General features: G+C 38.0%; 2 protein-coding genes and 1 long non-coding RNA gene across 5 annotated transcripts in view; 2 read left to right on the top strand and 1 right to left on the bottom strand.

Annotated features, from left to right (window-relative positions):
• The window catches only part of LOC121399439, a 4,037-nt gene extending 3,818 nt beyond the window's left edge, over positions 1-219 (top strand). Inside the window, exon 2 of the long non-coding RNA XR_005965033.1 lies at positions 1-219. This exon is cut by the window's left edge and continues 633 nt beyond it. This is a non-coding gene — a long non-coding RNA (uncharacterized LOC121399439).
• Positions 220-2,902: 2,683 nt separating this feature from the next.
• On the top strand, positions 2,903-14,162 carry gcnt1.S (glucosaminyl (N-acetyl) transferase 1 S homeolog). 3 transcript variants are annotated; one of them, XM_041576049.1, is made up of 3 exons: positions 2,903-3,685; positions 4,275-4,393; positions 11,308-14,162. In XM_041576049.1, exon 3 carries the CDS (start codon positions 11,444-11,446, stop codon positions 12,728-12,730), a length of 1,287 nt encoding a protein of 428 aa, XP_041431983.1. In that variant the 5' UTR covers positions 2,903-3,685; positions 4,275-4,393; positions 11,308-11,443; the 3' UTR covers positions 12,731-14,162.
• Positions 14,163-56,585: 42,423 nt separating this feature from the next.
• On the bottom strand, positions 56,586-110,246 carry prune2.S (prune homolog 2 S homeolog). The gene is made up of 11 exons (XM_018243855.2): positions 110,053-110,246; positions 97,737-97,795; positions 92,389-92,589; positions 78,885-79,061; positions 78,121-78,223; positions 76,523-76,654; positions 68,718-68,804; positions 68,074-68,172; positions 65,327-65,362; positions 59,754-59,801; positions 56,586-57,365 (listed from the first exon to the last, which is right to left on the bottom strand). Exons 2-11 carry the CDS (start codon positions 97,771-97,773, stop codon positions 57,335-57,337), a joined length of 951 nt encoding a protein of 316 aa, XP_018099344.1. The 5' UTR covers positions 97,774-97,795; positions 110,053-110,246; the 3' UTR covers positions 56,586-57,334.
• Positions 110,247-144,179: the final 33,933 nt, after the last annotated feature.

Below are 144,179 nucleotides of genomic sequence, written 5' to 3' on the forward strand. Positions count from 1 at the left end.
CCCGTCGGAAGAGCCCCACCCACGGGACAATAAGCTGCTGACTCAGTCTGTCGGCAGCTTTTATAGGCCCATATATGCAGTCCTTACTGTACAAAAATAAAAACCATAGCACCAAATTCTTCCTCTCCCTATCACTTAAACACCTTTCCACCTTTTTCAACTGCCGCCATACCCTACTGAATGATTCCCACATGGCTGCTGCCAAAGAATTCCTAATGCAACCGGCCAAGTATCAAATGGGCCTTCCATAGGAAGTCTGGTAAAGGAGTAGGAGCAGGGCTGATTGCCTGAAATGCTCCAGTTGAAATCGAGAGAGTGCATCTGCTATTCCATTTAACAAACCCTGAATGAATGTTCTCCAGACACTTAAGAACTAAAACTCTGAATATCTTGATTACTTGGGGGGGGGATTAGCAGACAGATTGTTGATGGCCATAACCACCACCATATTATTAGAGTGAAAGTTTAATGTTCCTTTGGCAAACCCCTTGCCCCACACCACTACAGCCAGCACAATTGTGAATAGCTTCAGGTTAGCTAGGCCTCCTGCCACCCACCCATGCACTATTATCCATGGAAAAACTCCAAATCCACAGGACTGAAATCCGCTTTGTCTGCCTGCACCTGAGCAAAAACAATGCTTCTAGGTGCAGGCAGAGCAGGAGCCGAAGAGCAGCGGGGCAGCAAATTCTCAGCCTGCAGAGGAACACAAGCCGAGATCCAATAACCTTGTGATTGAGGCCTATGTCCCTGTGGAAATATGGAGTTAGAAGGCGCACACCCAATAAACAATTTGAGGTGCAAATCCAAATGAGGCTCCCCTACGAGTCTCTAATTAAACATGGATAAAAATCAAGCGAAGGATTGCACACCCAAATTCAAAAAAAGAGTTTTATTACATCAAAAAAGTTACAAAAATCAAACCAAAACAAATATCATTAGCCTATGTCCCTGTGATCTCACTGTAATGGTTGCATCACTGGCATGTGCTGATGAAACTGCTTATTATAACTATAACTAAGCCATGATATACCCCTGTACACTCTGTACTCCTCCCAAATAGTGTACACGTAAAAGAATAAACCCGAATAGCATTCTGTAGATTTTTACCCTATTCCCCTACCAGCAGCATCCTTCTTATGCCTCATTCCTTTTTTGTTCAGACACCATGTTGGCCAGAGCTGTGTTTTCGTCTGCCACCTCAGGCCCCGCAGTGCCTGTCAAGACAGGTGGTGTCCCTGCTAGGGTTGATACTTGCACATCCCTTACATTAGTGGCCCCCCTGCAAGCCCCACCTGTACAATGATGGGTTCCAAATTGCCACTGGTTATGATTGCCTGCTGGGGTCCCATCTTCATATTTGGCCAACAACTTCCATAAACCCCACATGAACCCTCTAAGACTGGCATCCCTGCTAAGCCCCCTGTTGCAAGACACAAAAGTCTAGCACCCACTGCTGATTCTAAGGAAGCATTCCCTGATACCATTGGCACCCCTGTGTTTTCAGAAGTGTCATGCGAGGTTGGGTTCTAGTGCTCCTGATAACACCATGCTCCTGCTGGTCTGTCCCTGTCCTCTGGGTCCTTGTCCTGACGTTGCCTGTGGAAGTAAAATAATAGGGGACACCCCTCCAGCCCAGTTACCCCTAACAATGGGTGCATAAAACTTTATGCGTCGTCTCTCCCCTGAGACTGGCACTGCCCACTCCTGAAGTGGCCTTTATTCTTCCATCCTCTGGGACCATGTCCTGGTTTTACCTGTGGAGGTAAAGTGACAGAGGACACCCCTCTAGTACAGTTACTCCTAACAGGGGGCACCTCCAGTGCTGGAATTGGGGTGGGATGCAGAGATTAAGAATACCGGAGCTGTTATATTTTTTCAGAGCTTTTTATTTTTTTACATTTAGAGTGGCAGAGCAGAGGGAGGAATAAACCGTTTAATAAATCAAGTCCAAACCATTGTCCTTGCCTCTGGTTTCATAATTCTGTTTATATAGCCAGCAGCCGGTAACCGTGAGCAGCTGTGGGAGTCACAGTCCACTCCTGAGCTGGCCAACCTTTCTCAAGTGCCACAGGGCTAGGAACTACCACAGCTCCTTTAATTCTATACCGGCACTTCTCTCTGCAACGGATGGTGGGGGTGGAACCTGACGAACTCTCCTACGGAAAGCATTTCAGGAGAACACACGCTCCTGCATGCACTCTCGTAAAGAAGAAGTATGCAGACTTGTCTCTTATTCTACTCTGAAGAAATTGCAGTCACACCTCCGTGCTGCCCACATTTGCTGTTGCAATTTCCCTCCTTGTGGCTCATTACTCAGCCCTACATCCTCAATCCTCAGCCCTCATTACAAAAGCCCTACGTCCTCAGCCCTCCCTCCTGAGCTATCAGCTTGGCTTACGAGCTGACGTCTAAGCACGGAAGGCAGAGGACGGAGGGCTTTTGTAATGACGGCTGAGGACGGAGGGCTTTTGTAATGAGGACTGAGGAGGGAGGTCTGAGGACAGAGGACTTTTGTAATGAGGGCTGAGGAGGGAGGTCTGAGGACGGAGGGCTTTTGTAATGAGGACTGAGGAGGGAGGTCTGAGGACAGAGGGCTTTTGTAATGAGGGCTGAGGAGGGAGGTCTGAGGACGGAGGGCTTTTGTAATGAGGGCTGAGGACGGAGGGCTTTTGTAATGAGGGCTGAGGACCGGGGAGGGGGGCCTGAGAATGGAGGGCTTTTGTAAAGAGGGCTGAGGAGGGAGGTCTGAGACTCAGGACCAAGGAGGGAGGGCTGAGACTCAGGACCAAGGAGGGAGGGCTGAGGAATGAGCAACGAGGGGGAGATTGCAACAGCAAATGTGGGCAGCATAGAGGTGTGTGTGACTGCAGTTTCTTTGTATAAGTGAGTAGAATAAGAGACGAGTCTGCACACTTCTTCTTTACGAGAGCGCATGCAGGATGGTGATGTCCCAAAATGCGCTCCGTACTAAAACGCGTTCCGTACCCACACCCCACCAGCGTGTCTGATAAGATGGACCCAGGAGCTGTGATCTGCTGCTTTATCCACTCCTATCTAACTCTCTCTTCTCCACAATGACTAGTACCTTCCCTAACTCACCCCTTCAAATGACCTAAACTCCACCCCTAATACTACACAATAAGCCCAGTAATTAACCTCTGCCTGACAGCTTTGTACCGCCCAACAGGACAGCAATTATTTCCCTTTCCAGCACAAGCCCTATTTATTGAGCTCCAATGGGTAAATACTGTCTGTAGCGCTTACAGGACCGGCGTCACAAACACGGCTGGAGTTGCCCTTTCACTCGTGGCCTGATGATGGCGCCACACTGCCGCTGCACACAAGCTTTCTGACTCACGTATAAAAGAAACATGAATGAAATCGCCAGTGGAAAGAGTTTGGAGCCTGGGAAGGGGCTGAAGGTGGGGGTGAGGGAAGAAGAGGCGGAGCAAGGCCAGCAGTTCCTCCCCTCTAGGTCGTACATGGATGAAAAGGAAGGGTCGCTGGGTTGTTGAAAGTGCCAGTGCTCGCTCTTCTGTCTTGGTGATCGCATTGTGTTTTCCCAGAGAAGCTGACAAATCTATTGTCTTTTTCGGACCCGTGCTTTTACTGGTGCTTGACCGACCCCTGCCTCCCAGAGCCCTAAACCATGTACTCTTCAGCCTTACTAATGTTCTGCCAGGTAACTAGCACTCAACTGCTTTACTTTGCTCATTGCTTTTATAGACAGTGTGTCACATGGTCCCTGTGCCCTTGATGTAAAGCTGGTGATTCCTCTGTTCTAACCTGTCCTCCACTGATCTGCTCAATTTACTGCCTATACACAGGCTCCTGCTCTCTTAGTTACCCTCCTACTGCTTACTTCATATACTTCAATTACTTTCTGCATTTTAATTGTATACACTCCCTGGCACTACCTGGGTGTCCAGCAATGGCAGGGGGTTGTGTATCTTATTTGTTGCACATTCTTGTCCAACTTTTTAAAAAGCTAAAGGTTGTAAGCTAATGGCTCGCAGGGTGGTTTTAAACTTCAGTCATAAAAAAATGTGTTATTCACCAAAGTATATTCACCCTTGAAACCAGTGGGATGTCACATGACACAGTCACTTATTTCCCCAAAAAGCAGTAGTAGTTTATATCAAATAATAGCCATTAACAACCAAATGTCGTGCCTGTTAAAGTTAACCGGAACAACTTTACCCTCCCAGGCTTAAATATAAATGTCACTCACACTATAGAGCTTCATGCGATTTTATTATACTTTTATTCAGTCCTGTTGTTCTCGTAAGATGTCTTGCACTGATCTTGTCAAGTTGAATAAATGTCTGTACAGTGAATAAAGGATGTGGCTGGGCTGACCAACCTGAAGCCCTCAAGCTGTCGCAGATCTGTAAGTATAATCTGTTAACTTGCAGCTGCTCTCCTTCTTTGTGGCAACTGCATTTGGGTTACAGCAGGACTGCCCTGGTATAGGGTGAGGCTTTATCTTTTTTATGTATGATATATATAAATATAATGTGTGTGTGTGTGTATGGGACCTGGGTTGTTCCAGATAAGGGGGTCTTTCTGTAACTTGGATCACAATACCTTAATAGGGGAACGTAATACTGGTCACTAATGCAAAAACCGTTTGCAATGCACTCACAATGTGAATTAGGGTAGAACTAAATGGGTGATTTATGTCCAATCCGATGCCACGTGACGAAAGGCTGGGGGTTAAGCCGGAAATAAGGTAAGAACTACTACAACTAACGCGTGGCATCGGATCTGACCTAAATCGCCCATGTAGTTCTACCATAAATGTTCGCAAAGAATCGCAATGTGAACAATTTTGACTTTGCAAGCAGTTTGCCCCTCACACGACAGTAGGATAGCCATTACGAATGTTTTAGTTTGCAACAGTAAAAAGTTGTTACGTTTGCTCCAAAAATTTATGCCACCTTCAAATATGTGTTAAAGGTTCACAATGCGATAAAAGCCTAATGAAGAATATAACATTGTGACATGCAAATTTTTATTCTTATTTGTGCGCAAACTTTCTCCCTAAGTCCACTAAAAATCAATAGGCTTGTTTTACCTACTATAAGGGTTCAATATATCTTATTAGTTAGGATCAAGTTCAAGGTACTGTCTGATTTCTTTTTTTTTGGGTGGACTTTCCTTAAGACCTTGAAGAACCTTGACCAGCTGTGTATGTATATGTATATGTATATGTGTATATATACATATATATATATATATATATATATATATCATTTTAATGGCTATATTCTTTATTTATATATAATTTGCACATTTAAACACTCCTGTTTGGATACTCATATATTTGGCTTAAACAATCCCTTAAATTTTAAGTCTCTTCAATTTTGATTTTGCAATAATAGCAAGAGTGCTAGTACCTCTCTTTGCTAGTTACACTTTTGCCAATCCCAAGAGTCTTAGCAAACTGGTTAATAACTGAGCATTACCTAATTACATTACCGGTTGGTAAAAGTGCATCAGAGCTTTGCCATTAAAAAGATGTTGTAACACCAACACTTTCAAAATTATCTTGCTGGGAAACTTAAGGGCACTGCCTCTGTCATTGTTTTAAAGGGAAGCAGACATCCTCCTGCCAGCCTTCTGAACTGTGGGAATCTGCTAATACATGCTGACAAGCTAGTTTTGAAACTAAAATCAACATTGACAGTGTGTAGGATAAGCAGCCAGAAAATGCTAGCTGTTGCACAAACCCCTGACAGTATTTTCCCCATATAAGTTGACAGGCAAATCCTGTACTACAATAACATTCATCATTGTTCTCTCCGATTTTGAGGCTGTTGCTTCTTGTTTATTGTTGCACTTTAACTGTGTGTTTAACAACATGTTTTTTTTTCATGAAGCTGCAATTTCCTTGATTACAGGTTAGGTTCTTAAAGGAGAAATCAACCCATTTGTAAAAAACCTAGTACCCCCCACCCCAGGTAGACCTCCCTCCCTTCTCACCTCAGGCTAACTACCCCCCCCCGGGAAATACCCCATACTTTATACATACCCCTCGGTGCAGATTCTTCCAGTGGAGTTCCACAGTTCCATCTTCCGGGTCCTCGGTAAGCTAACTGTGAGATTGCCAATTTCCGTGTAATTCCGCCCATGCGCAGTTGTCGCAAACCGGCAAACTTCCCCAATAGTGCATGAGCCAAAATACCAATCTCCCAGTCATCTTACCGAGGACCCGGCGCTGGTGTGCGTGACATGGACTGATCGGAACTTGCAGAAATCATTATTATTACGACAATTGTCTGAATCACTAAACTGGCAGACAGATGCCAAGCCATCCCCTATGCCCACTCCTTTAAGTTTACAGCTTGATTATAGAATACTATGCATAATTAGTGCTTCTAAACATGTATCTACTATAAAATTGTGAAAAAATCCCTTTTCCAAAAACCTATACTTTTGGTACAAATACATAATAATTTATTTTTTGACAAATTTAGACTTGCCTTCCATTGATGTCAATGGGAAAAACGCCCTTTATCAATGGTACATCAGGGTGTCTACTACATTGTGGGAAGGATTTTATGCATCGATTGGTTATTGTTGAAAAGTAGCATGGTATGAAGGTGAAACATTTGAATTTGTTTTAAAGAACAATGAAAGCTTAAATCACTGTATGCCAACACAGGACTGGGGTACTTAGTTAGAGGCTACAAAACTGCCATCTAGTTTTTGAGGGAGGGCTTTATATCCATGTTAGCTGTTTGGCTCACTGGGTTCAACATATTTGCATCACCCAGTGATTTCAACATTTGTTGTGCTTTTAAATATAATTATAACAAAATTTAAAACAAGAGGAAACAGCATTTAAGCTAGATTCATGTGATCTGTGCTTCTGTACTGTGGATACATTACTATGGGGCCAATTCATTAACTTCGAGTGAAGGATTCAAAGTAAAAAAACTTCGAATTTCGAAGTGGTTTTTTTTGGCTACTTCGACCATCGAATGGGCTACTTCGACCTTCGAATCGAATGATTCGAACTAAAAATCGTTCGACTATCCGACCATTCCATAGTCGAAGTACTGTCTCTTTAAGAAAAAACTTCGACCCCCTAGTTCGCCACCTAAAAGCTACCGAACCCAATGGGAAGGTCCCCATAGGCTTGGCTAAGTTTTTTTGGTCGAAGGATAATCCTTCAATCGTTGGATTGAAATCCTTTGAATCGTTCGATTCGAAGGATTTAATCATTCGATCGAATGATTATTCCTTCGATCGTACGATCGCAGTATTTGCGCAAAATCCTTCGATATTCGAAGTCGAAGGATATTCATTCCCAGTCGAATATCGAGGGTTAATTAACCCTCGATATTCAACCCTTGATGAATTTGCCCCTATGTGTTTATACAATATATATTACTGTGAGTATATTCAGGCTACATATTATTTTATTATTTTTTTTGTCTTTCCTTGAAGCAGTACCATACTTTACATACATTCTTAATCTGAAGATTTCTAGATTCTGAGAAACCTTGCACTGCATTTTTTTTTGTCTTTCCTGTAAGCAGTGGTTTCTGGTACCATACTTTACATACATTCTTCATCTGAAGATTTATAGGGGTATATTTATCAGAGTGAAGTTAGAGATCATTACAGTCCACTAGAGTGAAATGCTGCCTCTCTCCATTCATTTCTATAGGATTTTTTAAAGGCGCATTTATCAAAGGGTGAAAGTGATAAATACACCTTTAAAAAATTCCATAGAAATTAATGGAGAGAGAGAGAGAGAGAGAGAGAGCTAGCGGACTGTGGTGATCTGTAACTTCACTCTTTGATCTATATATATATATATATATATATATATACCCCATAAACTCAGAAAAACCTTGCACTGCATTGGGCTTCCTGGAAAGTATTGTCTCTATTATAAGTAACTATATATTTTTTATTAAGTAACTGGACCACTTGAGTATGTCCACAGCAATTCTGCCTAGTGATTGTCCTGACTTTAACACGTAAAGCCAGCTTTGCAGTAATTATCTTAGGCCCAATTTAGCATCAAAAATGAAAGTGAAATGTAAATTGCTTCTTTCTGATGCCATCCTCGTTTACTTCAAAATGGATTGTAAGACCCCTGTTTATTATAAGTAATGTAACTTTCTTAAATAAATGACGATGAAAATATATGAATCCACTGTGCATTAGTACTCTAGTATTTTATAGATCCTCCTTTAAATGTCCCCCAAGGTGTGTTATAAGCAACACACCAACCTTTGTATCTCTCCCTCAACTGTAAAGATTGGTGTCCACAACCTCAAGGTTAAAGAAAAAATACAATAATCTACATTCCTGCAGTCATGTGTTGGCATAATCTCGCTACTGCAGCCATTGTATAGAAATATGCATTACTGCAACCATGGAATTAGTCTCAAAAACATGCTCTAAAATCTAACACTCCCCATTCTCAGGAGAGAATAAAGATTGATTGAACACAGGTATTAATTACCTACATTCATTGTTCCCTCAATGTGAATTTTAGCAACAATGGTTTGCTTTCTGTCAGAACAGTATAAGTATATTAGTGCTTCTAAACATGTAATATAAAATTGTGAAAAAATCCTTTTTCACAATTGGCATTGACATTGGCGACTTATGGGAAGATAAGTCTCCAAGGAAATCTTCGCTACTGTGAAGAATACGAATCGCCGGAGGTATGATATGTGTGTCCCTTTGTTTTCTGAAATCGCCCGAAGTTTCCTTGTGATGCAACTTCTGGCTTTTTCAGAAAACCGAAGCAACGATTATGCCATCCCACCGGCGATTTACATTCTTGCCTGTATGCAGGTATTTCGGGGGATTAGTTGCCTGCAGTAGCGAAGATTTATCACTTGGCGACTAATCTCCTCCCCGTGCGCCACCACCTTAATGTGTTTTTTTTTTTTTGTTTCAAAGAAGAGAATACTTTGACTGAATGATATGCAACTATTCTTCTTGACCTATAATGACAGGAGCCCATACAGGCAGGTATAACTTAAAATGTACATATCTAAGCCGTTTGTCAAGAATTCTTGATCAAAACTGCGTTATAGAAAAGTTCCTGTGGTTTCCAATTTTAAATTATTTTTTTTTTGTCTTTCCTTGAAGCAGTGGTTCCTGGTATCATACTTTACATACATTCTTAATCTGAAGATTTCTAGATTCTGAGAAGTTCTGACAAAAAGTGCAAGTTGTAGTAATTTTATTTTGATTGATCTAGAAATGATGCAGTTAAAAGAAAACAAATGTTAGTGTGCCTTCTGTACCTGTTGCAATTGTCACTCATTCTGTAGGCTTGACTTAAAGGAAAACTATACCCCCAAACAATGTAGGTCTCTATTAAAAGATACTGAGTAAAACAGCTCATATGTAAAACCCTGCTTCATGTAAATGAACCATTATCATAATAATATACTTTTTTAGTAGTATGTCCCATTGGGTAATCATAAATAGAAAATTGCCATTTTAAAAAATAAGGGCCGCCCCCTGAGATCGTAAGATTCACTGTACACACATACAAACCACATGTAAGGTCACATGAGCCAATTAACAGACAGAGTTCTGCCTTTTGCTTCCTCACTTCTTCCTGTTACAGTTAGTGTTGTATTATTTCTGGTCAGGTGATCTCTGAGGCAGCACAGATAGAGTCACGAAATGGTGGTTCAAGGCAAGAGATGTAAAAGGGCAATATTTATGTAAATATATATTCCAGTTTGGTAAGATTCTTTAATATGTCATTCAATTTGATATAAACTATCTGTTGCTTAAGTATTCATTTTGGGGGTATAGTTTTCCTTTAAAAAGGCACCCCCTTGGCTAGTAATGAATTGGGATGTTATGGAGAAGCAGATGATATAGATTCTTGCTAAGCAAAACAAAACTACTTCTGTCTGCTGCTGGTTCATAATACTGGCATCTAAAATCAAACCATAATCAAGCAAGCCATAAATTATAAATTCTGGCCACCTGAGCAGAGTTTTTTGTAAATACTAGCTTTTGCTGTATGTATGGTTGCCTCTTGTTTGGATTTGACCCGGACAGCCCAGTTTTCACAAGTGCTGCCCGGGTCAAGACAACCTGCCCGGTTTTCCAATTAAGGGAAACCACTCAGGATCACCCTTGATTGATATGGTGATCAGCCAATTGCTGATTGCTGTGCCATAGCCCCACCCCTGTGATGATGCTTGCTCCACCCACATCAATTGGCCTGCCACTCTGACATCATGGCCCGACCCCTGCCCAAATTGTGGGCCACGGAAAGGTGGCAACCCTAGCTGTAGGTGTTTTAAATATGCAGATATGTCTCACTTTTTGATGAGTGCGCCTTTAATTCCTACGCATATGTAAGAGGGAAAAAAGGGTGTTTGCTATGAGACTGCAGATTAACAGTTTGTACAGTGGTTGTGAGGACATCCACGGGGCGAGCAGGCACACCTTTCACCCAATTGGACTACTGACATGTTAGCGAGGAGTTTTATAATCTCCTTATATTAATGTAAAACGCTGCTTAATTCGCTGGTTCTATATAAACATGATGTTGATTCCTCCTTTTCAGTAGACCATTTTGCTGTCTTTTTGGAATAGGTTGCAGGCTCCTTGCTATTCCAATTTTTCAGAGTGGATAATGCATAATGAGTCTAATACCAATCAATTAGTTTGATAAATCCAATGTGAAAATACTGTGAACTTAAAGGAAGTGTATATACCTAAAACACCTTTGCTAAAAATTCGAAGAATAAAAAGAACTTTTTTTGCCATTCTGAAGCACACATTGCAAAGTTGTTTTTTTCCCCACTGAAAATCATCCCTTCTCTTTTTATATACAAGGAAATGTTTGAGTTTTTATCTACAGTTCAACCAAACAAACCACTCTTGGCTCTACTCATAAGGGCCAGTAAGTGAAACTGACTTTGTATTCTGGTTTAGTGCAGAAAATAACAAACTACACATATTTATTATTTAAAACAATAGGCAAAGGTATAGTGCAAGCTCAATTTATTGAGCTCATGTTGAAAAGGGGTGTCACTTTAAAATATACCCCTGAACATCGTAGGTCAGTTTCTATTGATATAAATGATCTTTAGTTTGGTATTCCTTTGTCAGTGTTGTTTTCAATTATGCTGGCCATAAACACAGGTTTAATCTTGCGATTTGGCCCCTTCATGCTAAATTGGTCCTCTCTACAGTTTTGAAAATCCCATCGGCAGAGCTGTCTGTGTTTGCCAAAAGCTTTACAGTTTACTGTGTTTTTTATCCGAGTTTTAATTTTTTTTTTTTTTTCTTTTGTAGGGTTTCTTTTCTTCATACCATCAAGACTTAAATAAACTATAGTTGACCTCTACCTACAAGAAAGTGACTTTGAAGCTTGTTTAATTATTTTACTTTTTGTCCTCTCTATTTTGGATTATATAAAATCTCCTCTGAAATGCTGACACGGAAACTAAGACATTGTAAAGTAAAACAAGTGAACTTTGTGTTCCTTGTGGCACTTGCTGTAGCAACCATTACATTTGTAACAAACCACAGCAAATATCCATTTTTTACCAACATGAACCTGGAACTCACAGACCTTAATGACATTTATTCTGTTAACTGCACCAAGATTTTAAAAGGAGATTTAGAGGAAATCCAGAATGCCAAATTGGAGATGTTAACTGTAAAGTACAAAAGCCAACAGCATCAGCTCACAGAAGATGACTATATTAACAAGACAAACAACTGTGAATCCTTCACCAGAGACCGAAAATATATATTGTACCCACTAAGCAAAGAAGAACGTGAGTTTCCCATTGCATACTCAATAGTGGTCTACCATAGGATTGACATGCTTGAGAGGCTGCTGCGCTCCATATACACTCCTCAGAATTACTACTGCATTCATGTCGACAAGAAATCTTCTCTGTCTTTTCTGAATGCGGTGAAGGCCATAACTTCTTGTTTTGAAAATGTGTTCATTGCTAGCCAATTAGAAAGTGTGGTCTATGCGTCGTGGACTAGGGTGCAGGCTGATATAAATTGCATGAAAGATCTTCACAATAAAAATGCACAATGGAAATACTTAATAAACCTCTGTGGTATGGATTTTCCAATAAAAACAAATCAAGAGATGGTAGTAATGTTAAAGGGATTAAAGGGTCAAAACAGCCTGGAAACTGAAAGAATGCCTCCACATAAAGAAGTTCGGTGGCGAAAACATTATGAAATTGTTGACAATTCCATTAGGAAAACTGAAACTGACAAAACACCTCCTCCTCTTGAGACGCCAATGTTTTCTGGTAGTGCCTACTATATTGTAACGCGAGCATTTGTTAGTTATATTTTGGAAAATGAAAAGATCAAACATTTTTTAGAATGGTCTAAGGATACATACAGTCCTGATGAATTCATATGGGCCACTCTTCAACGTATTCCTGGAGTACCGGGTTCTGTACCAGCTAATAGCAAATATGATGTTTCTGATATGAACGCTTATGCCAGATTTGTGAAATGGCAGTACTTAGAAGGAGATGTTGCCAAAGGAGCACCATATCCCCCGTGTGCTGGGGATCACGTTCGTTCCGTTTGTATATTCGGGGCAGGGGACTTGGAATTTATGCTGCAAAAGCATCATTTGTTTGGTAACAAGTTTGATATGGATGTTGACCCTACTGCCATAAAGTGCCTAGAGGAACATTTAAGACACAAAGCACTAAATCCAGAACTGCAAGTATAATCTTTTTGGCTGATTGTCATTGTGCTCCCTTGAACTGAGAAGGAACTCGTAATTTATATATGACACAGATTTTGCATCCAGAATATCAAATTTTTCACATGTTCTAAAACCTTTTCAGGGACTGATTTACATATGTACATGGATACTGGAGTGCAGTTCCAATACTAAGTTACCAACTAATAAGCACCTGATTGGCAACTATACTTGTTCAGCTTAGCATCTATGTTTGTAAATGAGCCATTTAGTGGGAACTTTTTTATGTGGGGCAAGAGGGAATCGTCTGCACATATTCTTAATGTTTGTTTTTTCATTTAGAAATACCTAAAATGTTAGTTAATTAAAAGGGAGTAGGGTTGAAGCCATGAATGTTTTGGATTATATGAGACCAAACAAAGATTTTGTAAAAAAAAAAATTCACTTGCGCTGGAAAATAAAATTAAATATTTATTTTGCTTATGTTTCCCATTTAAGTATTTTTGTTTTCTTTTTGTGTGTCTTGTAATTGTATGTTTTACAAACAGCCATGGCTTTTTATAAACTGAACAGAAAATACTGGTAGCATCAAAGAACTTGGTCCATCCTGGACCTTCTATAGAATATAGAAGAATATATAGTAACTCAAGTGAGTTAAATAATTTTGTCCTTTTAAAAAATCTTTATTTCCCTGTTTCTGAAAAATTTTGCTGTTATTTATTTTCTAGCTCCTTATTTCCGTGACTTGGTGTCCTGTTCTTCTACATGTGTTTTAGTTGAAATGTCTCTTTACATTTTAGTGAGTTTTCGGCAGAGGTTTTGTAATGAAATTCTGTGTTCCAATATTCATATTAGATTTTTTTTTTTTGAATGCTCTGCTTTAAGCTGAAGTGGCATTAAACTCTCTATTTGTACCGAAACTGAAGGTGATGGTGATTTTTTTTTTTTAAATTTATGAAGGTTTTTGCTATGTTAAAAAAAATATTCTTAAGAGCACCCTGTTGCTTTCCTCTGTTAAGGTATTATAAATTTCATTTAGCTATTGGAGTAATATTAGAAGGTACGTTAGGTCAAAATTTGGATGACAGGTGGTTGGTTGGTTGGTTGATCTCTGATCAGGCTCATACCTGGTCAGAGGAGATCAAAAGTAGCAAGGCAATGAATATAGCATGTCTCTTATAATGCCTTTATCAACCCCTTATTTTCTAACCAGATATGGAAGGTAAATGCTGGAATAGATATCACTAATCACCCCCTTACTTGTTTTTTTTGGTTGCAAAGTTGAAAACTCTTTAGATAAGGTATCCAATACCTATAGAAATCTCATCTATTTTTTTTTTCTTTTTAAAATTGCAACAAGGGTAGGTTCCGATAATGTAAAATATATACACACTTCTGAAACGTATTTATTTTGATACCAAATGTAAAGTGTGTTAGATTAAATTTTTTTTGCATCAGACTTGGTTATCTTTATGTCTTCTTTCCCATGAACATATTGTAGACAGTGCAATTTTTCTTTTCACTCAGGGCATTTTGTAAAATAATTTTTGTAAGTGCCTTTCCATTACTTTTATGAAGGTCTATCTATAGTCTTTATTTTTGTACATTATAAAAACAAAGTTATATATTTTTCTTAAAATCACAGTTTAAATTTGTCATTTTCATAAAGCTTAACAATCTGTCAAGCTGGTATTTTGACTAATAAAACAAGGCTTGCTATAAATGTGTTTCTCCAGTATTTATTACACAACTTGTATTTCTATGGACAAAAACTATTTTTATTATTCTTTCTATATTAGAGAAAAGTCTCTTAAAATGATACAGTAGATTAAGTACAAAAAATAACTTTAAAGCTTCAGATAGAGGAAGATGACCCTAATGAGAGAAGCCGGATGCTAGATCTACACATGCACACCTATTTCATAGTGCTAAGCATGGAACACCATAAATCTAAGCACAATTCACATACACGTTGTATATATGTGCACCAAAGCTTCTATATCTGGGTATGTGAAAAGTAGTAGTGTAGTTAAAGTGGACCTGTCACCCAGACATAAAAATCTGTATAATAAAAGTCCTTTTTAAATTAAATATGAAATCCAATTTCTTTTTTTTATTAAAGAATTCATAGCTGTTGTAAACTCATTTAAAAATATCAGCTGTCAATCAAATGTTGCCTACCCCGCCTCTATGCCTAGGCATAGAGGCGGGGCAAACAATTACTTTCACTTTCCATTCAGCACTTCCTAGATGTCACTGCTCTCCCTGCTTTCCCCCAGCTCTCTTAACGATTTAATTATGTAACCAGTGCATGGGGATGGACATTGGGTCCCTGTCCCCTAGTGCACAAACAAGATTCTGAGATGATACAAGGCTTGCCTTAATAACAGTGTCCACAAAATGGCTCCTTCCTGGTTGCTATAATTATGAGTTCCCAGACTGAAGGAAACAATATTCAAATAATTTATACAGTGTAATTAAAGATCATTTTGCTTGACTAATATGATAAAATAGGATTTGGAATAATTGGGTGACGGGTCCCCTTTAATGTATTTGTGCAAATTGCATAAAGTAGGGGTAAGATCAGTGAACATTCTGAAACCTTAGGATTTATTAGCGCGACTTAGTTCGGGCGACTGTGGAAAACAAAGCGCTCCAAGTGCCATCCCGCCAGGGATTTAGATTCTAGCTGGCGGAAAGGATTTTCAGGGAGATTAGTCACCCGAAGAAGAGGCGATTAGTCGCCGGGCAGCTAAATCTCCCTGAATCTTCCCTTGTGTCTCTGCCCTTAGAGGTATTAAAAGGCACGTATTCAAACTGTAATCTGTGCCATTAAATTCATAGACAAAAGCTCTCTCATTGACATAAGCTCATTTTACAGAAATACAGATCTTATTGCGGAATACTATTCTCTCTGTTTTTATTTCAGGTTAAACTTTGGTTAAGTAATGCCTGTTATATTATGAAAACAAAACTAGGAATATTTAGCAACTATATTTTAATATATTTAGAGCCACCTTTTGTGACAACAGCTTTAGTTATTTCAAGGTAAGGCCATGCCAGCTTTGCACACTGTAATTTTATTATGTCCTGTTCTTGGCAGATTTTTTCATCTAACTTGAATAAGGCTTGATTGGGTCATTGTAGGACATTTGCCTTGTTGTAATTGAGCCACTCCAGTGTTCCTTTGCCTGGGATCATTGTCCAGCTGAAAGATTCATCCTTTTTGTTTTCCTAAGTAGACTGAAACAGGATTTTTTTTTCAATATTAACCTTTATTTTGTACCATCCCTTCTCTGTTCTATTTTAAAGTAACAGGAACATTTGATATTTTCTATAACTACATTGTAAGTACATTTTTAATAATAGACCCAACATGCTGCAAGTTCATGGTTTGGAATGCTATATCAACAAATCCCATTTTCAACTTCTGGCTCTTTAGTGGTCGCTTGCCACCTGCTGCAAATGGGCAATGGGTTAGGAGAAGCTACCATACAGCAGATCCAGCTGTCTGTGCACCTTGTCCACAAGCCCCCATTCGGTGCTGGTTCTGTGTCTGAAGATGTAAGCAAGAAAAACTGGCAGTGAAGGACATAATGGAAATAAACATGCAGCAATATTTATGGGTCATAATTGGGTGTTACTGTCCCTTTAACAAGATGCTCACACGCTGTTGATTAAAAGCTTTTCATCAAGATTGAGCCAATGCATACTAGATTGCAGTTTCCCTCTAGAAGTCTTCAGATGGTTTCAAGTGAGACTTCTTGATTGTTACATCTATGTAACAGTTTCTTGCAAACTGTTAACTATATAAATCATGTTAATGATAAAATACAGTAGGAAAATTGACACATGATAAGTTTTATTGACTTAGAAGATCTGTCCTTCATATGCAGTAAAAATATACTAGTGCAATCTGGAAGCTGTGGCTTTTGTTTGATTTGTGAAAGCTTTATTGTATTTGAAGTGTTTTATGATGCCCTTACAATATGGAAATATATAACACGGTACTGTGAAGGCCTAAACAAGATAACTGCAGCATTTTATTAAGAAAAAAGAATTGAATCCAATTCACCATGTAAAATGCACCTTCCATCAAAATCCAGAATGCCTCTCTCAAATTCAGTGGTCGAAGGGTATCCCCTCTCCTGAGAAGAATTTTAACTTGTTCTAATACCTTTACACTCCAATCTCAAATACCCCTAAAGGAACATCATGTGAAATGTTTGCCTATGGGGGATTTTTCATCCTTTTTCTAAATGGCCCTTGTATGCTTCCTTACTCTATTTTTTTAGACAACCGATGGAATGGCCAACATATTGCTATATACATCGTTTGCACCCTAGAAGATAGACTATACGTTTTGAATTACAGTTATAAAATCCCCTATTCTGAAATATTGAACCTGTGACAATCGATTTAAAGTCATGGTTAACATCAATCACCCTACAAATTTTACACGTAGTTGCTCTGCATTAGAAAGTTCCCTTTAAAGAAAGCCAGTTGGTTCATGTACTGCATGTAAGAGAAACAGACTAGGGGCCAAAATATTTCCCAAAGTCAGAGCTCTCGTTGACACAAACAATGTCTTTAAGGGTCAATATCTCATTAAGCTTGCTGTCGTTATATAGGATAGGGAGATATTTTCTTATTGTTCTACAAACCAAATCATACTCCCCGCTGTATTCTGTTATGACAAAGATTCTATCCCTGTCCTCTCTATTCCTTTCTTCTCTACTATTTCTGCCAGATTGTGTATTTACTCTACTTATCATAAGACTCCCTGATCAAGTCCATAAAGTAACCTCTCCTATGTAGTCTTACTGAACAGTCCAAGGAGCTGTCAGGTAAAGACCTATCTGAGTTGCAATTTCTGCGATATCTAATAAATTGACTATATGGTATGCTATGCAAGGAATGCTTTGGGTGACAGCTATTCCCACTGCGTATAGTGTTCCTTCAGATTCTTAACTGATTAGATATTTCCTTTCAGCTTAAGATCTAAAAACTCAATCTCATGCATATGATATAACCAAAGAAAAATTGAGAAAATGTCTCCCTATCCTATATAACAACAGCAAGCTTACTAAAATATTGCCCCTAAGTTTGTGTCAAGGAGAGCTCCCACTTTGGGAAATATTTTGGCCCCTAGTCTGGTTTCTTCTACATGCAGTACAGGAACCAACTGGTTTTCTTTAAAAAAATGCAGAGCAACTATGTGCAAAACTTGCAGTGTGATTGATGTTAGCCATGACTTTAAATCAAATGTCACAGGTTCAATATATTAAAAAAGGGTTTTTATAACTGTAATTCGAAAGGTATAGTCTATCTTCTAGGTTGCAAACGCTGTATGAAGCAATATGTTGGCCGTTCCATCCGTTGTCTAAAAGATAGAGTAAGGAAGCATATAAGGGCCATCTAGATAAAAAATCCCCCATAGGGAAACATTTTGTATGATGTTCCTTTAGGTGTATTTCAGATTGGAGTGTGAAGGTTATAGAACAAGTTAATATTCCTCTCAGGGGAGGGGATACCCTTTGTCCACTCAATTTGAGAGAGTTAGATACCAGAGTACCTAGGGGTTTGAATAAGAGATATGATCATACATACAGTATTTATACTAACTTTAAAATAGGCGTAAACGTTTTTGAAAAAAAATTTAAACTCACTTCCTTGGATCCTCTATATACATGGATATTGGTTATAATTCTTCTCGTAGTTCCTCCAGAATATTTCTGATATGGGCACTCACAGGAATTTTAACAGTTTATTTTGGTTTTTTTAGGGAAACTTAATAAAGTATGTTTTTATTTATATCTTTTGGATTCAACATTTACATTTATTAACATGCATTTTGCGAGTTTTTAACTGTTAATTTACATGTTGTCCAGTAGGCAGATCCTCGACTTGCTGCAATAAAGACATTCTTTTTATCCGGAGTGTCGCCTGATCTGTGGTTAAGTGGTGATATGCACAAAACTATCAAACTACTGGCAATATTTGATTCATTGGACCCCTAGATATTGAAAGGCTGAAAAAGATTTCAACCTTTTTTTTTTTTTAAAAATACATCTTAACACCTAAATGACAAAGAGGAAGAGAATGGAATGCTTTCTCATGCAAGCAAATACTGATAAGAATTACAATTTAGAGGTTACTGTCCACGTGACCAGGGGCAGTTGGGAAATTGACTAAATGTCTAGCCCCATGTCAGATTTCAAAATTGAATATAAAAAAATCTGTTTGCTCTTTTGAGAAATGGATTTCAGTGCAGAATTCTGCTGGAGCAGCACTATTAACTGATGCGTTTTGAAAAAAAAATTTTTTCCCATGACAGGATCCTTTTAAGGAAGCCCAAGCTGGTGGGATTCGTGCATTTTGTTCAAGGCACTAAAAATTAGTTGTTTGTATATAGAGAATGTGCGTGGTTGCATGGATCTTTCAAGCTATATCACAAGATTTCACAATACATAGACAGCCATACCCTTTGTTGCCGTTTGCAAGGTATCCATCCTTTCAGCACCCATTGGCCCTTTAACTGTTCTAGGGTAAAGTAAAAAGCAGTACAAGCTAAGACTGCACATGTATATAATAAGACTGTGTATATAATTCTGCCTTTGAAAAAAAATAGGTTGGAAAAGGAAAACTAATGAGGCACCCATAAAAACAACACAAGCCTTAGGTTTCTTTGTAGAAGCTGGATCAAACCAAATTGTTAGTTGGTTACTATTGGTAACTGGACAACTAGTTTTAACAATAAAACTAGGCTCATATTACTAGATATAACCCTAAGATAATACAGGTGTGGGACCTGTTTTCTGGATAAGCATCTTTTCGTAATCTGGATCTTCATACCTTAAGTTTGCTAGAAAATCATGTAAACATCAAATAAACCCAATAACCTGGTTTTGCTTCCAATAAGGATTCATTAAATCTTAGTTGGGATCAAGAACAAGGTACTATTTTATTATTACAGAAAAAAAGGAAATGATTTTTTTTAAAATTTGGATTACTTAAAAGCTTATGATACATTAAGCCACACAGCAAACCAATATTACAGGTATGGCAATAAATCCGGGAAATTATTAGCATACATAGCAAAAAAACAAACTCATACCACATACATACAAAAACCTAAAACCAAAAACTTACAAATCAGACACATACTAACTGAACATTTCAAAGCGCTCTATGAAGCCCCAGCAGACGATCCAAACGATGGTCTGAAGTTCTTACAGGAAGCCGGCCTTACAAAATTGTCAGTCCGAGATCGTGAAATCCTAGATGCACCTATAACAGAAAAAGAAATATCAGATACAATTCGACACTTAAGAAACGGGAAAACACCAGGACCAGACGGACTCACAGCAGAATTTTATAAACTTCTATTACCAGAAATAACACCGCTCTTAAACATCTTATACACTGATACCCTACAGAGAAATTCACTCTGGCATGAGGCGAATGTAGCCTGAATAATATTGATACCCAAAGAAGGCAGAGATCCAACGGATCCGAAATCTTATAGACCAATCTCACTCCTAAACCAGGATTTAAAAATGTAAAAAAAATAATGGCAGATAGATTACAACAGATATTACCTACAATACTTACCGAGAATCAAGTAGGCTTTCTTAAACAGCATCATCCAGTTTGATCCCTCCGACAAGTTCTCACTGCAATATATGTTAGTAACCTGGAAAAAAGAAAACAAGGAATGTTAGTAAATCTAGATGCCGATAAGGCTTTTGACAGAATAACACATACACACTTACGCCACATATTAAAATTCCAACACTTTGGCATACATATACTAAACCTTTTCATAAATTTATATTTGACACCCACTACCTTTATAACAGTAAAAAATACCAACTCAGACAGATTTCAGATTCAAAGAGGTACGTGCCAAAGCTGCCCGTTGTCACCCCTTCTATTTAACATGGCGATTGACCCGCTGTTAAGACACATACTTAAAAATCAACAATTGCATGGTTTGATAATAGGTCAAACAAAGCTAAAAGTAGCAGCATTTGTGGATGACATCTGAGCATTAAATATTTAGGGATCAGATTACCATCACACCACAAAGACACAAATGCCTTAAACATACGGAAAATAATAGACAATATTCAACAGGAAGTGCATCAACGGAAACATACTAACCTGACATTCCTGGGCAAAATACACTTTATTAAGATGATCTTTTTTCCCAAATTACTATATCCTTTACAAATGTTACCATACTACATAAAGTCTTCAGACCCAAAAAGAATAAACCAAACATTTAGAACTTTTATTTGGAACAAAAAACGACGGAGGATCAGTCTCTGTAACTACAGCAACCTAAACAACTAGGCGGAACTAATCTTCCTAACATTAAAGAATATAATGAAGCAGCGCTTCTCCGTTATGGGGGAGACTGGATTCTCAACAGAGACCTCTACGCCACAACATCTTTAGATCAATATGCAACTGAAAGTCACTCCCTGAACTATCTACTACACTCGCCAACAAAAAATATCTCGCCACTACTGCGTAACAATCATTTATTTTTAGATACATATAAAGCCTGGCACGCTGTTAGAAAGAAACAAAGATTGTCACCAATTATTTCCCCATACCTATCATAGATAGGTAATGACAACTTTCCAATAGGTAAACAAAATCCTATTCTCTCACAATGGAGTGAAAACGGATTACGTAACCTAAATGATATTATGAACAACAATTACACAATAGACTCTCAGGAAAAACTGAAAGAAACATTTCCATGACACAACATGTATTTGTAACTTTCCAAATTCTAAAAATAAAAAAAATAAAAAAAATAAAAAAATACCTGAGACTGATAAAACTAACCCTCTCAATCAAATCTGACAAAACAAACAACCTCACAAATATATCAAACAATCAGAACGCTAATTGATATGGACAATGAACAAAGACCGGGCTTTACATGGACGACTGACATCCCAAATGTTACAACCATTGAAATTTTCAAACAACACACAAGTATCATGAAGCTACTTCCAGTCAGTAGATATCAGGAAATGGCCCTCCAAATACGTCACAATTCTTACTTAACTCCAGCTAGGAGATACAAGATGGGAAATCTGCCCTCCGACAATTGCTTCAGATGCCAATCCCCCAAAGCAGATTTGATACATAATCTATGGTCACGCCCCTCCCTCAAAAACTTTTGGATGGATGTTGCAGAATATGGTGCTCAGATAATTGGTAAACCTTTTCAGGTACAATTAGAATGGGCAGTGTTTAGCAATGACACAACTTTCACACAACTAAGAAAAACAGATAAGAACCTGTTTAGAAAACTGGCTGCCCGGAAAACAATATTGCAGCATTGGCTGAGCAAAGACCCCCCCTCCCCCCACCATAACAATAGTAAAACAGAAATTACATTATATTTTTATGGATTGGCTAGAAACTACAACTAGAAAGGAACAAAACACCACAAAATTTTTCAAGTTATGGACACCATACATACAATCATTACCACAGCAAATTAGACACCTCACAGTACACACATTTAGATGTACAACATGGTATGATACAGCATTACTGACAGAACTGCCATTGGTCATGGAGCCGTCCCAACACCACAGAGTCCAGCCACAAGAACAGAGACAACCAAGCCATGAACCCCCCAGGAGCCAACTAACTAACAGGTTATTAACCTACTATCTACAAACTCCTCAATAGGGTCCTACCTACCGTTTGTCATTCGCGCTGATAATTTCATATTGTAATATAGTTAGTATTGTTATTATGACATAAGAAGCTAGATACATAATGTAAATGTAACAATGCAGGATTCCACTGTCTAGTCATGACTGCACAAATGTTATGTACAATTCTTTGAATAAAAACAAGTTATAAAAAAAAAAAATCATCAAAGATCATTTGATTATAATGGAGTCTATGGGACCCAACCTTTCTGTTATTCTGAGCTTTCTGGATAATGGGTTTCTGGATAACGGTTTCCATACCTGTATCCTAAAGATATAAGGCTAAAATGCTTATCATTATAATATAAATATAAAAAACTAGACCAGTAATATTAAATCAATATATATATATATATCATGTACATAGAGGGACTATTGTATGATTATTCTCATTAACACAAGTGCAGAGGCTATATGAATTATGTGGCAATACAATTAATTTATAGAGTTTACTTGACAGTTCCTGCTACCTGTATTTGAAAGTACCTACTATACTTATATCTGGGCGATGTGTATATCAGACAGGGACACAAGTACATCAAGTAATCAAAAATGAATAATTCCAGCACTTGTGTGCTCCTTATGAATGAAGGACTAGAGCATAAATGATAAAGGCATATACGTGCTTAAAGGAAACTTTATTCTAGCGTTAATTTTGTCTTTAGCACATTTCACTGTTTAGTAAACCATGCGTTAATGTGTACGTAGCGTTATTTTCAGCGAATGCGATAACTGGCGAACAATTATACTTGCGCAAGAAAATTCGCAAATTTATATTTACCGCAGGTTAGTAAACTGGCGATAACATATTTGGCGAAAATTCTGTCTATATATTGTGCGAATATTTTTAACGCACTTTAGTAAACGGACCCCTGTGTGTAACAGGAAGAAGTGTGGAAGCAAAACACAGAACTTTGTCCGTTAATTGGATCATGTGACCTAACATAGGGGTTGTGTGCACCATGAATCATAAGATCCCAATCTTATTTCTTAAAGGAATTGTTCAGTATAAAAAAATTTGGTAAAAAATGGTTCTGATATAGTTAGTTAGCCAAAAATGTAATGTAAAGGCTGGAGTGAGCGGATGTTTAAAATAATAGCCAGAACACTACTTCCTGCTTTGCAGCTCTCTTGGTTTCCATTGATTGGTTATCAGGCAGTAACCAATCCGTGACTTGGGAGGGGGCACATGGGTAGTACCTGTTGCTTTTAAATCTGAGCTGCATGCTAAGCATCAATTGCAAACTCACTGAACAGTTATGTCCCATGTGTCTTCGCTTAAAGTCGCTGACTAACTCAGAGTTAGAGAGCTGAAAAGCAGGAAGTAGTGTTCTGGCTATTATGTTACACACCCAGTCACTCCAGCCTTTATACATTACATTTTGCCTAACTAACTATATGAGAAACATTTTTTATTTACCAAGTTTTTTTATTTTTACACTGAACTGTTTCTTTAAGATGGCAGTTTCCATTTAGGATTACCCAATGGCACATACTATGACTATGAGGAAGTAAGCTGCAGCAGTGAGAAAAGCAATTATTCACAGAGGGTTAAGCTCCATTTTTAATATATGAGGAGGAATGTCACAAACTCAATCTGTAACCTTAAAGAAGGCTGGGGAATCCTGCTGAAATGTTGGTATACAGTAAGACTTGTGAGTAGCTGTCTTGATTGGAACTGTACCTAGGCATTTATTATTCCTGTTAATGGTAAAGTAACGGGAATGGTAAAGTAGATCTTGTGAAAACTCTGGGACTCTATAAGAAATGTTTGGTAGAACTGCCACATTGATCAGTCAGTTTGCAAGCAGTAAAGCCCAGGAAGGTGCATTTATTAGACAAAACCCTAATTTTTAAAGCAATTTGATATATAAGTACAGGGTCAGACTGGGCTGGCAGGACACTGGGAAAAAAATAGTGGCCCTCATGGTACCCGGGCGACCCTGACCTTGCCCCAGCCCCTATTGTGGCAGCAAAAAGAGAAAGCAAGGCACACTACTGGAGCATATATAAACAATAAACATTGTTACAATGTCACTGGTTCTTGCTTCCACACAACACATTTTCCCTCATGACTTCTGCAGATGTGGTATAGGGAATAGGAGATGGGCAAAGACCTATGAGGGAATGTAATAAATAAATTCGCCTCTGTGCGAACTAATTTGCCTTTGTGCGAATTAAATATAGCTTTTGCGAACCAGGAAAATGTTTAGCGACCACTTCCGACAGTGGAAGAATTTTATAGTTAGCGCCAGTGCGCAGTGAACCTAATAAAACTTCTTAATGAAAAAGTTGTTACGTTTGCTCCAAAAGATTACGACACCATCAAGCACTTCTTAAGAGTGGGCAATGCGCAATTAAAATTCGCAGTGCAATAACAGTTTAAGGAAGAGTATTACATTGCGAAATGAGACTATTCTTATTTGAGCTAATTGTTTTGCTCTTTGCGACTTTTATTACATCCCCCCACTTGTAGGCTGAAGGCCCACATACACAGGCTGATAAAAGTTGCAGCAGCTTATTGGCCCATGTGTGGGGCCATCCAACGGGCGTCCTCGATCAATATCGCCAAACGAACGTATCTCTGCGTCTATGGCCACCTTAAGGCACTTTAAATGTAAATAAGTGTGTAATGGTTGCATCATACATTATTTACTTATACTTCCAAATAGCATACTGTACTTCATCAGGAAAAGAGGAGAAACTGCAAGCCATCTTACTTCCTCATAGTCTACATACTGAAAAAGGGAATTTTCAAATACAGTTTTTCCATAAAACAAAAATAGATCACAGGTTGATTGGTTGACAGTAGATGGCCAAGCAGCATGTTTAAAATATATCAAACTTCACAACCAAATCTAGGCATTTATAACTTTTTTAAGCTGCAGGTACAATGAGAGCAAAATGTTATTTGTATGTATCCAGGAGGCTCATGGAATGTAGTCAACCGGAGTTGAATTAAAGGGGTTGTTCGCCTTTCAATACAATTGTAGTATGATGTAGCGTGTGATATTATGAGACAAATTGCAATTGGTTTTCATTTTTTTTAGATATTTTTATTCAGCAGCTCTCTAGTTTGCAATTTCAACCGTCTAGTCGCTAGGGTCCAACCTACTCTAGCAACCATGCATTGATATGAATAAGAGGCTGGAATATAAATAGGAGAGGGCCTGAATAGAAAGATGAGTAATTAAAAGTATCAATAAGAATAAGCCTTACAGAGCATTTGCTGGTAGGATCAGTGATCCAAATGTGAAAACTGGAAAGTGTGTGAAGAAAGGCAAATAATAAAAAGAATAGAAAAAAAAAGGCCATTTGAAAAGTTCCATAGAATTAGCCATTCTATAACATATTAAAAGTTGACCTAAAGGTAAACCACCTCTTTAAAGACATGTAAATATGTGAATAGGTACTGGAGCACTTGTGTGGTGTCTGGATGAAGTACCCTGAACACACAGACTATAAATAGAACAGCACATAATTGATTAGAAATCTGACATATTAATCAGAAAGGAGAATTGGTATCCAGGTGACACACACATAGTCACACACTCAAGAACTGGGGAAGTGATGGTAGCCATGCAAATGATTACACAAGCATATGTTGGGTGCAATGTAAAGTCATCCAGTAAAGAAGTAAAAAAAACAGCTCAAGGAATGCTATGTACAGTGTAAATACACGCTTATCAAAAAATGACATTCCAAAACACTGATAGCAAATGAGTAAGAACAGCAACTGTTTAAGCATGCACCCAACGAGAAAATGTCGCAACACATATGCTGATAATACCAATAGATTATTTACAAACCAAAGGTAAGTGTGTAAACTTTATGGAAGAGGTGAGATTTAAGGGAATATTTAAAACTCTGCAGGGTAGGTAGTGTCTGATGCTGTAGTGTAATGAATTCCACAGGTAGGGAGCTGCTCTAGTGAAGTCCTGTAGGTGCAGGTGTGAGGAGTAGTGATGAGCGAATCTCTCTGTTTCATGAAACGATGGGCATTTTTACGCTCAACAATATATACATGCGCAACAATTTTTCTTGCTCCAAATGCATGAAAATCAATGGGCGTTTTTTCTTATGGCGCCTTTTTAGTCCTATTGCATCAAAGGCAATGGGCGTTTTTTCTTATGGCACCTTTTTTTGTCCTAATGCTCTAAAGGCAATGGGCATTTTTTCTTGTGGGTGTTTTTTCACTGAGAATTTTTGCCACAATTTTGAGAAAAAAATTTGCACATGGCGAAATTCGGAATTTTGCTGTGAATCCATGGCTGGTGAATAAATTCGCTCATCACTAGGGAGGAGGTTACCCGGGCAGAACAAGATCATTTATTATTTATCAGTTAACATACAGATGTAGCCACTTTGGTTCATGTGTTTAAGGGCAGAGACACACGTGGAGATTCGGGGAAATTTAGTCACCCGGAGACTAATCTCCCTGAACTGCCTTTCTGCTAGCTAGATGGCACTCGGAGCGCTTCGTTTTCTGAAGTTGTCCGAAGTTGCCTCACAAGGAAACTTTGGGCGACTTCGGAAACGAAGTGCACCGAGTGCCGAGATTAGTCGCCCAGTGACAAATGGATTCTTCTTCACGCGACTAATCTCCCCAAACTGCCTACCCACCGGCTGGTATCTAAATCGACGGTGGGAAGACAGTTCGGGGAGATTAGTCGTCCGAAGAATAGCACATTGCAACTCTAACTTGGTACCCCAGGACCTTTTTTTATTTTTTTGTTGCTACTCAACCTTTTTTTTTACGATAATTTAAAAGACCCTGGAAAACCCCAGGTCCTGAGCATTGGGGTATTGGTCAGGTGTACTACATTTGCCAGCGTATGGTGCATCGCAACATGCACCTTGCACCGAAAATATAGTGCATAGGGCCCCATATATTTATATTTATACATAGTTTTCCTATGCCCCCCTTAAGTGCTTCTTCTGCATCTCAACTTGGCCAGTCTTTCTTTATAACTGAGACCTTCAATACCCTTAGATCACATCTATTAAAACCCCTGTACGTCATCATAAAAAGCAAATGCATTTGTTTGCTAAAATTTGTCCTTCATAAAGCCATACTGATTCCTACTTGTAATGACATTTGCCAGAACATAAGCTTGAAGGAGATCCCTTTAAATACATTGCCCACCACAGACAGTCAAACTTAAGGGCCTATAATTGCCAGGTTGAGAATGTAATCACTTTTTAACACTAGAAATCCATAAGCTTTTGTCCAATCCACAGGTATCATATCATATGAAACCGAGTCTGAGAAAATGTGGCCTGGCTAAAACTCAACTATTCTCTCAGTACTGCACCTTTACAAAAACATTATACTATCATATTTTGTGTCAGCCATTTATTTGATTGAGACAAATCATCTTTACCACTGTATCTTATGACTTTGATTTTTGTTATACAAAAACAGTTTAATCCACAGTCTGGTCAAGTGATGCCCATTTACTCACAAAAGCACACAAAGGAAAATAAAAAACAAATGCATACCAAAGGCAACATTTTTAAAGATTGATTTCAACATTCTGCAACAAGAATTTGCTACCTTTAAAAACACAGAACTGTTATTTTACCATCAAGCAAAATGACCTTCTCCTTTCTCCTTGCCTAACTTAGTCCCTAATGAAAACTATACCTTCAGAATAAATCTACACATAATTTATATCATAATAAGTGACCTATTAAAGAATCTTACCATATTGCTGATATATGCTTATTGGTTATTATTGCCGTTTTACATCTTTTACATTGGGCTACCATTTTATGATATTCTCTTTTCTCCCTCAGAGATCACTGCAGCTCTAAAGCTGGCCATAGATGCAAAGATGCGATAGTTCGAATCCTTGCATGATCGGACTTCCCCATCTCCAGACCTGCCACTAACCTTTCAGATCAAATAAAGTAGTAAAAGAACAGATCAGCCGATGTTCTGCCCCTGACAGCAATTGAACGAAAGTTTATGTCCGACAAAGCTAGTGACAGTCTCCCACTGAAAATCATCCGATCGGCAATACATGCAGAGATACTATCGGCAGCCGACAGAAATCTTTTAACCTGTCCGATCGACTGATTGACCAATCTCCATGGGGCGAAACATGACGGGACTCTCCACACACAGTCCACACACAGCAATACAAGCATGGGACCTATAGTATTATCCAAAATGCTTAGGACCTGGGTTTTTCCAGTTAAGGGCTCTTACTAAAATGTGGATCTCTATACATTAGGGGGGTTATTTACTAAAATTCTGCTTTTTCTCACTTTATTTTAATAAACTTAATTTAACTTGAAAAAATTTGACTAAACTCCCAAACCTGAATGCCTTTAATTTACCAATAATGATTCTTGATTAAATCGGTGTGAAAAAAAGCCGAGACAAAATTGAGTGTCAATTTGAATCTTGCAACTTTTTTGAATTGTCGTTTCCGAAAATCGTGTTGTCTCCCGAAAAACTCAAATTTATCGGATTATCGAATAAAACCAGTGCAAACAGTCCCAAACTTTTGAGAATCCAGAAGGAAAAAGCATGATCCAATTGTTAAAGGGACCATCTGCCATTGACTTCTACATATTTTCGACAGGTTTTACCTGGAGTATTTTCGGATTTGTTTTTTTAGTAGCTTAGGAACATCATAAATCCTGAAAAATTTGATTTTTTTTCCTCTAAAAATTCAGATTTTTTTGCACTTTAAAACCTGACCAGAAAAATTTGAGGCTTGATAAATAGGCCCCTAAGTCTACTTAAAATTAATTTAAACATTAAATAAACCCAACAGGATTGTTTGCAACAAATTAATTGTATCATAGTTTAGATATTTTTTCTTGAGAATCCAGAAGAAAAAAGCATGATCCAATTGTTAAAGGGACCATCTGCCATTGACTTCTACATATTTTCGACAGGTTTTACCTGGAGTATTTTCGGATTTTTTTTAGTAGCTTCGGAACATCATAAATCTAGAAAAAAAATTATTTTTTTTCCTCTAAAAATTCAGATTTTTTGCACTTTAAATCCTGACCAAAAAAATTTGAGGCTTGATAAATAGGCCCCTAGGTCTACTTAAAATTAATTTAAACATTAAATAAACCCAACAGGATTGTTTGCAACTAATTAATTGTATCATAGTTTAGATACAAGATACAGTTTTGTTACAGAGAAAAGGGAATTCAATTTGGTGTCTATGGGAGATAGCCTTCCCGTAATTCTGAGCTTTCCGGATAAGGGATCTGATATTTATATTTATTTAGAATTATCCAATGGCACATGCTACTAGAAAATAAATAAAATCTATTTTTATGATAATGGTTTATTTCGATTAAACAGTGTTTTACATATGGCCTGTTTTATGCAATATATTTTTGTAGAGACCTGCAATTTTCAGGGGTAAAGTGGACTCACTATACAATACATAACCCTGCTGCACACCACTAAGAACCCTAAGAACCCACACAGTGCATCATTGACAACCAACCTCTGTATATGATTCTTTAGTCAGTTTCCTATCCACGTACTAACATCATTACCAAGACCAATAGCCCTTAGTTTAGAAGCCGTTTAAGCAACACTGTATTATTAGCTTTGGTACAATCCAGACAGATTACATATTCTGCAAACCCACTGTCAATCTTTCTACCTACATCTGTCCTTCAAACAGCCATGCTGAGTTCTACTTGGAATGCCATTCTCTAGAACAGTGATCCCCAACCAGTAGCTTGAGAGCAACATGTTGCTCACCAAACCCTTAGATGTTGCTCCCAGTGACCTCAAAGCAGGAGCATATTTTTGAATTACAGGCTTGGAGGCAAGTTTTGGTTGTATAAAAATCAGGTGTACTGCTAAACAGAGCCACAATGTAGGTTGTCAATCCACATACCCAAATGGCCAATCACAGCACTTATCTGGCACCCCAAGAACATTTTTCATACCAGCGTTGCTCCCCAACTGCTTTTACTTCTGAATGTTGCTCAGGTGTTCAAAAGGTTGGGGATCTCTGCTCTAGAACATAATCTTGAAAGTGATCCCTTACAAATACCCTTTAGGTACCTTGTCCACCACAGATAGGCCTGGTCTATCTGGTTTCTGGCAAATGCCAGAGGGGCTTCTGTAAGATGCCATAGACAGTGCCTATTTAGTTGGCCGGAGGGCGGTGTTTGGGCCTCTTTGTATTTGAAATGACAGGACCTATTTGGCATATGAGTACAGACCTGACCACAAATGTGAAAATTATGGGCATGTAATTGGCAGGTTGAGAATGTAATTACTATGAAGTTTTAAAATCCCATCCATTTTCCTCCAATGCATAGAAAAAAAAGTGGCCAGAGTAAAACTCCACCAAGCTCTCAATGTAATCAAAGGTATCAGAGCCCAGACCTTGTTCATATTAACTTTATCATATTCTGTGTTAGCCACTTATTTGAAAATGCTGAAACAACCTTGCTACAATGTTATGGGTCTTATGGGGCAATTGAAAGGCGGCTGTTATAGGAGAAAGCATGAGCCATGACTGGGACCTTGGTGTTAGTTCTAGGTTTTGAGATACAGAATGTTCGGGAATGGCCAATTCAAAGTCCTGACCTTAATCCAACTGTAATGTTGTAATGTAAGTGAGAGGTTGATGCGAGGAACCCCCAATAGCTGAAGCTGTTCTGTATGGAGGGATGGGCTAAAATTCCGATGTTCACGACTGATTAACAATTACCGCAAATGTTTCATTGCAGTTATTGCTGCACAAGGGGGTCACACCAAATACTGAGCGAAAGTAAGTGTTAAAGGGTTCACAAACTTTCAAGCACCACTGTAGTTCAGCATCTTGAAATTATGACAGCAGGTTGACCACTCTTCACAGCTCTACTGTAATAATTTAAAATCTTACCCATAATTTTAGAAGTGCAAGACATATTGCGAGTTTTTACTTTAAATCACATTTTTACGATCTTGATTTTAGTTTGCAGGAATACAATCGGGCCATTCATTAGCACAAATAGTTCACCAAATTTTTTCTCCTGCCCAGATTAAACAGGACTTCTTTTTCTAAGACATGTTGGCTCAGCTGCAAATTTATAATATACAGGTTTCAATAAACCTCCTAGGCTCCTGTAAAATGCTAATCCTGAGGTAAATGATTGTATTTTTATGCAAAAAGTGAAACAGATAGTAATAAAAGCTTGTTGGTTGAAGTAAAAGTGAAAAATGATTATGGCTTGTTAGCATTAAAATAGTTATGAAGGCAAATTTTATTATGAGTCAGATGATCAGAGTAAGGAAAGTGAATAAAAGCTTTGTGTAACTGAAGATGTTGATACACAGCCAGACACTCAGTTCTGTTAGTTGAATCTTGCTCCCTGGAATGCATTTCTTTCCAATGAATGTGCAAAACGCATAAGAGACACATGGATATACTGAATATGAATGTCATTTTTGTATTTCCATTAGAATATTTCTTAGCCCACATTTGTAATTCAAGTCAATCATTTAGCATTTTTTAAAATGTTATGTTATTGTTTTTCAAGCATTTAGTATTCAAATACTGTTACTGTTTGCAGTGCTTATAGAACAACTTTTCCACTGGTGTTCAGAATTCAGAAAATACAGTTACATAGTTGGATTAATAACATTTGCAATAGAGAAGGTATATCAGCATCTAGATAACAAAGTGTGGGCCAGATTTAATAGACCCTCTAGGATGAGTCCTATAGGGTCTGTGGGGTCTATATTGTGCACGTTTTCTGGTATATATATATATATATATATATATATATATTTTTATTTTTTATTTTTTTTTGCAGTTCAATACTTGGGGGCCGATTCATCAAGCTCGAGTGAAGGATTCGAAGTAAAAAAACTTCGAATTTCGAAGTGTTTTTTGGGCTACTTCGACCATCGATTGGGCTAGTTCGACCTTCGGCTACGACTACGACTTCGAATCGAAGGATTCGAAGTATAAATCGTTCGACTATTCGACCATTTGATAGTCGAAGTACTGTCTCTTTAAAAAAAACTTCGACCCTCTAGTTCGGCAGATAAAAGCTACCGAAGTCAATGTTAGCCTATGGGGAAGGTCCCCATAGGCTTGCCTAAGTTTTTTTGATCGACGGATATTCCTTCGATCGTGGGATTCAAATCCTTCGAATCGTTCGATTCGATGGATTTAATCGTTCGATCGAAGGAATAATCCTTGGATCGTACGATCGCAGAATTTGTGCTAAATCCTTCGACTTCGATATTCGAAGTCGAAGGATTTCAATTCCTAGTCGAATATCAAGGGTTAATTAACCCTCGATATTCGACCCTTGATGAATCGGCCCCATATAGTATGTATAGGTGTAGGGCTTTTATAGGAACAAGTTGGCACCAGTAACCAGTAGCAGCCTGTTTTGCTTTTTTTATTCTAACTGCACATGATAAAACAAAGTAAGTCTGAGAGGCTCAGTGGGGTATGATGCAAGGAGAATAGATATAAATACACATAAAATCCACGAATCTGTATACCAACCAGGTAACAATAGGACCAGTGGAAAATATGTAACTGTTACCATGCCTTTAGTAACAGAATATCATGATTATCCAGCAACTTCCGGTATTAGGAATTTGCATTTCAGGTGCATGTTTTTCATCAGAGATTTGAATTAAATAGACACAAAGGAATAAGGAATTATATAGGTGCAGATAACAAGCCAGACATGTTCAGTCTTGTTTTTACTTCCCAGGAACTAGGCAACACTAAAAAACAAGACACTCAAGACACTTTTTTTTCAGCCCACACCTGTATATTATGTACTGCTTTTTTTTCTTACATTACAGTAATGTAAGACATTGAAATGCTTAGTATGGCTAATAAATGCATTCAAGTTCAATGTGAATTGTGATAATTCTGATGCCGCACTATGTTTTTCCCCACAAGGCAATGTTTTTTCCAGCATAATAGCAGTCGCACGCAGAACAGCTCTTGACACAACTTGCATGTTTACCCACTTTGGACACAAATGAGCAGCCACTTTCTGTTTTTGGTGTTACTGTTCCTTTAAGGTAGTTATTCATTCCATAGCTCCTTTGCATCTTTATGTCCTGTACTTTATACTTGTTTGCACAACAAATTTGAGTTTGAGGAGAGATTGAAGTGTGCAGTTTGAGCTTCGATGACCTTTTATAAAAAGTGAAGACACATGGCAATAGTGCATAGGTGAACAATGCTGGAGTGGGATGCCATCCGACCATTTGTCTTTTTTTTTTCCAAATTACATCATGTTAGCATGGATGCAAATTTTTTATATAAATGGACCCTCTCTTTCTAAGGTCTCAAGCTTTCCTCCATTTACCAGTGCATTGAGAGATCCATTTGATCAGAGAGGCAAATATGATCTTTCCCATAATATAGGATGCGCAGAGAAAACAGGGCCAAGACAGCAAGAAAATTACTTCAATGCACTGTGGAAAGTACAATCATTTACCTAAGCAAAGTTTGCACATTATGATCTCTTGTTTTATTCTTTTACAGGTGTGTATGTGTGATGATGGTCGTTGTGTCAGTAGGCAAGGCCTTGTTTTTCATCCAAGCCATATATGGGGCGAATTTACTAAAGGGCTGGCAAAAATTTCACTCCCTAACGCCTGGCGAATTTGCGCTCTGGCGAATGGACTAACTACAATAGATTAGATAGGAGTTCCTAAAAAAAATAGTTGAAGATTTTTCTAAGTCCCAAAAAACGCTGGCGCCTTTTCCTTTTTCAGGGTGATAGACTGAAAAAAGAGCGTACATTTTTTTGGGGTAACTGGCTTCCCCCCCTACATTTCCTAACATATGGGACATAAACTATACACTGGGCTCATGTGTAAGGCAATATAACAATTTTATTTTTTTAAAGTTTCCCGGGCTTGTGTAATGTAATGTTTTTGCTGCAACATATAGGTCCATTGAACTTTAACTTCCAGCCGTATGCAAATTAGGCAACGCTAGCACAACTTCGCTTAGATTGGCGCAGTAACATTAGCGCAACTTCGCCAGCGTTCGGTGCCCTGGAAGCAACTTCGTATTTTAGTGAATTAGCATTGTCCTGTCAAATCTATGCCTGGCGAAGTGTAGCGATGTGAGCGAAGCCGTCACTGGCTAATTTTCGGAGGTTAGTGAATTTGCCCCTATATATTGGCTCCATATTCAATAGCTCCCAACTGTCCCGTTTTTGCATCTCAGGTCATTTTGCCTGGTCATGTGTTTTCAGAAAGAGCCGGCACTTTAGGGGGTATATTTATCAAAGAGTGAAGTTAATAGTGAAGTTCCGCCACTAGAGTCAAATTCCGCCACTTCCCATTCATTTCTATGGGGTTTTTAAAGGCGTATTTATCAAAGGGTGAAATTTCACTTTCACCCATTGATAAATACACCTTTCAAAATCCCATAGAAATGAATGGAGAGCTGCGGAATTTCACTCTAGTGGCGGAACTTCACTCTTAAATTTACCCCTAGGATGGAATTGCTTTCTGGCAGGCTGTTGTTTCTCTATTCTCTATTCAAAGTAACTGAATGTGTTGCAGTGGGACCTGGATTTTACTATTGAGTGCTGTTCTTAGCTCTACCAGGCAGCTGTTATCTTGTGTTAGGAAGCTAACTGGTTACCTTCCCATTGTTCTGTTGTTAGGCTGCTGGGGGGGGCAGTGATATCACTCCAACTGTAAAGATTGACTGAAGTTTATCAGAGCACATGACTGGGAGCAGCTGAGAAACTGACAATATGTCTAGCCCCATGTCAGATTTCTAAATGAAATATAAAAATATCTGTTTGCTCTTTTGAGAAATTAATTTCAGTGCAGAATTCTGCTGGAGCAAGACCTATTAACTGATATGTTTTGGAAAAAAAATCTCCAATGAAAGTATCCCTTTAAAATTCTCATTACATGGCAGCTCAGAATCCAGTGACATTTAGAATGTAAAGCAGAACTCCACGATCCGATTCAGTGCGCTGGATCGTGCTGCAAGGAAACGCAGGCGACCAGTCGGAGAGGTAGAATATAATGTATGTAAACGAAACATCGCAGCTCCAAACGACATACATCCGACTGTCGGATGCGAACGCGGCACATTGCGTCTTCATCCGGCAGTCGGATGCATGTAGTTTGTAGTTACGATGTTTCAGTAACTTACATTATATTCTGCGCCTGCATTTCCTCGCAGTGCGACCCAGAGCATCGGATTGTGGAGTTCTGCCCTAATAATCAGCCATGTAGCATCAGATTTTATTACACATAAATCTCATTTTCTGCTTGGTGATTTGCGATGACCCCATAAACTTAGCTTTTTAACAGCCACCCAGAGCACACTGAGCATGTGCAGTGTCACCGACACGCCTAACAAAGTCCAAGATGGTGAGCTCCTGTGTTCAACTTTGAAGGCCTGAATTATTAATGTTATTGAGTTGCTGTACTTTAAGGCTGGTGCAGGAAGTTCAGAATATGACATATGGCATTTCTAGACATATTTGTTTTTAGGGGTTGGTTCTCCTTTAAATGTAAAACTTGCTTTCCATTTGCCACATGGATTTTAGGCAAAAAGTCAAATAAACCTTATCTTTATGTATGTTTAGTTACAGTCATAAAAATGAGGATGCCAATATACATGCTGTATATTTCCCAGATTTTTTTGTCTTATCCTTTCTGTTGGGTAGAAAAGCTTAACTACAAGTTTAATGAGGTTTCTGTTCTTTCCAATGTGTACTTACCGGGAAATATATAGTTGGCGTTCTTGTTATAATATTGTTGTGTTTTAGCTCAGTGCTGTAAGCACAGCTGGCCTATAAATCTTTACATGCTCAGCTGAATTATGGCGTTAATAAATATTGCTGTTCTTTCAGATGTGTACTTGTTTTAAATAACTTTTAATTTTTTTATTGTTAAGTATATTGTTACACATTCATAAAAGGCAAATGCTTTAATTTTTCCTTTCCATTTTTGGCAACTTCATAACACAATAAGAATATCATACCCTAATTAAGTTACACATCTGTAGGGACCTATAGGATTGTGATGCCCTTATAGAGTTAAATCCCTACCTTCTTTTTGTACTCCTTTGTTATTGGGTATAAGCCCTGGTAACATTCCTTTAGTACACCACTAGTTATTGGCCAAAGGTGGAATGACCACTTCCTGCCACACTTCCATATAGTGTTGGAAAAGAGTGGCCTCTTCCTCTTTGGCTCCTGGTGTCTGTGCAGCTCGGTGTTTCTCATTGATCCTGGGATCACCAAGGCCCCCTTAAAGCCACCGCCCCAAAGGGACCTGTACCTTTGGTGATTAAGTCGAGGACCAGGAAACCCTGTGAACGAGGTTAGCTATCATAGGGCAGATTTTTAATAGACTCTCTAGGAGAGTGAGATAGACAGCTTTATATAGCATGAACAGCTGTGTCAAGGATAGTAGCAGGGAGTAGCTTCCCAAAGGCTTCTTTGTTTGCCTTTAGTTCAGGGACTCAGTGGATAGGGTGTAAGGCTTTAGACTTCATCTCCCTAACTACTCCACTGGTGATCCCGATCCCCGCAGAGTTATATCTGCCTTCTGGGAATTGATGTACACTTGACTACTATGCCTTATGGGAGTGACAGTTTTCACTGTGCTGTATATCTTCTGCTATCCTCCCTCCTCTGCGATATGCTACAGCTGCATCATCTCCTGCATGAGTAAACCTGTGGTCACTTGCATTTTGCTTTGTACAATAAATCCCATCTGTTATTTCATCAAAAGAACCCCCTGGCATCCAATCAATCTATTTTTATATACAGTAGCCTGTGTGTTGTAGTTGCACTACACAATAAAGGAATAGCTTCCACTTAGCAGAGGCCCTGATCCTGATGTGTGAGTCCAATGTAACCCATGCTCATTACCATTTAGCTGGACATTAACTCGCTGTGGTCTGGATAGCCCAGATTAGCGTTACACATCCTTAGGTAGGTCGGTTATTTTTTTAGTGATCTGTGTGACTAGTGTACTTTAATTTTCATTTATTTTTTTCTACATTTCAGCATTTGAAAGAATTTGCATACCATCACTTTCCGTCCCAGAGGGGAATGACATTTGTTTTCCTTATGGAGTCAAGTCAAGTTTATTGTCATTTTATCCATATACGTTTGTACAGTAAACAGTGAAACGAAACAACGTTCCTCTAAGACCATGGTGCTACACACCTACGGACAACAGACAAAAAGTGCAAGTGCAAAAATATGCAACTCCTGCAAGATAGGTCAGCATAGCACAGGGACAGGACAATACAGTGAACACTCAGCAGATGTACGGTAATATGTTAAGTAAATAATGGTAAACGTCAGACATGACAGGTGTATCATTGTGATATGATAGTAGCAAGAACATGATAAAGAACATGATAAAGTGCAGATGTGCTCATACATAATATACATGCCAACTTTCATATGCATAACCATTTATTTATTCCTCTCTAGTAAAAGAGTGGAAGGGCAATAATGAAGTGAATAATGTAAACTGTGTATTGTCAAAATGTGGTCCCAGGCACAATTGCAAGAACAACAAGAAAGACACGATAGCATGGGGTGCCTTCTCAGCACCAGTAAATACAGGGCCCCATTGTGGCTTGTGCATGTTATTACGGAAACAAGAATACAAAAGGATTTATTAGAAAATAACTTTGTTTATTGCTGCTTTCTTTTCAGGCCCGGATTTGTGGCGAGGAAATATTAGGGGCGGCATGCCGTCCAGCCTCTTTCTGAGGAACACTGGGGACGCGCAGCTCACAGCTAGGACCGCACAGCCTAGTCTGTTTTTCACCATAAAAATAAGCATCCCTGACACAGAATTATGCATACATTCTGAATTTGCAACTAGATTTTTCTAGTGTGTATGGGTGCTCTAATGAGGTAGAGAAACAGCTTACTCTAAGGAAAAATTGGTATATAGGTTAAAGGAGAATTCAACCCCCCCAACTAATAAAACCCACTACCCTGCATAGTCCTCCCTCAATGCTCATCCCTGCACAGGTGTAAATGCCCTTAATCCAGTAATTACCCCTCGTTGCAGAGCCAGCGCAGTGGAGCTCACGGGCGCCACCTTCTTCTCTTTGGTAATCTTCGGAAAGTAAGCGCCGTATCAGCACATGCGCAGTTGAAGAAGTCTTCCGCTTTTTGACAACTGCACATGTTCCGAAAGTCACGAAAATTGCTGAAGGGAAGAAGACCCGAAGATTACCGAAGTGACGGACGAGCTCCGCTGCGCTGACTCTGCAACGAGGGGTAATTACAGGAGTAAGGGCATTTACACCTGTGCAGGGATGAGCAGGGAGGGGGGACTATGCAGGGTAGGGGGGTAGGGGTTTTTATTAGTTGGGGGGTGAAATTCTCCTTTAAGGTCCTGTGTATTATGTATGCAGGTAGATATAATTCTCATTTTGTGACAATTGATTAAGATAACATTTATATTAAAACTGCAAGGAGGTAAGATGTTTTGCTTTAGACTTTAGTGAATCTTGGTAAAGCTTAGTAAAGTCTCAATGCTATAAAAAGCATTCTTTGTACATTTTATTTATACAGCCCTTTGTTGGTCCCGTACCTAGTATATTGCACTATGTACGGCCTAACAAAAAGAGTCATACAAAGGGTTAACATTGTACATCTGACTTTCAAGAAGAGATCAAATCTTATTGCAAACAGGATGTTGTAGTCTCAGAGGAAGGTTATGGAGAGAGAATTACAAATACTGCCAAACAGACTAGTAAGATGTATTGGAGGTTAAGAAAAAAAATTTGTATGCCAAAATGTGTAGATCCATTTCAGCTTTCAACCCTGGTTTACTGTATGTGTATTTGTCTATAATACAATGCACTGATTTCAATTTCTGCCCCAGCACACCATTGGCATTTAACCTAGCGGTATCAACTAGCAAGTTGTAAATACGGCGTGCTTTAACACTTCTTTCACTGCCAGCAGAATTCTTCACGTTCTGCTTACTTCCAGCCAATATGTCTAACATTTTGTGCTCTTTCACTTATAAATAAAAAGAAATAAAAAAAAACACCCAATTTTGGAGAAAAAAATTTGATTTGTGGAAAAAAATAGAAATCTGAATTTTAGTAAATAGGCCACTTAGTTTACTTAGGAAAACTATATTTTCCTTTTCTCAAGGCCATGGTAGGATTTCTTAATATGAATCCTCAAAAGTCTGGGTTTTTTTTCACGATTCCAGAAAAATACGCAGCAGAAAAAAAATAAATAAATGTGAATAAATTCAAGAATATTCTTAAGAAGCTTGAATAGTTGTATTTATTACATTTATGAACAATAGACTATAATTTACTCCATATTTGCACGTTAATGTTCAAGTGCAAATGCCACAGCGCAAGAAGACATTTCTGTAGCGCTGCAGGGAGTGTATATCTGTCCCACATCCTGGTGACAATATCCTTTTTACCCTATTTACTGTCCTCAAATGGCTAGCTTGTGCTCAAAGAGGGCCTCCCTGTTCTGGCACATTCTCCATCCTATTCCTCAAAGGAATCAGGAAATGCTCCTTTTCTTGTATACTAGAGCTAATACAGACTTACCCAACACCCAGTACATTTAAATATCAGAGTGCTTATGCAGTGAATTCCTCTCTTTACCATATTTGTATGTGTAAAAGCGTGTGAATCGGCTTTGGCACCACCAGACTTAGTGGGTTTTGTCAAAGAAAGTCTTTGAGCAGAAATCCACCTAAGCCTGTTTTCACTGATTCAATGTGGAAAAGAGAGGAGGCTACTGCCCACTGTAGGGCTGAAATCAGCCATCAGATTTTGGCCCCTATGTGTTCCTAGCCTTAGGGAAGCTGGTATGATGTGTATTGAAATGTCTGGCAATGCTGTTTCTTTATATGTGTAATATTTCCTTTATGGTGACGTTGTGGTGTAGTCGCATCAGCACATTCAAACCGAATACCCTTGCCAAACGTAGGTTCTGATTGCTGCTAGTTTCTGGGTACGGGTTGGATCGCATTCTTGTGTGACCTCTTCAGGGCCGAAACTAGGGGTAGGCAGAAGAGGCAGCTGGGGGTGCTGGGCAGGTACCTCTAAAATTGCCTTCTACCTACCCCTAGGGTGTGTTTGCACCCCTCAGTCTTACTCCCCTTCCTTCCCTCTGTCACCCACCCCTCCGCCGTCACCTCCCCTCCATCGCTTACCCCTCCCTCCCCTCTGTCACTCTCCCCTTCGTCTTTCTCCCCTCCGTTGTGGTCAGGAGCGAGCGTATGCAGACGCATACCAGGGGGGTGGCCGGCAGGGTTGCCTACGGTGCTTGGTTAGCCTGGCCCAGCCCTGGACCTCTTACCGGACTCTTATAATTGCTGCTGGTCCTGATCTTATTGCCTGTCCCTGACTACGATTTGGTACTATGCTGCTCTCACAGTATTGACCCTAGCTTGTCCCCCGACTACATACTGCTTAATTTGTTTTACACTCTGATTCCCTTGCCTGCCCAGAATTTGAGCCTTGGTTCCCTCACTATAAGATCTGGCAGCATCCGAGTAGCAGAGGGCCCCTCCCGAAGCAAAAGGTGGCTGTTAGAGGTGGAATCATGAGCCGTGACAGGAATCTTGACTCTTATTTGGGTTTTGGGAAACAAAGCTTGACAGGTACGATATTTAACTGCTGCCTTTACATTACCTATCTGAACCCCATGATCCTCTATAATGGGGCTGCCATATTTGTGCAGCAGTAGTTCATCAGTGTTTGAAATTTCAAGGGACCGGCTGAGAAGGGACAGTCAGGTTGTCAAAACTGTCAGGTTACTTACACAAGCAGCCCTATTAGTGAAAAACGACATGACATTTAGGGGGTTATTTATTAAAGTCTGATTTTTTCAGGTCAGACTTTTTAATGGAAAAATAAAAAATTTTGGGGAAAAAAACCCTCAAATTTTTCCAGATTTATTGAACTGATGGCGTGAAAAGTCAGAATAAAATTGTACTCCAACTCAGACCAGCAGAGTTCATGTAGAAGTCAATGGCAGATGTCCCGTTGGCATTTTGAAGATATCATGATCGGCGCTGGGTTTCAAACAATAATCCGAAGGTTTTGTGGTTTTCAGGCGATAAGCCGAAAAGATTGTAGGGTTTGGATTTTTTCACGAATTTATCTTTTCTCGCACAAGAAATTTTAGTGAAAATGTATTGATACATTTCGGATTTTGATAAATAACCCCCTTAAGGGGTTTCTGTCATTCTTTTTATGGTGTAGTTTTTATAACACTTTACACTGCAAATATTCACCATGTAAAATGTCATTCCAAACCCAACGTGTATTATTTTATTTGTAATATTGGGGGGTAGGCAGCCATCTCATGTCTTTTTGCCTGGTCATGTGCTTTCAGAAAGAGCCAGTGCTGCACTATGGAACTGCTTTCTGACAGGTTAATGTTTCTCCTCTCAATATAACTGAAGGTGTCACAGTGGGACATGGATATTGAGTGCTGTTCTTATAATGTATGTACCAGGGAGCTGTTATCTGGTTACAATATCATTGTTCTGCTGATGGTGGGGTGGTGGTATCACTTTAACTTGCAGTACAGCAGTAAAGAGTGTCTGAAGCTTATAAGAGCATGACTGGGGGCAACTGGGAAACTGACAATGTGTCTAGCACCATGTCAGATTTCAACATTAATTATAAAAAAGTCTGTGTGCTCTTTTTAAAAATAGATTTCAGTGCAGAAGTCTGCTGGAGCAGCAATATTAATGGCTGCATTTTGAAAAAAATAAGTTTTCTCATTACAGTATCCATTTAATGTACTTTATGTGCCTCAGAGGGGATCTGCTTGCTCCAGTTGAGTGATGGGTAAATTCATGATTGCAAACATTCACCATATATTGCACTTACAGTCACAACTCTCACGCCATGACTGACATGGGCACAACTGTGATGCACACAGTGAAATTCTGAGAAACACCCATGGGGTATTGCACTTTTTTTTTGCTCTTTCTACTTCAGAAAAGTAATATGATAAAATAAGCTGGTATAATTAAATGACATTGTTTAAAGCTCTATTATTATCTTATATACATCTTATATATATATCCTTGTGAATTTAGGAACAGCTACTTGTGCAATAGCTGGAATTACAATCACATTTTTGGATCACAATGTAACAGATAATTGAATAGAGGTGCATACTTAAAAGGGTGGTTCACATTTAATTTAACTTTTAGTATGTTGTAGAATGGCCAATTCTAAGAAACCTTTCAATTGGTCTTCATGATTTCTTTTTTGATAGTTTTTTAATTATTTGTATTTTTCTTCTGACTTGTTCCAGCTTTCAAATGGGGGCCACTGACGCCATCTAAAAACAAATTCTCTGTGAAGCTACAAATGTGTTGTTATTGCTACTTTTTATTACTCGTCTTTCTATTCAGATCCTCTCTTGTTCCTATTCCAGTCTCTTATTCAAATTAGTCCATGGTTGCTAGGGTAACTTGGACACTAGCAACCAAATTGCTGAAACTGCAAACTAGAGAGCTGCTGAATATAAAGCTAAATAACTTAAAAACTCAAATGCTAAAACTTAAAACCAATTGCAAATTGTCTCACAATAGCACTGTCTACATCATACTAAAAGTTAATGTAAAGGTGAACAAACAATTAGTTTGTATGGACATATTACTATGAAGATTTTCATTCATCCAGGTCATGGTATATCTGGTATAGATAGTATAAATCTGAACAACAATTTGGCATTAAATCTAGTTCAACAAGACCAGTAATGTAGATTGTGGATTTTTTTTCTTATGATGTATTAACTGGCATTACAATGCCATTTTTAGATCTAAAAGAAGCAGATAATTGAAGAGAGCTGCGTACTTTAATGTGTAAGATTATTTGAAATGTAGTTTTAGATATTTGCAGTTAATAGTGAAATCGTGTCTTGCCAAATTGCTGCAGGTCTCTGCGCTCTGTTGCCTGTGTTCAGCAGTGATGTATATTTGATGTATTCATCATTAGTGATGGGCGAATTTGTGCTGTTCACAGAAAAATTCACGAATTTACCATGAAATTCACGAAACAGCAAAAAAAATCACGAAATGCATTAAAGTCAATGGGCCTCTAAATTATTTTGACGCCCGTCAATTTTTGACGCCGCAATAATTTTTATACACATGCCTATTTTGTCCAATTGCATTAAAGTCAATGGGCATCTGAATAATTTTGACATGCGACACTCTTTATGTGCGCGACTATTCTGACACGTGGAAAAAACGCGGATATTCGCTGCAAATTCACGCCTGGCGAATTTATTCTGCCATCTCTATTCATCATGTATTCACAGTGCCCAGCTAAACAGCAGTGGTGCTTGAAGCTTGCTACTGCCCTCAATCACCCCCCCCCCCAGCAAGGTGATCAGCAGAATAGGCAGCGAGGAGTGGGAGCTCATCACCACCAGCAGAGTTATAGAAAGCTGTAGGAGTAGTCAGACAGAGTTTTCTACCTAGCCCCTCCACCCACCATTGCCTATCCCTGCGCAAGTAAAATCGCTGCATAGGATAAATACTGCAGTGTAGATGGGCTGCTCCGCCCCATGCTGTGTTCTAAGATCATAACAGATTTTTTTTATCAAGCACATGAGCTGAAATACTCAGAGAATGAGCACTAAAGAGCACACTCTTGCACTTTTGCCCATTGGTATTGTAAATGCCCCCCTATGTCTTAAAATGCCATATAGCTCCTGTACATATTTGGACCTTCTTCTTGAAAATCGAAATGGTCGTGGTTGAGATTTTATTGAGTCAGAGAGACTATCTCTTTGCGGCACCCTCCAAACAGCATATTGGCATGCCTTTATCAGGAGGTAGAATATTTGGCTCCACATTGTAAAGCTGCAAGATGTAACAGAAAACCCATAAATGTAATGATATCCGCATGACTATTGTTTTTACAGGCTACCAGACATGGCAGAGACGTTGTTTGGTTAACTACCTGTGTAAATATATCTAAGCTTGTCGCAAAACAATAGCAATCTAAAAGGCTCCTAGACATTTGTTTTATTTCTCTTTGTCTAATAGTAACCTGAAAATGTTCCTGTTTGTTTTGCTGCATCTAGTCTAAAGACACAGAGGGAATGTACAGGTTAGTGAGACCCAAATTGAAAATAAATAGGTAAGGGCTTAAGCACACGGGCAGATTTAGTCGCCTGGTGACTAATTGCCTCTTCTTCGGGGCGACAAACTGCCTTCCCCATGCCTTCCGCCTGGTAAAATGAAAAACCACCTGCGACAATGCACTTGTTTGGGGAGATTGACATCCCAAAGAAGAGGTGATTAATTGCCAGGCGACTAATCTCCCCGAATCTGCCCCTGTGCTTAATCCCCTTAAACTGCAACAGAAACATCATCGAAAGACTTCAATGCTGTTTTTCATTACTAGGGTCGATATAATAAACAAACTCCCAATTTTACTTCCTCAACCCATAAAACAAGATATACTATCAGCTGTCAAATTGCATAAAATAAATAGAATGTTTACTGAACTCATACATTTGATAAGTGATCCATATCATCCATCAAAACAAGGGTGACGTTGCTCATATAGTATAGGTATAATACGATAAAAATAGCTTAAAGACCCATAACTTTTGAGCCCTCTGGTATCACTTCATAAGCAGTCTATACCATACTTTAATCAATAGGCATGTGTTATCTCCCCACACTGAGTAATATACTCCCTGAGTACAAAATTAGTTTGTAATCATTTTCTGTAGTAGCAGAAAATATCCATAAGCCTGTATTGCGAGGACGACATACAGAGACTGTTATATATAATCCTGTAATTAGGTATATATCCTTCTACCCTGTGTACCAGATAATTCATTGAAATGATTGCATTTCAACATTCAGATGTGCAAGGTCGAGAGAGACATAAGGCACAACTTGTATCAGGATCCTGTCCTTACTACCTGCAAACCTGGATATGGATACGTCTAGCTGTGCCTCCAGGAGTAAAGAAAATGACTCGTATTGTACAAGAAACTGCTCTGAAACAGGAATTTGCATTATATTATTGTAATGAGTAAACCAAACTAGGGGGCATAATGAGTAAACCAAACTAGGGGGCAGATTGAGTAACGGGCAAATTTTTCGCCAGCGTCGGCTTTGCACACCTCACACCACTTCGCCAGGCGCAACTTCTACGGTAATTCACTAAAATGCGAAGTTGCTAGTGATCTTGCGCTTAGGTCAATTTGAATAGTGCAGATACATTAAAGTTGTATGGACGTCTTTATTAGAGGTGTTGGTGCAAATGCTTGACATTACCACTTTTTATTACAAATGTCCAAGGAACCTTAATAAAGACAAAATAGTTAATATAATGCCCTGCACATGAGCCCACTGTAAAATGATAGGTTCTCCAATGTCTGGAAAAAATTTTAAGCCAAAAAAATGTAATAGTTAGGACTTTTGCAGGCAATCCCGCTTAAAAAAAAGAAAAAGTCGCCAACGTTTTTTAAACTTTTATGCATTTTCGGGAGACAGGATATGATGTAAGTGACATCAGATTGAGTTCAGTAAAATCTGCACTACTGAATTTGCGGATCAGCGAACATTCGCCTGAACGAAACACTGAAATCTAGTGACAGTCACGTTTGCTAGCAAATTGTTGTCTGTGCCTGTTAGTGTATTGGCGATATCCCTGCGGATTGGAAAGTCACTAGCGTTAGCCACTTCGCCCTTTAGTGAATCTGCCCCTAGGTGTGTGAGAGGAACCTGGGGTTAATATGCAATCCAGTACTTAGTTGGGAGTACTACATTTGCAAATGCATTCATTCAGTTTTTTTCCGATTTTCAATGAAATTCGAGGCTTACGCTAAGCTGCTTCAACCACAACCTGTATTCGATGCATTAGAAATGATGCAATTTAAAGTGCTTTGCCCACAACAGTGTTGCACATTATTGCACCAAATGTTGTGTTTTAAGGACTCATACTGATGGGTGCTCTCCAGTGTTCCATTTTAATCCGTTCAACTGAAGGAAAGCGCAGGAACATGCTGCGTTTGGCGCTTACATGTGTCATCATAAGGAAGGGCCCATAAATAAGAATTGCCTGCGTCTGAGCCCTATTAGTGTCAAACAGTAGGGCTCAGGATAGGGAACTCCTATCTGTCACCCCACTCTTGCCCCAAAACACTGACAATGATGTTTTTTGTCAGGGCACATGCCTCTCCATGCTGAAACAGAGCAAAGAGACCTGCAGCAATTCGAGGAAAGAAGGCAGTGAAGGGGAAGAAGTGCAAAAAATGCCAGATTCTGTGGGGCAAATTCACTATGTGCCGAAGCACCTAACGCTAGCGTCAATTCGCTAGCGTTGGTCATTTTCGTTACTTCGCAAATTCACTAACGAACGCTGGCGTACATTCACTAGTGTAACTTCGCACCCTTACGCCTGGCGAATTTGCGCAACGGACGTAACTACACAAATTAATTAACGCGCGCATTGTACTGAACGCTACCTTTTACGCTAGACTTCCTTCACCACCTCAGACCAGGCGAAGCGCAATAGAGTAGATAGCGATTGCTTCAAAAAAAGTTCAAATTTCAAAGTCCCAAAAAACACTGGCGTTTTTTCTATATTATGGGTGATAGGCTGAAAAAGATCTAAATTTTTTTGGGGCTCCCCTCCTTCCCCCCTACATTTCCTAACTCATGGCACCTTAACTATACAGTGGGCACATGTGTAGGGCAAAATAAAAATTTTATTTGATGTTTTGAAGGTTTCCCAGGCTTGTGTAGTGCTGCTACATATTCCTCCATTGAAATTTGAATTTGGCGCCGTATGCAAATTAACCATCGCTAGCATGACTTTGCTTCGCTTAGCGAATCAAAGCTAGCGCAACTTCACAACCTTACTCTACCCCTGAGCGCAACTTCAAATTTTAGTGAATTTGCTAAGCGCTAGCGAAACTACGCCTGGCGAAGTGCGACGAAGTTACGCCTGGCGCAACTACGAATCTTAGTGAATTTGCCCCTGTGAGTCCTACTGTGTCACACACAATGCTGAAATGTTTAACTTATACCAAAATTAAAAGGCAGCAGTCTAGACTTACTGCTAGAAATATAAGAACAATGTATTTGCACATTCTTATAGTATATTAAGACAAGTGGGCACATTATGGACCCCATGTGCTAGTTTCTTATGTCACAGGTGTTTCAGCGCAACATATTTTATTTACATTACAACTTATGCCGGACACGAGTGGCCAGGTAACTTGTCTTTCTGTTCTGGTGAAAACTGGCAACATGTAAAAAGTTAATCGTGCATGCAGTCTTAGATCCCAAAAAGCATTCGTGCAAGAGAGCTTTCACACATGACTCTCAGAAACACCTCTATTCCATGCCAGTGGCTGGCTTATTGGGGGCTCACCATTACCTTTTCAGAGAAGCCCTAATGTACTTGACTGCTGCCAGGTCTTATAGCTTCCCAAAGTCCCACAAATGCAATTCAGGGAGGAAAACATATTAGGTGGAAGAGGGCAGAGTTCAGAATAGAAAGTGCAGAACTAACAAGAGGATAAACAAAATACAGGCTCATCAGGTGAGGGTAAAGATCAAAAATGTCAGCAAGACAGACCGAAACATAGGAAATAGCAAGGCCAACGGTCAATAGACAGTTATCAGTAATACAAAGCAGATAGACAGAAATAAAATAATACGTTTCAGGACAAGGAAAACAAGAATACTCTGCTCACCAAGAACTAAAATGAGGATTTAGAGTATAATGAGCAAGAGAAGACTGGGAATACTTCTACTAGAAGATGTTAGTATCCAGAGAACTGCCACCTTCACAGAGTCCAGTTGTTTGATTTGGAATTGGCGACATGAAGGGAATTGGGGGTATATTTCTCAAAGAGTGAAGTTAGAGATCGCCACAGTCTGCTAGAGTGAAATTCTGCCACTCTCCATTCATTTCTATGGGATTTTGAAAGGCGTATTCATCAAATGAATTTTCACTTTAACCCATTGAAAAATTCTCTTTTAAAAATCCCATAAAAATGAATGGAGAGTGGCAGAATTTCACTCTAGAGGACTGTGGTGAGCTCTAACGTCACTCTTTGATAAATATACCCCTTGGTGAGATGCTAAACTAATGCTAAGATCCTGATTATTGCTGGACCAGAAAAAAAGATCATGTCCTGATATTTTCTGGAGATGCAGGAGTAAAATTATACAGAGATAATGGAGCTCCCAGGAAATTCAGCAGGGCTATCCTTAAAGTAGTGGTTCACATTTAAGTTACTCTTCGGGGTTATTTATTAAAGTCTGATTCTTTTTGGTCAGAGTTTTCGAGAGGAAAACACAATTTTGTTTTTCGGTGGAAAAAAACCTCAAATTTTTCATGATTTATTAAACCCTGATGCTGCTAAAAGTCCAAAAAAAGTACTCAAACCTGCCAAGGTCATGCAGAAGTCAGTGGCAGAGGTCCAGTTTACAATTGGAAGATATCCTGATCTGCACTGGGTTTTGTACAATATTACGAATAATTTGTTGTTTTTGGGCGATAAGCCTAAAAAACTTACTATTTATATTTTTTCACAATTCTTTTCCGGTACCAGATTTTTCCAAGTTAATGTATTGATAAATACTGTATAAATACTTTAAAAATGTGCACAGAAGTTTGGTAGAAGTGATTTCTAAGAAAATATTGAGAAATTTTCAGATTTTAGTAAATAACTGCGTTAGTGTGTCATAGAGTGGCCAATTCTAAGCAATGTTTCAATTGGCCATAATTTTTTTATTCCGTTTTGCTTTCTTCTTCTGACTCTTTCTAGCCTTTATGTGGGGGTCTCTGGCCCCATTTAAAAACAAATGCTCTGTAAGGCTACAAACATATTGTTATTGCTACTTTTTATTACTCATCTTTCTTTTCAGGCTGTTACTCGAATCAATGCATGGTAGCTAGGATAATTTGGACCATAGCAACCAGATGGCTAAAATCACAAATTGGAGAGCTGCTGAATAAAAAGCTAAATAACTCAAAAACAAATCATAAAAATAACAGATGAAAACCAATTGCAAATTGTCTTAGAATATCACTCTCTACATCATACTAAAACTTAAAAGGTGAACAACCCCTTTAATCTCAGTACCCAGTACCCAGTAGTCTTCAATAGATCTGCCTGAACAGATGCAATCTTGCTCATTCTGCAGCAGCCTTAAAGATCATTACGTTCCAAATGCACCCCTGATTATAATTTTTAATTTTATTACTGATAAAATGCAATTCAAACTGCTACCAATATTAAGGGACAGTATATTCAAGGTATTTGTCGTGCAGATTTCCGCTGGGTGATAAATCTACATGTGCGCCATCACCCTAAGGGGCAAATTTACTAAAGGGGCGAAGTGACTAACGTTGGTGAAAATTTGTCAGCGTGACGTCATTTTGGTACTTCGCCAATTTACGGTCGCTGGCGTAACTTCGCTAGTGAAAGAGATAGACTCTAGCGCTACTTAGCACTCTTACGCGAAAGAGCGTTACTTCGCAAATTCACTAAGATGCAGATTTTACTGAATGTAAAAATTTTCTAAGTCCCAAAAAACGCTGGCGACTTTTCATTTTTCTGAGTGATAGTCTACAAAAGATCTTACATTTTTTCTGGGGTACCCGGCTTCCCCCCTACATTCCCTAACATATGGCACATAAACTATACACTGGGCTCATGTGTAGGGCAATATAACAACTCTACTCATTCAACGTTAACTTTCCGCCGTATGCAAATTAGCCAACACTAGCGCAACTTGCCGTAGTAAAGCTAGCATAACTTCGCCAGCGTTCGGCACCCTGGACGCAACTTCAGATTTTAGTTAATTAGCATTGCCCTGGCGAATCTACGCCTGGCGAAGTGTTGTGATGTGAGCAAAGCTGTCGCTAGTGAAATTTCCGAGGTTAGTGAATTTGCCCCTTAGGGTTTTATGAAACTGCTGCTTTCTGTCTGAGCACAGGAGCAGCCAAAATGCCATGTGTGCCATCAGTCTATGCAGAATTAAGATCTAGAATAATATAAGTGCTAAAAGTTTGAAATATCACACAACACTATGTGAAAAAATAATATTCAGTATTCATTCTAAAACATTCACTGGCTAGCCTTAGGCATTAAGTATAAGAAGAAATGCAAGTATCCTTAGAACCAAACGTATAAGAAAATGAGGAAAGTCATGGAAAAAAATAAAGAAGCCAAAAGTTGCAATGCTCTGTGACTAAAACAGAGTGACAGCAGTTTCAAAGTAAAAAGGGCTGGCTACTGCTGCTTGGTAGTAATCCTGTTTTCTAGAACAGGTGAGGTATGTGAATCATTAATTCCTGTTGACTGGTTTTAACAAAGGATACTGCTTGTTGCTTAGCAGCAGATAATGGAAGATCAATAAACACACATATATCTGAATTCCAACTCATAATAAATATCAATGTCAAGTTTTGTAATGTGCCCAGGACCATGCCAGGCCAGCCTCCTCCCCCATGTGTGTGTGTGTGTACATCCACAGACGAGTGGACACATGCACGCGAACAAGTGAGACCGGCTGTCCATCCTTTTCTTTTAGTGTTTGAGAGCAGAACTCACTCACAGACAAACTAGGGGTAGGCAACAGGGTACAGGGCAGGTACATGCCTGCCACCCCCCCAAGGTCAGCACCCTAAGCATGTGCTCTTCTGCTACTATAGCCATAGTCTAAAAGAATGTTGCATTCTTTCTCTTCTACACAAGGCATAGTGACAACCTCATATCTTTAAAATGATGACAAAGTTGTAGACTTTGTTACCATTTCCTTCCTGACACCAAGATGGCAATTGACCAGTCCCTGGAACAATTTTGCATGAAGAGCTATTCCATTGTAGAAACTAATTTTACATAGTTACATAGTTAGATTGGGTTGAAAAAATGACCAAAGTCCATCAAGTTCAACCCTTCCAAATGAAAACCCAGCATCCATACATACACATTGACCCTCCATACACTCACAAACTATATATACTCATACACTAACTATAGATTTTAGTATCACAGTAGACTTGAATATTATGTCTGTCCAAGAAATCATCCAAGCCATTCTTAAAGGCATTAACTGAATCAGCCATCACAACATCACCCGGCAGTGCATTCCACAACCTCACTGTCCTGACTGTGAAGAACCCCCTACGTTGCTTCAAATGAAAGTTCTTCTAGTCTGAAGGGGTGGCCTCTGGTACGGTGATCCTGTTTATGGGTAAAAAGGTCCCCTGCTATTTGTCTATAATGTCCTCTAATGTACTTGTAAAGTGTAATCATGTCCCCTCACAATTGCCTTTTTTTACCAGAGAAAACAACCCCAACCTTGACAGTCTACCCTCATAATTTAAGTCTTCCATCCCTCTAACCAATTTAGTTGCACTTAGTCTCTGCAGTCTCTCCAGCTCATTTATATCCCTCTTAAGGACTGGAATCCAAAACTGCACTGCATACTCCAGGTGAGGCCTCACCAGGGACCTATAGAGAGGCATAATTATGTTTTCATCCCCTGAGTGTATGCCATTTTACAATATATGCAAGACAGATGTTTATTTGCTTTAGTGACCACAGAATGACACTGCCCAGAATTAGACAACTTGTTATCCACAAAAAAAACCCTAGATCCTTCTCATTTAAGGAAATTCCCAGCACACTGCCATTTAGTGTATAACTTGCATTTATCAACATTGAACCTCATTTTCCAGTTTGCTGCTCAGTTTTCCAATTTATTCAAAACACTCGGCAGCATCCTGCATGGAACCTATTTTTCCATATCAGTTTTAGCTTAGCTTTTTTGCATGATTTATTGGCCTCCTTGTACCTTTTGAACGTTGCGGCTGTCCCAGCAAACTTGAAAGCTTTAAAAGCATGTCTTTTCTTACTCAACACCAACACTTCTATTGAACCACAACAGTTTTTCTGTGAAACGCACCAGGCGGAAGTGACGTCACAGTAAACTGCGGGGTAAATACCACGAGGGAGAGAGACGCCGGCAAATCTTCTCCTTTGGATTCCAACTAATAATATCTGCCAAGACTTACCTATATTGACCAAACCTCATGGAAACAAATGTGAGTTAAATATTTTAAAGTCTTTTAAGCCTTTTAATAAATCAGTATTATACTATGCAATCTCTGTATTCTTGTCTTGGAGCCTAACAGTGGCTGGTGGAACGAGAGGAGAATACTGGGGATCATCATTGCATGTGATAGCTTTACTACAATCTTTTAAAAAGGCATTCTTACTAAACTCGGTGAAGGTTCCAGAGAACACCAAATTCAACTATACACACATCCGGGATAAAAGGAAAATTCTCTTTTTAAAGGGGAACTCACACTATTGAACTTTGTTTCTCTAACACAGGGTGCTTTAAGAGTAACCAAAATTACTACACCATATTTTGTTCCTGTTTCTTGCTTTCTCCATTTGCTTTAGGCTGATCCAGGAAAAAACATTTTTTTTATTTTTTACATATGACCCATAGTAATAACTTGACCTAGTTGTGAAGCAGCTTCTATTTGTAAAAGTAGCTGGAGAATTGGAGACATTTTTTTCCCACTTGATTAATATAGAATGTTTCCTTTTGTGTTGTTATGCACATTAGATCAAGTTGGTATTCATTTAGCCTAGGGTTGTCTATCTGCAGGCCCATGGACGAGATGGCCCCAGCATTTCCAAGAAGTAAACAGACCAATTTGTATGGTGTGACTGTTTTAAGATAATGTGGCTCTTGGGCATGGGAATGAGTAGATAACCGCCCCACAACAACGAAAAACTTGGGCAACGCTGCTTTTGACAATAATTATAAAGAGGTCTGACACAACAGAGCTGATAGCAAACACACTGTGATCTAAAAAAGACCTTTGCTTCAAAGAAAACATTTTAAAATGTACATCATAATACACAACTTCTATGTCAAGTCCAATTAATATTTTTTCATTGTTGGTGTTTAAGAGATTGCACCTGTAATTCTAATGTTCACATGTTGGATGTTGGAATTCTGATTCTGACATGATTATACAAACCCACACTTGATGGTTCAAGATAATTTTTCATACATAATGCGTAAGTTAATATATATTCACAAAAAACTTCTGTACAGTAAATTTCTTTCCCCAAGGACATCTCTTTAATAACCTTTGGATGTAAAAGAATGTTTTACAATGAATTCAGCAACATTGTGACTCAGAGAAAGCTAAATTATTATATCTACATATGACAGTTTTGGATCGCAATACAAACACAATACCGTGAGGCTACATACATGTGGCAGTCACACTCTGATTTTTAAATGCATTGGTAATGCAGAGCTTTTCTGTTTGATCAGTTCAAGGCAACGCAGATCATTGTCTACCACAGGAAAAGTGATCAATATTGAATTCCTTGAGTTAACTTGTTGCCTTAAAGTGAATGTATAGAGACACCCAACATGGCAAAGCAGACTCTGACTGACATGGGAGTAGCCCTTACAAGGCAAGTCATTATTTACCAATGATTTAAGTTCAGTCTCAGTTTATTACAAGAAAATGATAACATCTTGTTTTTAATGCTGCAGTCTTTATGGTTAAAGTCTTAGTTAGTCCATAGATAAGTAACAGCTGAACTCAGATTAGTAGAAGAAAAACAATCAACCATAGCACAATTTGGTAATGTTGTAATGCAAAAGGTATAAAGCTTTATGTTCTGTGTACAGTAGAAGATGCATTTGAGATCCTTGTCCAGTTAGCAGTAAGCCACTAAACCAGCCATACTGATGAGGTCATAGGGGCAGATTCACTAAAGGGCGAAGTGGCCGACACTAGCGAAAATTCGCCAGAAATAACATCTGCAGAGACATCGCCAATTCACTAACAGGCATAGAGGACAATATAATATCGAATGAGACCTTCGCTAGCGTTCTTTGCAGCCTATCGCCAGGCGACTTTTCGCTCTGGCAAACAGTCGTTATTCCCCAAATTCACTAAGTGCGATTTTACTGAACGTTACCTCTTTCGACCAGAATTTACTTTGCCACCCCAGATCAGGCGAACGGATAAAACGAAGCTACATCTTCCTCAATCTTATGTCAGTGACGTCATATTCTGTATGCCGGAAATGGCTTAAAATTGTGAAAAAAACACTGGCGATTTTTATTTTTTTAAAGCAGGATTTGCTTTCAAAAGTCCTAACGATTAAAGATTTATGTATGAACTAATTTGAGGGGCATGCCACATTTGTATAAGGGTGGGCTCATGTCTAGGGCATTAGAGGATCTCTTCTGTCTTTATTATGGATCATTGCACCAACATTACTAATAAAGATGTCCATACAACTTTTAGGGCTCTTACTGACGAGCGTTTTTACCTGCGCTTCCATGTGTTCCTTTTTTTTTTGCGTTCAGCCGCAGGGGACCGCAGGAATAGACGCATTACATAGAACGCAGGTTGAGACGCAACATGCTGCATTTTTCCTGCGTTAGGTGCCTGCACGCGCCTGTGTGAGTACAGCCCCATTGGAAAAAATGTAATGGGTCTATTCCTGCGCTCCCCTGCGGCTGAACGCAGAAAAACGGAACGCAGGGGAGCGCAGGTAACAACGCTTGTCAGTAAGAGCCCTTGGGTACCCGCCTTATTCAAATTAACCTAATCGTAAAAGTGCTAGCAAAGTTTTGCTAGGCAGAAATGAATGCTAGCGAAAATTCGCTATGAAATGTAACGCTAGAGAAAATTTGCCAGCGTTCAGCTGCTGAGATGCAACTTGCCATTTTAGCTAATTAGCGTAGTGGTAACGAACTTGTGCCTGGCGAAGTGGCGCGGAATGTGGTGTAGTGGTCGCTGGCGAATATTCACCCCTTAGTGAATTTGCCCCATAGAGTGTGTATACTAACAGATGAAATGAGAATCATCCACTAATTTATTCATTTATCATCCTGCTCATCCAGCTCATTGATTCATTAAATACTGTAGCTCTAGTATAGGGAATACGGTAACGTGTAATAAAATATTCTAAATTCCTGATGATGTCCATAACCAAGAACAAGGTTTTATACATGTCATGGAACTCCTAGATTATTTCTCCTAGATTATTGTCTTTTTCTTTATACAAGTTTGAATAACCTTATTATGTTTTTTTGCTAAGTTGGAACTATAGGCAATAATATAGCTAAGCATCGTTGTAAGAGTGATGTGCAGGCTAGCCTGTAGGACCCACAGGTCAGGCTAGTTTGGGCCGAACTCTGCCATCCGTCCTGCCACCTTACTATGCCCAACCTCCGCCCCCAGCAGTTTGTATTTATATTTTGTATTTATGGATTTACTTGATGTCGACCTGCTCATTAATAATTTATAAGGATATTTACTATTTAATATCTTACAGTATATTTATGTGTTTTTCATTACAAAGTATTTTTGGGTGCTTTCTCACCCACAGGAGAGGCAATTTCCTGCAGGCAGCACCCCATCTGCCATTGCCCTTACTGTGGCTACTATTAGACTGATAGCAATTAATAAATATTGGAAAGTTAGATTAAGGGCCAATTTTTTTCAAAGATACACAATTTATTTATTCTCGCAAATTGAAATTTTTAAAATACATTTTTCTTGCCATCCAAGTTTTGACTAAAGAAATTGTGAGCTCAGACCTGCAGAAATCCACATTATTAGTTTAATAAAAGCAGTTCATTTTAAATTTTCCTTACTTTTAAAGGCAATATAACAGTAACACTAGAAATCCAAATGACAAATGATAATACCTGAGAACATATTACCCAGAAGTTGTAATCTAAACTAGGAAATATTTTTTTCATAATTTACCCCATTTAGAATTGTATCTATAGCTTCCAGAAAGATACTTAAGTCTTAAAAAGTGGAAAAGTTATAGGCAGACTAGGAATATACTACAGGTATGGGACCTGTTATCCAGAATGCTCGGGACCTGGGGTTTTACGGATAATGGATCCCTGTAATTTGGATCTTCATACCTTAAATCTACTAGAAAATCATATAGGCAATTAATAAACCCAATAGGCTGGTTCTGCTTCCAATAAGGATTAATTATATCTTAGTTTGGATCATGTACAAAGTACTATTTTATGGAAAAAAGGAAATCATTTTTAAAATTCTAGATTATTTGGAGAAAATGGAGTCTATATGGGAGACAGCCTTTCTATAATTTGGATAACGATTTTCCCGATAACGGATCCCATACCTGTACAGAAAAAGCACACGCTTATACAAACATACACCAGATGGTCATTTCAATGCCAGCTTGGAGGCTGGCAGAAGACAAAGGCAAACATTAAAGACCAACTGCATAGTTAAATAGATTAGTACAAAATAACGAATTTAACATTAGAGAAGCTTTCCATTCCATAGTAATTTAACCTAATAATTACATACATTAAGCATGATAAAAAGCTTTGTTTCTCAGGCTACCTTCTATATTGATTTGGTTCCCTGCTGCTTTAAAAGGAAACAAACATACTGATCAATCTTGATCAATGAAGACTCTATATAATATTCTGAATACATGTGCTTGCACAAAGTTTACACATGATTTTATAGCACTTAAGCTTGCAGTTAACCTGTGCACAGATATATAGCTGGTGTTATGATCTTACTGAGCATGCTGAGAGGGCATCATGACTTAGCAGGCACACGCCATTCTAATATTCTACAATTTGCATGTTAACTGTAATAACATAACTGGCTGTTGCTGTTGAAGGTTAAAGAGATTTCCTCACTGACATCTGTTATTAAATTAAAGGCTTTAAAAAAAGAATATAGATAGGTCCACAAAATAAATGCAAAGAAAATCATATCATAAAATTTTACTTCTAGATAATTATTTATAGTCTTGAATAAGATTCTTCTTTTTCCTCTTTCCCATGGCTTTAGACATTGTCTCCCATCTTCTTTTCAAATCTTAAAGAGAATAGAAAACAGTTTAGCACTTAGATGCCTTACATGCACAGGTTATTATTTTTTAATTCACAAACTTTCCCACTATATATAAATATACTGTATGGTTGACTGGGTGTGACATAAAGGAAAGTGGTTCAACAAACTGGTGTATTTATAACATTAAAGTCCAAATCAGAGATCTCATCCGGCATCTCAGACATGTCGAGGTTGCATATAAATCAATGGGAGAAGTCCCAATGATTTTTTGATGTGCGCTGGGTTTCGTGCAATACCCAAAGTTTTCAGGTAAAAATCTGAGTTATCGGATGAAAAATTAGAAACAATCGTTAAAATCGGATGAAAAATCTGAAAAAATTGTGAAAATCTGATTTTTTTTTTCCTGCAAAGAAAATTTTCAGGAAAATGAAATAATAAATAAGTGTTAAAAAACAGAGCGTATTTGATCGGAGTTTATAGCAGAAAATATTGAGATAAATTCGGACTTTGATAAATAACCCCCTAATGCTAACATACAACTGCTGCACAAATATGGCAGCCCCCTAATAGAGGAACACAGGGCATCAGAAATTTAATGTAATAGCACTGGGCAAATATTTTTATAGCAAAATTATAAATATAGTATAAAGTATGCCAACACAAAGTAATGATAGATGTTAAAAATTAAGTTTTTGGTGTTTTTCATCTCCTTAAGAGGATGGCTGTGCTGCTGGAGAATAGTGCCTTATTAAGAAACCTTAAGAAACCCCTAAAATGAATATGGCTAAAAATGCCATATTTTACATAAACTCATGGTACCAGCCTAAAGTTTCAGCTTGTCAATAGCAGCAATTATCCAGGACTTCAAACTTGTCACAGGGGGTCACCATCTTGGAAAGTGTTTGCAACACCGAGACAACAGTGAGCTCTGAGCATCTAAGCTTACGGATTGTAGCAAATTATCAAGCAGAAAATGAGGTTGGCCTGTAATATAAGCTGAAGCTACAGGGCTGATAATTAAATTCTGATGCTAGTTGCACTGGTTTATGTGCTGCCATGTAGTAATTATGAGTACTGATTACTAATAAGCCTTAAATTGTGTCCCTAAACTCACTGTGACAGCAGCACAGAGCATGTGCAGTAAATCAGCAGAAAAGAAGACGGGGAGCTACTGGGGTATATTTGGAGGCACAGATCTTCACTGCTAAAGGGCTGTGGTTGCCTTGGGTCTACTTCTTTAGTTAAGCTTTACATCTCCTTTAAGCACTTGGTTCTTGGTAAAAGTAGGATTCGCTTATAAAACGCATTCTTTATTGGGGTTGCCTTGTCCTTTAAATTTGCCAAGTGCTAAGCATTGATTCAAACTGCTTTGATCAGTTAAAGCTATTTTTCTTCTGTGTGGTTTAATAGTCAGTGGCATCATGGAACTATAACAACCTATAGATTTGGTAAGTTCATGAAAACGTAATTTTAACACAATGCAGGACTACTGGGCACATGCTTAATTGGTACAAAAACTGAAAAAACTGAGTAATGAAAAAATGTGCCCAATATGTTGGAATAAAATTTCTGTGAATTGTATTTATAATGTATTATTTGATCTATATCATTTTATTTCATATAAAAAAAAATTCATATGTCCAAAAATGTGTACAGGTATGGGACCTGTTATCCAGAATGCTCGGGACCTGGGGTTTTCCAGATAATGGATCTTTCCGTAATTTGGGTCTTCATGCCTTAAGTCTACTAGAAATGAATTTAAACATTAAATAAACCCAATAGGCTGGCTTTGCTTCCAATAAGGATTAATTATAGCTTAGTTGGGATCAAGTACAAGCTACTGTTTTATTATTACAGAGAAAAAGGAAATCATTTTTAAAAATTTGAATTATTTTGGATAAAATGGAGTCTATGGGAGACAGCCATTCCGTAATTCGGAGCTTTCTGGATATCGGGTTTCCGGATAAGGGATCATATACCTGTACTAAGTTTTCTCACAGCTGCCATATGTTTGAATGTCCTGAAGCAAAAAGTTAGGGTGAATGTAATACAAAGATAGAAAAATGTCTATAAATCTATAGAGGATGCTAATGTTAATGACATATTGGAAATTTGTTGCCCGCGTTAACATTCTGCTTGCATGGACGACAAATCTCCCCAAAAATGCCTTGCCCTTCGCTAGCATTGAAATCGCTGCCAGTAAATTACATTATTTGCGGCGATTGGGCTTAATCACGGGAAAAATGCCTGCTTTAGCATTTTCCCATGACTTTCATGGAAAATATAATTTAAAACTTCAAAAAGATGCCAAATCCTTTAAACACATATTTGTTCAATTAATTCACTTTAATAAAAGAGGGGAATGCATACAAGTAAAACAGTAATGTTTCATGTAATTAAAAGTATACTTACTCTGCCTCCAAATTATTCATTTCAGGTTCATTGGGAAGACAGCCAGCTCTGATTGCAATGGGAAATAAAACACATACATTACTTTCTGCTTTATAGTTGTAAAAAGGGGAACATGAAGCACATGCAGATGTTTTCAAGAGGACATGACATGTTGTAGCAAAAATGTACATGGCACATTTTGTGAGTCACTTTTATTTATAACAATAAATCCAAAATGCATTCATATCGGAGTGCAATATCACATCATGAGCTGTGAAAATGAACCAGGCATAAGAGCAAACTTTCTCTTTATTTATATTTAAACTGTCATAGATATTTGTACCACAACATAAACTAATTGTAAGCTGGTTTTCTTTAGATAAATACTCCTTTCGTTAATTGTCTGCCGCCAAAGCTTCTTTGCAGAGTTGACACTTACATGAACTTATATTTATATTAAGTGGCTGGAGCTATGTGAATTCCCAGAATATATACTTGGGGGTTTCAAAAGTTATGCATCCCCCAGTATTATTTTTACTTACCTGAGACTCCGGGCAGGCGGCATAGGGGTTGATCCAGCAACCACCATGGAGCGATTATCTTCCTGCTTCTTCGGTATTCAAATTTCCCGGGGCAAACGCATGCGCAGAACAAAATATACGACTTTTTCGTTAAAGTTCGGCTTTTTCACATGCGCAGCTGAGAGCTGGAAGAAAAAACGATCTGTGGTGCTTGCTGGAAGAACCCCGGGCCGGTGCAGTTTTCTGCCAATAGGAACACTGGCAGGTAAGTAAATACATTCACTTGGGGGTGCCTAACTTTTGGCACTCCCAAATGTAGATTGGCTTTCCTTCTTTAAAAATGCATGAAAGTTGTGAACCTCCACCATAAATGCCTTAAAATAGGAAACAATCTATAACCATTATATGACAGTGTTGGGAGTGTTAGATGAGACGTATGCCTAATAATGCTGCAGACTCCACTGTTTATCTAGTGTGCCTTCATTTAAGGTGAATAACCCACTGCACACGCACATATTTGTCAACAAGTTCTTCATTCTATCCTGTTTCCACCGTTACCATCATTCCATAAATAAATAGAAAAGGCAGTAATAGTGTAATGCAGTTTATAAACGGGTTACTCAGAAGCAGTGCTGATGACACCAGTAACTGTGGAACAATTTTCATTATTCAACCGATGCTGGGTTTTCATTTGGAATGGTTAAACTTGTCTTTTTTCAACCCAATTTAACTAACTTAACTATGGATTATTGCAGTAGATGTTGTTATGTGCACACATAAGTGCATATTTATGTTATGCATTTTCCAATGAAATGTAAATACCATATAAAATTGTAATATGTACACAAGTTATGGAATGGTCGCTACAAATTTCTTCTGCGTGGATAACTGCATGAGCTGCCCAAAAACCACAGCTATTAACAACAACAACAATGATCTAATTATGTGCCATTTTCTGCTTTCATTCACAGCAATATTTAAGTTACTATAAAATCATCATCATTTATGTTATCAAAACAGGAAGATTATGTAATGATAATACTCCTTTAGAACCTCTTTACAGGTGCATCAGTACATAGAAATATATGCTCCTCCGTACTGAACAAAAAAGAGGTAGAAGGGCTATTACAGTATCTCGCTTAAACAACAGGATTAGAAAGATTTTGTGTAAACTGAACACAAGTGAGTCAGCAGCAAAGAAGAACAGGTTATCAAGTTCAGCTTTATCATAAAACTGGTTTTGCTTTGTGGGCACAGTAAAATGCAGCATCTACCATAGCTCAGCACCATTAATTGTTGTTTAAGTAAATTCAGAAGCTGTTTTGAATACAAGCTGTTCTGCTTTGACATTGTGCTAAATGATTCGAGTAATGTTTTTTTTTTTAGTCTGTTAAGGTTCATGAAAATACAGAGGCAAATAGGCCACCATGGATTTTATATTTAATGTTCCTTTGATAACATTCTTCTGAGCATTATAGTGTGCTTTATAACTCTATAAATGTTCTAAGGTTTATGTAAGGCACTAGGAAGCCATGTACATCTGTCAGCATGGCACTCTGCATTTTGCTGGCCCATATTAGTTAGGCTTTGTGTATTGATCTATTAGGCCTGTGATTTTGCTAGCCTTAACCCTCCTGTTTTTGTATCTTGGTACTGAGAACAGAGCCCCAACCCCATCATTTGTGTCCACAGGTGTGGGTTCTTTCACTATAGAACAGTGCCCAAAGAGCTGAGCTTTCTGCATGAAAACAGTGCTGCCTCCATTTGGTACTTCTGTATTCATAAGAGTTGGGCTGGGAGGCACATGAGCATTTAACTTCAATCTCCTACCTGATAGGGAGCGTTGGCAGCTCTACTGCAAAAAACATAATGGATTTTCAAAATGAATCAGTTAATAGTGCTGCTCCAGCAGAATTCTGCACTGAAATCAATTTCTCAAAAGAGCAAACAGATTTTTTTATATTCAATTTTGAAATCTGACATGGGGCTAGACATATTGTCAATTTCCCAGCTGCCCCAAGTCATGTGACTTGTGCTCTGATAAACTTCAATCACTCTTTACTGCAAGTTAGAGTGATATCACCGCCTCCCTTTCCCCTCCCAGCAGCCAAACAAAAGAACAATGGGAAGGTAACCAGATAGCAGCTACCTAACACCTCAATGTGGTAGACAGAGAGTGTCCATGGGGATGTAAAGTGGATGAATCTCAAGAGCATTTTCTCATAGATTGTCCAGTTTCTAGCTCATTAAGAGAAAAAGTGGCAAGACGTATGAACCTAAATCTAATAACAGATTTAGATTTTGCAGAATTTTCTTACGGAGTGGTCAAAGGTAATAGAACTGGTGGAAGAAACAAAAACACTTTGTACATCATTCTTGCAGTAATACGATATCACCTGTGGCACATGAGGTGCAGAATGACTACAAGTCAGATTGAAATGTCAGTAGAAGCGGTAACAGAGGCAATCAGTAGAGATGTCACTTTTATTAAGTCAAAAGAATTTGAAATTTCAGAGACACATAAAAAAATGTGGGAAGGACTTTGTTTTTCTTGCTGAAATGTAATATGAAAAATTTAATATGTGACTGATTGTAACTTTTTTCTAGTTTGATTTATTGTAAATCTGAATATTTTTAAATAAAATTCCCTAACACAAGATGACAGCTGCCTGGTAGATCTAAGAACAGCACTCAATAGTAAAAACCCATGTCCCACTGAGACACATTCAGTTACATTGAGAAGGGAAAACAGCAGCCTGCCAGAAAGCATTTCTCTCCTAAAGTGCAGGCACAAGTCACATGACTGGGGGCAGCTGGGAAATTGACAAAATGTCTAGCCCCATGTCAGATTTCAAAATTGAATATAAAAAAATCTGTTTGCTCTTTTGAGAAATGGATTTCAGTGCAGAAGTCTGCTGGAGTAGCACTATTAACTGATGTGTTTTGAAAAAAAAACATGTTTTCTGTTGATAGGATCCCTTTAATGTTCCATATGTTAGTTAATATATAAATAGTTAAAATGCTAGTTAATGTGCTAATATGTCAGTCAGTTGACTGGGGGCAGTAAAGTTATATAAATTCCTGGACAAGTCACCACAGTTTTTGTGGAAGTTGTGTAGATTGGTGATAACATTAGTATTAACTTTACACAACTTGCGTAATTTAGTGACACAGCCAGGCCCTGTTTATTAGTATATACAAATAAACTACCCCACAATTTGGCCCTTAAATATTTTGCTGTGCAACCTTGTTAATGCACCTTAACAAGGAGTCACAAAATATTACAGTTAAAAAAAAGAGCCACAAAGGGAAACCAATGCAAATATCGAAAATAGGCACTGCGGGTTTTTTTGTTGGTGTGTTAATAATAAGATACCATACAGACTGAGATGACCTTAAAGATTTGTGGAAATTCTGTGGAACAACAGTAGCAGTGCAGTTGGTGTTAAATCTAAGACAAAACATCTCTGGTTTCACATAGGCAGGGAGTATTGGCTATTAGAGAGAGTAATTAATGATGACTAAGCAGTTAGACGTTAGCCGTGACAACTTCTCTAAAAAAATGCTGCTTCTGGAACATTAAAGTGACTATCATGCAGTCTTATAATAATGTGTTTTTTTACCTGTATCTTCAACAACTATGTCTAAGTACACAAACTTTTTGGGGGGAGGGGGAGAAATAAAATATATATAAGAAATAGTGTCAAACAGAAATAATAGGTATTCACCAATGCATCACTTAGAACAGCAATAGGTGTTGAAGTACAACTCTCAGCATGCCGTGACCATTTATACAATGTCAAGTGAATGCTGTAAAGTCATCAAAAATGCAGTGAGACAGGTTGGACATCCCTGATTTTGAAAATGTACACTTTTTGTTGAACTAGTCAATGAGTTAGAATAATTGGAATCTATCATTCCTTTAACTGGAATATAGCCATACTATTGTACAAAGGACAATCTTTGTTTTGCTCATCTGAAACAAGTGTCACATTCTAACTAGAGGCTGTGTGTGGGGTGTGTGCATTTACCTAGGTTCATGGTGCAACCACCTGACAGCGGCCATGTTGCTGGTGGCAAAATTATGTGCCCATTTTGTCAAATGCCCTTCACATTCTAGCAAGTTTTCTATCCAATGGAGGGGCTGGCTTAGCAGAAAACGTTATTAGAGTAACACGATACATGTGTTTGATTTAAAGGAACAGTAACACCAACAAATAAAAGTGTTTTAAAGGATTAAGGAACAAATAAAAGTGTTTTAAAGAATGACAATGTAATGTAGTGGTGTCCTGTATTGGTAAAACTGTTGTATTTGCTTCAGAAACACTACTATAGTTTAAATAAAGAAGTTGTTGTGACGCCATGGGGGCAGCCATTCAAACACAGGATACACAGTAAATACTGTAACATATAAGCTGTGTAGAATTCAATTGTATACTACAGAGCTTATCTGTTATCTGCTGTGAATCCTGTGCCTTTTCTCCTTTTTCAGCTTTGAATGGCTGCCTCCATGGCTACACAGTAGCTTGTTTATATAAACTATAGTAGAGTTTCTGAAGCAAACACACCAGTTTTACCAGTGCAGGGCAACACTACATTATATTTTCATTACTTTTAAAGACTTTAATTTGTTTGTGTTACTGTTCCTTTAATAGAACACATCTTGCACAAAGTTGCTCCTCCTGGTGTATCACATTCGTCAGTTGTACCAGCATCTTGTTAAACAAATATTTCCAATAACAATCATAATAAAAGTAATACTTCCTGCACAAGAGTCTCACCAAGCACCTGCTGTAGTGTCAATAAATGTGTCAGGTTTGTCCAGTGGAAGATGTCCACATGCCTCTATAATGCCTCTATAATAATCCAACCCACAGGGCAAAGGAGCAATGTGTTAAAGCCCAAGAAACATTCACTGATTCACCCTAAAGAATGTGATTATTTCCCAACAATGAGATTTAGAAAGCAACATTGCACAATTTGTTTATCCCTCGGTTGCAGCAGAAACCCCATACAGTCAGTGAACAATGCATCATGGAAAAAATACTGTATAGCACACAATTAGTATCTTACTTGGCAGATTCACTTTCTCTCAATTCTTCATCCAGTCTGCATAAATAATAGTTAAGTAAAGCAAAGAAATGGATAAGAGATGCAGTCTTAGCATAAGCAGCAAAACAAGGCTTTAATGCATTAAAAATGGCTTGCAAAGGACATTTATGCTTAAGGTCATTTTAGTTACATTGCTTTTTCTATATTGATTTATAAGGGGTTTACAGTATTTAATTTTTCTTCTGACTAGTCAGTATTATATTGTAAATAGTATAATATAAATGTGCACAGATAACATTCATTTGCAGTCTATATTTGCACTTCTTACTATTTTTTTTTCTATCATGAGCTGCCATATTACATAGAGTCCAATGCAACCAAACTCCTAGTACTTAAACACTGGTAATGTTGTTACTATGGCATTCTATACCCAGAAGGACTTTGCTGTTCATGAATTTTGCACTTATGTATTTAATGCTATAAATAGAAGTATTGCATACCTTATATATTCTGGCTAGTGGTATTGTAAGCTATAGTAACCTAACCTGCTGGGTCACAGTTTTATCAAAATATACCCTATTACTTCCACTTGTGGTGGAATGTATGATTTGTAAAGTAAAGGTAAAATAAGGTTCATTCTTTTATCAAATAGAGAACTGCTGGAATCAAGACGATAATAATTTTACATAGAGAATGGATAGGAAGTATTTACACTTGCGATGCATTGGTTTTTAGTTCACTCTGCTTCCAGATCCCCAACTCAGAATCATAATGATCCTATTTTAACAAGCTAATTTCTTTAAGGGCTCTTACACACGGCCGATTTTGCCAGCGCTCCCCTGCATTGTGCTTTCTTCCGTTCAGCCGCAGGGGAGTGCAGGAGTAGACGCAGTCAATTATTTTGAAGGGGGCTGTACTCACACCGACGCATGTAGGCGCCCAACGCAGGTGAAATGCAACATGCTGCGTCCAAACCTGCGTTTGGCGCTTACATGCGTCTGTGTGAGTACAGCCCCCTTCAAAATAATTGACTGCGTCTACTCCTGTGCTCCCCTGCGGCTGAATGGAAGAAAGCACAACGCTGGGGATCGCTGAAACAAACGAATGTGTGTAAGAGCCCTTAAATGCCATTTGGCAGGAAGCAGAATTAGGAATTAATCTGGATCATTATCTTACTGATGATATAGAGTTGGTATTTCAGAAATATTTCAAGTGTAGTTTTATTCGGGTTTTAGCCACTTTGTATGCTGTATATAGAAATAAATTAATCAGGCTGCCCAACCCATTGTTTGCATGTCAGTTTGACCTGTGACAATTAATGGTTATTTATTAAGTTGACAGTTTCCAAATGAACCACCTGTTTCACAGAATAAGAAGTAGCTAGGGCCAAAGCACTCTAGTTCACTTGTTGGAGACCTTTACATCCTTCTCTAGACACTGTTCCATATTTTAGTGTTAATCTCGGGAGAAGCAGAGGAGAAAGCAAGGGTGATGGAATAATGTAGCTGCATAACACACACAGCTCATTATGGTATTAGGCATCATTACAGCCAGAGAAAAACCAATGTTGTCTTTTGTGGTCTGTATGTTTAGTTTTTCTTTTTACTTGGGAAATGATCTCAGCAGTAAAACTGTTTTGTATTATATATGTGGGTGTATACACAATACATACTGTAATTTAACCATACATTATATCCAATTGAAAAGAGTATATAAATTAGAGTTTGGGAGCAGCCATACTAATTCACTTGTCCAAGGCATATCTGCAAAGCCTACTTAACCCATAGGTTGACAAACCTGTCCCCATGCATTTCCTTATGACTTTTCTACCTATTCTGCAACATAAATATCCAAAAAGCATGTAGTGCTGGTGAGACCTGAAGACAAGTTTGGAGACCTATGGGCTGCCCATTTATAAAAAAATAGAGCTACTATGGGCTTTTGGTAAAGTCTCAACCAAGTTCCAAAATATATACAGTAATTGACAGGTTGTATGCTGTCTAGCTATAATTAAGTGGATTTTAAGGAAAAAATAAACACTTTTTTAAAAATAGGCAAATCCCATACCTATATGTGAGGGGTGGGATTGGTGGGGTATTTTTGCATTATGTGTTGTTTCTAGCACAACTGAATTACTCTTTTATAAAAGCCTAAACCCCCAGACAGGGGGCGTAACTACAGAGGAAGCAGACCCTGCAGCTGCAGCGGGGCCCAGGATGTATAGGGGGCACCACGTGCCCTAATTAATGAGCAATTTCAATATATATTTGTAGAAACAGGACAACCTCTGGATATTGTGGGGGCCTTAAAATTAAGTTGCAGTGGGGCCCAGTAAAATCTACTTATGCCACTGCTATATATGGATTAAAAATGTATCTTGTGGGAAGTGGGGGGAACTACTGTATTACCTGGGTTCATTAGCGGACACAATTTTCAGTTGTATATTACCAATTACACCCTGACAGCATCAGAAACATGTTTTGCCCAGAATACATGGGGCTGTAGCTGTCCATATCAGCAATTTCTCCATTTGCATTTTTTCTTATGGTTTAAAAAACACTGTGTCATTCGCCTAGACACTTTTATTGTTGTAGGTTGTCAATGTGGTCATTTTTATTATGTGTGCTACAGGATGCTAGAACTGTTGCCAATCTTTCACTTTTTATAACATTATTTGACTAGAAACCCCTGCCAAGTCTACTCATCATACTACATACATATACAGTATTTAAATATATATTGACTTGATCATAACAGGATTCACTTACTTCACAATAGTCTCTGGAATTTGCACATATTCCATTGGAATCAGTTCGCTGAGCTCTGCTAATGTGGAGACATACTTTATCTTGCTGCTAAATTTGGAGCTAGAAAATATACATAAAAAATATGTTATTGGTACATAATAGGTGCAAGCTAGGGACATAGAGGAGCCGGGCTCTCAGGTTAGAATGCAGGTAAGAAGTCGATCAGGAGTATTTTCCATGTTTTTGCAACAATTATAGCTGGAATTTTAGGTGAAGTTATATAACCCTTATTTATCAGTCACCCACAGATGCTTTCTCTGTAGGATCCCAGCTTCCCCATCCAACCACCAGACAGGATGTGTAATAGCAAGAGTTGTTTGCCCATCACCATGTGAGATGTGTGCAATATACGGTACCTACCCAGGCCATCCTTATTCTGCATAATTGCACATCTGCACAAAATAAAATATATGGTCGAGGATTCTGTTAACATTGTTGCTTCTATTATAATTTATATCTGTGTAAATCAGGCAATGGTAAGTATTTATCAAGATTAAAAGTAGGTTTGGTGAGCTCCTGTTCTTTTGTTGTGGGGGAGGGTGGTGTTTATTGAATCCCTGAAAATATAATTGGAATATAACTGGAACCATTCCATAAAAGATTACCTGATAAAAGGTCTTGTCAGTGCTAATATTGTCCTGATGAACCACGATGGATGAACAATTATAAAAGACTTTAAATTCTTCCTTAACCTGTGTGACAGGGAAATGTTAGTTACAAGAGCATCATATGGTTAGCTTATTATTTTTTAAATTAAAACTAAAACTACAATTTCTATACTCTCTAGACTAGAAACCAGACTGAATTGGGGCAGATACGGTAAGTACAGACTGGAACTGGAAGAGACGAGTACAGTAACAAGAAAATTGATACTAAAACACAAAAATGTCTTATAGTGAAAACTGCTGATCAAAGTAAAGGTAAAATGTACAGGACAGGAACCTAAGGAAAGAAAATAGCCAGGAGCAAATAAGCAAATAAGAGAGATCTTGTTTTATCTCAGTTCAGCAAGGGATAATATATATAATCAAAATACAACCACAGATACAATTATATCAATTTACATACAAATAATAATTTTTAAGGTGCCATACTAAGGGGTTCAAATGGCCCTATTTTACATAAGAGTCAGCACAGTGCAAAAAAACACACATTTCTTGAGTCCCTGCAACATCACAAATTTTGAGTCCTACACTAGAAACAGAAAAAAGTTTTAATAGAAATGCAGATGTACCCATATACAATTCTTCTATAAACTGCATCTATATAATTGCAGTTAAGAAGACATTGCAATGGGTACAGGCCTTGCATCTACACATCAGTCAGTTGGAGTGACATGAGTAGCTTGCTGGTACAGCACATAGAGAATGCTCTATGGGACATCTATTCAATGACAGGCAAATGTTTTCTTACAATCAGAGTCACAATTAAAAGACACAAACGCATAAGCCCCTTTGTCTTTTTAGCTGAGCCAAGCCACATTTAGTCTGCCAAAGTATTAAATATATTACAGAAAAAAAATCTCCTGATGCTTAAATGTTCTGTGCACAGCTTTTAGCTAATCCTTTAAAGTAATTATACTTCTTTAACTGGCAGCCAAACTTTTCTGGGATAAATCATAATCTACATTCATAATCATACTCATGGCTACTTTGCAAACACATAGGACATGGGGATAATTATTTGCAATTTTCTTAATCTCTTCCATGAATGCTTCACCCAACATTAGTTTTAAGCTTGAAAAAGGCCATGTGCAGACTGAAAAAATTCTTTCTTGTCCATAGTCGAAACCATCAGGAAATAAAGGCTTTTTAATGTTGCTTCGTTTTTATGGTACTGTTCACCAAAGCTAATTCTAATCAAAACATAAACTAAGAGCCTTCTATAAAGCTTCTGTAGACTGCTATAGCAGTATCTCTCAGGCCAAAACATGCCACTTAATCTTCATACAAAATAATAGTAATGAGCATTATAAGGAATTTATATCAGCAAAATAAAAAGTGTTTGCATCTGCCAGAAATAAACTTGGCTTGGTGAACAAGAATAATTGGAAACTTTTGATGTACCTTTTTTTCTTTAACAAGTTTACTTAAACTTTATAGCGAAAAGTATCCAGGCACCTGCCTGTCCAACATCTCATTCCCCAACCATTTAATATGAAGTTGGTCCTCCCTTTGCTGCTAACAGCCTCTACTCTGCTGGGGAGGCTTCTGGATCTTTGAACATTGTTGGTGAGACTTTTTTTTATCAGACTGAAAGATGATGAAAAAATGTTGTCACTCCAGAGGATGCATGGTCCATGGCACAGATCACTAGTAATCCACAGAAACCTAAATACTCATCTCTTTTTGTATTCCCTCGCCAGCTTCATTAATGGGAAATTCCCTGCCTACAAAAGACCTCCAAAGCTGACCATACACAAGTAGATTTAAGTCGACTCTGGGCCTTCAGACCAAGTCATCAGCTTATCTGATCAATTATAGGCTCAGGTGATGGCCTCCTGACAGTTACCTGTCTTTTATTGGACTAATGGCTAAATGATCTAATCTACAAGATTTGGCCCAGCATGTAGGTGGCCAAAGATCAGTTTGGAGATGGCCTCGCCAAATGAGCAGATCTTACTATATATGGCCAGTTTAAGAATGTAAAACTGCCCATAAGGGGTCCCCAAACTTTTATACCCGTGAGCCACATTCAAATGTAAAAAGAGTTGGGAAGCAACACAAGCATGAAAAAGTCCCTTGCGGTGCCAAAAAAGGGCTGTGATTGGCTATTTGGTAGCCCCTGCTACCGAGCTACTAGTTGGGGATCACTGAGCTAAAGTGTCAAATTCATGTGAATGAGAAACATTTGTCAGCACTTAAAATAGTAAATGAGCTTTATGGGCATTTAAAATGGCACACGTCTATTTACACATGAGAAGCTCTTGCTTTTCCCAGTCTGAGATAAAAGATTATCAGGGCCTTTCACATGAGCATTGACACATCCTGTTTAACAGTACCGTAACTAGAGGGGGGGCGGGCCCTGGTGCGTGACACACAGCCGGGCCCCCACCCCCATCCATACGGCGCGCGGGCTGCCGGGGGGCCCTGAGGGGTTGCGGGCCCTGGCCCTGGGGTTGCGGGCCCCCTGCTCCCCCGGTAGTTCCGCCACTGCTGTTTAACATCCTTGGCACAGAGTAGATTAGAATGTGATTAAGGAGAAAAAGGAATTGCCCTAGATAGGTAGGGGAATTGATAAACCAAAGTCAATTATTTGTGGTCCTTGGGCAATTCACAGCGCTAACTGTTGCTGTGAGTTCAAAGAGACCTTTTTACCTCATTTGATGTTTACTCAGAATTCTATTGTGCCATTTCCTTATTAATATTATTGATTTGCTGTTTGCTTTACTTAATAATACTAAACACCGCTCTTGCTTCACATACCATGCATATTAAACTTTATCCCTAAACTTCAGTCTCACATCATCTTTTAAACTAAAGTCTGCTTTTCTGTGGGGTGCTGTTTGTCCCAAAAACATTCTATATACAAAAATATCCCTAGCACACAGAATGTATGTCTCTCAGGGTTCACAAGTATTTGTGACCACATAATCAGATAAAAAAATATACAAAAGAAATAATTAAAGCATTAGAACAAAAACTGGTTTGTGCACAAAAGGATGTCCTTATATTACAAACTTCATTCTGTAAATTTTTAACAAGCAATCTGTCTCACAAATGTAAATAACTAGTGCATGCCAAGCTAGATTTTGATGACGAAATAGATACTGGTCACAGAAAGTAAGATTTTATATCACAGGATTCATTCTTTTAAAAAAACTGATAAATTATCTATTCTGTGAAACAATACTGTCAGTCACATTACTGAACGGATAAGAACAAAGCTTATTGCCCTATAACAAACAAGATGAAAAGTTGCTAGCTCTGCTCCACAGCTTAGCTGTACTTCAACTACTACTAATACTACTTTTTATCTGGTCTACAAATACTAATGTACCCAGAGAGACATTAATTCTGTGTGCTAGGGATATTTTTGTATACAGAATGTATTTGGGACAAAAGGCACCCAATACTTTTCTCCTTTACTTGACCAACACCTCATGATCGTCCTAATGGTCACCTGCCTACAGCCTCTAATTACTGTTTTGGTCCAGGAAAACTATCCTGTAAAGCAGACTGCAATTAGCCATGATCAGTCTTACATGCTAATATTTTTTTCAGTATTTAGTAATTTATTTTATTGATGTATTTAGTTATTTAGTATAACATGTTTGGTTATCCTTAAGAAAAAACTCTTTGAAAGTAATAGGTCTTAAAGGAGAACTAAAGCTTAACTAAAAAAAGGGTAGAAATGTTGTAAATTATGTTTTGGGCTTCTGTACTAGCCCAAGACTACCACAGCCCTATAGCAGGTAAGATCTGTGCCTACAAAGATGCCGTAGTAGCTCCCCATTTTCTTTTCTGCTGATTCACTGCACATGCTCTGTGCTGCTGCCACTTACTGAGCTTAGGGACCGACTCAGGGTCAGCCTGGGCCAGTGGGACACCCTGAAAAAACCTAGTGGGCCCCCTCCAGCCCAGACCTGCTCCCCCGGCTTCCGCATAAACACCCACTCCTGCATGGGCTAGAATTTGGAGGTCGGGAGGGGGCCCCCAGGGATTGCCAGGAGGGCCCTTCATTTTGCAGCCCCTGTGGGCCCCCAAGGCTACAATCCGAACCTGCACAATCTACAGTAAACATAGAATATAAACGTCACACTATAGGGCTAATTAGTAATGAATATAGACAATTACTACATGGCAGCACAGAAACCAGTGCAACTAGCATCAGAATTTAATAAACAGCCTTGTAGCATCAGCTTATATTAAAGACAAACCTCATTTTCTGCTGGATAATTTGCAACAACCCCTAAGCTTAGCTTCTCAACAGCTGCTCAGAGCCCACTGACCATGTGAGTGTCGCAGACACTTTCCAAGATGGTGACCCCCATGTGACAAGTTTAAAATCCTGGATCATTGCTGCTATTGACAAGCTGAAACTTTAGGCTGGTGCAAGAAGTTCAGTATATTAAATATTGCATTTTTAGCCACATTAATTTGTAGGGTCTAGTTCTCTTTAGAGAACTAGACAGAATTTGAATACAAATTGAAGTTGATCTTGTTTTTTTTTTATACTTATTCACGTATTTAAATATTTTGTTGTTTTGCAGCTCTAAGATTTGGAACTTAAATTATCCAGTTGCTATTTGGGTAATTAGTATAGCCACAAGTCAACAGTTTTACAATATAAATGAGAGCAGAATAGTATAGGGCCAATAAACTGCAATTAATATATAGCAAGAACTTTGAAGCTTCAGACAATGTGTGTTTTTGTTACGATTTAAAACTTTTTATTTTTATGTTTAATATTTCTGTTCCTTTAATTTGAGATCTTTTCTGCCCTACATTTGAGCAAAGCCTCTTGTTTTGGTCAATATTTGTATGTAATCTGTATGTTTGAAGTATACACCCTTCTATTGTGCAGTGCTGTGGAATATGTGGGTGCTTTACATTGTCTAAAGATGTCTACAGCGAAATGTACACGGAGAGGGTTATTTTTCAAAGGTCGAATTTTAGAGTAATGTCAATTTCTATAAATTCACGGTACAGCAACTTTGCCAGCAATTTAAATTCGAATAAATTAGAACGTCTAAAATTCAATCCACTAGTCCCGACCCGAAAACTAGAACCGAATTGTCAAATTGTTTGTGACGCACAAAAATTTTTTTCTCCCATATTTTTTGCTGCGAATCTGGAAACTGGAAAAAACTGAATGTTTTCTTGAGAAACACTACTATTTTTTAATTAAACAAGCTGCTGTGTTGCCATGGGGACAGCTATTCAAGGTGAATAGGGCTAAAACGTACGTGTTTACATAACAGCTTTTTAGTATACAGAATGATGGCTTTCGTTCTTTCACTCGAGGTCCCATGCAAGTCTTGTTATTCCTCCCAGACTACATAATGAAAACCTTTGCTAATAAATAGTTAATTTGTAAGCACTTAATCAACAGAATTGAAAGGCAATGACATATGGGGTGCTTTGTCCTTTGTTGGAAATTACCTCTTCTGTGGGCAGGCCCGGACTGGAAATCTGTGGGTTCTGGCAAATGCCAGAGAGGATGCTGTAAGATGCCATAGACATACATTATTTATTGGGCTGGGGGGCTGTTTGGGCCTCTGTGTACTTGAAATGCCAGGGCCGATTTTGATTCCCAGTCCAGGCTTGGCTGTGGGTAACAAAATGTCTCAAAATATATCGGCAACTGTCGGTATAGGAAAATTACAGCGTTCACATTTCTTGCTCCCACATGCAGCGATCCTGTGCAATCGAGCAAAATACCAATATCAACAGATTTCAAGGTGACAAAAGCATCCCACATGCTATTGCCCGAAATGTAAAACAAAATCTCTTTCTCGTGTTACTGGTCATTAACTTTTCTTTGTGTAAGGGACATACAGTACCCCCCTAAGTTTGCCCAGGAGCAGTAACCCATGACAACCAATAAGATTCTTGCATTTAAACCGGTGACTAGTAAAAGCTTCCAGCTGGTTGATACGGTTTACTGCCCCTGGGCAAATTTAGTGCCTCTTATTACATAATCCCAATAATCTATATTTGAAAATATTTTAATTTTGGAATAAGACAATTTAAGTCTCTCATTTTTGGTTTGAAGGCAAAGGCATGTGAATACCTTCTATTTAAAGAAGAATTTCATTGCACTTCTAGCATTGTGAAGAGCTCTTCAGCTTCTGTTAGACCTGCTTTCATAAACGCAACAGTTTTTCAGCAAGAAGATAACAGTAAAAGCCCAGAGATAGCACTATCTATAAAACGTACCTCTGTATTGGGGAACCCAACCTTAATTATCCATGATCCACATTTACAAGCAACACACTTATGAAACTGTTTCTGGGTGATGCAAAATATGTGCTGTGATTGGCCATTTAGTAGCCCGTGGACTGGCAGCCTACAGGAAGCTCAGGGGGAAATTTACTAATGGTAGCTGGCGTAAATTCGCTGGCGTAATTTCACCAAGGAGATAGACTCTGGCGCAACTTCGTACTCTATTTTACGGTCTGGCAAAAGAGCGTTACTATGCAAATTCACTACGTTTTTGCTTTTACTGACTGTTACCTCTATCGCCAGAATTGCAATAGTGCAATAGAATATATAGGAGTCCCTCAAAAAAAAGTTGAAAATTTTTTTTGGCGTTTTTTTCCTATTTAAAGATTGTAAATTTTTTTGGGGGGTATCCTCCTTCCCCCCTACATTTGCTAACATATGGCACTTAAACTATACTGTGGACACATGTGTAGGGCAATATAACAACTTTAGTTAATTTTATTAAGGTTCCCTGGCCTTGTTTAGTGTAATGTATTTGCTGCAGCATATACGGCCATTGTACTTTAACTGCACGCCATATGCTAATTAGCCAACGCTAGCATAACTTCGAACTGGTGAGCGTAATTTCGCTGGTGTAATTTCGACAGCGTTCGGTACCCTGTGCGCAACTTCGGATCTTTGTGAATTAGCGTTGTCCAGGAGAATTTACGGCTGGCGAAGTGTTCTCGATGTGCACGAAGCCTGAATTTTCGCCTGTTAGTGAATTTGCCCCTCAGTTTGACAGTACACCTGATTTTTATGCAACCAACACTTTCCTCCAATGCTGGAATTCAAAAATAAACACCTGCTTTGAGACCACTGGGAGGAACATTCAAGGGGTTGGTGAAGCAACATGTTGCTCACGAGCCACTGGTTGGGGATCACTGCTCTATGTCATATACATGAGTGCCTCTGCCTTATGTACCGTATGTGCCTTATGTTTTACTGGATTCAATTTATTTTTGAGTTTAGTCTGTGACTGATGAAGGGGCACGCCCCCGAAACGTTACATCACTTGACGAAATAAACGTGCAGGGGAGATCCCCGCTACACTAGCCTGTGTTGTTTGGCTAATCTTCTTTGCAGACATTTAGGTTAAAGCCATACAAAGCTGACTCATGTACATACACCATGAAAGGTTCACTCATACATTATACAATATATCAAAGATACTATAATTTAGCTTTAATTTTAGGGCAGTTTAAACTTGTGGCTTCCCATTTCATGACTCAGCAGAGGATTAATCTACCGTTTTTTTTTCAGTTCTGTTGTTTCCAACAAGTACAACAGAACTAATCACTTTTGGCAAATGAAAAGTAGGGGGCAGGTGGCCCAGGGAGACATGCTGCAATTTATTTGGGTATGGGGGCAGCAGGCAAAGTGCAAAAACACAGCACATAATGCCTGGTTTATGTACTTTGCAGCCTACCTTCCCAGTCGTAAATGACATCTATTGGGTTTTCAAAGTGAGTGTTTGTTCTCACCTCCGATCAATCATCTGGTAACATTTCTTCATCCATCCTAAGCCAGGCATTTTTCTTCTTGGAGTAGCACCATTCAAATAGACAACCATATAGTCTTCTGCTACCATAAGCTCCAAGGTGCTGATCACATAGCTGTTAAAACAGGAACACAATTTGAGTGCATTACTTATTTTCCCCTTTAGTTAGGGTTCATGTAGGTGGGTATTACCCAGGGTTACAGAAATACCCTGATAGGAATACTATATTAAAGTGATACTGAAACTAAAAATTTTCTTTTCAAAATATTAATCTACATTAAAAGTTACATATAGGTCACGTTGATCATTTTTTCTTGGTAGTCCTGCTTTTGTAAGTAATTATTACATTAAAGTTTCTAAACCTGGTTGTCCCATCTCAGTCTGTCAGGTAGAGATTGTAATGTAAAAGCGACTACTGCTGCACAAATATTGACAGTCTATGTATTCCTATACTTTATATGCAGGAAAATGTATTGAAAATAGGGATGCACCGAATCCACTATTTGGGATTCGGCCAAACCCCCGAATCCTTTGCAAAAGATTTGGCCGAATACCGAACCGAAACCGAATCCGAATCCTAATTTACATATGCAAATTAGTAGTGGTAAGGGGGAATAATTTTTTACTTCCTTGTTTTCTGACAAAAAGTCACGCGATTTCCCTCCCCGGCCAGGCAGAAGGATTCAGCCGAATCCGAATCCTGCTGAAAAAGGCCGAATCCTAGCTGAATCCCGAACCGAATCCTGGATTGGGTGCATCCCTAATTGGAAATACTCTAAATGCTGTGGGGGGTCTGCCTGTGTCTCGCTATTTGCCTAACCATTCTTCTCTCCCTAACTTTTATAAGAAAAGTTTTCCTGAACAGGTGATATAATAAGCACTATGACATTTTAATTTGTATTGAACCAAGGAATACAATAGCTCTACTGGTATAGGAATGTGATGTAAAAGCACTTCCCCTTGCCTCTGTTGATCAATCTTTGGGATTTGTGTAAAAACACCATTTATATGTTGTGTCTGACCCCCACACCTGTATAATGGACTCCTCTTTATCTCAAAGCCTTACACCAGGATGGGTTTGTTGGACAGAGATCATTATCTCTAGTTAAAGAAATGAGCCGTATTTACAGTGTAGGAGAAAGGAGGTGGAAAATGTAAAAATATATACTGCCCCTTTAATTGGACTCATGTTAAAATAAAGTAATACAATAATGTCTGGTCATTTCTTATGCCAAAGCCTAAGTAAATAAAAATACAGTATAATATATAATATAATAAAAATATAATACTCATAATACATGCTATTTTCATATAATTATGAGAAATATTTTGCTGTCTTATTTATCACAGATACCTATTGTGACACTACACAAAGCAACATATATTATTCATTGCATATTAGGAGAAGCACAAGCAGAAGTGGCAGTTTTCAACGAAGCTTGTTTTATGAACCACATGTAGATGGCCTCAAAGGGAGAAGCATATTTCCTTGCACTTCATAATTTTGTGTTTTCATAAAATGCAATATAAAAATGTACAAGTCACAGCAGAGGGAGAGGTGTTTATATTCTATGTACTCACAGAAAAAGGTTTTCCATGACATAGTTGTAGTCTGGACGGCTGCTATCAGGCAAAAAGCATGCAGCGAACACAATGATGGCATTTATACCTTCACAATAGTAACCTGAAAAAAAGTCATATGCATAAATAATGTGTCCTCTTAAAGTAAAACTATAGCTTAAAACATATTCATAGAAATTATATATATATATATATATATATATTTTTTTTTTTTTTAATTATTTTTTTATATATATTTTAATATTTTATATGCTGCAACAGCTCAGAAGTACAGCCCAAAAGCAATAATGACTTATGTCTTCAAAGTTGTCAACAGCAGCTCTGCACATGCTCATTGTGTTCTGAGCTGATTAGGGGTTGTCAGAAATCATCAAAACATTATCAAAAGCATTAGCAGCTGTTAATTATGATATGAGCTGTTATGTAGTATAAACTCATTATTATTCAGTACAAGTGGGGTTGACTGGTTGAGTATGTGGGCAGGCAGGAGTGTATGTGGTATGCTGGGGGGGGCTTGGTTAAATACTCCTGTCTAAAATGCATCTTTTTGTTTAATTTAACAACGAATGAGGCAAACAAATAACCAAATCAACCATAAAATTATACATATGTTCTATTGTCAAATATCAGTATTATGTAATAATAATAAAAGATAGCATAGCCTTACAAACCGTGCTATAGTGAAGGACATAACCAAATGTAAAAATATATATATACAGTATATATTTGTATAAAACTGTTCAAAAATAGTCAATTCTACATACCTCCATGAGATATAACTTTTTTGTATGGTTCAATGACCTTCATATCAATCCTCTGCTCTTGCTCCCCAATGACAACCGTCCTCCATAGCCTATTATCAGCCCTTTCCCCTTCAGCTGTGTACTCTTGTATAGATTCAAAATCCTCCTGTACAGCTTCCCCACGTGCAGGTTGGTCATCTAAAACAAAATGTAATATAAGGGGCAAATTAACTGAATTCCTGTTTCGATTTCCAAGCATTTACTTTTGAGCACAGAACCTTTTAGACATGGGAATACTGTTTTTTTTTTAATTTAAAAAGTCATAAATTCCATCATATTTTAAGTGTAATAAGTTGTAAGTGTTTCATAGAAGAATAGTTAAACATTTTTAAAGAAAATGCCAACACTGTTTCAGCTCAGTTGCATAGGCTTTGTCAGGCTCAGCAACTGAGCCAAAACATTGTTTCTTTCTTTGCACTAATACAATAAAATATTTTATATGCTCTCAAATTCCTGCTGAGTGCCAAACTTTTTTAATAATAAAGAAAATATAATAAAAATATTAATGTAAAGTAAAGATAATGAACCACATATTGAATGATATCCAACACAATTCAAAACGTGTAGGCCAAAGAAATGAGTCAAATAATTTGGGCAATTTCTAAATTCTTCAGCTCATTGCCACATTTTGTGAATATGTTGTAAAATATTTTTTTCCTGCTGGAAAAAGTCCCACAAAAGTCTTAGAAAGTGCAAAACCAATACATTTAAAGGAATACATAATGTGGTCTAAGGTATCCCTATCTTTATTTTCTTGCACTATTCGCTATTATATGCTGGGCTTCCATGGTTAAAAGGGAAGGTAGAAGGGCCAAAGTTTTATTGGGAGCTAGAAAGAGTGACATGGAGAACTTTTTGGAAGGGTTATGCTGTTCCAGTAACTTTATACTCTGAAAGCACTTGAATACATACTTTTAAAATTTATTTTTTTTAATAAATCTCATTTGGATGTTTATTTAAAACTGCATTGTAATTGTCAGAGCATAGATAAATGGTAGATAGGTAAAGAGATAGATAGATAAATTGCACTAAAACTGAAACTAAACTGTGTCTAAAGCTGAGGAATATCACGCACAGCTACCTAGCTATGGTTGAAATTGAGGTTAGTAGCAATTGGAGTTTGCCTAGCTTCCCAAATGTCTTAAGATGTATAGAGAGGCACAAACAATCAGTGTAATTACTTTCTTCTGAGCATACGCAAACAACAACTATATAATCATATACTGTGTATAACTATTACACACAGGCAAGCATAATCTGATGTTCATATTACATGATGTATTTTTCTTATTAAACACTGTGCTTCAATCAGGTATAGGGATGTAGCGAACCGCCGAGTATGTGTTCGCGAACGCCGTTCGCGAACACCGGCAAAAAATGCGAACAGTTCGCGAACAGTTTGCGAACTTCGAACATCCGAAAATCGTTCGATTCGAACGATCGAAGGATTTTAATCGTTCGATCGAACGATTTTCATTCGAATCGAACGATCGAAGCCATTCGATCGAATGATTTCATTCAATCCAATGGCTTCGATCGTTCGATTCGAACGAAAATCGTTCGATTTTAGCGATCGAATGGTCGAATGGTCGAACGATTTTGACGCGAACGCCTATTGGCGATCGTCGCGCGACGTTCGCGAACTTGCGGCGGACGCGAACAGCCGATGTTCGCGCGAACAAGTTCGCCGCAGAACAGTTCGCTACATCCCTAATCAGGTAGGGTTGTAGTAAAACAAAAATCAATTATGGGGTAGCTGCTGTCTATACAGCGAGTACTGTGCACAGGTCCAATTAAACCAAGGTAAATATCAAAGACATGCACAGTTTCTCGCTTAAAAACATTTATTGGTGCATATTAACCACAAAAACTAACATGTCAATGTACAATTCACACACACCACAAAGCAGTGTCTCCCCCCCAGTCTGCCTACCTGTTGTTAGCCACACCCTCCTTAATCAGGTAGGGTTGGCACAGTTTTCACCCAGACAGCCAGGGCCATATTTATATATAGGCTCCCAAGGGTCTGTGCCTAGGGAGGCACGGTTTTGGGGGCGGCCCTCGGGGTGCCTATTTTTCTAGTTTAAAAAAAACAAAAAAACTTCCCTGTCCACCGCCACGGATTTCCCGTGACGGAGGTGAGGGGTAGGGGGTCCTAGAAAGACTGCAGAAGTGACATCCCACACACAGCACGCTTACGTCTCTTCAGCTGAACACGTGGTGTGACATCAGCATGCACGGTGTGACATCAGTGTGCATGACATAGGGGCTTGTTTAGGTCCGATGCCTTGGGTTGCATCGGACCTAAATACAGCATTGTAGACAGCTCAGGGTTGTTGGAGTGAAAACCGCTTGTCAGGATTTCTAAATTAGAAAATCTGGACAGGACTTTGAAGAGAATGACTGATTGTTGCATCATAATCTTGCCACTGATGTCAGAGTATCTCCCACTAAACATCACCAGACTTCACCATGGTAAATGCCAATCCTTTCAACCAGGCCAATAATTGGATAATTATAAACACCTAGGTAGACCAGTGGCCACAAACACAAATCAGTAAACCACCAACTTGGTCTGAAGTGGCTTTTATTGGCCTGTGTATGTGCAGTTTACAACTTGGATTTTCTCAAGTTCCACTAAATACATTAAGGGACTGATTTATCAATGTTTCAATTAAATTCTTTTCAAAAAATCAACATTTTTGAGGAGCTAAAACTCATGAATTTGAATTATGTCCTGAAAAATGTGTATGATGTTATTTATTAAGTGCAAAAAATTGATAAAGATAAAATGTGAAACATATCACAATAACAATCAAAAAACTGTTCACGTAGTCAATGGGAGCTGCCTATGGCAATTTCAATAGAAGTGTTTATTTTCAACCCAAAAAAAGTTCACATTTTTCATATTCAGACTTTTTAATAAATAAGCCAGCATTGAAAGTTGAAAACAAAAACAGGAACAGGAATTTTCATAAATAAGCCCATTGATGTGCTTGTCTATGCTACAGGTAAAATATATCTGCAGCCATTAAGCATACTGTATTAAATAGAATATCAGCTTTGCAGAAGTGACATGCATGTCGATTTAAATGAAAAAAAGTCTTTTTGGGTTGTTGCCCTTTAAATGAACTACAGAACACAGTACAGCTATCATGTATAACAAAAAAACACATTTTGATAATAATCTGCAAGTCATCTAATGGCTAGATTGAAAATAGTCTCCACTAAGAACACCTGCCAGATCTTAATTGAACGTGGGAGCTTAAATAATTAAACAGGATATGTACATTGGTATTAAAGACGCATTACAGAAATCTCGGTATATAGGAGATTGAGTGCTAAACCGATTAAGTGAATACTGAAGTTAAAAGGATCAAGCATAGTAATTCTTGCTTTCTCTGTTGGACCTTTTCTGAAAAGGTCACACAGTATATCTCCTCACTTTACTGTACTATAAAGGGCCATGTTGTGCAATATTACTATTTACAAATATTTAGATTGGTATCTCCATACCTTAAATCTATTACATTTTTATTTAAACATGAAACAAACCCTATAGGATTGTTTTAGCTCCAATAAGGCTTAATTATATCTATTTTAGGATCAAGTAAAGCACTGTCCTTTTATTACAGCAGATCAGTAAAGAGCAAACAATTACTCTTTTCTATTTTGCACACTGTATTCTGTAACTTAAATGACCCCTGTTGTCTTTTTTTTTATTCTACAATATTGAAGGTGATCTAACGCAAATGATATTATTTACTTCTGCCAAAGCTGTTTTGGACTCAAATCTGAAAGCTCATTTGGGCCTTGGACACTATCACCCCAAGACACATAAAAGAATAAATGAAGTCACAGTTTTAGGTATCTCAATTACCGTTACTTACAGTATGTAGTTTCAGGCACCAGATTGAGCCAAGGAATCACCAGACAGGTTATTGACTAGCAGGATTTCTGCTTGCCCTGAAATTGAGAATTCCCTAACTCTGCTGCTCATATCAAGTTCCATACAAGTTTCTAAAATCCTTATTGTGAGCTTGAGACTAACCAATGAACGAAGGAAAGGATAGGTTTAAACAAAATGAATGCACAAGCCCAGATTGGGAACAATATGCAAAAAGGGGGAAATTATGGTTATTTTGGATGCTCTGTCCTGATTAGTAAGAATAATTTACATTTCCAGACAGCTGCATTTTTTCTTTGTTCCAGGTCCAGACTTCCCTTTATGTTATCTACAGGCAAATCAGGCTGCACCTCTTCCTGTTAAACTGAATTGTCCATTATACTGGTTATCCACTAAATTACATCTATCATTAGCGTTTATCCCAATATTTATTTTTGAATAATGTTGATGAAAATGGAGATAAAAGATAAGGAACAGGATGAAGCTGAGGGTGGAGGGGGGATATGAATAAGCTGAAAGGAGGATAAAATATTTCAACTCAACTTATTTACTGATATAGGCGTTCCAGGACTTTAATAAGCTTCCTCATTCAATACACTTAGAATAATAAAAGCAAAGTATGATTATTGATTATGAGTTGTTAGGGGTGGCATTACCATGATATGATTCTTTAGTAAACGGGACATAAAAATATATTAGGATATGGAAGAGAGAAAGGCGAATAGAACCCACAGTTGGCAAACAGGCACTAGCTTCCTCATTACAATTATACATGTCTTACTCATAATTATTACACAAAAAATATTGTGCAACATGTACTAGGAGGACAAATCTGATGACAGAAATGATAATACCACAAGCCTCACCCTCGCCTGCCTGACTTTACGTCAGCAGGTTTCATCATTTTGTTAAGCAAACTCTGCTAAAGGATATGGGTATCTTGTTACATACGAAAAGGTAGATTCTTCTTACTCCTCTTTTTAAAAAGGTGACAAAATATTTGAACATGTGTTTTCTGCACTGGTTAAAAATATATATTTGCTCAGAAGCTCAAAGATTAATACGACACAAGGCAACCCTCCCTCGGATTCCTGTAGCAAGTCACAGCACTGGCGTTTTGTCAGTATGAAAATGCTCTCGTTTAGGAATTTTAGGCTGAAAAATAGCAGCAACATTGCTGTCATGTATTACCCATTCAAGTGATTCAGAGGCAGAAGTGCCAGTTTGGGGCACTTCCCTGCCATCTTAAATATGCTAGTAGAGAATACATTAAGTATGCACAGCCCTTAGATAGGCTATATAAATAAAGAACTGAGTAGCCAGTCTAATTACCTATAGCGACCAATTTGTGAGAACTATTTACTGGTCAACTGTGAAAATGAACATCTTATTGGTCGCTTGGGGCAACTGCACCTGGGAAAAATGAGGGCATTTTATTACATATGGGGGAAAGTATTTAGTGTCTAAGTTGACATAGAGAAAGAATCATATATAGTCCATGGTTTATACGCACCTGTTGGCTCAACCTTTTTTCCTTTTATAAAATGATAAGGCTGTTTCTACTTAACTCAATGTTGTAACTGACCCTTTAAGGTGCATAGGCAGTTAAATACCAGATATTGTGTTAAAAACAAAGCTCACAATTTTTTTTTTAAATCAGTTTCACCCTTGGTAGCTTCATTAATATTAACATCAGTCCATAAAGCTTTCACCAAACACTTTGATAAACCAAGGAAAAAATATTTTTTATACTCTAACTTACTGCCGCTTTCAATTTTTGTCAGGTCTTAACTTTAGTTATTTCTGAGTGGTTCCAGTCATCAAATGAGCGTTTTCCACTTAGCAAAGTCCCTTGGCACAAAAGCTTGCTGCAGGACTTACTGCACCTGCCAAGGGTATACAAGCTCATCAGCATTGGTTACACAAAAGCAACATTGTTGCTAGCGGAGCATTCCAAGCTACGGGAGTCTATCAATGATGTCACAAAAGGAAAGTAAAAAAAAAAAAAAAAATACCCCACACCCTCAGCTAATTTGGCTTTCCAAATTAAACAGCTGGCATGTTTCATGCTAAAATGGTTTAGCAGAATGAAATTGAAACAGGGAGAAACTCAAATGTATTTTGAAATACACTTTTTTCACATTGTACTGTATGTTATTCTTTATCCAAGCATTGTGTTATTGATGGAGTCAGGCACATTGGTTTCTTTGTACAGTATACGAGAAACCAATAGTTTACGAAGGAGCAACTTTTTTGTCCCTCTTTTTATTTCCAAAATGTTTGGAGGTATGGTCCAGACTCTCATTATGGGTGGCACATTATATACACTATATGGTCACCTTACTGTCCATCATTCTTAAACCCAGGGTTTTTATATGAAATGGTCCATCCTTTGCATTAGTGAGATTGGGTAATCTGGACTAGTGTGCACTTGCCATTCTAATTCAACCCACAGGTGTCAGCTGTTGAGGACAGAACTCTGTACAGGTCAGTTAAGATCTTCCACACCTATTTCAGCAAATTGACTCTCTACAGACCTTGCTTTGTGCACGCGGGCATTATTATACTAAACAGGAAAGTGCATTCCCCAAACTGTTGGTGCAAAGTAGGAAGCAGTAAGTAGGCAGTATAGTGTACAAGCTGATTACTAAGTAGATGAACAATCGGCTCTACTTACCAAATTACTAATGCTGGTAAAACTGGACCTTAATTAGTGATTATACTCCTCAGTGACTTCATAATATTATAATTCAGCTTCCTTCTAGAACTGTTACAACACATCAAGCTATTCTGATATTCTCTGCCTGATGAAGGTACCAGCCACCCACCCATATATATATATATATATATATATATATATATATATATATATATATATATATATATATATATATATATATATATATATATATATATATATATATATATATATATATATAAGCCCACTTTGAGAAAGGCTGAGGAGTCAGCCGAAACATCAGTCTGCTGCTATTTTATTGAATAAATCTTTGTTCATTTTTAAGACCTGAGAAGTGCTGATAATTTTTTGCAATTATACACACACACACACACACACATCTTTTTTTTCTAATTTTGGTTCTGTACATTACCACAATGAAATTTAAATGCAGACTTTCAGCTTTAATTCAGTGGGTTGAACAAAAAGATTGCATAAAAATGTGAGGAACTGAAGCCTTTTTTAAACACAATCACTTCATTTCAGGGGCTCAAAAGTTATTGGACAAATTAAAAAACTGAAAATAAAATGTTCATTTCTAATACTTGTTTGAAAACCGTTTACTGGCAATGACAGCCTGAAGTCTTGAAGTCATGGACATCACCAAATTCTGGGTTTCCTCCTTTTTAATGCCAGGCCTTTACTGCAGCAGATTTCAGTTGCTGTTTGTTTGTGGGCCTTTCTGTCCGAAGTTCAGTCTTCAACAAGTGAAATGCAGCTCAATTGGGTTTAGATCAGATGACTGACTTGGCCATTCAAGAATATTCCACTTCTTTGCTTTGATAAACTCCTGGGTTGCTTTGGCTGTATGTTTTGGGTCATTGCCCATCTGTAGTATGAAACGCCTCCCAATCAATTTGACTGTATTTAGCTGGATTTAAGCAGACAGTATGTCTCTGAACACCTCAGAATTCATTTGGCTGCTTCTGTCCTGTGTCACATCATGGATAAACACTAGTGTCCCAGGGCCACTGACAGCCATGCACACCCAAGCCATCACACTGCCTCCGCCATGTTTTATAGAGATGTGGTATGCTTTGGATCATGAGCTGTTCCACACCTTCTCCATACTTTTTTCTTGCCATCATTCTGGTAGAGGTTGATCTTGGTTTCATCTCTCCAAAGTATATTTTTCCATAACTGTGCTGGCTTTTTTTAGATGTTTCTTAGCAAAGTTCAATCTAGCCTTTCTATTCTTGATGCTTATGAGTGTCTTGCACCTTGCAGTGCACGCTCTGTATTTACTTTCATGCAGTCTTCTCTTTATAGTAGACTTGGATATCGATACGCCTACCTCCTGGAGTGTGTTGTTCACTTGTTGGGGTGTTGTGAAGGGGTTTATCTTCACCATGGAAATGATTCGGTGATCATCCACCACTGTTGTCTTCTGTGGATGTCCAGGTCTTTTTGCGTTGCCAAGTTCACCAGTGCTTTCTTTCGTTCTCCGGGTGTACCAAACTGTACCAAACTGCATAGAGAGCTCCTTTGACCGCAATCTTTTTGTTTAACCCACTGAATTGAAGCTGAAAGTCTGCAGTTCAACTGCATCTTAGTTGTTTTATTTTATTTGTATATATATATATATATAGATATATATATATATATATATATATATATATATATACATACACACACACACACATTATTTTTTTAGCAGACTTATGGTCTGGCAATCCACATTTCAGAAATACCCCTTATCCGGAAAATCTCAGGTCCGAAACAGTCTGAATAACAGGTCCCATACCTGTGTGTGTATTTATGTATATGTATATATATATGTATATATATATATATATATATATATATATATATATATATATATATATACAAACACTCGCACTCTGATCCAGTCTTGGAGATACTGTGGGTGCTGGGTCAAAGCTTCAGCCTTGATAAAGGCCCAGGCATGGGCCGAAACGTTGGATGCACAAGTTAAAATAAAAACCTTTTTTTCACGAAACATTGGAGTGCGGGTCCTTATCCAATGATTTTATATATATATATAAATATATATATATATATATATATATATATATATATATATATATATATATATATATAGTCTTAGCCAGTAAGAGAAAATACTCAAGTGCCATGAGTTTCAATACACAGTTCAAATGAGGTTTCTGAACTGAAAAGCTTACAATCAACAAATAAGTGGAGACAGACAAAAGCAAGTAACGGCGTACCAAGTGCTTTAGGTCATAATTTATCTAAACAAAATATTATACTTTTTGTCACTAAAAATACACAAATGTTACAGTTTTTAGTCATCACAATTTTTTCAGGATTTATGAAGTTTACAAGTTAAACAATAAATAATAAATGTCCCTCCGTTGCTTTATTTGCAGCACTTTAGGTCTTAATGTGATTAAAATACTAAGGCGGCACAACCTTGGTGGCTTAAACCTGTTTTATTTATAAAATGGTTTACTTGAGAAAGAGCGGTTATTTAAAACCTATGGCTGTAAGAAGGTAAACATAATACAGGACATAAAAACAAAAAGGAGTAACTCAGAAATACACAATTTCTTTTATGACAACTAGTTTATTTTTAAGGCTTTAGCAAGAGTCCAAATTAGCTGAAATTTCCGATGATGAATCAGACTGTCATTAATAAGTGTCTCGACTGCCTGCCAAATCAGGTCATCTACTGTGTAAGCTAGAAGGTTTTAAAAAGAAAAAGCATTTATCATTGTATAATGTATAGCTGAAGATTCTCCCCATCAAATTTGTTTTTGTATAAATACAAGTTAAAAAACCAAATCTTGTTTTCAGGCAGCAGTAAGTAGAATAGAGCCTTGGACTAAGGTCAAAGCAGCTGTCTGTAGGCGGATTTGTGGTTATGCTCCTGCCTAGGCTGACTAGTGAAACTGTGTCTGTAGTCACTCTTCTGTGTCTGCAAGGCTTTAACCGTTGCTGGAGCTGAGACCACAAATACTGCTAAATTATTATCATTCAGCCCAAAACTATGTTTTATGTTGTAGAGCACCATTGTACTAGTAATTCTTTGGTGTTATTGAGCTACACTAAAGTTGCTGCAAATAAGAGCTTTGGACACCAGTGGTTCTTAAACCAACATTTGATAAAGAGGCCCACATAACACCGAAACCTCCAATATAAACATATATATCAAAGTTCTCGTTGTATGTAAGTATGAATAAATGGCATTTTTTATTCTGAAATCCAGCTATTTAATTGTTCTTCTATTTTTGCATCATTTGAAATCCTGGCAGGGAGGGAGGGACTAAACACCGATGTTACAAATTGTAAAAACTTCTTCACAGCTTACTGACAGCATGCAGGAGCTACATAACCCACAATGCAAAATCACATGAAATCACATGTGTAGGGAATTGTGGGGTTTGGAGGATGAAGGTTAAGGACAGATGGCTGTTGATACAAAGTAACAGTAGTCAGTGAGATCAGCAGGAGAGCAGGGGGCAGGGAACTGTTCCAAACCATTAAACATCAAAAAGTCTGGATATTTTTTAATTGATGTATATTGCATAGTTATGTAGGGAATCCGTGCAAAATCCCAAAAAGCACTTATCCCTGTAAGGGCAGAAGCCCAGATCCTGTGTCTGTGTGCTGTAAGCTGTTACCTGGCAACCAGCTATTCAGTGATCTCAGTAAAACAGGAAGTGACACAGCAGCTAGCGAGTGGCTGGCAGGAAGGAAGAGGAAGTCACAGAGACTGGCAAAAGAAGAGAGCCTGGCATAGAGAGCCACATGGTGGACAGAGAAGGAAGCAAGAGAGCTGCTGGTGGGCCCAGAGAGCTGAGAGGCTGCACCAAAAGTATTCATTTGGATCAGGCTGGCACAGGGAAGTCAGATACTGTGCCTGGAGAGATAGAGAGCGTGAAAGGAATCCAGACTGGAGGAACAAACAGCAGGAGATTCCTATCTGAGCATCCAAAGGGACTGGTAATCGCACTGTATGCCTGAATGTGCTGGATTCGCCTGAATAGAGCTCTAAAGTTTTCACAAAGGATTTGTGAGTATCCTGGTTAACGGGACAGTACCCAATAGAGACGCGGAAGAATAAAGAGATTGTTTGTTAAAGGACTTTGCCTTTTCTTAGTTAGGTAGACAGCTTGGCGCTAGCAAGTTAGTTAGTAAATCCCTATTGCCACCGGTTAGGAGTGCTGCATGTACTAGTTGGCCAGTTATTTAATATAAACAGTTATTCGGTTTAACTAAAACTGTGTGTGTGTTATTACTGTATTCCTAGTGGGGCCACCCGTAGGTGCATTCCTGTATCCCACTAAGTAGTAAGTAACAGGTACCCAGTCTCTCCCAATACCACTGCGGAGTGGCTCAGGTTTGTACCATGTCATCAGGTAAGCGCCACACGTGGAGTGTAACACAGACAAAAAGTTGTCGAAAGAATTACAGTTGCTTGAAATTATGTTTACTTTTCAAAAAGGATAAATTATGTTTGTGTGGAGTTCCCCTTTAACCATCAAGTAAAGGTTTTTTTGAACAAATTGAAACATATTTACTTATTACAGTGTTGCATAGGTGGTAGGGCAGTTGTAGGGATAAATACAAAGCAGACAGTGGAACCCCATATGAGATGGGAATGGAAAGGCTACTGTTCACCTTACTGGAATACCTCTTAGTGGTCCTGGTAACCAGTGGAAGCCTTTCAGGGAGTGTAACAATAGCCTGATGTCCTGTTCACCTGGGTGTGTCTTTACTTTAGGAAGTTTGTTGCCTGGGAGAGTAACCTCCAATAATATTGGAGGTTACTCTCTAATATTTCAATACTTGCAAATTTTTGGCGAAACGAAACAGGTCAGATTCGCCCATCCCTAATCACAATGATCTTCTCTCTGCCTGGACTATAAACCTGTCTAGATTAATATGAGTTATAGTTCTACCTGGTTGGCTGCTCTCTGTTTCCTCTGATGCAGCAGCCTGCCAGTGCCTTGTCCCCAATTCCTCCTGCTGCTGCAACACCTACCCAGGTTTTCTTTTCAGTCTCAATGCTTAACGTTATCCACAGTGGAACATTTCAATCTGGAGTCATTTATTCTGAAAGCCATCCCAAGCTGAATAACCAACAGCGCTATATACACAGCAAAAAGAAAGGTTCTGCACTATTTTACAGATTGAATAAATATCACCATCTACTGTAACTATTTAACACAGTAACAGAATGAGTAGCACAGCTATTTAAATGCTTTCTGTTGCAACAACAAAAAAAAGTTCAAATAATGCTGTCCAACCAGCAGAAAGAGGCTAATTTTCCCAGAAATAAAGCATTAACAGGAAAGCACAGTCAATCTGTCCAAACATACAAACAAACCTTTTAGAGAAAAGAACAGATGTGAATCAGTTCTTTAAACATTTAAATAAAAGCACTTTGTCCACAGTATACACCAAATGAAATCCCCAGGTATGCACTCATCAGTGCACCGTGGTGGACAGAGACCTGTATATTCTTATGACACCCAGAAGAATGGATATTAAATTTAAATGCCTCTACATCATGTTGGAGTATTAATGCCCAAACATCTTTGTGATTGAAGATTTGTGGGAAAGAAAATTCTGATTAGGAGATGTCTGAGTAGATTCATCCAGAATGTCTGCCCTTCTATATTATATTACCCAAAACGCTTGGAAAATTGCATGGTACAGGTACAGTATTAAAGTCCGATTTTTTCTGGTTGGACTTTTAAAGGGGAAAACCCAAGAAAAAAAAAACACATTTTTTTGAGATTTATTAAACCCAGATTGTGATAAAAGGCATAATAAAAAAGTACTTCCATCTCAGACCTGCAGAGTTCATGTAGAAGTCAATGGCAGATGTCCCATTTACAATTGGAAGATATCCTGATCTGCACTGGGTTTTGTTCAATAATCCGAAGATTTTGTGGTTTTCAGACAATAATCCAAAAAAGTTATAGTTTTCAGGCTTCAAATCCAAAAATGTTTTATATATTTGTATGTACTGTATTTGTCTGATTTGTTTATGATTTTTTCCGAGTCTTTTCCAGCACAAGAAATTTTGGTGAAAATGTATTGATAGATAGGGGGGAAAAGTCCATGGTCGGAGTGGTTTTCAGAAAATAGTGAGAACATTTCAGATTTAGATAAATAACCCCCTAAATATCTACAGGGTTTTACAGTAAAAAAACAAGCCTATCTTGATGTAATAGGGGTCCTGAATATTTATTGAAATATAATGAGAGCACTCTTTGACTATAACCTAGATCAGAGTTGTTCAAACTTTTTTTTACCCATGAGCCATCTCTAGAAGATTTGGGCAACAACACATGAAAACGTTCCTGGGGGTAGTGGACTGGCAGCATACAGTAAGGTCTGGTTGGCAGTACACCTGTGATTTATGCAACCACAATTTGCCTTAAAGCCAAGAATCCAAAAATAAGCACCTGCTTTGAGGCCACTGGGAGCAACATTCAATGGGTTGGTGAGCAACATGTTGCTAAATGTAATGTATTATTGCCTGAGCAGTAGATGGCCCAGCTGAAACTCCTTCTTCTTATGCATTCAAGAAAATAGTCTTCAAATGGTTACAACCATGTTTACAACAAATGACCATAATAAGATTATACAATTATATTATTTCAATAAACAATATACATATATCTATCAAGCAGTAAGTCTGAATTCACATACTAAGGACATCTCATCTACACCATCACCACTGAATTCGACCTGCCGGTTGGTTGCTATGGGTTACTGCTCTTGGGCTAACTTAGCATCTTTTATTACATTACCTCTTATGTCCCCTAAAAGGTAGACATGGGAAACTGAAAACTCTTAGTATGAAAAACACATTGCAGGCTTACCCTGGCCTGCATAGTCAAAGGAATCTGCGTCATCTGGAGTGTCGAGATCGTCAACATTAATGTCCAGCTCATCTGGGGTATCAAGATTGTCATCGGAAAGAAGGGATCCTTCACTGTGGTCCAGAGATAGGTTGATATTGGGAGCAGTAAGCTTTATTTTTCTGGTGTGGGAGCCATTCCAATCCAAGGAATTTGGAGGTTCTAAAGAAACATAATGTTGTTGAATGGCACAAATTACACTCTTAGTACATAAAAAATCTGAAAGTAATCTTATGAAATAAAAATATCAGCAACCGATAAATTATTGCTAGGAAGCACTTGAACAAGGTAATAGTTTAAATGAAAAAAGTATGTCAAAGTTAGCTAGCATTGTGAAATAGGATGGCTTGTTTGCTTGCTGTCTGTTAGAATGAGTAGTTTGCACCAATGACCCATACATAACATTGCTTGCAAACATTGCTGTGCATCCTGCTATGGGACTTGACCTAGTGCAAACTTCTTATTACATTAACAATTTACTACCGGTATGTCATTTACAGTACCTACCATGCTACTGCACAAAAACAAAAATCTCAGCCACACACTAGCATAGTCTATTTACTGATTTTTAAATATTAAATTAATTACAGATTAAATATTAATTTGTAAATTATTTTTATTTTTTAATTTCAATACAGTGCTGTCTACTATATAATATGCTTCAATTGGAGTAGACCCTCGCACACCCGTTGTGCAGGTATATAGCTTTGCTCGGTGCACAGTGAATGGAGGATACGATGACCTCCTAGTAACTGAATCGAAAAACCACACTAGCACATGAGACTTGTGTCTGCAGGGCAAGCCCTTGCAAAGGTTTTTACTGCAGTGGTGTCTGCAGGGCAAGCCCTTGCAAAGGTTTTTACTGCGGTGGTGCCACCACCGCAGTAAAAACCTTTGCAAGGGCTTGCCCTGCAGACACAAGTCTTGTGTGCTAGTGTGGTTTTTCGATTCGATTACTATATAATATGCACCAGCACATCTTTAATTAGTATTTCCGCCTTTGTTTTGTTCTTCTTCTTCTCCTCACTATTGATAAGTAGAGGATTTCCTTTTATCCCTTTTATACACAGCACTGAAGGTTAAGATTGGCTTGCCAGTTGAATTTAAGAGGCTCTGTTTATATGTACTTCTGCATGAATGTTTACAAATGTATAAAAACTGAAAAAATGGAGCCATAACCATATAGATGTGCATTGTGTCATGTTACTACAGAGAACAAAAAATGTCACTTTATAAACTGCCTGACAGTAAAAGGATAATTAGCATAACTATATTTCAGCCACTTGACGGGTACTGTAACTGCAGAAAATAACAAAGTATGACACATAACTGTAGGAAATAACATAAATAAAAAAGTATGACACAGATTTCCCCTCTAAAATGTTTGCAATTTAAATACTTTTTTGCCTATGGAGGTAGTTACATTTATTAGAAATCCACACTAAGGCAATGTCACACTGTCATTCTGCCAGGAAACAATCAATGTGAGTTTTATGGGCAGTTTCTTCTGATGTATTGATGATGTTTGCCAATGGCGGCCTGGTCGTTTACATGCACAATCCTCTCAGATTCCATATTAGACTTGTAATCAGACATTTAGGAGCTTATTAGTGATGGGCCGGCACCGTTTCGCGAATTTTTGTGGGAAAATTCGCCCATCACTAGAACCAATTGACTAAAGGTCGAAAAAGTGAGTGTTATTTATAGCATGCCTTAAAAATGATATCACTTCTAGCATACGTTATTTTGTGCGATATTTTAAGGCCTTTTAAGTGCAATTTATAGCAGTTAGACATTCAGGATGCTACTGGCAGAGTAGAAGTCTCTTTTTACAGTATTCTAGTCATTCCTTTCCCTGGGAAATTTAATATAATTCCATGACACAGAACATGTCATTTTCTATCTGCCCAAGGTATCATGAAAATGTGTTAGTGGCTGTAGGTAAGGCTCCAGTTCCTCATAAAGGTCTTTAATTGCTGCACTACAGCTCCTCACTACATTTTCCTCTATTAATCTATCTGATGTTGTTTAGTAACGCCTACTCCTGGGAGGTGTTAAATCTCACAGTAATTATCGCACTATTTTATGCTTTTATTGCTTAAAAGATGTTAGTGAATTCTGCGTTAGGATTTATTCTATCTTCTAAGTATCGCAATGCGATTAGAATACCGATGTGCAGAAATGTAGAATTAACGCTTGCGATATGTCTTTAAGCACAATACTTTGATAAATCCTTAAACAACACGTCTTAAATAACACACAAAACTGTGCGTTAAGGAATAACGACCTTTTGTCAATCGGCCCCATAATACGTTATGCTTGCTTCTGATTTGACATGCTCCCCTCTTGTGAATCACATGCAGTGTGCTTATTGACCATTTACCATCATGTCCAAAGGTGGCAGTAGCTCAGGGGTTCCCTAGTATTCGCGTCAATAAACATAGTGCACTTTTGTCTAAACAATCAGTGCATTGTGGGTATAAGACATGGCAAAATTAGACTTTGCACAAAGCTTTTATAATCTTACCAAGTTACAGTACATTTTAGCATAAATTAGGTTGATTCGTTGTTGTTAACTGTTTGACAGCTACAGATGGAGCACAAGCTACTAGTGACAAACATGATAGGTCCATCATCATATATCTCTAGATATCTATGGACCTAATTGTTAAGCGCCCCTTAATTGTTAAAAAGTTATGTAAGTAATAAAAGTTGTGTAGGACTCATTTACTAGTGGGGAAAGTGTAGTTAAAAGTAAGCTTAGGTGTTATAATTTGGTTGGCATGATTCATGTTGTCCTGGACTAAACTTTACTGCAAATAATTGAATGCTTGCTTGTAATAGGGTAAAACGTTAATGGTTTAAAGGGGTGGTTCACCTTTAAGTTAACTTTTAGTATGTTGTAGAATGACAATAATTTTAAGCAACTTTTCAATTGGCCTTCATTGTTTATTTTTATAGTTCATGAATAATTTGCCTTCTTCTTCTGACTCTTTCCAGCTTTCACTGACCCCATCTGAAAACAAATGCTCTGTAAGGCTACAAATTTATTGTTATTGATACTTTTATTACTCCCCTTCTATACTGGCTCCCTCCTATTCATTATCCAGTCTCTTATTCTGATCAGTGAATGGTTGCTAGGATAAATTGGACCCTAGCAACCAGATAGCTGAAATTGGAAACTGGAGAGCTGCTAAATAAAAAGCTAAATAACAAAAAAAACACAAAAATAATAAAAAAATGAAAACCAAATGCAAATTATCTCAGAATATCACTCTCTACATCAGGGGTCCCCAACCTTTTTCACCCGTGAGCAACATTCAGATTTAAAAAGAGTGGGGGAGCAGCACAAGCACGGAAAATGTTCCTGGGTGATGCCAAATAAGGGTTGTGATTGGCTATTGGTAGCCCCTATGTGGACTGGCAGCCTACAGGAGGGTCTGTTTGGCAGTACATCTGGTTTTTTATACAACCAAAACTTGCCTCCAAGCCTGGAATTCAAAAATAAGCTCCTGCTTTGAGGCCACTGGGAGCAACATCCAAGGGGTTGGAGAGCAACATGTTGCTCACGAGCTACTGGTTGGGGATCACTGCTCTACATCATACTAAAAGTTAGTTTAAAAATGATCAACATAGATGTTTCATTACTGGCCAATACATATATTTAAGCTGGCCATTAGTGGGAGCTAGAGGATAACAGTAGTGAGAGAAAGCCCCCAGAGGGTGGAGAATAGCAAGTTACAAAAGGGAAGGGTTCAGGAAGTGAGACAGAGATGTGTCATGGGAAGCAGAATGTGCATATGGAGCTGTAGCAGTAGAGTCATCTCTTGGAAGAGGTACTGAGCTTAGGTAGTGTGAGGCCTAGTGGTGAAATAGTACCTCTAGGAAGTGTAAGTGAAAGCAGGGGCGCTCCGCCAATGAGGCGAGCTGAGCTGCTCGCCTCAGGCGGCAGCGCCAGACAGGATTCCAGGGGCGGCAAAAAGCCGCTCCTGCACCTTTAAGAGCCGAATTTCCGGTTTTTAAACCGGAAATTCGGCTGCGCTATTGCGAGAGAGCGCAATTGCGCTCTCCGCAATCGTGTTCCTGCCTCCCCTCGCCGACAGGTAAGTCGGTGCGGGGGGCGGCAATGCAGAAACGGCGCTGAATGAAAGAGGTAACTAGCATGGGCAGCTATGGCCCCAACTAGGAGTGAGTGGGCATAGTGTTCCCGCCAGCCAGGGGAAAGGCTATATCTGGACTGAGCTGGCCAGGGCACAGGAGGGGTGCATGTGAGTGAGTGTCCCCTGGCAGTGGGCTGTTACGGGCAATGTTCTGCAAAAGGCTGGGAGATTTAGCCCTGTGTATGTGCTGCTGTTCTGCTGAAGGCCGTGACAATAACAAGAACGTGTTTGCACTGCAACTCTTACTTGGTGTGCTTTACTCAAGGATTCCCCACACAAAAGGTCTGTGGTACATCAATAGGTACGGCACTATCCCTGTGTGCCCCCCTTACATGATTAGCTATAAAATCAATTACTTGTAAAGTCAGGTAGCACTGGTGAGATTGTATAATGCCACTTTAAATACTGTATCTATAAATGAAATGGTTGCAGTCCACTGTTTTAATGAGCTATCAGGCTGTGCTTCTCAAGAACAATATCTGAATCAGTGATTGCCCCATTACCTGTTTTCAAGCACTTGAAGGACAAGAAAAGGCTAAAATTAAGTAAGCTTTATCATAAAGGTCTATTTACATCACTTACACCAGTAAACCCTCAAAGTAATGTCCTCTGTCAAAAGAAACACTGCATTTCTTTCCTTCTATTGTGTACACATGGACTTCTGTATCAGACTTTCTTTTTTCAGCATAAACCTCCAGGGCTAGGGCTTCAGCATGCTCAGTTTGCTCCTCGCTCCTCTCTCCCTCTTCCCCTTCCTTTTCTCTCCTCCCCTGCCTGCTTTAATCTGAGCCCAGAGCTATGAGTGAGCAGGAATAGGTAGGAAATGTTGTCAAGCCAAGCTAATATGGCAGCTGCTATACTAAACAAACAGAGAGAGCCTCTAGAGCTGTATGGTAAAGCATTCTGCAGAATAAATAGTGTCATAGTTTGCACTATGGTGGCTAATCTATCGGCAATAAACTGCTTTGGTAGATTTCCTTTTCTTTTAAATAAGAAATAATTGGTTTAGTTACATTAGGGACAATGTACTATAAATAGAGTGTTAACAACAGAGTAAGAAGTTGCTATTACAGGATACATTCTTCACTTGAATAATTCATTACTTGCTGAAAGGAAAGCACATATTTAAGGCAGGGCGACACTACTTACCAGCTCGTATTTCTGCTACGTCAGGAGGAATGTCCATTCCCTCATCATCTAGAATCGACCTAAAGCAACAAAAGAGGAAGTGCAAGGCCACATTGTTAAAGCGAGAACAGTCTATAGTTTTCTGATTGATGCAAATTATTTTTTCCCGACTCTTAATTACGAGATTTTTTTGCTAGATGTTCCAGAGTACATGTTTTAAAAAGCTTCAGCTCTCCCAAAGCACAAATATCATATATTTTTTATGTAGATTTTTTTTGTATAGATCAAAACTCTCTGAAATACTTACCAAATTTCCAAAGTAACACTCTAGAAATTGTTATGCTTTCAATCTCAAGGCCAAATATTGTGCTAACCACAGGTTTATGCCAGAAAACCATGCATTGTTTTTGAAAGAATACGTTCTGATAAAGTCAAAATAGGCTACCAATCTGCAAAGCTTTCCCACAGGGGGAGACCCATTTATCAAAGGTTGAATTTCACATTTTTTTTTAAAACTCCCATAAACTCCCATGAATTTGAAATTCGACCACTAGAAATTTATTGTAAAAATAGAATTTTTAAAACTCGGGTGAATAGGATCTACCCAAAAACTAAAATCAAATTCAATTTGAGTTTTAAAAACTCGATTGGAGTTTTTTTCTACAAAAAAACTGAAATGTCAGGTAGACTGCAAACAGCTTCAAATTGATCCCTGGAAGTCTCCCATTGACTTAAACAGCAATTCGGCAGGTTTTAGGTGGCGAATAGTCAGATTATCGAATTAAAATTTTTTGACAAACTCTTATAGAATTTGAATAACTCCCTAGTAGAATTTGACACTTTTGACCATAAAAAACTCGAAAATTTTAATTTCGACCCTTGATAAATCTGCCCCTTAGTATTTGTACGAATATCTATATGTGAAAATCTGCTCCTGATAATTTTAAGAGACAATTCTCCAGATAATAAACCATAAAGTTGGCTCTTCTAATGCAGAGAGCACAAATGCACTCTCTTCACTAGCGATGCCCCCCATCCCCTGATGCGATATAGATAGGAGAGGAGGTGGCATCACAGCGGGACAGAACTGCCCCTAGTACTACACTCTATGCCAGGGACCATTGACCTATAATTATAGCTCTCAGTCAGGTCACTACAAATTACAAAAAGAGCTGTAAAAATTGTGTATTTGGTGCTCACATACAATGGTGGGGGATGGGCGTGGGTCACTCATGCAAAGTGTCATTCACATGTGATTTCATGATGTGCCAAACTCATAACCTTGTTTGTTATAAAAATGATAAATAAAATGAATGGGAGAGAAGGGTGATTTTTCTGGGATGGAAAAGACAATGGATGGAAACTGTGGCAGACAATGATGCTGTATAAATAATAATAACCCAAAAACACCATTAACATGGCTGGAAAAGTCTGCATAGTTTTTTCTTATGTGAAACACACCTATGAGAGAGCAGATGCTTTAATCTTATCTATAGCAACATGCTCAAATCTTAATGATAAGATAAGGCTTGCCATGCCTACCAATTACAAAATGATAGAATATAATCTGGTTTTACAATCTGTACCTTCATTTGAAAACTTGGATCTTTAAATCATAATTGCAGTGTGTAACTGGCCTGACCATTGAATATTAACATAGGCAGGTTTACCCTCCCAATATGCATTCGTATAGGTTATCAACATAATATATAATCAACAATCGTCATGTGTATGGAAGCTTAATGTGTTCCCATGGGATGTCCTGTAACACCAGACAACATAGAAACGACTTTGTCAAATTAAACGGGTTACTAAATGATTTCTTGTTATGACGTAAAACAATTATTTACTATCTGTTTTACTTGTTTGAGTAATGGTGCATTATCTAATCAAAACACGTGTTTTTAGATTTAGATTGATAAAAAATGATAAGTACCTTATAAGATTATATGGACATGAACAATACAATAAATATTTACTGAGCACTAACTACTGGTGAGTTGCAACTGCCAACCTTTAAAACTGAATGCTGTAAATAAATCAATCTGACTGAATCTTGCATTTTTGCACCTGATGTGCTACCATGGGCACCAACAATTGTAGCAGGTGCACTTTTTATGCTGGAATTATGGGCAAAATACTGCTTTATAGTCATGGTGATCATTTGTGTCCAAATTGCCTTTCCACACAACATTGTGTAAATAAATGAAAACAATGAAGTTCATTTGACCTTGGCACTGGACCACCTCTGCAAACAGGTGCACAGGTCCTTGTGTAGGGTACTAATACTCATCATTCTCTTAAAGGGATACTGTCATGGGAAAACATGTTTTTTTCAAAACGCATCAGTTAATAGTGCTGCTCCAGCAGAATTCTGCACTGAAATCCATTTCTCAAAAGAGCAAACAGATTTTTTTTATATTCAATTTTGAAATCTGACACGGGGCTAGACATTTTGTCAATTTCCCAGCTGCCCCCTGGTCATGTGACTTGTGCCTGCACTTTAGGAGAGAAATGCTGCTGTTTTTCCTTCTCAATGTAATTAAAGGAGTCTCAGTGGGACATGGGAAGTGTAATTTTCACAAACTATTTTCCCCACTGTACATGGCCCTGGAAAATAAGGCTGATATAGTGATCTATGCAATGTAGGATATGGCAGTTTTAGTCCTGGCGTACCTGACATACCTTGGAATCAGTCAGCTGTGTGTCAGGTCACTATGAATACACATACTTGTTCCCTGCCTCTCTTTGTTCTGGTCTACAGACTTAGGACACAGCATCAAAGAAAAATTATTTGTAACCTGAATCTCAGCGCAGCTGATCCCTGAAAGACTGATTTGTGTATGACATAAAAGAAGCAATTGTGTACATAAAGCACTTATTGACCTGTATATTGAAGAGAATTTTATCAGAATATACAATCTATTGTTTTATCTTCCTGCTCCTAATTTTTTTTAAATTAAGCTTTTAATGACATTGTAACATCATTTTAATAGTGAAATTATAGACTTTTAAGGCCTGTCTGAAGATTATTACTGGGTCAGTAAAGGATAACCTGTGCTTGTTATTTTAAACAAAAGAAGTTCTGGAATGTCATGGAAAAATCTAACAGGTTTCCAAGAGAAGTTGCTGAATTGTTGATTTTTCTGTACATATACAAGACAATATACTGTACCAGCTGTTATGGCATCTTGGAGTCAAACATACAGTATGTGGACCCCCTCATTTAAGTTCTTCAGTGGTAAAATAAATGCTAAAGCAAAAGGTCATGTTCTTTTAAGGGTTTATTATCACTGACCTCTTAGTCCAGCTATTATCTACTGCCACAACACTTAGGGGCAGATTTATTAAGGGTTGAAGTGAAAATTCGAATTTTCACATTTTTTTTGGTTAAAACTCTCAAATTCCAATTGTGAATTATGCAAACTCGATTTGAGTTTTAATTTGAATTTGAATTTCGAGATTTATCATACTCTGGCCCTTTAAGATCGCTAATTCGACTATTCGGCACCTTAAAGGAGAATACAACACTTTACCAAAAAAAACCTTACCCCCCAACCAGAACTGCTGTATAAGTCAGTTGGAGAGGTCCAGGGATCAATTTTGTGATGTTTGCATCCTTCCTGACATCAGATCTATTTAAGTTTTTCTAATTCGTATAGAATTCGATTCGCGTTTTTGGGTCGATTTAATTTGTCCGAGCTGAGAAAATTAGATTTTATTAGTAAATTTAAAAAAATACATAATACTGTATATCCACACACAACTACATTTTATTACTTTCGCTCTTAACATTTTTATTTCAAATCATAAGCAACAGGCCATATTAAAAGTCCAGCCAAGTTGAGCCAAATGGCAAAACTTCAACCTTGCATATGTAAAGAAAACACACTCCTAATTTCTAAACACTGTTCAAATTGATTAAATAAGGAATTAGCACAATGTTCCATTTATAAAGACAAAGAAGCCAATTTAGATGTTAAACAAGTGAGGCAGCCAACAATACCCATTTATGAATGGAACTGACCCAGAAAAGACATGTGTTGCAAGAAGCAAATACAGTTGGTTATTTTCATTTCTCATCACTAGGGTGAAACAATTAGGGGCACATTTACAAAGCTCGAGTGAAGGATTCGAATTAAAAAAACTTCGAATTTCGAAGTATTTTTTGGGCTACTTCGACCATCGGATGGGCTACTTCGACCTTCGACTACGACTACGAATCGAAGGATTCAAACTAAAAATCGTTCGACTATTCGACCATTCGATAATCAGTCAATGGGGAAGGTCCCCATAGGCTTGCCTGAATTTTTTTGATCGAAGGATATTCCTTCGATCGTTGTATTAAAATCCTTCGAATCGTTCGATTCGAAGGATTTAATCGTTCGATCTAACGAATAATCCTTCGATCGTTCGATCGTAGGATTAGCGCTAAATCGTTCGACTTCGATATTCGAAGTCGAACGATTTTAGTTCCTAGTCGAATATCGAGGGTCTAGTCGAATATCGAGGGTTAATTAACCCTCGATATTCGACCCTTAGTAAATCTGCCCCTTAATGTGCTGTTACTACGACAATTTTCGAAACTGTAGTAACCCTGGATGATCCCTCTTTAGAACTTACTAGAAAACTTCATAAAGGGACAGTGTGATCAGGGAACCGCATAAAATTTTTGGCCGTTAAAAAAGTCAGATATTCATTAAAGAGTTGAAGCCAAAAAAATTGTTACGTCAATGTTGTGTTTTTTCTGCATGTATTTCCTTGTAGTCCAAACCACTTTCTCAGTTATTATGTAGTTTTATCTACATGAGACATACATTAAATGTGCCATTTCAACAATTCTGAACATGCAGAATTCCATGGGAGCATTTTCTGAAACGATCAGGGTGCCTTATACAGATATTATACATGGCCATTAGCAAAACAAATGCCATATGTGCTGTATACAAATGTTATCTTTCTCTTGTCATCTTCATTTAACATCATTATTTCTCTTTTGATGAAATGTACATCATTATTTAATGAACACTGTGGGGCAGATTTACATAGGGTTGAATATCGAGGGTTAATTAACCCTCCATATTCGACTGCCGAATGTAAATCCTTAGACTTCGAATATCGAAGTCGAAGGATTTAGCTATATTCCTACGATCGAAGGAATAATCGTTCGATCTAACGATTAAATCCTTCGAATTGAACGATTCGAAGGATTTTAATCCATCGATCGAAGGATATCCCTTCGATCAGAAAATTGTTAGGAAGCCTATGGGGACCTTCCCCATAGGCTAACATTGGCCTCGGTTGGTTTTAGATGGCGAACTAGGGGTCAAAGTATTTTTTAAAGAGACAGTACGTTGACTATCGAATGGTCGAATAGTCGAACGATTTTTAGTTCGAATCGTTCGATTCGAAGACGTAGTCGAAGTATCCTATTCGATGGTCGAAGTAGCCATATTCGACCATTCGAAGTATTTTTTCTTCTATTCCTTCACTCGAGCTAAGTAAATGGGCCCCTGTAAGTCTCCAAGGACTAAACAGAGCATGTGCCCATCATCATGATGCAATAAAATGAAACTTTTGATTTAAATTTCTAGTGGAATGCTAATGTTTAACCCTTTTGCAAATCTGTTGTTGGTCTCCAATTGCAGCTGTCTATAAATCACATGTTCCTCAACTAATATGTCATTTTCCTCAATGTAATTTAGGCATGTCATGTACTATGCACTTCCATGTGATTCTGATACAAAACCACCGTAGTCATAATTGCCTAGATCATTCAGTAAGACAAAGAACAAAAATCTGTCTGCAACTGCTCTCAATTTGCCTAAGAAGATCAAAAAAATTCTTTCTGACTCCAAAGTTGGAGCAAACCTTTGACCAACTACATTATCTAACCACTGCCTGTTCAAGGTCTACCAAATGTGCTAATTGATGTTTATAACCAAGGAATTTCACGATCAACTATGATCTGACAGGTTTCTCAGAAAGCAATCGGGGTACCACAATTAAGAAAATTATGTAAACTGTCAGCAGAAACAGTCCAAGCTTCTTACAGTGTATTTAGCTGGCTTTGTGTATACCTGCAGCGGCAGACATTGCCAATGGAATGCCCTGGCACTGGCCCAAGATCCAGTATTCTGGCTGAATTTGAGTTTTTACCTCAATTAGATTATTTTGCTTTAAAACTCACAAACTTGAATTACATTTACCTGAACCCAATTTTCAAGATTTGCAAAGTGCAAAAAAACCTTTGAAAAATGCAAATGTAAAAGTTTGTCATATAAAAACTGCAGTTCATGCAAAATTCAGGAGATTATTTTCGAAATTTTTTTAGTTGATAGACTCATTTGGCGGGGTCATTTATAAAGTTTGTGCAGTGCATATTTATTTGCAAATGGTTTTATTGGCCATGTTTTTTTCCTGAACGCGAAAAAATTTGCACTGCTGAGCCCACTTTCCATTTTTTTGTAAATTCGTATTTCGAACAAATTTTCGCAAATGAAATGGGTGCTTGCTTGAGTGCAGCCACTGTGCGAGGCTGTTGTGAGCTAAAATAGCGTTGACAGCAGTTTAAATTCCCAATTCGCAAAACTGTTTTGCGACTAATTTCTCTGTCACCAAAGTCATGGAGTAAGTGTGTGCCTAAATATTCGCAATTTGAGATTTTTGCCATATTTAAAAAGCTCTTATGGACATTCACAGTATGGAAAAAATTATGTAAAATAAAATATAACCATGAGAAGGGCAAATATAGTCACTGTGTGAATCATTTTGTGCTGTGAAAACTGTAGAAGTGAGCCCCACTGAAAATTATGAGTAGAATGAGATTTTGCTATGTTTGAGCTTTATTTTCATGTTTTTGGTCACGTTTTTGAGTTTTGTTTTTTTAAAGGGGTGGTTTGTCTTCGAAGAACTTTTAGTCTGATGTAGACATTTATATTTTTATGTTTTTTTTTAGTTATTATTCCCTCATTTTACATTGTTTTTTTGTGGTCACCCCTATATCCTGTATTATGTGTAATACATTTCCCTGATATTACATTTTTCTGGATTTTACACCATTTTTTTCTGGTCCACTGAAAAATGTAAAATGGGGGTTCTACTGTATTTACTACAGCTTTATTGTGTCCCCAACTGTTTCAAGTGGAAGCAGAGTAGTCAGCACAACTTCTTACACCCTTTCTTCTAATATCGTGGTGCAGGTTCCCCAGTGGCCACTGTCCACTGGCGAATGTGACAACAATAGAATAGCACCACTCGTGATTTTTTTTTATTTTATAACATCTGACTTTTAAAAAATCACGAAGTTTTTCAGAATTTATTAAACCCTGAGGATGGAAAAGTCCGGATCTAAAAATCCGGCATCTCAGACCTGTCGAGATTGCATATAAGTCAATGGGAGAAGTCCCAATGATTTTTTGATGGGTTTCGGCAATACCCCAAATTTTTCAGAGTTTTCGGGTGAAAATTACGGAAAAATCGTGAAAATTCGTGCTTAGCAAATTTTCAGGAAAATTCCATAATAAATAAGTGAAAAAAACCCGAGCGTCCAAATGTATCTCAATATTTTCTGCTACAGAATCCGATAAAATACACTCTGTTTTTTACTCTTATTTATTATTAGAAAAAAATCTGAGTTTCATGATTTTTTCGGATTTTTCATCCGATTTTCAATTTTTTTTCGGATTTTTCACCTGGGGTATTGCATGAAACCCATCGCACATCAAAAAATCATTGGGTCTTCTCTCATTGACTTATATGCAACCTCAACAGGTCTGAGATGCCGGAATTTATCAATTCGGACTTTTCCATCCTCTGGGTTTAATAACTTCTGAAAAATTTGTGATTTGAATTTTTCTTGATTTTTGCATTCAGAGTTTAGTAAATAACCCCCTTAGACACAAATACATACATAATATTTTCCAGTATCCTGATGCGCCAATCCAACCCTGGTTTCCTTGTGGGGCAGTTATTCTGATCCTGAGTGTTTAATATTAATTCGGAAAGCAAGTCAGGATTGTTCTGTACCAGAAATAAATCATAAACGTGTGTGTAACAGAAAATGAATTATTTTATGCATAATTCTGTGAAAAGAGTATTAGATATGTGTTTTAGACAAAACTATAGAAGATAACTGACACACAGGGTAATTGGATGCAAGAAAAATCCCCTTTGTTTATTGTGTCATTAAATGTTTTGGGGTGTGGCCCTTCCTCATGTTCAAGAAAACCCCAAACACTTTTAAAAATAAGAAAAATGTATTCCTCTGAAGCCAATGACACAAGGCACACCTTATGAATATAGTTTGAAAGATGTTATTGTTTGCGTGGATATCCCCAAACCTAATTATATATTAATACACTGGGAGTGCCTAACATATGTATATATGTGTATATGCATAGGAGAGCATAAGGAAAACTTTGAACTTGATGGAAAGTTATGTCTCTGTACCAACTGGCAGCAACTATCAAGCAATAATCCTGCCAGGATTACTCCTTGTTGACCTAATTTATGCCTATTGTATATTTATAGTTTTCTTTATGACATGTACTCAGATTAGGACATGGAAGATGCTAACAACCAGCCAACAATAGTGGTTAAACCTTTTTATAGTTAAGAGATTAAAAGTATTATAGCAATATAAATATGATTATATGTAAGATGGCAATGTGTTTATTTGCTTCATTGTGAGCCTTTTTCTATACATGCACATGCCTGGTACCAAGCACATTGTCACTGTTTTAAGCTCTTTTATATTAGGGACATTTCCTATACATCAATGCCACAGGGCATGTAAATAAATGGTGTGCTGAAGTATACTTAATTAGCTTGTGTTTACATATCCCTGGATTTTGAGGTTTTAATTCAATGGGGAAATTCACTAAGGTGCAAAGTGGTGAACGCTGGTGAAAAGTCGCCAGCATTAAGTAAGTTTGATACTTCGTCTATTTACTAATGGGCGCTGGCGAAAATATGCTAGCGAAGGAGATAGACTCTAGCGCAACTTCGTACTCTAACGCCAGACTAATTTTCGCCAGGGCTAAAGATCTTTACTACACAAATTCACTAAGAAGTTGATTTTACTGAACGTTACCTCTTACGCCAGACATCCCTTTGGCCGCTCAGACCTGGTGAAGTGCAATAGAGTAGATAGGACTTCAAAAACAAAAAAAGTCAAATTATTTCTAAGTCCCAAAAAACACTGGCGTCTTTTCCATTTTCATGAGTGATAGGCTGTAAAAGTACGAATTTTTTTTTTGGGTACCATGTTTCCCCCCTACTTTTCATAACATATGGCACATAAACTTTACTCTGGGCACATGTGTAGGGCAATAAAACTTCTCTATTTGCATTTATTAAGGTTCCCTGGGCTTGTGTAATTTTTTTCATGTATTTGCTGTGACATATACATCCATTCAAACTTTAATTTCCGCCGTATGCAAATTCCCCTTCGCTAGCGCAACTTCACTTTGCTTGGCGAATTTTTGCTAGCGCAACTTTGCTACCTTTCGCAACTTTGCATTTTAGTGAATTTGCAGAGCGCTGGCGAAAAAATCGACAGGCGAAGTGCGGCGAAGCCAGCTCTGGCGCAACTCCGCCGGTTAGTGAGTTTGCCCCCACGAGTTATGCAACACTTCAGCAGTGTGTTATTACAATACAGCATTATATTATATATAGCAGTCCCCCAGCCCCCCTTCCTACCTTAAAATTTCATCATCTCCAACAAATTAGTAATGGGGTAGGTGCAAAACGCCATGAGGGGATGGACTGTCAAAACCGGGCCCTCCTAAAGATTTTTTTGCAGTGGGGTCCATCGTTCTCTCAAGTTACACTTCTGCCCATGTGCCTTACACAAGGAAATAATTAGTCTCTTTTTTTTTTACATTTCCTGTGAGCCAATCCCCATTGCTCCGGTCCTGATGATAAAAAATTGAATGAATAAAAGGGAGAGGATGAGGGTGATGAATAACAACGGGCCTAGGGGTGCCCGCTATGTAAATCTAGTCCTGGGTGCCCCTAGACCTTGGCCTTTGTCTTTCACTCCTGCCCCCTCTCGAGTGCTTATGCACCATACACTTAAGGTGGCCATACATGGGCAGATTAAAGCTGCCGATATCTGTCCTTTAGACCGATTCGGCAGCTTATCTGCCTAGTGTGTGGGGGCTCCCGACGGGTTCAACCGATCGATATCAGGCCAAAAATCGGCCAGATATCGATCAGTCAAGTTTGATTTAATTTGTATGATCCAGGACCGCATCGGCTAGTTGATGCGGTCCTGCGACCCGTCGGAGCCCATTCGTAGCATTGTAATACGATTGTTCGTCGCCCCGGGCCGAACATGCGGATTCATCTGATATCGCCCAGCCGTTAGTGGGCATATCGGGTCAAGATCCACTCGGATCTTGTAGTGTATGGCCACCTTTATTCCTATGGCACTGGGTCTTTGCGAGCGGGAGATTTAGGGGCATATTTATTATGCTGTGTAAAATGAAATTAGCCAAATAAACTGTGTAAAAAGCGGTGTATTTCAAATGTAGCCTGAAGCTGTGGCTAAGCTTCATGTGGTTTGTAGCACCCCATACCTACCCCGTTTAACAAATGGTGGCCCTATGTTTTTAACTGCATCAAGTAACACTTTTGCACTCATGTACACTTACTACACCAATTAGTACACCTAATTCAGATTAAAATTTTACACCGTTTTTAAGGCCGTTTTTTACACAGCGAAACCTGCCGATGTGTGATGTATTATCTTGTTGTTTTTTACCCAGCATAATAAATATGCCCCTTAAACTTCTGGTAAAATCTCATGTGGAGTCCTCAGTAGGTAGTAGATTTATCTGGGCTGCATGCTACCCCTAAAATTGGGTTGCTTTGCTGCAGTTGCAGTCACACAAATGTTCCCAGCCGTTGCACATAAAAACCCATTTTTTGTAAGTAATTGTGTCAAAGGGTGCTCTTTTCTGTATAGTTGTACTTGGCACTGATCAGTCCTTCCTATCAGGGCTGGATTTCCACAGTGGGCACCCCCTAGGCCTGCTGACATTGGTCGCCCGTCCCCTCCCTTTTATTCACGCAAATTTTCATCATCGGAAAAAGCAATGGGGATTAGTGCACAGGAAATAAAAAACTATCGTATCTCATGAGCATTCTCAGTGTTTCTGAACCAATGTGGGTATGGTTGGATAGCATGCTGCCTCCCTAAAATCCTGCCACCCTAGGCCCAGGCCTTGGTGACCATTCCACAAATCCAGGCCTGCTTCCTATCTCCAAACCACATGGTAGTTTCAGCCTGCATGAATCGCTTCAGTGCAGTTTAATAGGGTACAATGATGCCAACTGGACTTTGAAAATATTTAGACCAATTGCATCTGATTTTAAAGAGCAATCTCAGTTGCTCTAAACTTAATCTAATCTCTAATCTTAATGTGTTTCATTTGTATCAGGTGCAACACTCCCTGGCAAGTGAAATGGAATTCTAGGAAAATAATAGGAGAAAGATTACCCTTGAAATTACACTTTGATCACTGCACTTGCTGTCATAATTGACCCATGTCATATACTCTTCAATAACTTCATGGTGTTTAACTACCCTGCCCAGTGCATTATGAGGAGATGCTTTTAAAACACTGCTGTTTGTTAACATTGTTGGAAGCAAATGTCACCACAGGCTTTTGTCTGATGGGGCTTGCTGGGATACGTAGTTCAAGAACAATTGAAAGCCTGTTTGTTGAATAGCTTTGCCTGTAATTACTGAGCTGCACTCCTTATTATCTATTTTTTGTTCATTATTACTAGATACAAATCTCATGATCTTCCTACAACAGATATCTACACAACCTGTGCTAGGCCAGTTATGGCGAAACAACAGCTATCTGTTCATTGTTGGCTAATGCTCTATGTAAAGCCTATTACAGTGCCTGAACATTAGTATTTCACTGCCAGTGAAGCAGCGTACCATGTGTACAAATGAAAGCCGGTGGAGGGTAACGGTTAAATAATCCCCACTGAAGAGAGATGCAACGGATGAGAGATTATTTGGGAAGTGAGAAGACTTACAGCTAATTGCAATGACATGTATTCAGATAAAAAATGGGGTCAGACCTACTCAATATAAAAATGCCTACAGATAAGCAGAACTCAAATATAATGTGTAAAACATTTTGTCTAAATGTATTGTCATAACTGCTGCTTGAATAGATGCTGTCCCCAGCTGTTGTTCCTCCTCCATCTGTTCCTAGCCTTTCACACAGCCATACAGAAAAAGAGAAAAAAAAGCATACAAAGCCGCTGCTTTAGGAAATGCAAGCTGCTCTGTGTGCACAAGCAAATTTACCTTATAGACGTGTCAGTAGATTCTTTTCTTGCAGCGTGGGACCTGTGAAATTGATGTTTACTGCATTTTCAGCATCCCTCTTTTGTTTTGCCTGGAATACAAATCTCCACCATATCCTGATCACATGACCTGTGGTACATCGAGCTAGCAATGATCACCTGCCTTCTGGCAGCCTACAGAATGCAGCAGATCTGCAGAAAGCAGTAAGATCATCTGAATGAGCTTGGGGAATTGACTACACAAAAAAAAAATAAAAGAGCATGCCCAACCAAATGCATTTCGTACATGGGGGCTTGCACACATCAGAAACATTAACAGCAGCCAAAAGACCAGCATATGTAAGCAAGGATCGTATGTTCTTATAAATCTACCTCTATGAATTATTTATTAAATACAAATTTGATAAACTGCAAAAAATTACACACTCACTTAGTTTCTGATTTATTATACATCACAGTTGGCATATACGTAAAATATATATATATATTTTATAGCTAATGTTTTAAAACTGTATATAAAACAACACATATATGATAATGCCTACAAATCATGATTATGCAGAGCAACACATTTGTTTGTATACATACACTACATATTAGTGTTTATACATGCACGTGCATGGGGCTTATTAGCTAATGGCAGGATAGGGCAAATGACTGGATATACACTACACCCAAAGTCACTAGTACAACCCAATAACCCTTCTGTCCCTTCTGTATGTGGATTCGATGCACAAATAGTGACCATAAGCCATAAGGAACATGAAATGATCAAAGGGTGAAAAATGTTGGTAGAGACCCCAATTAGCTACTTGCAAAGTCAACTATTTGGCTTCTTCAAGCGAATTTGGTGATCATCTGGAATGGACTGTTCACAATTTTGTTATAATTTTGAGGTTTTTATTCACTTTCTTATTATCTGTCATGAAACTGTTGGCTTTTCCAATAGTAGCTTATTTTTATCATTACTGATTTTTGGCCCTTTGATTTGAGAGCCTCCTTCTACAATTCTGTGTTTTTATGGACATTCGTATCACTAATAATGAAATAGTATTTCGACTTCCTCTTGATATACTGTACAAGTTGCTCATGGAGATTTTATCCGATCCCTCTATATTATAATTGTATGTCTTCTGGGCTTGCTGGTATTTGCATATAGAATGATGGCTGTCTTTAATATTCACTCTTTTATAACATACTACAAAAAGAGGTTAAGAAGACACTTAGTTTCATTGGAATTGAACAGATGAAGGCTCAACTGACAAGTCCATTATGTGGGTTGTGATGATTCAACTGCAGGACTCTACAGTTCTATGAAGAGGTATAGGAACTTATTCTTGGATGGATATTGGAGGACAAGCAAATCTAAAGTCACAGGGGTGTGCCAATTTGTTAGGCCAGGTCAAGTTTAGGGTTGCCACCTTTCCTGTATGTGGCGTCTTGACAAGGGGCGGGGTGCATGACATAGTGGAGCGGGGTGACATGGCATCATGGGTGGCACTATGACTTGATGATCAGTGATTGGCTGATCACCATTTCCTAATTTAGAAAACGTGTAGGTAGTTTTGACCCGTGCAGCCCTTCCAAAAACCGGGCTGTCCAGGTCAAAATCCTAGTTAAGTTACAAGTTTTGGATGGCACATGCTCCAAGCTTGAGATTAAGGTCTGCCTGGAAAAAAGAAGGGAATTTGATGGCCCTAAGGAAATGCAGCCGAAACAATTCAAATAGATGGGGAGGTGCCCAACAACCTGGCAACCACTGGTGATTTTAGCTTTCCTTATCCTTATATCCAACCACAAGTGAGATTTTACAAAAATGGTTCAAATGCTGCATGTATTAACTTCATTAATTAAAGGTACTTTTAGTGCTCATGCAGAGCGAGCACTTCTGTCTGAGGTCTGGCTGTGCTCTGCAATTTGCTCAGACTAAAGCTCAGACTTATGGCTTATGTCTGCTACTAACTTGCACATCTGAATCACTTGTGGGATGGAGTCACAAAACTCATGGAGTTTTTTCCCATATATAATACCAGGCAATTCTGCATGTTTGAGTCAGTATACCAACAAAAAAGGTTATTGATCAGTGCGCATTCCCTGGCCCCATGTGTTACTAGTAATTCATTATTTGCAAGGCCTATTGTACTTTGATATGGTATGTTAGCTTTAGTTATTTATTTATTTTTTGTTTTAGTTATTGTTTATTTTTTTATCTTATTACTATATAATATATTTATACATTTTATTTTCAGTCAATTTTATGACACACACACAATAAACATAAGCCAGGGAATGTGCTTTGATTAATGCTTTCTTTACTATGTTCAAAGCAATTTTGGTCTGCTCAGTAAACTCATAATTAATATATACTTATATTGAATATTTAATGCATCAGTCCATGTAAAGTTAGCAAAAGCTTCAACACTCTCTTAGGGGCCAATTCATTAACTTCGAGTGAAGGATTCGAAGTAAAAAAACTTCGAATTTCGAAGTGTTTGTTTGGCTACTTCGACCATCGAATGGGCTACTTCAACCTTCGACTACGACTTCTACTTCGAATCGAAGGATTCAAACTAAAAAATCATTCGACCATTCGATAGTCGAAGTACTGTCACTTTAAGAAAAATCTTCGACCCTCTAGTTCGCCACCTAAAAGCTACCGAACCCAATGTTAGCCTATGGGGAATGTCCCCATAGGCTTGGTTAAGTTTTTTTGGTCGAAGGATAATCCTTCGATCGTTCGATTCGAAGGATTTAATCGATTATTCCTTCAATCGCAGTATTTGCGCAAAATCATTCCCAGTCGAATATCAAGGGTTAATTAACCCTCGATAGTCGACCCTTGATGAATTTGCCCCTTAATGTTTAACTGCTTAAATAAGGCAATTCACTTCTTTACAGTCTTAGCTATGTTATCTCTTTTAACACAATGATTAAAAGAGATAACATCTATTTCTTTACAAATACCCTATTAACCAATTAACATATAGATGACATTAATCAACGAGATTTTAAACCTGTTTGGTATATATCTGGATGATTGTCCGCCAGATATCTGTTGGGGAGACCATTGGGAAGGGCTAATACATGGGCAGATTAACTTCCTAATCAGTCTGAAGCATCCAAACCAGCAGATTATATTTTCCTGTGTATGGCCAGTATTAGTCTCTGTTTTATATAGTATATACACCCTAGTACACTATACTCCTTTAACTGACTACCAGTTATTGAATGATTAATAGATTATCTCAGTCCAAGTTATGATATTTTTGGTAAATATAATAAATAATTGTTGGCTTGTTTTTTTTTATCATTTTAGTTTTTTAGATGCATTAAACATTCTTGATTTATCAAGCAATTGAATTCTTTCCTGCAACTCAGAGCTTTCTTGTTATGCAAAATAATGTTTACTTTGGGTAGCATTACAAGTCATATATTGTAATCATTGATGTAGGATGTTAGTTACTCCTCCGTTTATTATTTTCCTGGTGAACTACTCATATAACAAAGGGATAACATGACCACTGGAATACATTATGTGTGCTTTCCCCCGTCTTACTACTGAACTTGGATAACTGGAGGAAATTTGATACCGCCTATCAATGTTTTAGATGAGATCTTAAAGGTGAACTAAATCCTGACAAATAATAAGGCTAGAAATGCTGCATCTTATTGCAGACTTGACTGGTGCAAGTGAGTAATAGATTGCAAAGAAGTGCACATTTGTACCCCTTATGGCCTTTCTCAAGCAGCTCGTAAAAGCTGTTCTCTGTGTCTTGCACACATTTTAAATCTGCTACTTCCCCTGCCAGGAGGCAACCTTATCATATTCATGAAAAATGTATGTTCCTAAAGGTGTGATCTGGTTAATTTAGCTTTTTGTATACTCTTGACAGTATACTACTAATCATTTGCAACGGCTTTCTCTGCTGCTTATAGAGACACTCACAGTCACAGATGATGGGTAAATACTTAGGGGACATCTGTGTCCAGGTCCAGACTACAATTAAAAATAGGCCCTGGCATTATAAATACAAAGAGGCGTGAGCAGTCTTCACTAGCCCAATGAACGGTGACTGCCTACTTACATCTTACAGCAGCCTCTCTGGCTGAGTTCATAGATTGTCAGTCTAGTTCAGTCTAAGACCCCCACAGTTGAGTGTCCCCTATATAGCCAACCCGAGGCAGGTGATTGGGAGTCTTAAAGGTATATTAGATAATACAGAAGAGTCACATATAATAATACAGACACATAAACTATTCTGTGTAAAAACTTGCACATAAACGTTTTCTGTGTAAGGCATACAGAACAAAACATGACCAAGCTTAACCATCCCTATCTTTACCCAGTAGCTTATAAAAAGCCATAACTTGAAGCTGACCGCATCTAAAGACGCTTTATTTCTGACATATAATTTAAAAGCATCTGTTTATGCTGAAAGCCTTATCAATGAGATAAGGTTCAGGTAGTTAAAACTATCAACACCGCAGAACAAATAAGCCAAACCGCATGTTTATTGCAGGTATTAGATTTCAATCAGACTATGTTCTAAGGTACCTAATCTAAATGTGCTGTTTATTTTATACTAAAGATAAGTTCTGTTTCATGCTAGGAAGAACTTCCTTGGGTGTCTTTAAAAGGAATTTTATTTTGCAGCACCTTTATTCCCTTTGATTTGTTTATGTTTTATTGTCATAAAACACACTTTTTCTAACTTTAAATTAATATAAAAAATTAGACCAAACTCCCAAATCTGAATCCCCTTAATTTAAAACTTCTCCAAAAAAACACGAATTCATCGGATTATTGAAGGGAAACCAGCTCAAAACAGCCCAAAACTATTGAGAATACTGAAGGTAAAAAAATGTTACAATTCTTAAAGGGATAATCTGCCATTGACTTCTGCATGATTTCAACAGAGTATTTTCAGAACTGAATTTTCAGCAGCTTTAGAGCATACATTTTTCCCTTGATAAGCTCTACCAGAATAATTTGAGGTTTTATAAATAGGGCCCTAAATCACAATGGGTTTCATTTTGTTTTACATTTATCAACAGAAACAGACTCTTTCATGTGAAAAGAGATCTCTGCATGTTGGTGGTCCTATATATCATGGGTCTGGGTACCCATGGAAGGTACTCCCATTTCTACTTCCTTAATATGGTTCTCTGACCTAAATAATTGAAATGTTTCCAAAGATTGCCCTGTTTTCCTGAAAAAAACATACATGTTGTCAAAAACAAATCCAGATACCATTAATTGATTTATAGCCAATGAGAACTCTTCAACTATTGTACTGAGACATCTGAAACTCTAGGCCACACACAACCCAACTGAAAAGCCCTCCACTGAGCAAAGCATCCAGGAACCAAATGAGAAATATTTATACAACGAGAGAAAGTATTCAGTCTCTGAGCAGTTGAAAGTAGAAACCATTCATACACGCTCCATTCATTCACATTGCTATGGCACAATATCAATTCCATTTACTCTATTTATAACAATAATAGCAATCTAAAATTCAGTTCAACAACTACACCTCCCATCAAGAAAAGAAAAAATGAAAAGAGACTATAGAAACTAAAGTCTGTCTCATAGGAACCGCACTATGAAAGGGCAGGAGATTCAAACAGGTGTCAAATCTCCTTCTCCAGCCCAGGAGAACAGAACATTCAGCCCTGAATGTGGCCTTCCCTTCTGCACAGTTTAGGAATTTGTTGTTGGATCGAAATCTGCAATGTAAACACCTCTTTAAAAAGATTCTTTAGATACTTTAACAAAGTTTCAATACCAAAGAACATATGGATTTATCTCATAACAATATAACTTTTAATTTCCTATTCTCTGTCATTTCTTTATTGCTTAAATATTTAGAAAGCTCGCCATCTCGAGGAGGCAATTGAATGTGAATACTGATGTTCTGGAAATGAGAAACATCATGTGCAAGGATATCCCCTTCAACCTTGCACATTTCAAAGCTTTTCTCGAGCTCTGTATAGTCCTGACCTCCAGTGTTTATAAGATACCCCCTTGTTTATCACACGAATATCCTTGTTGAAAAGTATCTTCCCAACCTTTACCAGTATCTACTGTTTCCTCTTTGCTAAATATATATTCAGGTGAACTGTCTGAGACTTCATTCTGGCTTAATATGATGCTCCAGCTATGCTCTTGTTCAGAAAATTCTTCTGATTTCTTTTCACTCCCCAACCTTCGAGGCACAATAGGAGGACTTTTACCTTCTATGTAACGAGAATGACACTCGGGTCAGTGAATAGCTTGGTTTTCATTCACGTTTGTCATGGAGATTGAATGAAATGGATCTGGAGAGCTCACTGAATGGCTTTCATTTGACTTTGTTTGCTGAAATGCAACATTAGCGATTGTCATTACAGATCTGTTTACACTTTCACAGGGTCCACTTTCAAAATGATCATGAACCTCTTCATCAGCGTTACAACTAACTGAATCCTCAGTCTGAAGCTTGATACTATCACACCCCATATCAAAAGGAACTAAACTTATTCCTGTTGTATTATCAACATTCCAAATCTGGTCACCCCCTCATTTTCTACAAAAAAAAAAAAGATAGGCTAGTTTAACAGGTGGATAACATCAGGCTGTAGAGTTTAATGATGATAAAATTCAAATTAATGCTAACAGAATGATAGAGTTAAAGGAACAGTAACATCAAAAAAAGTGTTTTAAAGTCATAAAAATGTAATATACTGTTGTGCTTCACTGGCACAATTGGTGTGTTTGCTTCAGAACCTCTACTATAGTTTATATAAACAAGCTGATGTGCAGCCATGGGGGCAGCCATTTCCCTATTTCATGGGAAGGTGTGGGCAATTCCTTCATTATATAATTATCAATGAAGCAGATAAAAGCCCTGGAGTTGATTTGAGGGGGAGGGGGCTTGTATGTGGAAGACTTTGCTGTGAACCGTCAACATGAGGTCAAAGGAACTCTCCATGCAGGTGAAACAAGCCATCCTTAAGCTGCAAAAACAGAAAAAAACTATCCGAGAAATTGCTTTAATATTAATCTACAGTTTGGTACATCCTGAGAAAGAAAGAAAGAAAGAAAGAAAGAAAGAGAAAGAAAGAAAGAAAGAAAGAGAAAGCAAGCAAGCACTGGTGAACTCAGCAACGCAAAAAGACCTGGACGTCCACGGAAGACAACATTGGTGGATGATCACAGAATCATTTTCATGGTGAAGAGAAATCCATTCACAACAGTCTACATAAAGAGAAGACTGCATGAAAGTAAATATAGAGGGTGCACTGCAAGGTGCAAGCCACTCATAAGCATCAAGAATAGAAAGGCTAGATTGGACTTTGCTGCAAAAAACATCTAAAAAAGCCAGCACAGTTCTGGAAAAACATTCTTTGGACAGATGAAACCAAGATCAACCTCTATGGCGAGAAAAAAGTATGGAGAAGGTGTGGAACAGCTCATGATCCAAAGCATACCACATCTCTATAAAACATGGCGGAGGCAGTGTGATGGCTTGGGCGTGCATGGCTGCCAGTGGCACTGGGACACTAGTGTTTATCCATGATGTGACACAGGACAGAAGCAGCCGAATGAATTCTGAAGTGTTTAGAGACACTGTCTGCTCAAATCCAGCTAAATGCAGTCAAATTGATTGGGAGGTGTTTCATAATACAGATGGACAATGACCCAAAAATACAGCCAAAGCAACCCATGAGTTTATTAAAGCAAAGAAGTGGAATATTCTTGAATGGCCAAGTCAGTCACCTGATCTGAACCCAATTGAGCATGCATTTCACTTGCTGAAGACTAAACTTTGGACAGAAAGGTCCACAAACAAACAGCAACTGAAAGCCACTACAGTAAAGGCCTGGCAGAGCATTAAAAAGGAGGAAACCCAGAATCTGGTGATGTCCATGAGACAAGACTTCAGGCTGTAATTGCCAGCAATGTCAACCAAGTATTAGAAATTAACAAATTTATTTTGTTTTTTAATTTGTCCAATTACTTTTGAGTGATTGTGTTAAAAAAGGCTTTAGTTCCTCACATTTTTATGCAATCATGTTCAACCCACTGAATTAAAGCTGAAAGTCTGCAGTTCAACTGCATCTGAGTTGTTTCATTTAAAATTCATTGTAGTAATGTACAGAACCAAAATGTGTCTCAAATGTTTATGGACCTAATTGTATAGGTGGGACCACAAAACAATAATGTTAAATGAGGGAAAACTAAAAATCAGGAGATGTAAAATTAAAATTTCACTCTATTTTAAAGGAGAATTAACCCTAAAAATGGATATGGCTAGAAATGCCATATTTTATATACTGGACTTATTGAACAAGCCTAAAGGTTCAGTGTCTCTATAGTAGTACTTATCCAGGCTTCAAATTTTTCACATGAGTTTTCTATGTTGTCTGTGACACTCACATGCTCAGTGGGGTCTGTGCAGTTGTTGAGAAGCTAAGCTGGGGTTGTCACAAATCATCAAGCAGAAAATTAGGTTTGTCTGTCATATAAGCTGATGCCACAAGGCTTATTATTAAATTCTGATGCTAACTGTGCTGGTTTTGGATGTCTAACAATAATCTTAATTATTTACTAATTGCTCTTTTATTCTGACATTTATATTTCTATATGTTCAATATATTGTGCGTCGGTCCCTAAACTCAGTAACTGACAGCAGCAAAGAGCATGTACAGTCAGGACCGGACTGGTTGGCCCACGGCCCACTGGGCTGTAGTTTCAGGCCAAACCCCACCCCCTGCTGTGCTGCGCATGCACGCAATGTGTTTTTGCCACGACCAGCCTGAAGAAGAGAGGTTGCGACAGGAAGAAGCAGAGCAGGGTGCGTATCAGGGCCGGCAGAGCCCACAAGAGTTGGGGGCCCAGTTGGACCCAGTGTGCAGTGAATAAACAGAAAAAAAGATGGGGAGATACTGGGGCATCTTTGGAGACACAAATCTTCCCTGCTAAAGGACTGAGGTTGCCTTGGGCTGGTACAGAAGCCCAGAACATAATGTACACCATTACTACCTTACTTCTTTAGTTAAGTTTTAGTTCTCCTTTAATGTAGGTATACAGTATGTATACTGTGGGTATATTTAAAGTCATTACTCTTTCTACATACTGTCCTTTTGTTCTGTCCAAGTAATTTATTTCCCTGGATAAACATCATAACAAAGGTCCACATGTCTATCTTTAACTTTCCACATGCAGTCTTTTAATGATTTGCATAGTTCTTTGAATGCGATTTTGTGCTTTACCATAATGAAGTCCAACGTCTCCATCTGCTGGTGAAGTGACAGTATTCCAGTTATGTTCATTTGAATTTCTAGGGAATTGGTTGTGCTGTAAGCAAGGGTTGAGAACATCTACTGCTGAATTATCTTTTGTTAGTGGCACTGCATTTGTTTGTATATTTCCTTTATTTTCTTGTGTGGACAGTATACAAATGAGGTGAGCTGATTCTGAGCTGTTTAAGAGAATATGTTTATCAATGCCTTTTAGTGAAACTGCTGATGATGAGGATGATGCATTAACTTGACTGCCCTCTATGTTAGAAGAGATTGCTTCTCACAAAAATGTTCTAGGTTGCAGCAGGAGCAAACTGACTACACTTCATACAAGGCTGCACAATGAATTCATTATTTTTGGGTAAATGTAGAGTTTTGCATGCACGTTTCATTCAGTTTTCCCTCTGCAGATATTTGGCAGCCCTCTACACAACCCCTGGGGGATTTGCTGCTTTGTGCAGGATCAGTCCATACAAACTCATCTTCTTTATATGCTTGGGCACATTGCTTGTACAGATCAGGAGTTTTTGTTGTTCAACAATTGACATTTAACCGAAGAGTCCTCTTCACAGTTCTCAGTGAAAGAACAGTTCTCTTCATAACATAGAGAGTCTGGAGAGACTTTTATTATGGACGTACATGTCACTGCATCTTTGCATTCAATTTGTTTAATTGCCACATTTTCATGGTAAAAATGGCTCTGTTGGGGTGAAGTAGTAAAATAAGTGTTCTCTGGGTGATGTGCTACAGTCTGATTATAACACAAAACAAATGTTTCAGTTGACTGACTTCCTCTATACAGGCCATCCATGGTATCAGTTCCTGAATGAGACGTTTTCTCTTTTATGAAGAGTTCCTTATCATGTCGATGAGCATTTTCATGTGACTGTGAACTTTCATATGGGAAATATTGAACATGCTTTAGGCAGTCTTGGTTTAACCAGCCTTCTTCATTATTAGCTTTACCACTGATTGAAGTTAGTCAATCTTTATTTTCTGATCCTTCAATAAATTATTAACACACCCATCTTGCAGAAAACCAAACCTACCTGGCATACAGTAGCTTCTTGAGGTATGAAATAGTTCAAGGCTTTTTCATCAGATGAATTGAATGATCCCTGGTTTCATTTACTTCAGGGCTTGATGAGGACTCAGAATCCTCACATTTCTGTGTATTCCAAATATCTAAATTCATGGGGACTTTATTTACAGTGTTGAGCTGAATGTTTCCTTGAAGATTAAAGCATTCGTTATTGGCATTTTGAGTAATGCTGCGCTGTTGACCTAACCTATTCCAGCTAAAATCCAAATCAGGGCTTGTTCCACCTGAATGTTATGAGCTACTCTGTAAGTCTTCTTCATTGCGTGGGTGAATGTTCAATTCTTTGTTCATGTATATATTTGGTGTATGAGGGCTTACATTTGAATTTATTCCTGTTGAATTATAACTGCAAAGCTTTGTTTTATTCCACTTGTCTTTACTGCCTTCACCTTGCATTGCAGACCATTCCCCTTCAGTATGGGTTATATCAGTTTTCTTTTTAAATAAGGTTTTTTATTTTATTTTTATTCCATTTAAAGGCAAATGTTCATTCCCTACATTTCCCTCTGGACTTAATAAAATGGACTTATTATATATCTTGCTTTTTACACTAGGAGATTTGATTTCATAATCATCTTGCTCATGTACAGCTGATAACCTCTCCAGGTATTCTAAAATCATCCTTTAGCACAGGATATTTTACCAACAGATTCCAGTTTCTAAAATAGCTCAAATCAGAACGTTCTAAATCATCAGGTATATTTAAAGAAGAAGATTCTTTATCCTCTTGTAAAGCATTTCCCCAGTTATCAGGATTTGTATAACCAGCAGCTCCAAGCCCTTCTTCCTCATCCTGTGATACACAAATATCCTGGCATTTATCAGAGTTTTCAGATCTTATTATTTATATCAGGAGAGAGAGCGATTCATAAAATGGGTCATGCAAGGACTCTGAGTTCAGTAAATGGTGACTGTGCCCATATTTGTCATTGTTGTCATGTATATTCACTATTTCTAATGTAGATTGCTCCTGACCTTTCCCCAGGACATCATTGGTGACTTAATTTAAAGGATAAGTGTTTCTAGTACATTCAGTAAGTTCACTTTGGCCTTGCTGCTGCAAGAGATTAAACACACTGCCATTATGTATGGGGAGAGGCAGATAACTGTTTGGAACTTTCTTAGCTTTCTGAAAATGCAAACACGCAGATTCTTCTTTGCCAAGTAAATCATGGCCATCTCCTCCTAAAACTGTGCCTCCATTTGGGCTTTGAATAGGCAAATCAAGTTTATGGTTGTTCATTTCATAATTTGGTTCATTTTTCTTTAGTTCAGAGGCTGTAGAACTATTTGTGGTGTCATCTAAATAATCACTGTGTAGATAATTTTCAGAACATGACCTTTTAGGTATCACATGTATAGACGAATCACTATTATTTGTATATTCTTTCATGAAATAAGTAACATTTTTATTTTCTGAAAAAAGTATGCCTGCCATTGTAGGCAAATTCTCTATTATTTAGAATAATTAGGCCATTTAAGCTTTGTTGTCCATTCAGATGATGTTTTTCTTGATCATCTGATTTTTCTACACAGTCTCCAAATTCATCTTTATATGAAGTGCTACAGCAAGGCTCTAATACTTCATGCAGTGGGTTGTTGAAGTTCCACAAGTCACAAACTATTATATTCCCTTTCTTAGATTTTTATCATGATTGGTATGGATTTTCTCTTTGATTTTCATTATGTAAATCAGGACATGGTACTCAAAATGAAGATGTATGTCTGGCTTTAGAATTATCTTGAACTGATTTTCAGGGCCCTGCACTGTGAAGCACTGATTGGTTTCCACCAGTATGGATACTTAACCTGAGTTTCAGAAACACTGAATCCAATTTCATTAATTTTCTGCACCACATCTTATGGAAAAAAGGTTGGGGACCCTTTACTAAGGGAGAACTTTCAACTAAACTATTCATTGGTGTTGGTGGAATTTTAACATCTGCACTGCATAAGGTTTCACTTGACAAACTTGATTCAAATTCAATAATGTCACTTGCGCTAGGAGTTTTTTCACATAAGTCTTCATGGTTTTCAGGACTATGCATAAATGCATCATCAAAATCAACCAAACTAATATATGGCACTTTTTTATTTAGTAAATTAGTTGAACAATGAGCTAACTCAACCTTGCACAGCTGTTGCTTTTGAGCCAGTGACTGTCCTTCAGAAGAACACGGTGTGAGCGCACAACCTCGCCTTCCCTTTTCAGTGGCCTGGTGCACAATCCTCTGGGGAGACGGCACTCCCACGATTTCCAATGTAAAGCAGAACAAGGAGAGATCGGCACACAGGAACAATTGCAACATGGGGTAAACCCCTAGGTGTTTATTGTGTCATAGTTTGCACAACGTTTCGGGGGCACGCCCCTTCGTCAGGTGACGAAGGGGCGTGCCCCCGAAACGTTGTGCAAACTATGACACAATAAACACCTAGGGGTTTACCCCATGTTGCAATTGTTCCTGTGTGCCGATCTCTCCTTGTTCTGTCCTTCAGAAGAGTCACTCTGGAAAAAAATTAATCTGCCATAGAATAGTCAGCAGAATGAGAAGAAGATTCAGAATGAGTATTTAGTACAACATTATCACTGTTGGTCCTGGATGGTGGTGTTTACTCCTCTACCATCACTCCTTCTGAAACACGACTATAGTTATCAATACCTGGGAGAAAATTGTGATGAGATCCAGCAGCAGCTGCTACAGGATTGTCATCACTAAGAAAAACAGAACTTTCCTTTGCTTCTTATTGTAGCTAAACCACTATCTGGACTAACAAGATCCACACTAACATCAACCTGGGCTTGTGCATTAATATCTTGGGCATTTATATCTTGTGCATTGTTCACAAAGTTTACAAGTCAGAACCATACAATTCCATGATGCCATTTAATTTTAACCCTTTCTCAGCTATATCACCAATCAAACCTTAGTCCATAATTGACCAACTAAACTGGGAAAGCTGATTTGGTGCACACATGGATCATTTGATTTGACCAATTTCCATCTCTGCCAAGTGTGGCCAGTGTAAAAATGTTAACCTGTGGAACTAGTTAGAAATGAGAAACTGTATAAGAGAAGCTAGCAATAGCTTGGTGTAAGGCATAGTCATGGCATCCAATAGCGGAAAACTGCACTATTACATCTTTTTTCAAACTCTAACTTTCCTATTGTGGGGTTTTTGCAAAGATGTGTTCAATAATATGACTTTTTTTAATGTAATGGACAGACATACAGTAAATTTAGAAATAAGCTCGGAGCTATACACAATGCTTACTTGATTGCACAGTTCTGCGTTCTCTGAGTGCACAGCTTTTTGTTGCACTGCCATCTGTTCTTCTGTTGTGTATCTTGCCAAAAGAATCAGTATATCAATCCCATATTTGTCAAGAAATAGTTTCAGCTCCCCAATAATATTTCTGCAGCTCATTAATTCCTGCCAATGATAATAAACATTCAATGTTACTTATACAGACTAAATAAATGGTTAAACAGTAAAATTTATTTATAAGCAATAAATACTATACAGAGCAATTGCCTTTAAATTGAATCTCATAGTAGGCAAACACATTTTAGTACAAAGGCAAACAGGGCAATGCCCAGAATTTTGGGGACTAGGGTATTTCCAGAGCATCACAAGGATAACAACATGCTTTAAATTGCCCCTACATTGACTTAAAGGGCAATTTCCTGGACCTAGCTGGTACACTGACCATAGTGTGTTTGATATGTATCTCTTAGCTTCTAAGCTCCACTGAGGAAGTGACTGATGTGAACAATATTAGGGGGTCCGTTTACTAAGTGTGGCAAATCTGACTTTAAGTTTCCGCATGTTATCGCTGAGAATATTTTTCCACCAGAATATTTGCAGCGACTAAGTTTACTAAACTTACAAAAGTTTTTGCAAATATTTATGCTATAAAATAGTCTGGTTTTATGGCAGTTATTATGGAAATTTTTACTGTGACATTTATGTCCAGAAATGCATCTTCAAAACTCATAACCTTTATTGACTGATGATTATACCATCCAACAGATCATCATCAGAGAAACACCAATCAAACATGTCTGCATCATATAAACCCTTCTGCCAATAGAATCATATGAACAAGAAATCATACCAGTCAATCTCTTTGCTTCATAGAAATGCACAGTTTAATGCAGCCAATCACATGAAACCAAAAAAGCGTAGAGGCTGACGAATCCTTGGACTGTGATGCCGCTGCCAATAATACGACTCTGAGCTGAAACTGCTGCTGTTGCAACAGATAGAAGCAGAAGCCAAAACATCCTGTCAGCAATAGCTACAGATCTCTCTCCTGTCAGCAAAGAATGATGGGTAAAAAAAAAAGTATTATGGGATATTTCCGGCCCTTTGAGAATTTTCTGGCGAAAAAATACTTTTACGCCACTACATAGGTGGCGGTAAAATTTAGCGAATATTCTTGCGGTAATTTTGTCTTTTGCACATTTCGCTGTTTAGTAAACCAGGCGTTAATGTGTATGTAGCATTATTTTCAGCGAATGCGCTATTTTTGTGCAAGAAAATCCGCAAATTTATATTTACCGCAGGTTAGTATGGTGAAAACATATTTGGCGACAAATTTGTCTATATTTTGTGCGCATATTTTTACCGCGCTTTAGTAAACGGACCCCATAATCTCTGTACAGTGCTGCATAATATGTTGGCACACAACAAAGGTTACGGCTCAGAAATGCTGCCTGTATTTAGCAGCCCACCAAGCTGGAAATCATAGTGGCACCAGAATTCCTGGGAATCATCAGCCAAACCATTGCTCTTACCCATCATACAAATTGCCCATATGTTGTGCTTGGTTCTGCTGTTAAATAAAATCCCACCTTCACATTGCCACAGTGAACACCACTGCTGTTCAAGCACTAGGATTTTTATTTTCCCTGTCCTGGTTGGATGGCACCATTTTCAACCTGCATTCAAAAATCTCACTGGTGGGTTAATAGGAAATAGGAAATAGCCCTTAGATTGTCTGGGTTCATGTCACCGAAAAATTAAATTTCAAACTAAAACTGCATTTTAACGTTCTTTGCTGTGTGCTGCTGAATAATTTTGTCCTAGATAAACAATATATATAGGTATTGGATACCTTATATGGAAACCCATTATCCAGAAAGCTTGAATTACAGGAACAATATCTCCCATAGAGTCCATGTTAAGCATGTCTGTGATCCACCCTGGATGTATTTTCATCTTGACACCAAGGCAATAATGATTCCATTATCTTACCCAGAGGTTATTCCTCAATAGAGGTTAATCCTGTTTAGGTACAGGAATTTACATGGAAACAAGAATACATAATTTATTTTATCCTTATTAACTGTTGACTTGGTGGAAACAACCCCAGAGCCTACTAGGGTAGGATCTTTAGAAACCAATGTCAAATTGTTATATGATATCCAATAGAAAAGTGATGTTGCAAAGGGATATAGCAGGGTTACAATTGTATATATGGGTATGGTTTTAGGTTCTCTCATGATCTTAACATGCATTCAAATTAAGTTCCTCAATAGGCCTACAGTTGTGTTCAAAATGATAGCAGTGTGTTTAAAAAGGCGAATAAAGCTCAAAATCCTTATAATAGCTTTTTATTCCATACACACAAATGCATTGGGAACACTGCACATTCTATTCCAAATGTAATCATGAAGAAACATTTATCAAGTTGTTCCTTTACAGAAAGTGAATAAAAGGGAATATTAGGCTGTTCCAAAAATGAGCAGTTTCTATTTGCTTATAAATTGAAAAATGTTTCAAATGTTGTTTTCCTTTAAATTACTGAACTAATATTTAGTTGTATAATCAGTGTTTCTAAGAAATGTTGCACATCTGTGTTGCATGGAGTCGACCAACTTCTGTCACCTGTTACATTCCACAATTCTTCTGCATTTCTTGGTTTTGCCTCAGAAACAGCACTTTTGATGTCACAAGTTTTCTATTGGATTAAGGTCCAGGGATAGGGCTGGCCACTCCATAACATCAATCTTGTCGGTCTGGAACCAAGATACTGCTTGTTTACTGGTGTGTTTGGGGTTGTTGTCTTGCAACACCCATTTCAAGGGCATTTCCTCTTTGGCATAAGGCAACATGACCTCTTCAAGTATTTTGATGCAATGAAACTGATCCATGATCCCTGGTATGTGATAAATAGGCCCAACATCATAGTATGAGAAACATCCCCATATCATGATGTTGGTGCCACCATGCTTCACTGTTTACTGTGACTTGAATTCAGTGTTTGGGGTCGTCTGATAAACTGTCTGCAGTACCTAGACCCAAAAAGAACAACCTTGCTTTCATCAGTCCAAAAATGTTGCAGTGCGGTGCAGTGTGATGTGCGTAGACGCGTCAATGATGTCACTGATGTGTTGGGTGACAGAGAAAGGCAGAGAGCTGGCGGCCTGCTTGGTGTGGCTCTCGCTGCTCTTAGCCTTGCACAGTTGCACTGAACTGAAGACATTCTTTCTATTACTGTAAAGTGTGAAGCTTCCTGCTGGCACAGCCAGGTACAGATTTGGGGCCCATATATTTGCTGTTGCTGCTGGGCTGGGCGCTGGCACAGGTACATAAATACTTGGGGGCAATATGATGTGATTAGATTTATTTTTGGCTGCTGCGCGCACAGGTAAAGATTGGGGGTAATATGATGGCTGCAGGAGGGCTGTATGATGAATGGCTGTTGAGCTTTGTTGCACAGGTATGGGTGGGGTGTATTATGGATGGCTGCTGGGCTTACTGGTACAGGTATAGGGAGCAGTAATATAAATGAAAATATGTTGTACATTTTCTTGCTCTCTTTATTTAAAAACCATCATTGTAAGGAGGGAAATGGTAATGCAGGACAGGGGGGCACTGAGTAAAGCTCTTGCCTGGGGTGCCAAACGACCTTGTGCCTGCCCTGGCAAGGATGTCACTCATATGTGAAAAAAGCTAAATCATATAAGACATACCAATAAATCCATATTCCTCCTCCTCCCCTGTGTATAATACAGTACCACAGCATATGATTAAACACCTTAGGGGCCACGAACAATAATTTTCAATTGCTAACAAACCCCCAGAACAAATACCAAAGTATGACACACACAGGGACCATAGGGAAGGCAGAACAGAGCAGGAGACAGGAATCAGGACCAGTCTAATATGTACTACATACAGTGACACAGTGCTGGTGCCCCATTAGCATTTTGAATAGGTGAACAATGTAGGCAGTTTCAGTCTGGATCTCAGGTGGAACAGTACAGGCTTTAGGATGTGAACAATAGAGGTGTCACAAGAGTGAACAATACAGGGGGATCATAGGTGTGAACAATACAGGGGATTACAGTGTGAATTTGAGGTTTAAACAATGCAGGGGCCAGTCAATCTCTGTAGTGATACCTTTTAAAGTTTACATGTGGTAAGGAGACACTGCAGGCAGATTTTGCGGCCCGCGGGCCGCAAGTTGGACAGCCCTGTTCTATATATTCACATGGTCGTTTTTCTGTATTCTTCCACGTTTTTCAGGTTTTGGTTGCCATTTTAAAGCAGCCTGTTGTTTTCTGCACTTCTTTATATGTTTCCCCTATCCAATCAACCTTTTAGTCAAAGTATGCTGTTCTGAACAATGTCTATTGTGCACAATAACCAGCATGCACAACATTTGTTGCCTTCTTTCCTTAAATAAGGGTTGTAATTTACATCTGTTTTTTCACAGAATGAATGACCTCACTAATTGAACCCCACACTGCTATTATTTGGAACAGGCTATTATTATTTTGAACACTGCAGTTATTTTGAACAAGCCTCAATTAATGATTCAATTACACAGAATCAGCAGCATGCATGTCATGACTGTTGGGTCTTTTGGTTTTCTATTACTTCATAACACCTACTAGTAAATTATTTGCCATGTAGAAATATCATTTTTACCGAAAAAAAGTGATTGATCAGGTTAATGATGTCGGACTGCTATTATTCTGAACACAACTTTCTATCATTCCATATAGATTAACTAAATAATACCCAAATGCTCTGCTTTGTTCCCCAAGATGTGGAAATGTAACATTTTATCATATGGTCTGTGAATGCCTTGAAATACAAAGTTTCAGGGGAGACAATAAATTCCGCAAAGCAGTGCCTCCAAACATTATCAAAGTTCCTATGTTGCTTCAATGAGATTTCATTCCTCACCTTTTAATTGGTCACAGGATACACACCAAGTTTCTCTTCTTTCCCCTATTATTTGATTTAGCAATTGGACCACTGAAACCCCTCATCAGATCAAAGCCTTATATTCAATGAATTATGATTAACGATACCTATTATAAAATATCTATGTTTGCAGCCAATGTCACGTTGCTGATCTCTCAGTCACTTACTTTGATTCCTTGTTGAACAAATTTGGTAAAATCCCTGGTCTCTTTATAAATCATGATCAAATTTGCAGATGGTACAATTTCTGAAACGTAATTTTGAATGTAAGTGGTAATCTATGTGGTATTGTTATTGATACTTTATATTGGGCCCATTCTTGAAAATGGTGCATCCATCCTTCTAATCAATCTCATATGATTTCTGCATTATATTTAGCCCTTTGTTAAATAGTGCACCCAAGGGAACATACTTATGTCCATGATTGGATTTTAAGTGCTCTATAGATCCCAAAGCCTGGAATGCTTGCTGGCAAAAATCCTGAAGAAAGTTCTAATAATACAATTTTACTGGAGACTTCTTATACAGTAATGTGAAAATTTTACAGAACACTAAAAAAGGAGAGCTTAATGTATTGTGACAGATAACCCTAACTTTTTTAGGGGCTGCTCTTGTATGGTGGACCAACCCTACAGAGGTCAGGTTTTGGGCTAGGGTGTACAATGCTATTTTTCTATATTTTATGTTAACATGAAATGTAATCCAGTTGTTAAAGCTTGTAAGTCTAGAACAATAACGTTCCAAGAATGCAAACAAAAAATAGACTGTATCATGATGAATGAAAATCTAAAACCAGTTTTCTACAAAATACTGTTAAATTTTAAAAACTAACTTTTGTTAGATTATCGAGACCCTGATTCCTCATTAAGATTGCGATTATATCTTAAAATATTAAGATTATATCTTTCTATATAACTTAGATGATTTTAAAGCCCGGACCAGCAATAACCTGGCACTTTCCGGATAATAGATCTTTCCATAATTTGGATCCTTATACCATAAGTCTACTAGAAAATCATCTAAACATTAAATAAATCTAGTAAGCTGGTTCTGCTTCCAGTAAGGAGTAATTATATTTTAGTTTGGATCAAGCACAAGGTTCTGTTTTATTACTACAGAGAAAAAGGAAACCATTTTTAAAATTTTTGATTATTTGGATAAAATGGAGTCTATAGGAGATGGCCTTACCATAATTTGGATGTTTCTGGATAACGGGTTTCCTGATAATGAATGCCATACTTCATATCAGCTTATATATTACCTTAGAACCTTGTCTAGTTATTTAAACACTGTGTTACTGTGTGGAGCTAGAATAAGATTTGTTTATTTCATTGTTTGCTATGACCCTTTGAGCCTGTATATATATATATAATGTATCATATATTTGAAAATGTCAGTAAAAATAGTGTTACAAATAAACAGACATGGTGCAACTCTTGCTATCCCCAAATTGTCTGCTAATACAACTGCTTCCCTTTGTTTGTATAACTTTCTGTTTTTCTTTCCTGTGCCTTACTCTATTGCATTGTTTTAAAATGCATACTCAAGTTCTTATAAACCTGAAAAGGTATGTTTTGTTTTGTTTGCTGTAACCCTTTCGACACCCCTTTGTCGGTGTTACACTCCACATGTCACACTTACTTGACAAACGGGACAAACCTGAGCCACTCTACAGTGGTATGGGGAGAGGCTGGGTACCTGGTACTTACTAGCACAGTGCCTCCACCTAGTGGGATCCGGGAATGCACCTACGGGTGGCCCCACTAGGAATACAGTAACACACCTTATTGGTTAAACTGAATAACGGTTAATCTAAAATAAATGGGCACCTAATAGATGCAGCACTCCTAACCGGTGGCAATAGGGTTTCGCTAACTAACTTGCTAGCGCAAAGCTGTCTTGCTAACTAAAAAGGCAAAGTCCTTTAATGTCCTTTAATAAACAGTCTGTTTATCTTCAGAGCTCTTTAGGGTACTGTCCCCTTAAACAGGATACGCACAAATCCTCTTTGGATACTTTAGAGCTCTCTCCAGGCGAATCCAGCACATTCAGTCATACAGTGCGACTACCAGCCCCTTTGGATGCTCAGATTGAATCTCCTGCTGGTTGCTCCTCCAGTCTGTATTCCTTTCACACTCTCTGTCTTTCCAGGCACAATATCTGACTTCCCTGTGCCAGCCCGATCCAAATAAATGCTTTTGGTGCAGCCTCTCAGCTCTCTTGGCCCACCAGCAGCTCAGTTATAAAGCCCAACCAAATGTGTTGCGTTTAATCAAGCATCATATTCATGAACTGCCATTAAAACCCTACTAGCCAAACTATGGGTATTTTTGAAAAAAATGTAAACCTTTCTATAAGTTCTAAAATAAGCAACATTGTATATTCATTTTCAAGAGTTAATGGCTCTTAAAATATGAGGCAAGGATATATATACAGTATATATATATATATATATATATATATATATATATATATATATATATATATATTTACACATATAATACATATATATATATATATACACACATACATATAGCATATAGGCAAGGATATATATATATATATATATATATATATATATACACATATACAGTATATATATATATATATACTGTATATATATATATATATATATATATATATATATATATATATTTACACATATAATACATATATATATATATACACACATACATATAGCATATAGGCAAGGATATATATATATATATATATATATATATATACACATATACAGTATATATATATATATATATATATATATATATATATATATATATATATATATATATATATATATATTGCACAAATAAGGTCCGCACTCTCAGGACTTAGGAAAAGTTAAGAATTTTTTTATTCACATAGGAGACTGACGTTTCGACCTCTTCAGAGGCCTTTCTCAAAGTACTGACAGAGATTACAGAAATGCTTTAAATACACAGAAATGGCGGGAACATAATTAATCTACACATGTTTCAAACAATACACTCATCTGGTGTTTCACTTTTGACTATTACAAAACACACCAACATTTAAATTAAACCTCTCCTACACTCTACACTGTTAAAATGGTTAAAAACAATACTATGTAACATTTTTGTTGCCCCTCTATGGCCATTTCCTATTTTGTTCTGCAACAGCTGTTCATTTAGATATTTTATGTTACAAATAGTATCCAATAAGAGATAAGATTCAAGGTCTGTGTGGACTCTATAATGAGCTCCCTCGCAAGTCCATTCTAAAAGCCCTTAAGTAATGCAGTAATGTGGCCTTCAGTTTCGGCCGAAAACATTCATATTGCTCTCCCCTCTAATAATAAATCTCCCTAAATGCGGGTACTAGCACTTCCATTCTGAACCGGATGGTTAATAAAAGTGAGAACTCTGTTCATTTGTGTTGGGACAGCTGCTTCTGGGTATATATGAGCCTGCAAATGTGTACTTAAACTTAATTAATTTATGCTCAGTGTTAATAAAAAAGCGCTGGAAAAACGCTAATCAAATGTGTAAATTACCCCAATCAATTACTGAAAATTAGAAAATACTTGGCCAATAGGCATTCACATATATTTAGTGCACACCTTCTGTGTTTAATATAATATACCCCACAAGTAAAAATTAAAATTGCACAAACGAAAAACAAAAAGCAAAAAACCGTGATAATTGAAATGAAATATAATAAAATAAAATAAATTAAATAAAATAAAATATAATAAAATATGCTCAGCTCATTGTCCCAGTCCATTGCAGGAAAAACAAAACTGTCTCAAGGATGCCCACCCACTTATTGTCCACCACTGGAGAGTTGAAAAAGTATCAATAAAACCGACAAGAATATATAGCCGGCGATCAGGAGAGTGCCTGCTTGATTTAGATGAGGGAAGGCTCGTGGGTGTTTGCAGCTGTGCGCTCAGACAGTCAGCTTCATGAATCACTTGTTTTCAGACGAATCCCATAAACTGTCGGGGCAACCCCTCAGATGTAACCACAGCAGTGCAGAGGGCCATCCCATTCGCAACAGCAAACAAGAAACGGATCCGCACACACGCTATTATCAGCAGTTGGGGGGACACCCCTCTTTATTATATCACCTCGTGATCAACGTTTCGGGGGGATAAACCTCCCTTCATCAGGATAAGAATACAAATGTGAACAGACCCTATATTGGTGAAACCCCTCCCCTTCCCAGGGTGGGTTAATTAATCAATTAACAAACAACTGTGAAACTTTCAATATAGCCAGTTACATTACTGTGCAAATATATACTTAATTTATCCAGTTTTACTTTATACAATCAGGTTAAAAAGATTTTTTCATAAGACATTTTTTATAAATATAAGGGAAAAAAAATTTTTAAAAAATTTTTCTTTATAAAAAACAGTGATAAATATTTAAACAATTCTCCATACACATAGTAAAACGTGAAAAGTGCATATGTGCTTACTAAATATTACAGGATCAATTACTCACTGTATAAATAATGTTCTATTATGTATTGATACTCTGTTTATTCTCCATGTGCCTCATCTATAAAGGTAAAACAAGAAAAGGGGTAAGAACAAAGGAAAGAGAAAAGTTGAGAATGAGAAAGAACCACCATCTTTAAAAACATCAATAAAAACATTATAAAAAACATGTTAAGCTGTAGTTTTCATTGAGGCCCCTTGGATTCAGTGTTGCTAGTTTCCAAATCCAAAAGGCCTCACGCTTTAATAAAGATTTCTTAATATCATTACCTTGTTGCCTTTCCACTACTTCCAAAGCCTGCCATCTCAACTGGGACACATTATGTTTGGCCTCAAAAAAGTGCTTTGCCAATAAAGTTTCTTTTTTATATTTTTCTTTGCCCTTTTGTTTCTTTGTCTCCATCTCTTCACTCCCTGTCATATTCTCTGGTTTGAAATTCCTAATTACACTTTTATGTTCATTTAAACGTATTTTAACAGTCCTCGAAGTCTGTCCCACATATGCCAGCCCACATGGGCACTTCAACAAATATACCACCCCTTCAGTGTCACATGTTGAAAAGGATTTTAATTTGATGTCATATCCCTGACTAGGATGTTTACAGGTCTCCCCCTTTATAATGCCAGTACAGTGCCCACACTTATGGCATGGGTAAGTTCCTATGAGGTTGTGCAATCGTCTTTTGACCGGTTTCCCCTTAAAGTCAGTTCTCACCAGTCCGTCTGATATAGTTCTCCCTCTTTTATAACTGAATAGGGGATGCTCCTTAAACAATTTTCCATAAGTCCTATCCTTTTGCAGTATTGGCCAATGTTGCATAATGACCCTTTTTAAAAAGGCTGAGTGGGGACCGTATGTAGTGACACATACAGTATTATGTTTTTTATGTATCTGATCTTTCGTTTTAAGTAGATCCTTCCTTTTAACTTGTAATACCTCTTCTTTAACCTCATTTAATTCTTTCTTTTTATATCCTCGCTCCTCAAATTTATCAACTAAGTCATTAGCTTGTTGTACATAGGCTATATCAGAAGATGTTATTCTCCGTGCCCTTATAAATTGGCTTTTAGGTAGACCTCTGGTGACCCCTGCTGGATGAAAACTATCTTTTCTTAATAAATTATTTCGATCGGTAGGTTTCTTATATAAATCAGTTTTAAAACTTCCTTCAATTAGAGACACCTGTACATCCAGATAATTCACTATTATTGGGTCACTACTCATGGTGAATTTTGTAGTATCATGGATGGTGTTCAGATATGTGTAAAAATCATTCAACAAGTCAGGTGGTCCAGTCCAAACCATAAACATATCATCCGCATATCTTTTCCAAATTGCTATGTGTTGCATATATCTCGGATGGTTGAGTATGTGGTTATGTTCTAAATGATGCATATATATATTCGCGTAGGCAGGAGCCATATTGGCCCCCATACTTGTACCTTGCTTTTGGAGGTAATATCTATCATCAAAACGAAAATAATTCCTTTTAAGAATCAAATCCAGGCAGTCACACAAAAAATTAACCTCATGGGCCGGTAGCTTTTCCTTTAGTAAATATTCCCTACAGCATTCAATCCCTTCATCATGCTTAATAGAAGTATAGAGATCTTTCACATCTATAGTACAGATGACAGGTGATGGTGAAGTTATTTTAACATTCTCAAGGGAGTTCAAAAAATGTGTGGTATCTTTTAAGCATGTATCCAACTTCGGTACTATTTCTTGTAAATAGGTGTCTACATAAATGGCTAATGGCTGCAAAAGTGAATCCACCCCGGATACTATCGGTCTCCCTGGGGGATTAATTAGGGTTTTGTGAATCTTGGGCAGGAGGTAGAATATGGGCACCCTAGGATTTTCCTTTAATAGTAAACCTTCCATTTCTGGTGTAATTACTCCCATAATACATGCATCATTAAGGAACATTTGTATATCTTTTCTTAGCCTCTCAGTAGGGTCCTGTGGTAGTTCACAATAATGCTCTTTGTTGGAGAGTTGTCTTTTAACCTCAGTTAAATAATCCTCTGTATTTAATACCACAATACCCCCTCCCTTATCAGCCTTTTTTATAGTCAGACCCTTATCATTCTGTAAACCACTCAATGCATCCCTTTCCTGTTTCGTGAGATTACTTCTTTTAGGTACAGAATACATTTTAAGATTTGATTCAATATCACTGAGCACCATGTTTGAGAATGTTTCATAGGATGCATTAATAACAGTTGGATTATATGTACTGTGGTTTTTTAATTTACCACTGATAATTTCTTTTTTATTATTACTCTGGGGCCACAGTCCCTTAGATTTATCCATAAAAAACATTTTCAATCTCAGTGTTCTAAGAAACTTAAACATCTCTATTTGTACCATGAAGGGATCACATTTCGCTGTAGGAACATAACCCAACCCCTTATTCAATACTGTCTTTTCTTCTTTGGATAAAGTTTTTGAGGACAAGTTTATCACTAGGTGGTTTACCTCTTCTTCCGTGATCGATTGTCCTTGTCCCCTTGATATCTCTTGTTCTGTGCCGCCTGCCTCGGGTACATGTCTCTGCGATCTGTTCCTGGGTCCCCTCTTGAGTCCCCTCCTTGTGCGCTTGTACCTAAAAAAGGAATGGCTGGTTGTGAGCGGAGCATATAGATGAGGCACATGGAGAATAAACAGAGTATCAATACATAATAGAACATTATTTATACAGTGAGTAATTGATCCTGTAATATTTAGTAAGCACATATGCACTTTTCACGTTTTACTATGTGTATGGAGAATTGTTTAAATATTTATCACTGTTTTTTATAAAGAAAAATTTTTAAAAAAAAATTTTCCCTTATATTTATAAAAAATGTCTTATGAAAAAATCTTTTTAACCTGATTGTATAAAGTAAAACTGGATAAATTAAGTATATATTTGCACAGTAATGTAACTGGCTATATTGAAAGTTTCACAGTTGTTTGTTAATTGATTAATTAACCCACCCTGGGAAGGGGAGGGGTTTCACCAATATAGGGTCTGTTCACATTTGTATTCTTATCCTGATGAAGGGAGGTTTATCCCCCCGAAACGTTGATCACGAGGTGATATAATAAAGAGGGGTGTCCCCCCAACTGCTGATAATAGCGTGTGTGCGGATCCGTTTCTTGTTTGCTGTTGCTAAGGGACCTGGCCGGGGTCAACGGAGAAACCAGCACCACCAACGCAGTGAGAGGAAAGGCGAGTGTGCGGTAGGAACATTTATTACACCATCCCATTCGCACCCACTAGGCCCACAGACCAAATACCTGAACAGCCGGCTTAACTAAATATATATATATATATAAAACAAACAAGGGAAAGTTGTGCTCACCACTATTTTTTAAAACCATTAGGCGGGGGTGCAATGAGGGTGTGACCACAAAATACATATAGTCAACTACAAGAGTCCTCTGCACTCAACCCATTATCAATATATTTAAGACAGCAACATTGTGTGCATACTGCTACTAAAAAATGCCTTACCCTTTAAACAACACAGGGATTGTTTGTCCATATATTGCAATATATTTAAGCTGGCCAACTACGTCAAAGTCATCCCATATCTGGCCAGTCCTACGCTTAATTTTCATCTGATTCATTTAAGAATTCTATTGCTTCATTATACATTTTATAACTATAGTTGGAGAGAGTGAGAGCTACAACATGGAGCTGGTCACTGCTCCTGTAGTCCCTTTTATAAAAAGTCCTCGTCCCTTTTATAAAATGTATAATGAAGCAATAGAATTCTTAATGAATCAGATGAAAATTGAGCATAGGACTGGCCAGATATGGGATGACTTTGACGTAGTTGGCCAGCTTAAATATATTGCAATATATGGACAAACAATCCCTGTTTTGCTTAAAGGGTAAGGCATTTTTCAGTAGCAGTATGCACAAAATGTCTCTGTCTTAAATATATTGATAATGGGTTGAGTGCAGAGGACTCTTGTATTTGTCTATATGTATTTTGCGGTCACAGCCTCGCTGCACCCCCACCTAATGGTTTTAAAAACTAGTGGTGAGCACAACTTTCCCTTGTTTGTTTTATATATATATATATATATATATATATATATATATATACATATATATATATAGGTATGGAATCCGTTATCCGGAAACCCGTTATCCAAAAAGCTCCAAATAACAGAATGGCAGTCTCCAACAGACTTCATTTTAATCAAATAATTCAGATTTTTAAAATTGATTTCCTTTTTATCTGAAATAATAAAACAAGTACTGGATCCAAATGAAGATACAAAGGCAAAATAATCCTATTCAGTTTATTTAATGTTTAAATTAATGTTAAGTAGATTTAGGGGGTTATCTACTAAACTCTGAATGCAAAAATCCCATAAAAACTTGGTGATTTTTTTTTTTATAAAATTTTTTTTAAAAAAGACACGAAAAACCAAATTTTTTTCCCCACAAAGTAAATTTTTGGGAAAATGTAATAATAAATAAGCGTAAACAAAACCAGAGTGGATTTGATTGCAGTTTGTAGCAGAAAATGTTAACATAAAATAGGACTTTGATAAATAACCCCCTTAATGTATGGAGATCCAAAGCTCCCCCAGGTCCCGAGCATTCTGGATAATAGCTCCCATACCTCTACCGCATGTAACATGTATAGATGCAAATAAACCACTCTTGCTTACAGCAAGTTATGTGTTACCGTTCTGCTTAAGAGAAGGGATAACCGGTAGCTCAATCTCACGTGAGCCTGCAACTTTCTTTTAGACAGAGGAGAAACTGCACACAGACACCATGCTTCTCTTGCTTTCAGAAGACATAACTTTATTAACACTTCGGCATTAGCAGACAAAGATCATGTCACATGACACTGTATCAGTATCCGATTACTATGGGATCTCTATGAGAGCACACCCATTAATACATATCTTAAATGCAATGTACATGGTGCTTTGGGCTTCTAAATTGTAATAAAAGTAGTTGAGATTTGCTCCCCCCTTCCCCTAGCCATGCATGTGGGAAACAGCCTGTTGTTAGGCTGTGCAGCTTGGCATGCTTTACCTATTTAATAAATAAACCCTAAGGTTTTATAGCAAAAGATGTTGCTTGTTATGATGTGACTGATCCAACTTTGGAACTGCTGTACCAAGTTTTATGAGCTTACAATCAAACAAAGGGCAAAAAGATGATTCCTAGTGAAACATCTGTACATCAGCCAACCCAGCCCCACACTTCTGCCTGATGATTTGATAAACTTTTAAGCAAAGCCAATTGGCCTGTTTAGTTCTGTTTGGCCCGATTGGCTTCAAAGTAAGCCAGTGCTTTATTTTCTCTTTAATGTGCTCCTTACTTGGGTGCTATGGATAGTGCGGCAGCTGCCTGACTTTCACTGCCAAAGAAATCCACTGTTGTGCAAGTCATTTAGGTGTTAAGTAGTAATATTAATAAAGTCAAGATAAGCTTATTTACTATATTTCTGAGTTATTAAAGAATCATTGAATCTACATCTTTCCTGTCCCGTCATGTTTTATAAGTAGCTTACTTGCCATTGTTTAGATGGTCATGATAAGATAATTAAGGTCTGAAATGCACCCTATCACACTAAAAAGGGAAAAAGAAGAGCAAATGAAGCCACATTAGTTATAAACTTCAGGTCCGAAGGAAAACTTATGGAAAATAAGAACAATGGAATTAAAAAAAATATAGAAAATGATGTGATAACATTTCTTGTTTATTCTTGTCTTAATGATTAACCCAGCTTTTTCTGAAAAAAAAGAGAATAGCCATTTGTTTCAATAAAAATGAATCTCTCTGCCCTCTCTAAATACTTTATTAAGCCAAAAATAATGCAGATGTCACCTTGTGCTGCAGAAGCTGGTTCTATCCCTGTATTTTGTTAATATTTACAACCGCTGCATCCATGCAACTTGTGTGTTCACTTATAATTGCTATCTCTCATGTACCCCAGCAATTTGCTCAAAATGTCTAGTAAACACATTTCTGAGTCTTTGGAACTGGCTGTGTCAATATTAACCTAACCAAATTAAGAGCAAACTGTCTCTCTTGTTCTTCACACTCTTCTCATGGAGAGCACAATATGGCTGTTGTCAGAGGTACTTTATCATTTTGGCTCAAGGAAACTGTCAGTACAGTTTGGGGATCGTTATTCATGGGCCGATATCCTGATGGGTCTAATGTAGCCTTTCTGCTGACAAGTCATTTACTAAAAATACTCCAGAATAGAAAATATAAATGGAAATGTATTTTGGTATGCTTTAAGAAGTTAATATTTATTACAAATCAGAATTTATAATCCTTGAATTCTACAGCATAAAAGTATTTATTTTTTCATAATTTGTTTTCTGTTGATAAACTTTATGGTGTACACTTAAATTGCAACATAATAGGGTAAACACCAATAGCATCGCACACACGCAGAGCCAACAGTCTGTGTGCCATTTGTTACAAATATAAGATAATTACCAGAAGACCCCTCTTGAAGATAAGACCATTTACATTTTTTTAAAAAGTTTGGCAGTAAGAACAATGTTCTTATGAGAATAAACATTTGGCATTATTATCTTCATGACAATTACTCGTATCACTGATTTGTTGATGTCTGTCTTTATTTAATTATTTTCCAAGAAACTATATCCATACAGAAATCATTAAGATGAAAGTTTAACAAACGTATGTAAAAAATGTCATTGAAATGGACCAAAATATCAACATGTGCAAAACCACATGTATTTTTATAGCTGCTTGAAATGCATAAATATTTAATGCTGCATTACTATAAAAATTGATATGAAAGTGTCGATAATGATAGTGATGATAGACCATTAACGCTAGAAATCATACATGAGGGGGACAAGTGGAAGACGCCTTTTTACACCAGAGATGGGCACTATGAATACCTGGTAATGCTATTCAACCTATGCAACGCCCCTGCGTCATCCAAGAATTTGTTAATAACATCATTAGAGATCATCAGTGGTCATTTACTTTGACAATAAGCTAATTTTCTCCAAAGACTTGGTTAGTCATAGAGCCCAGGTACAAGAATACTCTCTCATCTGAGGAAAAATTCTCCTGGTGCCAAGTTGGAGAAGTGTGTCTTTGAAGTGTCCAAGATCCCCTTTCTTGGCTTCCTTATCTCAGGAGGGATTTGAGATGGATCCAGTAAAAGTCTCTGCAATTCAGAAATAGCCTGCACCAAAGCCAAACAAAGATTCATTGGATTGTTTAACTTCTACAGTTCATCATGGAAGCCTTTAATCCCTAGTCCTTTGCTTCTGATCCTGTCCTCAGGCATCCAGATCCCCTTCAATCCTTTTTCATCGACACTTCTGACACAGGGTCTGGAGCTATTCTATCCCAAAGACAGACTGCGGATGGGAAGTTGCACCAATGTATGTATTTTTCTTAAAAAGTATCTTCTTTAGAGCAAAATTACGACATTGGGAACTGAGAATTGCTTGCAGTTAGCAAGCTAGCCCTTGAGGAGTGGTGACATCTCCTGGAAGCAGCACTGCATCCTATCACCATGTACACAGATCATAAAAAGAGGTTGAATCCTTGGCAGGCACTGTGGCCAATTTTCTCAATTTAATTTTGTCATCACATACCGTCCTGAAACCGTAAGGCAGATGCTCTATCTGTAGATCGTAGTGAGGACCAAAACCCCATTGTCCTTGTTTCTGCAATTTGCATCCCAGTTTCAGTCTGTTCAGTCCTCAGCTCCCACTAACACCCCCATAGGGATGGTATAGGTTCCACTTGAACTACAGCCAAGCTGAGAATCGTGGTACAAATAAAACTTTGGATCTGTTAAGTTGCCTTGTATGGTGGCAAACCATATCCAAAGTTATCCAAAGTTGGGCCCAAAATTTGTTGGTCCTTTCTCCATTCTGTAAATTATTAACCTTGTGGCTGTAAGAATCCAACTTCCTCCTGCGCTGCATATACCAAATGTATTGGTTATATTGTCTCTGGTGAAACTCGTCTGAACAGATTCTCCCCCTCCTGCCACTGTTGAAGATCAACAGGAGTATGAAGTGGAAAAGGTTCTAGATTCAAGATTCTCCAGGGAATCATAACAATTCGTCCTCCAATAGAAAGGTTTTAGTCCAGAGTAATTTTCCTGGATAAAGCACTCCAATGTCCACACTCCTTGATTGGTGCGAGAATTCTACAGTTTCCTCAGAAAGTGGTATAAAGTGGTCCAGTGGCCCCCCAAGGGAAGGGGTACTGTCAAAATCACTCCGTTGCGGAACGCTCCACTTCATACTCAACAGGACAGCTCCCAGGGCCATGCATGACATCGTTGTGCCAAAAACGCTGTGAAAATTCAAAATAAAAGGGATGCCTAGACACAGTTTCAATGCCTGAAAAAAAGGTGACTTTTGCTAGTGTTCCTAATTTCTTTGCTGACTGATTGCTTAAGTTCTGATGCTCTGCTTTGTTTCTGACCTCGTCTGATTGCTGCCTACATTTAAACCTTTGCCTGAATATGATCCTTCTGAACCCCTTGGCTTCCTCATATTGTGGGGTAAATCTAGTGATTCCTCCTTGGTCCAGACTTCTCCACTAATTGCTCTGGTAGGCACTGACAACCACAATTATATATCTGGCTTGGCCCGGACCTGCCAGATGGGTAGCTGCAGGGTGATTAGGCTGCAGCTGCACAGGGGTTGGCTCCCTAAGAAAGGAGCTGGGTTTTTCAAAGAGAGAGAACCTTGGGCAAAGCAGGAGCTGCAGTGTAAAGTGTGGAAAACTTATTTGTGCATTATGCTTTGTAAGGGATTGGGGCACAAGGCCCTTGTCCTGAGTTATTAAGGGAAAGCACCTTTGTATTAGTTTAAGATGGACAGACTTAAGTTCTTTTGTTTTCTGTATATTTGTCTGTCTGCAAAAGCTTCCAATAAACTGGCCAAAGACCAGTTATGCTCAACGGAATTGTCTGTGCCTCTGTTTTGGAGTGTCTGGAAGTGTATGCTAAGGTCTATTCCCCAGTGAGACCATGATGCAACTACCTTAAATCGCTACAATATATATGTACATCCTTGATAAGATATGTGAAATTGTGAGCAAAAATACATTTTGTAGGTTTAAATTTAATGCAAGATAGTGCTGGTCCTTAATTGACCCCATACCTCAAGAGATTGTTTGGAGACAAATGTGGGGACATTTTCTTTTACATATACAGAATACTGTATCTTTATGCATATGTTTGAGAAATTGTAAACATTTTTAAAGATTAAAGAAAAGTTAGAAAAACTGGCACGAACCTGAACTAAAAAGCAACATGCCGTATAATTCCTTAAAGGGATACTGTCATGGTAAAAAAATTTTTTTTCAAAATGAATCAGTTAATAGTGCTGCTCCAGCAGAATTCTGCACTGAAATCCATTTCTCAAAAGAGCAAACATATTTTTTTATATTCAATTTTGAAATCTGACATGGGGCTAGACATTTTGTCAATTTCCCAGCTGCCCCATGTCATGTGACTTGTGCTCTGATAAACTTCAATCACTCTTTACTGCTGTACTACAAGTTGGAGTGATTATCACCCCCTCCCATTTCCCCCCCAGCAGCCAAACAAAAGAACAATGGGAAGGTAACCAGATAACAGCTCCCTAACACAAGATAACAGCTGCCTGGTAGATCTAAGAACAACACTCAATAGTAAAAACCCATGTCTCACTGAGACACATTCAGTTACATTAAGAAGGAAAAACAGCAGCCTGCCAGAAAGCATTTCTCTCCTGAAGTGCAGGCACAAGTCACATGACATGGGGCAGCTGGGAAATTGACAAAATGTCTAGCCCCATGTCAGATTTCAAAATTGAATATAAAAAAATCTGTTTGTTCTTTTGAGAAATGGATTTCAGTGCAGAATTCTGCTGGAGTAGCACTATTAACTGATGTGTTTTGAAAAAAACATGTTTTCCCATGACAGTATCCCTTTAAGTAAAAAAACTATTTTGAATCAATAAAACCTTTTGAGAACTAATACACAAAAAGATTACAATTAATTACAATTCTGATTGGTAGAAGAAAACATTTTTATAGATTATATAGCTTTCAAGTCAATGGTTAGTTGACTGGCAAAGCTTAATGGGTTTGTTAGTATATTCTTTTGTGAATGCAGCAAATTGCCTTTTCGTCCATACTATCTATCACCCCAAACAATCCACAGTGTGCTGGCAGCATTATGTTATTGGGATGTTTGTCCACTGCAGGGACTGGGGCACTTGTCAGGGTGGAAGGGGAAGGAATAGAGCCAAGCACGGAAAAGTATGTGAGGAAAAGAATTGTTTTCTACAAGAAACCAGGTTTACCCTTTAGCATGACAGTGATCTAAAGGAAACAGCTACATTTTTATTGGAGTATCTAAGGCACAAACACTTAAATGTCCTTAGTCACAGTTCCAATAGAAATGCAATATAAATTTAAGGAATATCTTGATAATTGGTGTACATCAGCATTACTTATAGGGTATGGCAGCAATTTCTCTTCTATACAGAAAGAGGGGCTTTTATTGTTAATTGCAAAGTACAAACTGGCACAAAAGTTATGAACTACTTTACTTAATATAATTACAAACTTGACTTATACGGTTATTCAATAAATATTTTCCGTGTAAATGAAAAGCCATGTCAAGGCAGTATTGAAGATTTAGCACAGACAAAGTAACAAGGGATGACAAGTATAAATATTATGAAACGACCTGAAGGCTTTAGTGCACCTTATTAAATGCATTGAACATGACAAGGAGCAGGCTGCTCAATCTGACCAGGAACTGTCATTTTCAGCAGCAAAGCCCCAGGTGTAAATTTATAAGCAATCATTCATATCTTACAAAAAAAACTCCCATGCAAAGCCTGTACTGCAGAAACACATTTTCTGCTGTCGAAAACATTTCTGGCAAAATTAATCAACCATTCATCCATTCAGGCTCTTTGCATACCCTTTGTCAAAGTGGGAATACTAAGAGATTTTTCCCCTCTTCCGCACATTCATTTCAATGAGTTGTA

The sequence above is a fragment of the Xenopus laevis genome, chromosome 1S (assembly GCF_017654675.1).
Source record: "Xenopus laevis strain J_2021 chromosome 1S, Xenopus_laevis_v10.1, whole genome shotgun sequence".
Lineage (NCBI taxonomy): Eukaryota > Metazoa > Chordata > Amphibia > Anura > Pipidae > Xenopus > Xenopus laevis.

What these genes read in the sequence shown, in the direction of transcription:
- gcnt1.S (XM_041576049.1), top strand. Translation starts at nt 11,444, where the DNA reads ATGCTGACACGGAAACTAAGACATTGTAAAGTAAAACAAGTGAACTTT.
- prune2.S (XM_018243855.2), bottom strand. Translation starts at nt 97,773, where the DNA reads ATGGACATTCCTCCTGACGTAGCAGAAATACGAGCTG. An exon ending in AAAAGTTATATCTCATGGAG is followed by an intron (nt 78,224 to 78,884) that starts GTATGTAGAATT and finishes ACTTTTTTTCAG; the next exon opens with GTTACTATTGTGAAGGTATA. An exon ending in AGAGAAAGTGAATCTGCCAA is followed by an intron (nt 59,802 to 65,326) that starts GTAAGATACTAA and finishes CATTGCAATCAG; the next exon opens with AGCTGGCTGTCTTCCCAATG.